General features: G+C 47.4%; 16 protein-coding genes across 17 annotated transcripts in view; 10 read left to right on the forward strand and 6 right to left on the reverse strand.

Moving 5' to 3' along the window:
* Window positions 1-13,226: 13,226 nt before the first annotated feature.
* Window positions 13,227-15,277, reverse strand: LOC131288890 (acyl-coenzyme A thioesterase 9, mitochondrial-like). The gene is made up of 5 exons (XM_058318071.1): window positions 14,993-15,277; window positions 14,847-14,917; window positions 14,392-14,637; window positions 13,980-14,318; window positions 13,227-13,915 (listed from the first exon to the last, which is right to left on the reverse strand). Exons 1-5 carry the CDS (start codon window positions 15,175-15,177, stop codon window positions 13,260-13,262), a joined length of 1,497 nt encoding a protein of 498 aa, XP_058174054.1. The 5' UTR covers window positions 15,178-15,277; the 3' UTR covers window positions 13,227-13,259.
* Window positions 15,278-15,746: 469 nt separating this feature from the next.
* LOC131288889 (RNA exonuclease 1 homolog) lies at window positions 15,747-19,597 on the forward strand. The gene is made up of 8 exons (XM_058318069.1): window positions 15,747-15,939; window positions 16,011-17,191; window positions 17,253-17,475; window positions 17,547-17,976; window positions 18,043-18,120; window positions 18,192-18,785; window positions 18,853-19,112; window positions 19,198-19,597. The coding sequence occupies exons 1-8, from the start codon at window positions 15,840-15,842 to the stop codon at window positions 19,275-19,277; spliced, it is 2,946 nt and encodes a 981-aa protein (XP_058174052.1). The 5' UTR covers window positions 15,747-15,839; the 3' UTR covers window positions 19,278-19,597.
* A 421-nt stretch (window positions 19,598-20,018) lies between these two features.
* Window positions 20,019-24,092, reverse strand: LOC131288402 (uncharacterized). Its single transcript, XM_058317534.1, has 5 exons — window positions 23,966-24,092; window positions 22,873-23,560; window positions 22,452-22,802; window positions 20,254-20,552; window positions 20,019-20,185 (listed from the first exon to the last, which is right to left on the reverse strand). The coding sequence occupies exons 1-5, from the start codon at window positions 24,090-24,092 to the stop codon at window positions 20,019-20,021; spliced, it is 1,632 nt and encodes a 543-aa protein (XP_058173517.1).
* A 2,569-nt stretch (window positions 24,093-26,661) lies between these two features.
* On the reverse strand, window positions 26,662-29,544 carry LOC131286580 (bromodomain-containing protein 8). The gene has a single exon (XM_058315556.1). The coding sequence runs from the start codon at window positions 29,542-29,544 to the stop codon at window positions 26,662-26,664; it is 2,883 nt and encodes a 960-aa protein (XP_058171539.1).
* A 2,682-nt stretch (window positions 29,545-32,226) lies between these two features.
* On the reverse strand, window positions 32,227-54,414 carry LOC131287294 (transcription factor cwo). The gene is made up of 4 exons (XM_058316329.1): window positions 54,347-54,414; window positions 35,105-35,228; window positions 33,660-33,993; window positions 32,227-33,581 (listed from the first exon to the last, which is right to left on the reverse strand). The coding sequence occupies exons 1-4, from the start codon at window positions 54,403-54,405 to the stop codon at window positions 32,227-32,229; spliced, it is 1,872 nt and encodes a 623-aa protein (XP_058172312.1). The 5' UTR covers window positions 54,406-54,414.
* Window positions 54,415-64,814: 10,400 nt separating this feature from the next.
* On the forward strand, window positions 64,815-66,202 carry LOC131286759 (holocytochrome c-type synthase). Its single transcript, XM_058315757.1, has 2 exons — window positions 64,815-64,939; window positions 65,076-66,202. Exon 2 carries the CDS (start codon window positions 65,081-65,083, stop codon window positions 65,918-65,920), a length of 840 nt encoding a protein of 279 aa, XP_058171740.1. The 5' UTR covers window positions 64,815-64,939; window positions 65,076-65,080; the 3' UTR covers window positions 65,921-66,202.
* Window positions 66,203-66,908: 706 nt separating this feature from the next.
* LOC131286381 (proline-, glutamic acid- and leucine-rich protein 1-like) lies at window positions 66,909-69,639 on the forward strand. The gene is made up of 2 exons (XM_058315327.1): window positions 66,909-67,082; window positions 67,156-69,639. The coding sequence occupies exons 1-2, from the start codon at window positions 66,978-66,980 to the stop codon at window positions 69,553-69,555; spliced, it is 2,505 nt and encodes an 834-aa protein (XP_058171310.1). The 5' UTR covers window positions 66,909-66,977; the 3' UTR covers window positions 69,556-69,639.
* Window positions 69,640-70,056: 417 nt separating this feature from the next.
* LOC131288201 (presenilin homolog) lies at window positions 70,057-73,369 on the forward strand. Of its 2 annotated transcripts, none has more exons than XM_058317315.1 (8): window positions 70,057-70,443; window positions 70,565-70,839; window positions 70,908-71,338; window positions 71,412-71,510; window positions 71,585-71,797; window positions 72,027-72,218; window positions 72,290-72,402; window positions 72,475-73,369. In XM_058317315.1, the coding sequence occupies exons 1-8, from the start codon at window positions 70,306-70,308 to the stop codon at window positions 72,628-72,630; spliced, it is 1,617 nt and encodes a 538-aa protein (XP_058173298.1). In that variant the 5' UTR covers window positions 70,057-70,305; the 3' UTR covers window positions 72,631-73,369. The 2 variants fall into 2 exon arrangements, with proteins under 2 accessions (XP_058173298.1, XP_058173299.1); XM_058317316.1 differs by having other exon boundaries at window positions 71,585-71,746.
* LOC131288202 (splicing factor U2af 38 kDa subunit) lies at window positions 73,368-74,576 on the reverse strand. Its single transcript, XM_058317317.1, has 2 exons — window positions 74,440-74,576; window positions 73,368-74,296 (listed from the first exon to the last, which is right to left on the reverse strand). The coding sequence occupies exons 1-2, from the start codon at window positions 74,481-74,483 to the stop codon at window positions 73,567-73,569; spliced, it is 774 nt and encodes a 257-aa protein (XP_058173300.1). The 5' UTR covers window positions 74,484-74,576; the 3' UTR covers window positions 73,368-73,566.
* Window positions 74,577-75,911: 1,335 nt separating this feature from the next.
* LOC131289581 (leishmanolysin-like peptidase) lies at window positions 75,912-104,777 on the forward strand. The gene is made up of 7 exons (XM_058318869.1): window positions 75,912-76,013; window positions 102,539-102,670; window positions 102,733-102,927; window positions 102,997-103,382; window positions 103,441-103,854; window positions 103,930-104,222; window positions 104,302-104,777. The coding sequence occupies exons 1-7, from the start codon at window positions 75,912-75,914 to the stop codon at window positions 104,775-104,777; spliced, it is 1,998 nt and encodes a 665-aa protein (XP_058174852.1).
* Window positions 104,778-106,018: 1,241 nt separating this feature from the next.
* Window positions 106,019-109,280, forward strand: LOC131288736 (cell division cycle 5-like protein). Its single transcript, XM_058317909.1, has 2 exons — window positions 106,019-106,178; window positions 106,275-109,280. Exons 1-2 carry the CDS (start codon window positions 106,134-106,136, stop codon window positions 109,002-109,004), a joined length of 2,775 nt encoding a protein of 924 aa, XP_058173892.1. The 5' UTR covers window positions 106,019-106,133; the 3' UTR covers window positions 109,005-109,280.
* Window positions 109,281-109,298: 18 nt separating this feature from the next.
* Window positions 109,299-110,987, forward strand: LOC131288738 (TGF-beta-activated kinase 1 and MAP3K7-binding protein 1-like). The gene is made up of 4 exons (XM_058317910.1): window positions 109,299-109,438; window positions 109,507-109,605; window positions 109,675-110,745; window positions 110,810-110,987. Exons 1-4 carry the CDS (start codon window positions 109,344-109,346, stop codon window positions 110,937-110,939), a joined length of 1,395 nt encoding a protein of 464 aa, XP_058173893.1. The 5' UTR covers window positions 109,299-109,343; the 3' UTR covers window positions 110,940-110,987.
* A 2,158-nt stretch (window positions 110,988-113,145) lies between these two features.
* On the forward strand, window positions 113,146-118,708 carry LOC131289546 (BTB/POZ domain-containing protein 7). Its single transcript, XM_058318828.1, has 3 exons — window positions 113,146-113,282; window positions 114,032-117,281; window positions 117,502-118,708. Exons 2-3 carry the CDS (start codon window positions 114,072-114,074, stop codon window positions 117,943-117,945), a joined length of 3,654 nt encoding a protein of 1,217 aa, XP_058174811.1. The 5' UTR covers window positions 113,146-113,282; window positions 114,032-114,071; the 3' UTR covers window positions 117,946-118,708.
* Window positions 118,709-124,916: 6,208 nt separating this feature from the next.
* On the forward strand, window positions 124,917-134,100 carry LOC131284015 (glycerol-3-phosphate acyltransferase 1, mitochondrial). The gene is made up of 8 exons (XM_058312869.1): window positions 124,917-124,981; window positions 129,265-129,454; window positions 130,018-130,128; window positions 131,386-131,736; window positions 131,801-132,271; window positions 132,339-132,634; window positions 132,786-133,840; window positions 133,921-134,100. Exons 1-8 carry the CDS (start codon window positions 124,917-124,919, stop codon window positions 134,094-134,096), a joined length of 2,715 nt encoding a protein of 904 aa, XP_058168852.1. The 3' UTR covers window positions 134,097-134,100.
* Window positions 134,101-135,169: 1,069 nt separating this feature from the next.
* LOC131289583 (uncharacterized) lies at window positions 135,170-137,283 on the reverse strand. The gene is made up of 2 exons (XM_058318871.1): window positions 137,000-137,283; window positions 135,170-136,940 (listed from the first exon to the last, which is right to left on the reverse strand). Exons 1-2 carry the CDS (start codon window positions 137,281-137,283, stop codon window positions 135,170-135,172), a joined length of 2,055 nt encoding a protein of 684 aa, XP_058174854.1.
* A 1,520-nt stretch (window positions 137,284-138,803) lies between these two features.
* Window positions 138,804-139,588, forward strand: part of LOC131289590 (CLIP domain-containing serine protease B9-like) — a 2,973-nt gene continuing 2,188 nt past the window's right edge. Inside the window, exons 1-2 of the mRNA XM_058318880.1 lie at window positions 138,804-139,043; window positions 139,117-139,588. The exon at window positions 139,117-139,588 is cut by the window's right edge and continues 174 nt beyond it. Coding sequence (XP_058174863.1) covers window positions 138,804-139,043; window positions 139,117-139,588 — 712 coding nt within the window. The remainder of the gene's footprint in view (window positions 139,044-139,116) is intronic.

The following is a 139,588-nucleotide window of genomic DNA, read 5'->3' on the forward strand; positions in this document are numbered from 1 at the left end:
CCCTTTGGTAATTTTGTAGAAGGAGGGAAGAACCCAAATAATGGTTTATGTGTGCGCGGGGAAAATTTTCCCAGAGTCGAAAAAGTCAACGATAATGAGCCCGCCGATGAAGTCTTTCAGTCCCACTCCAAAGCTCCTGCACTGGGAAGCCGTACCAGATGGGCAAAATCTCACGCATCATAGATTCGGGATGAATAGAAAATTGCCACATTGTTACGGTTGAAATAATTTATCAACATTGCTGCGGTCCTTTGTTTTCGGGCCACATATTCGCTACTGCTGCTTCGTGGTAATGAATGCTACAATCAGCAAATATTTGCCTTTTTGGTCTGCTACAGCATCCATTTTACTACCATTACGCTCCATGCCAAGGGGTTGCGTTTGGGCAGCATGGGAAACTTTTGTGCAGAACCACCAGGCGCCTCCATTTGATCGGCAGCAACTACCCGCAACTCTGAAAGTATTATCGATTGTCGGCATGCTCAACAGCCTGAATCGGCAGTAATGATGTTTGAAAATATTTTTTAAGAATCAATTTAGATTGAAGCGTCATTAGTAAATCAACCGAACAATGGATGGTGCACAATCATGAGGTACCAGGCGTCTCCATTGTACTGAACAAAGGAAATTTTTCTTCCCTTTCCAAGTGTTGGGGTTTGAAAAGTAATAATTACTTGACGAACACAACACGACTTCCGTACCACGTTAACCAAATTCATGATTCGATGATTGCGTGCATGTGAGTTGAACAAAAATTATATTTGAATGAACACATTCTAAACCTAGAAACCAATGGATTTATTTCATACCAACCATGGGGCAACCAAACATGTTCCAATTAAGTGAAATGTGCAAGGATTTGACCACCGGAGGCACACATTAAAAAGCATACTTCACAGTGCTGGTCAGCAGACGGCTTCTGCACTCGGTCGACGCTGTCTTACAAATCCAATTAATTTTGCCCATAAACGCTGGCCGTTCGGGGGGCTGGGAACCCAACTTTTGGTCAACATTCGTATGAAACTCACCTCCGAAATTTGACCAAAGTTAGTCCAATCGGAATGGCAAAACTGGGGGAGTGGAGGAGGAGGCTAACGAAGTGTGGAATCGTACTGGCCGACCACTCGAATTGTAATTGAAATCGAATTAGCTCAACGAACAAACACCACCCGAGTGGCGGCAGTGCCACATAGCATCGTTGCCGAAAACGAGTGGACTCGGGACGGGTAAAGATAAATTTTAGATGAATCTAATTAAAAGATAAAATCTGCCCCAAGTCCTTTCGCTTGCCACAGCTCGATAATGCTTGGTTTTCGAACACCGCCTCGCTAATGTTTGGCAGTGAAAACAGCAGTTCTACGTATCATGGGGTCAAGTCCTGAGGTATGCCAAGGCTCGATTTTACTCCCAAAGCATCCGCTAACCGAGCTTTAAACATTGAAATAGCTCCAAACGAGACAACGGTGATGTCAAAACATGCGATGAGCGACGATAAAATAAAGAAAAAGTCAACCTGCAAAAGAGAAGGAAATTGTTTTCCCAAACCAACCAACTTTTTTTTACAACGAAGCCTTCAGCATCATCAACACCTGGCCTGACGTGGTGGTTTCATCCACCAACGAGAGACAAACGGCGCGAACGGGGTGAATGCCAGTCGCAGACTCGCGAAGAATCATTTTCCCCCCTGAAACGGCTTTCAGCGACCGTCACTTGCGCCGAAGCCGATAACGAGTTGGCACGTTCAAGTTGAGGGATAATTTTCAATTATTTACTCCGACGACGATGAAGTAATTAGGAAGAAATTAGTAGGAAATAACGATAAAACACGCCGGATGGCCCGCGATGGAAGGACAAAACGGTATCGCACTTCTCGTTCCTTCCGTTTGCCATCGCCGAGCGCAGGAAGAAACGGGAAAGAGAAGAACACAGAACCTCCCAGCGCAACAGAACTTCCCTGTCGTTGGTCGTTCCGAGGCAAACCGCGGAATTACGACTTCAATCATTTCGCAGCCTGTCATCAATTTTGAAACCCGGAAGCAGCCCGATATAGCAGCGGTGTGGTTTACCGCCAGCGCTCCCGGGAAGACGCCAAAAACCGAAAATTGTTTGCCAGCCTCGAAACCACGCTGCAACCGGAGGCAGCAAGTAAGGCCACCATAGCAAAGATCCCCAACTGATGCCTCGGCGCAATTGGCAAGTCTTTAGCGTCATGGAAAGCGGCCCACATTCGGTGCGCAACGATCGATGCCCGTGAAGCAAGTGGAAAACCCTGACGAAGCCACCGGCAAGCCAAGAAACCATCGTCAAGCGTCCGCTCCTAATGAGCGGCGAATTTTCTGCGCCAGCAGTTTTCATTTCTTGGCGTTGCAGAATTTTCATCATGATGAATCGTTTCTTTACTTTTGACTTTTTTTTGTTTTTCCTTCTTCCTGCGCGTCTTGGAGCTCGAGGGACGCATTTTATACTTCTTACACTATGGTCATTCAATTCTCTTTTTTACGGCGCTCTGCTTTTAATGCTTCTACTTCAAACGGTTCGCTACCGAAAGTCCTGACGTGCTGCAAGGAAACAACCGATTCGTCTTGGTTGTCGATAATTCTTGGTCGCAAAGGAGGCGAAGGAAAAGCCAAGGCCACGCCCGCGGGCATTACGAGGCCATCGGTGTGGCAATCAATCAGGCGATTGTATTGGGAAACAATATTTCATTTAATTGGAAACCGCCTCGATCGTAGAATGAAACTTCCCAGGGCGAAAAAGTAACGGGACCAGATTGCGGACCGAGTGGGGGAAAAAAACACCCGTGCGAAAGAGAATCGATCTTAATTATGTTTTATTCAACGTTTCGGTCCACCGAGCGGGAGACCATTACAATTCACTTCACGATTAAAAGATTTGAAAGAGCTAAAATCAATTGAAGCCTTTTACGGCAACATTCCCGGATTGTAACAGCTTCCTTCGAGAAATCACGGGCAAAAGATCTCGGAGGGTTAAAAACGGAAATTTCAAGCACCAGGGTGGAATGTTTTGTTTTGGTGGGAAAATGGCAAGAATTGAAACGTTTCCCATTGCTGCCGCAAAGAAACCTTTGAACGAATCGAAACATCGACCCCGCAGACGATGAAAATTCGATTTCACCTTCTATTAACGCGAACGCTGCAATCACAGCTGAGTCGGAAAATTAACCAAACAACAAACCCGATTCCGGGCCAACCATGGCTGTGCGTTTACATCTGTCCCCTGGGTGAAGGGTGACTTCTCGTGCTTCGTCTACAACCTCTCCTCCTTCCCCTGTAGCAAATGTGCAAACAGATGGAATCACGATAGCGATCCGTCAATCCGGCCCCGAGGCGTAGCGATATTTGAAGCGAGAATGTTTCCTTCTATTTCTTGCCGTACACTGCGCAAAGGAGGACAATCGCGTTCACCCGAGAAGATTGTTGTAGACGGTCGATGGCACGGCAGACGGAACGCATTCTAGTCGCTTTCCATGAAGAAAATACACAAACAAACACACCAGCGCTGGGTGAGTTGAAGCAGAAGGAGGCGAAAAATCCTCTTTTCCACCGGAGCGACCGAAGCGAGCGAAAGCGCTTTCCAACGGAGGCTTCGTTCGGAGAACGGAAATTGATTTCGATATTATAGATAGACTAGACAATTCAATTTCATCGCAACACCCAAAGGACATGCATGGCACCCGAGCACCGAGACCAAAGTGGAGGTGAACGAACACCGTTAAATGGTATCATTGCTACAACACGGTTGAAATAGCACCTGGCCAACGAGATGAGTTAGTAGCGATCGCCGCTTCGGGGGAGGGAGAGTTTTTCTCCCGCCAAGAACTCCCTCCCGGGTTCCCGGTGGGAAAAGACATCGGTTTTGGTGCATCGACTGCCTCGGACGCTTCGGATTCTTGCCTCCGGGCTTCTGCCGGCGAAGCAACCGTTTCTTGTCGTATCATGTCGCAGTGGGCGGTCATGGGGCTCCAGACCGGGTGACCGATTCCCTGCCGAGTCAATATTCTCGAACCGATCCGGGTGGACCCGTTGTCCCGTGATGTGCAACCCCGTACCAGATGCCACCGGCGGCGGTCATTGGCATGTTGGGCAAGGTTCTACCGGGAATGGCATGCTGCTGGGCGGCTGGTTATGCCTTTTTATTTTTCTTTTCGATGCAATCCCCCCGAGGAAGCGCTCGTTGAAGCTCGGTACCGGGCGTTCTTGTGTAGTGGGAATTTTGTACCACACAAGCCGAACAAGACGATGAACGAACTCACCTTCCCACACGTTTGACCTGATCACTTTTAAGTCTCCGTCTCTCTCTCTCTCTTACCTTAACCTTTTTCCTTTTTCCACAATTTCATTCACTGCACATCATCTTGTTCTTGTCGAACAAACTCGCTTCCCGCCGGTGGGAATTCATGATCGATTTCGTTCTCGAAACGCGTTCCGTCGGGGATGAACTACGGCATTCCTAGGCATTGGTTCGCGGGGCATCAACCGTACCTGTGCACAACCGTTATCAAGGCGCGGGTTCGTTTCCGGTTCGATAGATGAAGCTTAAACAAACTGGCCCACCTTTGCCGGCGCTCATCATCATTTTCGTCCTTTTCTGGAACACCCCGTGCCACGTGCTGCTTAAAGAGAAAAGCTTCTTATCTTAATCGTGCAGCACGTCCTCCGTGTGTGATGATGGATGTGATGGAAATTCTTGATCAGCCTGGGAATGGAAATTAAATTGAACAGAAAAAGAAGAAAAAAAAAGGTTTTTCTAGATGCATTTACTCGGAACAATCTCCAACCAATCGCTTCCCGTGATCTATTAAATAGATAAAGTTGTAATGCACTCCCTTGATGCTTTAAGTAATTTCCCAAGTGTGCCCTTTAGAACAAAACTGCACAGAGTATTCAACACTTGATATGTGTACAACAAATACAAGTGCATTCTAAGCTCATGTTTAATAAACCTATTTGGCATAATATAGCCACTAAATTAAAACTATCGAGAATCGATCTTCAACCAACCAGAAAATTCCCATTAATAGTCAATTACGGCAAACGCAACAAAGCAAAAAGAAAGCAAAAACCACTTTGCAATTACTCCCTTCGTATCCATTACCGGAGGTTGTACACGGTATGTGATATATTTACCTCTTTTTTTTCATTTGCGCATCCCACTTTGCGCTTCCATTTCATAATCACTCCGATTTGTCATGTAAATCGAACGCATTAGTAATTCAAATGAGCTTTAATGAGTACATTTATGTGCGATCGATCCATCTCGATTTGCATTTTGATTCTTTTGACCGCGCTCTCTCGTTACCTTCCGCTTGGAAAACACTTCCACCGTGGTCCCATCCACATCGTGGAGCTCAATATGCAGTACGACATCAATGCCGGACAAGTGTGGGAACATTGTGTCAAATATTTCCTCTCCATTTGACCACAATAGAGCACACAAACCAAACAAACACGCAAGCCAATTGGGCCACCGGGGAGTGATTTGGCAAAGGAGAAGGTTCCCAGGGCCACCTCAATGTTTCAATCAATCGGCTCCACTTCTTGACTGCTCCATTTCTCCTGCCCTCAAAGCAGCCGGTCCTCTCTAATGTGTTCTTCTAGTCGGAAGCAAGGAAATCAACATGAATCGGTGTTTTTCTGCCGCTCCTACGCAACCCGATAACACATTATATCGTTGCCGCTTCTATTACGCCCCACTTGACTTCAGTTGGGCGTTCTTATGCTTGCCACAATTTCCCAAAAGGCATGTCGAAGGTAGTGGGAAGGTAAAAATAAAGGAAGGATGGGAAAGGAAAAAAGTTTATTCACACTTCACAAAACCATTCAAGCAGTGTGCGGGCCCCTAGCATCCCTTTGAGTTCGAACGTGTCACGATGATTTGCAAAGTTAATGAACCCATTTCAACACCAATAATGCCCCCTCCTCTCCTTGCCCCCACGTGCCTTAGAGCGTCAAGCGTCGCTTTCTTCCAAACCCTGCAAAGGAAGGATAAAGTTTGCGCCCGCGTGCTAACTGGAATCGATAAATTTTAGCCCAACTTTTGCATTTTGCAAACTCACACCCCCGCACACCTCACCATGCTTATCGAAAGGTTCAAGCGGGGAGCAAAAAAAAGCGTCCGAAACGCCACTGAAAATAGATACGCACGTACCACTCCAGCACACGCACGCACCGAGACGTGTTTTCGCACTGGAACGAGGATATAAACGTGGCAACTTTTGTTGAGAGGAAAATAGCTTTTTTTAAAGCGACAAAAAAAACGGTCGAGACTGGGAAACCGGAAACGGATTGAAAGACTTGCTGCTCCAGCTCGGTTCTTCACGAGCGCTCCTTTTTGCCTTTCCCTTTTTCCACATTCCTTCGTACATTCTTTATCCTAGCGGAAAGTCCTCCTCCACCCGACGCTTTGAAGCTAGTTGATATTCACGAAATGGCAAATTTTCACACCTGTCCAAATTTGTGCCCTCATGTGCCTGCCGGGAAAATTCGAGGTTTCCGGTTCGGTACAGTTGATTTTTTTTTCACAACCATCGGTTCGGTCCGTTTACGTTTGTAGCTAAAATTTCCTGCTAGAGAAGAGCCACACAAATAAGGATTTTAAGGATGTTGGCTCATTTTCCAGCAGAGAACCGTTAAACAAACAAAACCAAAGTAAATTGAGATTGTGTTTTCTTTTGAACACACTGCTGGAGGGAGCCGTCTTTACCGATCGAAAGAAAATCCCGAATCCAGGACCGGCGCACCTCAGGTGTGCTGGGACTTTTTCCGGCGTTGGCAGGGTGAATGGTTGGTTTGCGGTAGGACTTTTAACGGGAACCAACAGAAACCGGTGAATGTCAAGAAGATGCCAAAGGCTCTAACTTCACACGTAACGATTTTCTCATGTCAGAAGGAAGCGAAAAAAACAGATAGAAAAACTTGTACCAACTGAACAGCAATCACCATCCAACATCCAAAAGCAGCCATTTGGTGACGACGAAACAAGAAACACTACTAGAGTTTCTGGGGGAAGGGAACCAGTAGAGGGAAAGGATTCCCCGAATAGCTAGGAAGCAACCGAAACGGCACTCGTAAAACTTTTGATTTTATTTACGAACGAGCTTCGAGAAAGCTGTAAAATATGTGCACAAGCGAAGGGGAAAAAATCAACCACCTCCACACTAGGATCCAGTAGAGCCGATAATCATACTGTATCTTTCGATACCCTTCCCCCATTTTCCCCCTGGCTCGGCCAGCTGGAGCCAGGAGAATCTTTCGCTATTCGGGCTGTAAATTGGAAACGCTCACGATCCTCCACGTGCTCGAACGCGTCGAAGCGTCAGTAAAATCGATCCCAGCTCAACAACGTGCTCGCATTAAAGCGCCAACGTGTCGTCAAATATAATGCCGAAATTTTACTGCCGCGGTGGTTTTGAATCATGTTTATGGCTTATGGCTATTGGCTTTAGGAAGAAGGAAGGTGCAAGCCTTGGGCCACGTGCTTCGAACATTCAGCGCTCGTAAAACATTTGAATTATTGAGCAAGTGAAATATTGTTTCCGCGACAAATGTGTTTTGCAGAAATTATTTCTATTTTTGCTAAATTTATGGTAACAAACGAGTATCTTGCACCGGTGACGATATGCACGTACGTGATTTTCGAATGGATTCAGTTCGGGGGGATCGGTTAAGTTTCGGAAGGCATGAGCCTTTTTTTAAGCATGATGTTCCATCCAACGTTCTCCATTCACAATATTGAACAATACCTAATGATATCGGCATAAATAATTGTATCAATTTCCACGAAAACAACCAAATGGAAATTGATACAAACAAATTCCTCTGCCAGGCAAGTGGCAGAGAAAAAGAGTCATCAGTTATTTGACATGAAAAATGCCAATATGCTTGCCACCATTTGTAACTCTTGTTCGCAGAAACATGGAAACGACCCACGACTACGGCATGTCCCAACACATGAAGTCGAGTTGAATGATAGTTTCGCTATATCGAACTTCTGCAGGAAGCCGTTTTCTCTCCTTCTTTGTGATCAAACCGGAGTGCGTTCTCGTTTCTTCCCTTTCGAGTGATCCCGCTTCCAAAGGCGTCCACTTTGCGCCCTTGCCTTTCCTGTCTCGAAAATCGGTCGACAAATAATATCGAATTCAAACGAAGCACTATGTGGAATTTGATCAAATGTTTACGTTTTTCCAAAATGGAATTGCCTCGAAGGTAAGAGCGTTACATTCGGTTCCAATCATACCAAAACCATATGTGCAGGTTGTTCCGGTTGCGTTCGCTTTATTGAACTGTGTACATATTTTTATTGTGCCCCGACGTTATCGATGACGAAGGAGCACAAACTAGGAGCAGGCAACTAGTTTCTCCCTCGTTCAAGCTGAACCCGCAACCCGCATCACAGGGGAACCTATCCTCTTTTCCGGGGAGCTTGGCTTCACACGTTCCACAATTCGTACAGTTTATACACCGATCGCATTACACATGATGCGTGGAGTTTTTCGAGCGAAAGCCAATCCAGTCCGGTCCGGCTCGGTCCGAGCGAACGGTAACGTTAGTATGTTAAGTGTATTTTGAGTCCCTCCCTTCCTCGTCACAGCCCAGTCATCCCTGCCCCCGTACGAGGAAAAGGAAAATAACTCACAAATGCTAAATCCACAATATCGGATTTGCAAAATCCAAGCCCCCCGGAAGGGACCGGTCGTTGGAACGAAAGTCAACAGCAGTAGCGCTAGCAACGGCGAAGCATTCCTTTGCAGAGACAAGAGAGTAAAAAAATGGACGCTAGGCAAATGTTTAAGATGGAAAAACCAACCAACCCAACAGTGTCCCCTGGGGGGCCCGTCCGATTGACCGACCGTCGGGGGCACTCGTGCGTTGAAGAGAAGACTTTTTCGCTTCCTTCCAGGGAAGTGGATTTTCCCTTTTCCCCCGTTTTTTTAGATTGATGGACCCATCGAACGACAAATTGAATATCTCTGGCACTATATAGCCAAGTAAAACTGTTTGATGAGCACAACTCAGCGTGGGGCCTTGAGTGGATGGAATGAAGCCAACAGAGATTGAAAACTGGGACAACCTAGAGAGCAATTTTTTCAACAAATGGGGTGTATTCAAGAGCATCATAACTTTAAATAAGCAACACATCACTTCAAAAGTATACAGGAACAATATCATTTGATTTAAAAAGGGGATAATTTGAAGAGATTGTATATTCAAACCTTTAGTTCACTGTTTCTAAGAAATGACAAACATGGTGTCATAGATCGTGAAAATTAATTAATAGGTATATTTCTAAGAAGGAATCACAAAAGGAAAGTTTCCTTAACTGGATACCAATGAAGAAAACGTTATCATTTTATTAAGAAGGTGCAAAATAGCTTCTCAGTCATGAAGGAGTCCTGGTGTCTTGCATTTTATCTACTGCTTTGTTTATTTGTTCTGTTTTATTTATTTAAAAAGAAAAATATTTGATTTATTTTATCCTTGTTTCCGTTTTTATTTCATTTATCTTTTTCCTATGTTTCGCGTACGTTCGCTTCCCCCAAATACCCTGACCTTCCCGCGAATTGCGTGCAGTCGACAGACGCTTCCGCTGCGGCGATGGCTCAGAGCGAGCAGTTCGGTCACTTCCGAGCGCCGGACGGAATCGAGCCGCAGGATGCTGACCTGGTGCTGAGCACCTTGCGCCACCAGCGTGACCTTTTCAGCGGTCCGCTGGGCATCCCGGACGTGACGACCCGGGTCGGGAGCGTCATACACGCGTTCGAAACGATGGCCCGCCAACGGCAGTCGCTTGGTGGCGTCCGGGACTCGTACCGTTCGGACAAACCGTACGAGTCGACCGGCGCTGGAACGGCCCGGTATCGATCGCACCGCTCGAACGTGAAGCGTGTGGGCGACACGAACCGGCACAAGATTATATTACCCTCGCCGAAGATTTCCCCATCGTCCTCGGTGGAGGTGGGCGCACCGTCCGGCCAGCATTTCTACCATGCTCAGCACCACCCGGACCACTCCCAGTACTATCCCGGCTCGCAGCCACCAACGACGACGACGCCGCAGCAGCCTCAGTACCATCAGCAACACCCTCAGTCTCATCCACACCATCACCTTCATCAGCATCATCCCCATCTTCCACCGACATCCTTTTCCTATACCGATCCACAAGGGACCGGACCCACACGAAGGCATACGAGCGCTGGTGCCGCTGGTGGTGGTGGTAGAGGTGGCCTCGGCGAGAGCCATATACATATTAATAACAATAACTTTGAGGCAAACTTACCCCATTCCACCGACGGTCATAACAATCATAGTCAGACCCTTCCGAGGGCAAACTTTCCCACGGTGGACGTGCTCGGAACCAATACCATTGCCGGCAGCTATCCGCTCACTAACGAGAATGAATCAAGTAATTTCGATTCGCTGAATCTAGACGATGATTACCGTAAAAGCTCTTTTGGCAAACAGTCAAAATTACTCCAGCATCAGCAGCAACAGCAGCAGAGCCAACATTTCCTCCAGCAGCGCAATCCACCGTCGAATATCGATACGTTCCTCTTGGGTCGCAATCACCACCACCAGTCGGGTGACTCCGCACCCTCCGGCGGCCGGGGAACCGCGAAAGGCATCTGGAGTCTCTTCGGCACCGGCAACCATCCTTCCGAACAGGGCGCCGGGTTCAGCACCAGCAGAAACAATCCGAATGTGTTTTTCAACGCATCCTCCATGCCGGTGACGATGACTACGGCAACGACGACGACGACGACGACGACGTCTACCAACACTTCTTCAACTGCACCGCAACAAGCGTCAACATCCGGCGCGTCCAACCCAACGCCATTCGGTGCCGTGGGAGCTGCTACTGCTGGCAGTGGCACAATGCGCTATTACAACCACGATAACGGCGCTAATAGTGGCAATCGCCGCACCGTCGCCTCGTCCTTCGCCGAGGACACGGCGGACGATCGTTATCAGCGTAACGACGGTGACGGTAGCGTCACAAACGAAGGCGATAACGAAGCACTCGATAATCACGTTAGCGGTGACAAATTTCTGCGCGGCACCACCGTCAGCCAGTCCTTCATCAAGAACGTGCGCATCATCGGAAAGCGGTCGTCCTCGTACGATGTGAACGGTGCCAACGGCGGGGTCGGTCGAAAGGAAGGCAAGAAGAGGGACGACACCGGAGCTGCCGGTGGTACCTCCAACTCGTCGAACGGCTTCAAGCAGCGTGGTTCGCTAATGATGGCGGCGGCCGCGAAGCACTTCTCCAAGCGCAACCGAGCACCCCAACCAACCGTGGGGACTAACCTAGCGGACAACGAGCCACTTGCTGGTACGCTGAGGCCAAAGCCACCGGAAAATGCCACTGATATCCGTGAACCGGGCAACGATGAAGTGGTAGCGAAAGTTTCCAATGCGCCATCGACTGCAACACGTGCTTCCGGTGGAACTGCCAAACGCCGGTTATTTCAACCGCGCACGATGGACCGAGCGGAAATCTGAGACAAGTCAAGTGGTCTGAGTCGCTTTCGACCGAGGGGTCCGATACTTGACCTGCCAAGCTATATTTTCCTCTTATCCTTATTTCAGATCGCGAGTAGATAAGGAAACTTTAAAAGAAAAAACGCCCCCAACTTTAAAAACTTGTTGATAGCCGTTAAGAATCCAGAGCTCTATACTGTGTTCCGTTACCTGAATCCACCGTATTGGCCATAAACTTACTACCGAAACGTCGTTCCACGTGAGCTTTTGTGGTCACGTAAATTCAAAGGTGTTATGAACTTGTTTTCCCATTAAACGATAGGGGAGTTAGCAGCATTTAAAAACCGACAGCAAAGACACCCATCCGTGCAAGGAACATACCTTGAAGTTTATCCATCGACCGGTGCATATATTTAACTTCAGCGCCAATATACTTAGCATTTTCTGTGTCATACCAGCGTGGAACGAAATTCGATTGTTTGTTAATTTGTTAAATTTGAACACAAAAGCAGGGATTGATCGTTTCGAATTTCGATCGAACCGGCTTGACTCTACGGTTTGTTATCATTTTGTAACATATGCATTCGATATATAAACATTGTCGTGACTAATATGTAATGGAAACTCAAATGCGAAAGAATGGCTCGGCTGAAATTTACCTTTAAGACTTAAGGAGCAGTTTAATACATGAATTGATAGTTTAATAACGAGATCGAGTTTAGGATAGTTTAGCGGGGTATGTATTCTTCCCGTATAGCCCACTATAATCAAAAATGTTTGTTGCGGATGGGGATTCAATCTGGAAAGCACTAGCGTAACCAAGGAAGGAAGAAGAAAATAAGTTCAAATTATGGTTTTTTGGGCGAGGAGGACATTTTCATTACTATAATCCGAGCGAGCTCCCGAGGCTGTTGTAGGAAAAATATATTTATAAGATAAATCAAAATAGAGACACTAAGAGAGAAAGAGAAAGTAAACGATGTAGACTCGAATAAGATTTTACGCGAGACGTTGAAATATGTGCTATAAATAAGTAAAGTGTAAACCAGTGTGCAGATGGAAGTCAGACTAACAAAAGAAGCGATTAAACATACTACATAAAACATTAATAAAAAAATGCATGCAAACATACGTCGTACACACATACGTTCCACAGAGTACATTACATTCTTCAATGATGCATAAATGGATAAAGATACAACCGATCAACACATTAAACCCGAAAACGCTGCGCGATACTGAGCAAGTAATCAATTCGTTTACGAATATTGCGATTTTTACTAACAAATCCCTAATAAATGTGACGCAGAAAATCAAAAAATAAACACGACGTTAAATTTCTTGAGAAACTTTGCGGGTTGGGTTAACAGACGGATTGAATTTACATGTCCCGGAAATCCTCATCGATCCGAAATTTGATTTCATATCGCAGACATATCACAAACAATGAAAAAGGTGTAAAAAAATGTTATGTTACTTTAAGATATATGAAAATAATTGACAGAACCTTATGCTTTTTAAATATATTCGTGTATTTCACAAACCAAAGTCCTGTATATTCCATTTGTCATAAATAATTACTAAAGTAGTACTAAAGTACTGTTGAATATCAAATGAATAAGAATCGTTAGCTGCACGTCAATCAATAAAATGCTTTTGAAGCGAAGGTACAAAATATAACCAAATGCCAATTTACAAATAAAGTAATTAATCTCCGGAAATAAAAAGTTAGGTTTGGAATTGCAGGTTTTTGAATACAGCTCACAATTTACTTTTTGTCGGATCAACTGCCTCACTTGTAGCTGCAGCCGTCGATCCCGCGACCTTCGGTGTATCGATACCCATGGCGTAACGGAACTTTCGGCGTCCGTCCAAATAGTACATCGCTTCATGATACGTTTTGGGCATAATTTTAGGCAAACGCTCGGCCACCGAGTAAGTGTAGTAGAAACTGTTGGTCGTCGTCTGCTGACCGGTTACGGCATCGTACACATCCGCCAGCACCACTATTTCCATGTAGTGTAGATCTGTAAAGATTACATGCGCTTGCATGTTCAGCATCGACGACACGTCCACCGGATGGTGGAAGCTAATGTCCGAAATGTGCTCTAGTTTAGGTCGACGTTTGGCGAAGTTGTATGCAAGCGCCCAGCTAAGTTCCAGTGCGTTACGCATCAGAAAGCCACCGAAAACCTTGTTGTGCGCATTGCGATCCTCGGGATGCGAGAAAACGATGTTTGCGATCGTTGCTTCCTCCATCCAAACGTAGCCAGGTGGCAAAATACGCTTATTAAATGCTTTGCTCTTCGTGTCGATCGATTTAACGAACAGTTCGTGCACCATTCCTTGTTCGAAATCGTTCGGTTCCGTTTTCAAAAGATCCTCCTTTTGCAACTGAACTCGTCGCTTTTTGCGTGCTAGAATAAAAAGAAAATTTTCTTTAGTGACTTTGATTGTAAATGCACATTGCTTTCTACTCACATTCGCCTCCATCGAATATTGCTTTCTCTTCTTCATTGGCCGGGACGAGCGGGTTAATGAAAGCTGCCTTCGTGTTGGTGGCGTCTCTCGCGGCCATTAGGAACAGGGCACGCGTTAGCTTGCGCCACTTGCCGTGCAACTTTTGCTCCATCCAAACAACCACTTCAACAGAGGTTCGTCCAACCCAACTCACGTGACCGGACAGGCGAATGTCGGCATCGTGAGTTGGCATCAGATCGGTGAAGTCTATCTTGTCGACGAGCACCGTAACGAAAGTGTACGGCAGTGAAACACCCTCCGGTAGATCCGGCACAAGAATGTGCTTATGAACTACCCACACTGTAAAGAAAGTGAAACGTATTAGCTGAAAAAGAAATCAATCGTGGTGACAGTTTGACGACTTCAAACTAACCAGCAAACATATCCATATCCTCCATCAAACGACCGACTCGAACGTTTCCCATGAAGCCAACATACTTGTCCTTCAAGATCTTGTCCGTCGTCAACGGTATTATTGCCGACGTAAAGGAATCCTGCATACTACGAGGCGGAAGATCTTTCACCGATTGTGGAAGATATTTGACCAGATGTTCGCGCGTACTTACAAAAGGTGTATATCCAACTTCAATACCGAGTTTCTTGATGATGGTTTGTTTCACTAGAATAGAAATAATCAATCACGTTAATTATGATTCACAGCGATAAAATATCTGGTGCTACTTGCTTGAGACTCGAAAGAAAAACAATGACTAGTCACTTACAAGGTCAAAGTCCCGTTCCACGGACCATAGAAGCATAGGCGCTCCATTAGACAACCCTCGCTGTAGCATAAATTTATCCCATGATGACATCACCGTCTGTACTTACCATCGTTCATCGTCCCAGCCGTACACTCGAGATTGGGATCCCCTTTTAGGTAGTCTATGTTGGAATACATTCTATCGACGTGAAGGGAAGAAATTGTTATGCACCAGCAAACCACACGCTTCTGCCACTGATCACGTTTAGCTTACCTTTGACCGCACGGCGACGAGGCAAGGGTTGTTTTCGTTGCACTTATCAGCGAACTGCTTGCCGCGGTGACACTTTTGATAAGTCTCCCCTGGTCGATTCCATATCGTTTCGAGTACAAAGTACTGGAAAAGTGGCGATGTACTATACCTTGCAAACCAGCAAGGCGAACTATGGCAGAAATCATTTCGTTTAACACTTAATTGGCTGCTGGCAAACACGCACTAAACTAAACGAAACACGAACTCTTTCGATGAGTAACTGTGGCTCCAAAATAGGAATGAATCTCCCCACCACAAATCTGCGAATGAGAAGACACGAAAACATCACACATTTGTTTACATCTTTTGAACGACCCCGGGGGGAAGTGTAAACAAAGACTAGGTGAGTAGAGGTATGCCGGTTTTGGAACATTTTGAATGAAAAGTATGACTTTTTGTTTCTGTTGGTTATTGAAATATATTTATCTTAAGAGTTGTACTATTGAACGCCCTAAACAATACTTGATACGACCGAAAATAGATTTCAAACACCATATAATTCCACCCCGCGCATTCTCTCTCTCGCGCTCTCTCATTTTGGCCGTCATCTGTGCTGTCAAGCGGCAGTTGTCAAAGGCAAAATTTTGTAAAACATATCTGTCATCGCCACAGCAATCAAACTTCTAGGAAAGATGGGCTACCGCTGAAAAACAACACAAAACTAATATCCTGCTTAAATTTTAAACTCGTCGAGCGCGTTTTCTGTTTATATCTTTATAGTCGCGCACATTAAATGTATTATTTCGCGTTGTAAAGTGCCTCCTAGATTCATGTTTCCCGTCGGGTTCGACCGTGGGTGTCAACAAAAATGCTACCCGCGACGGGATTGTTTAGGACCATCCCCTGCCCATTCTACGAGAAAGATCTGTGCACAAGACCGTTCTGCCACTTCAAGCATGCTAAATCAGGTAGTGTATCGATCCCAAGCGACGCCGGGCAAGTAGTTTTCACACGAAACTGTTTTCCTTTCCGATTGCAGAACCACCTGCCGTGACATACAGTGCTACACCGAAGTCCCTGCTAAATCCCGCAGGAACAAATGAGCACAACGAGGGAAGCGATGTGATAGCGCGCAGGAAACCGAAGCTCGAATACATACCCGTTTCCACCGTAGCCCCCAGATATGTACCGACCAGCGTTGCCAAGCTTCAAGCAACCAAAAGCAATGGAGATAAAACCACGTCCGAGAATCATTCATCGGAATCAAACGACTCGTCGGCAATCGGAAAAGAGTCACAGGAAATTGACGTTACAAAGCAAACGACAGAGGCTGAAGCAACCAAACTGTCTCCTAAAACGCTGGAAGAAAGTAAATCGCCTGACAATAAACCGGAAAACGGGAAAGAACCATCCGAGATAGAAAAAGTACCCAAGGAAACGTCAACAGATCAAAACCCAGTTAAACGCAAACTATCAACTAGTGACTCGGATCGAAAGAAAGATTCAAGCCATTCGAGGCACCACAGTTCGAGTTCCAGAAAGTCTTCATCTTCATCTTCATCACACGATAAAAAGCACAGGTCGTCTGAGTCATCAAGCAAAGATAAATCTAGTAGCAGTAGTAGTAAAAGCAAACATCGAGATAAAGAAAAAGAAAGTTCGAGCAACCACTCATCTAAGCACTCCTCGGACAAGGATCGTCATCGTAGCTCATCCGACAAAGAACGTTCGCATGGCAAAAGTTCTTCATCGAAAAGTGTAAGCCACAGCAGCAGCAGCAGCAGTAGCAGGAGTAAGAGTACTGGAAGCAGCAGTAGTTCTAGCAAAAGCAAAGATCATCATAAATCTTCCTCGTCGTCGAAAAAGTCGACCTCATCGGAGAAACGTGCTGTAGAATCTGAGGATAAGCCAAAGCGACCATTGGAAGAGGAAATTTATCAAGAACTTATAAATAACCCACCGAGCGACATCGACATCGACAGCGACGAGGACGATGTGATGCAGCAGTGCAAGATGATTTTCGAGGAGTATCAACCCGACGCGGAGAAGGAAGATGAAACGCAGGGATCATCGAATGGTCAAATCGATTTAATTGACATGTTTGCGGATAAATACTACGATGACAATCGGAAGAAACGAGTTGCGTATGAGGCTGCAACCACATCCAAACTTGGGCCACCGCCGGAGAAGAAAACTAATCACATCCAGAACGCAATCAAGGTATGAAAAATATGGTATCCTCTTTCTGGAACAGTTTTAAATAATATATGTTCAATTTCAGTCCGTTTATCTGAGGCAAGAGATCGTACGAAAGCAACAGGAAGAACTAGCAGCACGGAAACGAGCGGAGGAGGAAGCGAAACGACATATCGAGGAAGAAACACGAAAAGCAATGAAAAAACCGGCAACACCACCGGCTCCGGCAAACGGTTCACCCGCTTCTCCGATAAGTCCAAACAATTTCTACAACAAATCTCCGGAAACGTCCTTGGGAACTCCGAAGAGTAAGTTCGCAAGACTCACGCATTTTCCTGTGGCAAGTTTGAAATTAACCGAATGGCATTCTTTCTCCTAGGCCGCTTTACCCCCGCCGTCAATGTGTTGGCCTTCCAAAAGGCAAAAGAAAAGATCGAGCAGCTCAAAAAGAACCAAGCAGCATTCACACCAGCCCAAACGGCACCCAAGACAGGGTCCCGCATCGCACATGCCGGGTCTGCGATCGCGGCCAAAGCAGCGGCAACACCAACTGCTCAAGCACCACCCATCCTGGAACCGACGTCGAGCAAAATTTCCTACAATCTCCGCATGCAGTATTACGGGCTGATGCTGAAGCACTGTTCCAGCATCTATCCGACCTGTGAGGACGCTTGGGATCGTGCGCAAACGGAAGAGCTGGCCGTGATGAAGAAGTGCAGTACGGCTATGATCTACAAAAGCAGTGCCTTACTTACGATCAACAAACTTCGTAAGGAAGCGCTAGATGCTGGTAACGTGGCGGTGGACAAGTATGTTCGAATGATGTTTCTTCTGAATAGAACTGTTTGATAACTTTTATTGTGCTCGATTTTTAGAAACAAAACAATATCTCATGATGTTATACTTGCTGGCAAAATGGTTCAAAACATCTCTTGGAGTGTTAACAAAAAAATGTAAGAGCTTCAACTGCATCCATTCTTTCATGTTCTTGGAACATTGATGATCACATTTGTTTATATTTCAGAAAAACGGAAGTGAAAACGTCAGCCTATACGATCGACAATGCACCCACGACTGTGGCGTACAAAATGATCCACGAATGCAAGCTGACCGAGGAACAGCTACGCTCGAATGGATTCCCCCGTTCGACCGATGTGCCCGGAAAGGCGAACATCTTCACGCCAAAGCCCGCCCGTCCTCCCAACGAGAACGAACGCTACTGCTCGCGTTGCGCGAAGGTGTACAATGTGGAGCTGTACGACGAGCCGCAGGTGGATGAGTGCAACTACCACCCAAAGAGTACCTGCTACCGGCGTGGCTTCGTGGACAATCTGCACAACTGCTGTCAGCAGCCATCCGGCACACCCGGTTGCATGTACGCGAACTACCACGTTTCGAGCTACCTCGATTACAACGACTTGACGGGCTTCGTCAAGACGATCGATCCACCCGAGGACTACCAGCCGTCGAAAAAGGACGTGTTTGCGCTCGATTGTGAAATGTGCTACACTACGGGAGGACTGGAGTTGACGCGCGTAACCGTGGTCGACATTAACGAGAAGACTGTCTACGATACGCTGGTGAAACCATTGAACAGAATTGTGGACTACAATACACGGTAAAATGGGTTTTATTTTGGCAGAACTACAAAAACCCTTTCAACCACTTCTTCTGTCCAATTTCAGTTTCTCCGGAATTACGGAAGAAATGCTACAGAAAACCAACACCACGCTGCATAACGTCCAAGCCGTACTGCTTTCTATGTTCAACTCCAAAAGCATACTCATCGGGCACAGCCTTGACAGCGACTTCCGGGCGCTGAAGCTGATACACGACGTCGTGGTCGACACGTCTGTGCTGTACCCGCACAAGATGGGACCACCGAAGAAACGTGCCCTCAAAACACTGTGTATAGAAAATTTGAAGAAAATCATTCAAGAAAATGGTTGGTCAAAAGGCGAAAGTACCAATTCGGTACCTAAAATAATACGGCGCTTTATAATGGGTTCCCTCTTCCGTTTCATTTGCAGATGCTGGTCACGACAGTGCCGAGGACTCGGTGGTCTGCATCCAGTTAATCAAGCACTATCTACGCAATCGCATACTGTGAGTGACTGTATCATGGTCCAAATTAGTGAACGAAAGTAATCTACAGTACTGAGAACTTAAGGAAACGGGCGTTCCTAGCTTCACTGCGTATCAAACCGAAACGCAGCAGTGGGGACCACTCACAAACTCTCCCGCAAACCCCACGAACCACAGATATTTATTATGACACAATTGTTTTTTTTTTATATTTGTTTTGGAATCTACCGTACCGAGGATCAATAGACTATGTGTTTGCATTAATTGTCGTCTAACACATTGCCTTACTTAACTGTGTCTTTCTTCTGTTTGTCTTGAATAATGTCTTTATGCTTGAGGCTAAATAAATTTAGCCCCTTTCGCATACGACGATTGTTAGTCCCTTCGTACAAGGAGTAACCCGATCTACGGACGGCGTACGGCCAAAGTAGCCGGACGCTTATATTAAAAAAAATCGAATAAATTAAATATCTAGTTGTTAATCTATGCAGGTAAGAATTTGCAGCTAAACAAAACCACGTACAATAAAGAGCAATACGATGCATGGTGAATATGAAAGAGCAAAGTGTTGTGGTTTCTTACTTCTAGATGAAAGATCTCGAAAAGAAAGTGTTTACAATCGATACAGGTGTTTATTTAACTTATATGATGCTTGAGAGCTACGTCGGCTTAACATGCTATGCTTATTTGTACTTTGGAAATGCTAGCATTTGGAAATACTAAACCGGGATTTACGGGATGCCCGTCTGGCGGCGATCGAAGGCGGTTAGAACACCATAACGAGATTTTGTAGCAACCGTAGCGGGGACGTGGTGCAGACGTTTCGTTTCCGCGGGCAATAGTACCGCCGGAGGCACTTCGATAAGGACAGGTCGCAATGGCACAAGCGAGACGCACAGGAACCGGGACCACCCCATTCGCCGTGGTCGATTGCTTGAATAATAAAATTTTAAATCTTCTCAATGAAAATGCCTCTAAAAGTCACCCCATCTCCGGCTTACCACATATTGGACGACCGCGGTAGCACTTCCACAGGTACGGCACGAAGTACTCCAGGAACATCGGACAGTTGGCGGTGCTGTAGCAGTAGTCGTGCATCTTGCAGCACCGATCGATACCGTCCAGCGCCTGGCCGGAGCCGAGAAACCCGCAGTAGCACCCGTAACCCTTGTAGATGATGGGATCACATCCGGTGGCACATTTGATCATGGAGTAGAGATTGTACACGCCACGCTTCGATCGGCCTTCACGGGTGGGTTGCACCCCAACGTTTAGCGGATCCTCCTGGTCAGTTTCGTTGCTGAAACAAGAAAGAAAATAATGACATTACACAGTCGGTGGCAACATCTCCGGAACGTTTGAAAACATCGAATAGGAGTTCAATAATGAGGCCTTTCCGTTTTCCCACCCAAGGTTACATACATTTGAGGTGTAATAGATTCAGTTCACAGGTTTCTAATGTTTAATGCATTGGGGAAAACAAATAAAAGAATGCAGAAAAAATCAAACAAAGATAGATACAAATGATACTGATGTCCACAGTGGGCGCAACCTCTGCAGGTCACGATCCGTAACGATAAACTCTCGATTTTCAACGGCTGCAAATGTTACCACATCAAGGTCAGGTTAGCTTAATTTATACAATAACGGTCCAGTTGATGCAATGCGAACCAATGCAAACATATGCGGCAATTTCTGTTAAGTTAAAATTAATGAACTTAGTGATGAGCTATTAACGCAATTCGTACCGGAACGTTTGCAAGTAGAGAATATTGTTTGCCGGTATTTTCCGTTACCTAATCTTTAAATGGACAAATCCTTCAACATACTGTTTCGAGTTTGCTTCTCTGAGTGTTTTGTGCAACTGTTCCATTTACGTCCGGCTTATGTCCGTTAGTTTTACGTTAAAATGTACGATTTATATTTTTCTTCCAAAAGCAATAAATTAATTAAATTAAAATTAAATAAAACAATTTAATTAATTATACTCATGTAGATACAAATGATATTACGTGATCCATTTTATCCGAACCACGACAAAATCCGAAAATATATTATCCCCTTGATTCCCATTCGAAGGTGAATTTCCTTTCTAATCAATTGTTCACTACATCAACGGAAACCTAATTGATTCGTCTAGGAGGACTTGTAATAACCGCAACGGACAACGTGCCAGCATTCCTTGCCCATTCTGCACCTCTACGGATATCCGCGAACCGGTTTGGAACAAAAAGCATCGGCTCGCGATTATAATCTTGTCTCTTTTCCCGCCAAGCAAGTGCACGTTGCGCAATCAACGAACGCACATTAATGATCCCGCGGATGATGCGGGGACGCACATATTCGCCTTGCATAGAATGATGTGCATAACGGTACAAAACGGCAGCAAACGGGCAAGGGGCCCGGCGAGACACGTGGAACGTATGTTACGCACCTCCTCTTCTCAGCGCTCGCAAATGCGTTAAAGAAATTAAAGAAAAGCGAACGAGCGATAAAGAAAATAAAAACAAACGGTCGCCAAACCGCCTATGCGCTTGAGCATGTGCGCCAATACGCCATGCTGGGATGACTAGCGCTCAACGCACTCAACTGGTACTGGTAATGAAGGTGATGATCGTGATGCGAAGGGTGACGATCGTGGCCATATTAATTTGATCCAAACCGAAAGTGAAACAGTAGGAATCGAAGAGTTTTACGATGAAGGTGAGATGGAGAGGAAAACCCAACCCGTACCACCCTTTGACTCGTTCCGGAATTCCACACCAACCGGGGGCTGCGTGTACTAATAGGATTGTAGGTTCCGCATAACAAGAAGATGGCGAGGGAAAACCGGTCCACTACGAGGAAACGACGGACTTCACGAACCGATGCGCTCACCTTCTGCCCTACATCGGGCGACCATATTGGCGCTATCAGACCAAAACGGTCGGAAAACCTGACCGACCGACAGACCGACTTTATCTTCGCCTCTCCCCCGGCCAGCCTATCTCTCACACACTGACTTACTTATGGCGCACTGTTGTTTTTTTTTATCTCGGAGGGAGGCTGTATGGCGCGTATTGCGCAACCCGGGCACAGCGCCAACGTCCATCATCGGTGCAGCGTAGTGAGGGTTAATTGTCCGCCTCAAAACGGCGGTGCCGGCGCAACATCTCTTGCGCGAAACAATGGCACGCGAGCGGACTTACGCAGTACCTACCTCCAGCGCCACTTGGTCGAGTGCCCGAACGGATTGTTCGCCCGCGCAATGAACACATCCTCGTCCCGGTGCGCGTCGCGGCTGTTGGTGATGGGCCACTTGACGCGCGCGTTGCTTCCGTTGGTGCGTCGGTAGATCTCCTGCAGCTTCACGCCAACCTGCTCGCTCAGCAGGACCCCGGTTTGTTTGTAGCGTGCGGCTCCGGTTTCGTTTTGGAGTGCCCTCGTCGGAGTCGTGGTGCCCGGGGACGAGGTGAGGGAAGTCGTCTGTACACGCACCGGCCCTTGGTGGACCGCATTGAAGCTTGCCTGAAGCATCGTCGCCGGTTCCGGTTTGTGTCCCGTTTTGGGTCTGTTGGAGAAGATACCATACATGAAAAAATGAATCCCCAAAAAGAAAACCTCCTTGCCGAAAGACCTACTTCTCCAACACCGGATGCTCGAAGCGATGTCCCTGGATCTCACGCAAACCTCCTGCCCAACCCTCCAACCCGAGATCATCCCAACCGACCGTTTGCGTACTCCTGTAGGTATAAGGCGTAAAGAGGGAACTCGGTAAGCGCACCGACGCCGACTTCCGCATCGTTTCCTTCAACGTTCGCCGGCGTTCTTCCTCCTCCAGGTCCCGGTTGAGATCATCCATGAACTTGATAAAGTTCCGCTCCGTCCGCACGTTCTCTTCCACCACCTTCAGCGTGCCCTCGTCCATCGTATCCTTGTCGATGTACTCGAAGATCTTCTTCTCCAGCTGCAGATCACCACCGGGTTTACTCGTCACCACCATCGCCGCCGACGCCGCGGTCCGGTTCGGCCTTCCGGTGAACTTGTTTATGGTGGTCACGTTCGGGAACTCGGCTTCCTCGAAGTCGCTCCGCTGGTAGATTAACTTGCGCACGTGGTTCTTGCCGTCCATCGGTAGCAGGAAGACGTACGTAGGGTTGAGGTTTTCCGTGTTGAACAGCGACAGTAGGTAATTGTCCAGCGTTCCGTTCTCGTCGTGGATGTTCAGGATGCGTTTGATGTGGGTTTTCATCTTGCCCGTGGCGAAAGTACCCTGGTTGTAGTGATGTGCTAACATCGATTCCGTTGAAGGTGGCAGCGGAAATATGTCTGTAATAATGGGAGATTATTCAAAATTATCTCGAAAATAACAAATTTTCTATGTTATATCACGTCTAGTTATTACATAAAATTATGTTTCGATCTGCAAGCTTTTCAAACTACTTTCCAATAACAATAATAATCTTTTTAAACATATTTTTAAAGCACTTAATAATTGCAAACCATGCACTGCATCTATCATAATCGCCATTACTATAACACCATACAATTGTCATACTTTTTCATTTTTGTCGTGCACTTTTGGTTCAATGTAGTTTCCAGATTCCGGTTTCGGCACGTTGCGCACACGTCCGAGACCAATTTCCCTTTCACTGGCACTCGCGGAAGCAAACCAGCAATAGTCGCAGTGCGCCCGGTTCCACTACAATCCCGGCTTAATTTGTCCACACTTACCCACTGTAACGGCGCTAACGGCACGGTAATGATCATCACCGGCGAGCAAACACCCGCCGAGCACCAGATACACCATCCATGCTCGCAATGAGCCGCAACGAGTTATTAAATGGACCCGATTCAACATAATGTTGCCACTTGAGAGAAATTGCCGGTATGATTTTCTTTCTATTGCACTAAATAAGCCTAAGGGTACACTAATAAACACCTAATTTTAGCTATCTATTCACGCACAGTAAGGAATTTTCTTTGAACTAAGCACTTTCTACAAGAATTTAAAGTATCTTATCTCTCTGGGATGATGTTAAAACGATCTCCCAAAACCAGTCAAACCATTACCGTCGAACGGTGGTCTCCAACTGGCAAGGCTCCGAAACGCCAGCTCCAACCAAGGCCTCCCGAGGCTGCTCTTGAACACACACGCGATACCACGCACGCGGTTCCATTTCCTTAGCCTTGGTTTCGGTCCTAACATCGGTCCCCACCCTGACTGCCGGCTTCTCGCGAGACACTGCTGGGGTTTGTGGCGAAGAGAGGGAAAAACACCTCGGCGCCACCTGCTTACCACGACAAAGGGGGGACGGGGGCTGAGTCCGGGTGCATTTTCCACGCCAAGATCAGCGCACAACTTGTGCCCCGCCCGATCACGTGCGACGAGAATCGTAAATACACCACGTTGCTCGTACCGCGATTCCGGCATCGAGTGGCCACCGTAACTGACACTTCAGGCGCCGTGTTTGGGTTTAAAAATGTTTTATTTCTCTTTCGTCATGATTGCTTGAGAAGGCTCCATCGTTATGAATACTGATATCAAATTTTACATCAGTGAGGTTCGTCGCTTGTTGCCGAAGCGTCTCGAGTCTCCCAGGGGTGGTCGCACTTTTCTTTGTTGTTTTGCTCTGACCTTCACCGGCAGGTTCAGGAAGTTACAGATTTGATGATGTTGACGTGATCTCATAATAGGCGAGTACGCACAACAAACGATATCCTCGAGGTATTCTAACATTGTTTGAGTCAGTGAAAAGATGCCCCAGGAAGTCACGAGCACCGATTAACTGTCATTCCGCGAGATCAACTTGCTCAATTGTATCCTATTTGTTCTGGTTGTACCGTGACATTTCCTGGATCATACATACGACAAGCCGAGCACCGGTACAAAGGTTTTCCACCGGCATGAACCAGATTAACCGTCATCCACTTGTTCGGTTGGGCGCAGACAAAATGGAGTCGTAACTTATCCAATTGCAGTGCCAAAAGAAGAAGGAAAACCGCGAGAAAAGTAAACTCGACATCTCCAAATCAAACATACCGTCGAATGCTTATGACGAAGGGTAAGAAGACTCGGTACTATTTACTTCCCGTGTGTAGTTCCGCTTCACCTGGGACATACGACGGTGGGTAACCATTTTCTTTCCTCGGTTACCCGGAGAGAGATACCGGCGAGCCCCCAGACCTGGTGCCCTCCTGTAGTGCCATCTGTGGTCTTGCATCGGATTGTCGATGCGGAAAAAGAAGTTCCCCCGTCCCCCACCTGTTACGTTGCAACCTTCGGCATTTTCCTGGGTCAAACGAACGCGCAAAACCCCCAGCACGCACCCAGCGGAGGTAGCTGGTTGGCTGGGAAAACTCGTTTTTCTCTGACCCAAGAAGGCGCCCGTCGCGGTTTGTTTTACTTTCTCTCTCTCATTCTTGCTTGCCTGCTTTTCTTCATCACTTTCGATGAAAAGCTCCCCTCATGGTTGGAGAGAGGGGAGAAAAGGAGGCTGCTTTGTTTGACTTGATTTGGCCCACGACGACGTCGTTCGCGAGATTACGCAATACGCTTAATTCGAATTAACCGGCGTGCGCACTCACGTGCGTTTGTGCGCACCCTTGTCTACACTTTGTAGCGGCACACATACCCTTCCAAATGCAAGGGGGTAAGTGTGTCTGGAGAAGTGACGGAGTTGCAAGGAAAGCTGCCCCACTGAACCAGCTTGTGGAGAGGCGAAGCGATGCTGCGCGACAGGTTTTCGCGAGTTTAAATTTACCCAAGCGTTTAATAGTACTAATAAATATGTTTTCTGCAAACGATTGATACTGTTCCTGTTCCTTTCTAACGTTTTGTTGTTGTAGGCTATGGGAAGTCGGCCGAATGAATTGTATGCCATAGCAGGCTGGTGCCATCAGCTAGGATCCTTTCACACTTTTTCTGTTGTTGTAGTATAATTTGGAAACTCGGTTCATTTTGTTTGCAAAAATTTAGCTCATTTGGCACAAGAAAGAAATTCTGAAATAACTTAGAATAACCAGAAACAAATATTTACGAAGGTTTCGTAAAAAGTATATCTTGGAAGTATTTCTGAATAGATTACAATCTTTCAATCTTAAGAGTTAAGATATGCCTTTGGATGAAAGATGCGATAGTTTTAATGTTTTTTTCTGATTGTATTTTTTTATAATTAACATTTTCAAGCTAATAAGATGATTAAAACAAACTGTTAAACAGAAGAAGAAATTTGAATTCTTACCTTGAAAGTTCACGTAAGTCGGGTCACCCGGTAAGTTGGCATCGGTCAGTTGTTTGTCTTTCAAAAAGATCCATATTCTTTCTCTCTTAGGTGCCAACAAACAAACGATGACAATGTTATTGATAGAATATTTTATTGTTATATGAATATAGTTGATACAGCCGTCACTGCCCAAATTCACCCGAATTAGCTTCTACCGCCCGAAGAATGTCTCCCGCCGCTCTTCCTCGAGCTGCGCTTGTGCGCATTTCGGTCGCCTTCGCGCTCCTTCATCGCTTTCGGGTCCATGCCGGTTTCGATGAGGGCAAGACTTTCCCGCATCAGCATACGGGCCGCGTGCGGCGAACACAGTTCGCTCCGGTTCAGCATGATCGCGTTGGTGCACATGAGCATAATGTCGCGCTGAAATTCGGCCGTCGTGCGAATGTTCCCATTCTCGATGTTGCGCTTAATTTGGCTCAAATCCATCGGGCGGTAGATCAGATCAGTCGTGTGCTCCTCCGGAAGGGGCTTCAGGAACGCGGCCGCATTCTTCGACGCGATTCGTGCGTAAACGGCCAGAATGGACTTTTTCCACGCGCGATAGTCGCGATCTTCGCTCGAGACGGGCGATCCCGGGATCGAGTCCATGACCGGCGTGGACGAATAGCTGCGCTTCATCTTTTCGTTCGGTTCGTCGTCCAGCATAACGAACGGGCTTTCCGAGCGGTCCCGGTCGCGCAGCTTGCGCAGCGAGCGTCCTTCCGATTCGTCGCCCTTGGAGTGGCCGGGCAGATCGTCACGCAGTTTCTGCGCTTCGTCCAGTTGCTTGCGGCGGGAGTAGTCCCGCTTTGCCTTACCGATTTTAATCTCGATCAACGAGTCGTCGTCCGTGTCCGTGACGGTGAGGACAGAATCATCCGGTAGGGCGGCTTTCTTTGCCGGCGGCTCCAGATCCTTAACGTCCTCCGGTTCTTCGATCGTTTCCTGGGCGTCTTCGAACACTTCGTCCTCCGATACGTGCTTCTCTTCTTTGGCCTTCTGAATCGACAACGGCACGATCGGTTCTTCGTCGTCCTTGAAGTCGTACTCTGAGGCTAGCTTTTCCATTGCCTCCTTCTTCGCTTTCGCCTCGTCCGCCACAACGGGGACAGCTTCCACTTTAACAGGTTCTAATTTCACTTCCTTCGGTACAACGGTCGGCTCTATGGGTCGCTTTTCTCCTTCTTCCACCTTCACATTTCCCGCCGGTTCGGAAGATTCATTTTCTTCCTTTTCTGCTACAACCACCGGCTTGACGTCCTGATTCACTTGGCCACCTTCCGCCACCACATCCAACGAGGCGAGCGGTTTATCATCCGAATCCTCATCTTCCATGGGCGCCGGCGCGTCCTTCGAGCTTTCGTTACGCTGCCCTCCCTGATCGTCATCCTCTTCCTCCTCCTTGGCCGAATCCGACACTACGATCACACTCTCCGCGTTTTCCTGACCACTGGAGTCTTCCGTCGGATCCTTAGTGTCATCACTGGATGGAATCGTCGCCGGTGAGTTACTGGTACTGTCTTCGATCGGAATAATTTCCACCTTACTTTCGACCACCTTATCTTCCTGTTTCGCAACAGATTCGTTTGTAACCGCCACATCTGGGGCAATTTGTTGTGGAAAACTTGTCGACTGCTCCGCGACAACCTTATCTCGCTGGTCAGTTTCGGTACCCTCTCCGGGTGCCGGTGTAACATCTCCTTCAGCGGTCGGTGGTGGTGAAGTTACTGGTGGAGATTTAATACTTTCCACCAAAGTTTCTACGTTTTTTGAAGCCGTTTCGTTGACTTTCTCCTCTCCAACGCCGACCGGTTCCATCGACACATCACCGCCTTCTTCGATCGACTCCTTGTCCTTCAGGGTAACTTCATCCGACCCCATGATGGATTCGACAACGTCCTTCAGTACCACACCTTCCAGCATCATGCCACCCTCATCCTTCAGAATCTCATCCAAATCGTCCGGTATGAGATCATCCAGTACGCCCATGAGGTCATCCGCTTGGTCTTCGCTGTCTTCGCCAAACAATGTGTCCGGTTTGGGCAACTCGGGTTGCGTACTTTCCTGCGGAGTACCGGAACCATTGGCATCCGTTGAGTCAGCAACCGTAACATCCTCCACCTTTAACACGATTTGTTCTTTATTTTCCGCGATTTTTAAAGAGGTCGTTGCGCTTAATGATTCCTTTTTAATTGCAATTGCATTTGGATCCACTAGTGCTACATCGCCTGCGCTACCTGTCGCGGGAAGAGAACCTTTGGCGGTGCTTCCTGCGTTTCCAGTCAAAAGATTCGTAATAGTCGGAGAAGAAGTGGCCGGACCGAGTGGTAAGGTGGGTGATGGGCTACCACCAGCGGTAGCGTTAGGGTTTTTGAGCAACGAGGTAAGCAAGGGAGACGTCCCCGATTTGCATGACCCTTGGCTATCTTCGTCCATTTCTTCCTTAATCTTCGGTGGAGTCGGTGCTTTGGTTGCGGTCGGCGAACCGGGAAACTGAGGACGCCACTGACGTTCCAGTTCGAGCTTCTTATCCTCACGCTCCTTCAGCCACTCGGCGTGCTGCTGCTCGTCCTTCTCCCTCTGTGCCCGCTCCTGTTCAATCTGTTTCAACATTTCACGCAGTTTTTTCTCATCGGTCACGCCACTCTGGATCAGAATGATGTCCTCCTTCACCTTAATGTACTGCTGACTCTCCTCCTGGATGATTTTCTTCAGCTCGATAATACGTTCCTGCGTTAGCTTGCGTAGAATCGATTCACCCGGAGTTTCCACTGCGGCCACGCCGTCTCGTTCGGACGCGGTACGCTTCTTCCGTTTCGGCGTTTCCACATTCTCAAGCAGCTTCCCATACTGTGCGGCACAGGATTTCTGGGCAAACCAATCGTTCGGCCGGTCCGATCCACACAACATCCTCAGCGACCGGCTCACGGACATCCAGTTTTGATCGCCACTGCATGCTACGGCCGAGGCTAAGCAAAGCTTTTCCTTTGTGGACCACTTATCCAGTGGAACCCGCTTCATCTGCAGACGCTCCTGTATTGAACTCATTTCTGCAATCGGTAACATAAAATGAGTACAATCCACTCGGCAAGATGTGATCCTACAAATTCTCACTCACTTCCAAGAATTTAAAGCAAACTTTGTATTTTCTGTCTTGTCACACGTACTAACTTCCTTTATCCATAATAGAAGCGCCAAACAGAGCTTCTATTGTAACTCTTATCGCAATTGAACACTACAAAATAACGCGAGATGCACAAAATTGTTTGTGAAAATGAAATGTTTTGTTTGGAAACGCCAGGCATAAGCACTAGTGTTGCAAACGGACATGCGGATCGGAATCCCAGATCAAAAGCCAGATCGGAGTATTGCGGAATGAATCACATAATGTATGTTCGAAATCATATAATATAAGCAACTAGCATTGGTCCCCTTCGCTACATAAGTCATGCGTGTATGCGCTGACTAAAATAGTTTATTTCGACAAGTTCCGTTTTGTTTCACTACTCTCCAAAATCAGAAAATATTCAGTATATCAGTCGGAAAACTCTCAGGGAGCGAGTTTTTTCATCACTACATTAAGAACCGAGGTTTATAAGGCACCGAAGGAAAGCGAATACCGAACTGTCAAAATACAGTATACACCTTGATTGTAGTGCCGCTGTACCGTTGTAGAAGAAGTACCGCTGTAAAAGTAGTTTTAAAAAATGAAATTTAACTACGAAAACAATGCCAAAAGCTTAGAATAAATAAATCATAAAATATTGTTGGTTAACATTGACAAAATACAATATGTTGGAATAGTATTGTAGAAGAATAGTTAATCTTAGACTCAAATATTTCCTATGTTGCATATCTTCAGGCAGATCCGATAAAAAATAATGTTTTTAAACAACGCTACGTGGTATTTAACGGACACGTGGTATTTAAAGATCCAAGTGAAAAGCAAATGCATGAGAATTCTTTCCCATTTCTCTTATGTTCCGCCAACCTCCTACCACTAACGTGTGTTCGGATATTCTAGAACTAAATACTTAAAAACAACAAATAATTTCATTTTATATGTAGTTATTACATTTTTTTCACAATTCTTTTTAAGATAGATGTATATGGATATATGCTTTTATCTCTCCTCTGTTTTAAGCGGCTTTGTATTTGCTAACCTATGCAACAGTTTTCTTCCGCGGTTCCTCTTTTATTTCAATATTTGCATTCTGCATGTTGATTTATCAGATACTTGTGTGGTTCAGTATATTTAATGTATAAAAAAGACTAAAAAGTAAAAAAGTCACCTCAGGACTAATTGTCTGTTGTTATACAAAAGAGGGGTTTGCATTTATTACGCACGTCTTCGTCATCACCAACGATTAGTTCACGCAATCGATCAAAAAGGTACAAGTCGCTTCCGAAGCGCTATTATGGCAGAAACGGGCGGAAAAAGTAATCAATGTATCTACTGTTCGGTTCGCTTTTCCTCACATTTTCCGTTCTTCGCAGCCCTCGACACCCACCCTTCGTAGTACCCTGTGTTTTGTAATTTTCTTGTGGTTCCTTGTTCACTTATTCCCCGCGTTCGCGTTCTATCACTTGTTTTCCCGTGGTCTTTTCAGTAAGGTGACGCAACAAATGCATCGCAACCGGCGATATTTTGCTCCTTGCCTGTTTGGTTCATCTCTATTATGTACAGTCCCTTCCATCGGATGCCTGATCGATCGGTTTTCTTGCCGTTTTTCCTGGCACTATCCAGCCTGCCCGCCCGCCCGCCCACCCGCGCGTCATCCTCCTGTGAGTTTTACTTTACGTTTTCCTACTATGTTGCACAGTATCACAGATTATTTGTCCTTGATTAAGAAAGTATGACGAAAACGAAATAGAAATTAAACGTGTGTGTGCTCTTGACGGTACCCAAAATAAAAGAGAAACAAACGAAAAAAAAAATTGCTAAACATTTGTTACCCTCCTTCAACGGAGTCCCAGGCTTAGTAAAGGGGACATGGTAAGACTACTGGAACGCGCCCGAAACCTCCCAACGGTGGCTCGATTTTGTCCCTTGCAATACACAACGATTGGGTTCTTCTAAGGATGGCGTGTTTTCATCTACTCTACCCTACCGATGTAAACACATGTAGAACAGTTCTTGTGGAGTTTAGTGAAGCTTCCTTTTCGTTCGAATCCATCCCTTCTGTTCGCTGGAAAACATGGCCATCCGTTCGCGGTACAGTTGGCTGACATGGGATACACATTTCTTATGCTTTTCCCTACTTCAAACACTAACGGCTTGTAACTTGTACGTACACCACCTACGGGAAGGGGTTTACCTGAGTTCAATTTAAATATACATAATGTGTATGATTACGATATTGTTCTCTTCCGTTTTCAGTCCTCTCCAGGGACACCTGCCGAAATATCCAGCAAGTAAGGTGACGCCACGCTCTCAGCTCTATTGGTGTGGTTACTTGCTGCTACACTAGACCGATCTGATGTTAGTATATTCCAGTATAACAACGACATGATACACCAAGGATACATACACACACACACACGATCGACACCGACTCAGGAGACACACGAACATACCGGCGAACAATTAATTTAAAAAAAATGCACTATACGTGGGCGTTCTGTTTGACTTTGTGTATGGTTTGGAATATGCAGCCCATGCACCTCGCAGACCGAGGGGGTGGCGAGGGGAACGTTTAGGAAATGGTCATCCTGCCCTCTCCCACCCGTCTAGCAGCCACTGATGATTCCTTCGACCAGCTTCGTCTTCGTTTGCGGATGGAGCCCGTTGACGGTGGCTTTCATTAGCAGGCTGGCGCCGCTCGCCGGGTTGCCGACACCGATGGTCGCCGGGCTGTAGTTGACGCTGATGCTGATCGGATGCAGCGGCGGCAGCTGCAGGAAGCCCTTGCTCAGCAGATCGATCCCGTTCAGGTATGGCAGCAGCGTTTCGTAGTCCACGTTCAGCGGCACGTAGAAACCCTGCGTATGGCAGGCGAAGATCGGCACCGGATGGTAGGAACTGTGATGGTGATGGTGCTGCTGCTGTTGTTGCTGCTGCTGCTGGTGCTGTTGCTGGTGAGCGAACGCGGGGGTCGCCGAAGCGCCGAGCGTTAGCACACCGCCAGCTCCACTTCCGGCGGCCATCAGTTCGTGCTTGATCTCGGTCGCCGGAAGTGGGACGGCGGCGGACGAAGCGGCCACCGTGAGCCCGTTCTTGGCGAGCGCTAGTTTCTTCTCCAGCGGGTGAACACTTTCCGCGACTGCCATCAGCTGCTGACTTTGGTGAGCGTCCACCAAGTGGCCACCAGAGTTGGAAGAGATCGAAGCCAGTTCGCTGCTGGTGGGCGGAAGTTTGCGCTTCAACGAGAGCGGCTCGTCGGAGGAGGACGCAACGGTCGACGACTTCATTGTGACCGTGCTGGATGTCTTCGATTCCGGCGCGGAGCAGAGACTTCCGCTGCTGGTACTGCTACCGTTTGTCATCGGGGAAGCGCGCAGCGACGGCTGGCTCTGCTGCAGATGGTGATGGTGGTGGTCGTCCCCGTGCGCCGACCCTGGACTGCGATCGAGATGGTCGATCGAGTGGCCGTTCTCGTGCGTATCCTGCGAGAACCGCTGCTGAATGTAGTTCTTGAACTTGTAGCTGTTGTGACTATGCTCGTGCTCGGGGGACGCGTGCTCCGAGAGATTGCGCGACCGGATCGTACGCAGGACGCTCTCGTGCTGGTGGTTGATGTTGTTGTTCGTGTCCTGCTGCAGACCGCCGACGATGCGCGGTGGCGACGGGGCGTCGTAGTCCTGCGTCGAGTGGTTGCTCGACGTGTCCAGATGCTGCACACTCGGCGCCGTCGACGTGATGACGGCGGCCTGGGGCGGATTGTTGCTGCTGTTGATGCTACTGCTGCTGGTCGCACTGCGGAAGCTCAGATCCTTCACGTCGTGATGGTCGTTGCTGCTGTGCTCCAGGTCCGACGGGCAGGTCAGCATCTCGCGCAAGTGCTGCCCGATCGGTCCGTTCGCCAGATAGATGGGGCTTCCGCCGTTTGCCATCTCCACACCACATCGCGACTTAATCATTTCACCTGCAACAACAACAAAAAACCACACTCGGTCAGGTAAAGAAAAACTCCCCTGCACTCAAAAACGCCCCATCAACTTACCCTTCATAATCTCATTGCAGTGCTCCTTCAGGTGCGCCACCATCCGGTAGCACATCTCTTCGCCACGCTCGCGCAGCATAAACTTGGCCGCCTCGGTCAGGCAGTCGTTGTACCCGAGCCGGTACTGCTCGCCGCACGATGTCTCCCGGCCACACTCCTGGTTCTGCAGGTTCTTCAGGTGCCGGATCGCCATCTCGATGATTTCCGTCTTCTCCACGCGGCCCCGACCTTTGCGCATGTACTGCTGCGGGATGAGCCGCGAAAGGTCCGCCAGGCAGGAGTTCATCCGATCCCGGCGTCGCTTTTCGATGATCCGGTGTGACAGTGGATCTTGCTGTTGGTGAAACGAATTGAAGATAAGTGTAAGCACGCGTCCTTAAATTGGGACTCGTTCGAAGGTCACATATTCAACCTTGATCTTGAAGGAAAGTCTCAGTCGAGAAAGGGGGATTCCTCTGAACCACGGCTATATTGAACGAAAGGAAGGCGATTCTTCGGAATCTCGCGCTCTTCTCATATCATTTCCCTTCCAACAACAATCACCCATTGTGGATGTCTAATGTATTCAATTGATTGCCTCTCAACCCCGTGTCACGTGTGTGAACACCGCTCGTTGTTTCCAACCGTCTTGGGTGGAGCATTTAAGCATTCCGATACAACAATAAAAAAACGGTGCGCAATTAACACCCCAACGAGGTGTGAGAGTTTGGACATCGATTAGAGGTGCTTTGCGTGCTTTCGGCTGATAAGGTGGCCCCCGGATGAAGTACCCACGCCACACACACACACTTGGGGAGATTAAAGATAGGTCACCAGAGAGGGAAAACAAGCCGGTGTCTGATTCGAATCTCGGCCGCGAACAATCCCGCTATCCCCCCGGCATTTCAAGGAGTGACAACTAGCAGGAGTGTCGGTAGAGATAATTGTTACATCGGCGAGCACCAAATGGGCACTGTTGGCAATCGGACGTTCACGTGTCGCTAGCGCAGAGAGGTCGGTCACGTTTCCAGACCCTCTAACAACGCCCGACACTGGAACGAGGATAATGTTCAAGGTTGTGCCGGGCATTGGTTATCTAGGCTTGAATGAAGGTTTGCAACATTGTTGCGGCCAGTTTGTTCGTTATGGAATGAGAGCATACCAGGAAGCTAAAAGTGAAGTTGACAAAATAATTCAATAAGGCACATAGTAATTCTACATCTCGATTCCGTTTGCTTGTGTAGCCCCGCACAAGTGGCATACATCTGAAGCAAGAAAGACAAACAGATGCTTCTTGTGCTTCCGTTTATCTTCCCCTGGGGTGGAAAAAGAAGTGTGTGAACGTACAAAGAAGAACGAACACGCCTAGTACATACATCCGGGACCGGATCGAGAAGCCACTCGGTGGTGACCCGTAACCATTTTGCCCACTTCGCGGTGGACTTTTGCCTGGCTTGCCTGCTTACCCGTGACGTCTTGCCCCGCCGTCCTGGGGGAAAATCGGCATCGTCCTCGCTGTAGGTGTTGTTGTTGGTGGAAAAGTTGAGCCCCGGTTCGCCGCAGTACGTGTAGCCGGGCACGCTTGCCTCACTGCAAAGTAGAAGAGAGAGAGAGATAATGGCATCGTTACTACATGGAGCGAAGAGACATTGGATATCGTCATCATAGCTATGGTTCTGGTTTGGAAAATATTTGCGTACACCGTCCGTATCGACCGGGAAACGCGGAGCCAATCCCGAACGTTAGGCCGGCTGGTTAAACAGCGTGTGAATTGCTTTCTTAACTGTTTCATGCATTGTTGCGCCGTGAGGCGCCGAAAACAGGTAAACCTCAATACTACCATATTCTTACCACACCGTCTCCTCATACCACAACCCATGTCGATGACCCTACCAATTACGTCAATATATTTAACCCATGGAATGCGATTTTTCACTCGCCACTCGACGTGGTAAACGGGCAGTACAACAGACCACCGGTTTAATGTCACTACATTGTTGCACTAACAACTTCATCTCGGGAGCACGGCTTTGGTGGGGAAAAATTATGCAAGACAAGATAAACCATTTTACCTTGCCCCTCTCCACTCGCGATAGGTATGCGTGCATCATATGTTGCACATGCAGGTCTAGCTACAGTGCACCAAGCCATAGCTCATAATCTTTATTAGAACCCCGTTTACCCCCCCCCCCCCCCCACGGCTCCCGCAAGACGCTTTTGAAATGTTCTCCATTGCGCCATTCTTGAGCGGTAGTGCATGTCGGCAAAAGGCGGCGGAACGAGTTGCAGTTGCCAGGCGAGGCCGGAAATCACTCGACGCCTACGATGATGGTGTCGATGAGAGCATGAGATCATCCAGCGAGGGCTCCGGATGATTGGGCACGGGACCGACCCACCATACCGACCACCGCGGTGACTAATACACATCACACCAGGGGGCGATGAGTCTTCCCGCTTCTGCCCTTTTTGCCCACCTTCCGGAAGGCCCCACCTTCCACCATGGGGCGGCGGTTGATGACCTTTTGCGGTCGGTGTGTGGAGGAATTGCATCCCATCGTACATGGTGTACCGATACTGGTGAGCCCTTTTGCTGGAAGCACACACTAATTAGCGCACGTTTCTGAGGAGACTTAAAGGTGGTTTTGCACCAACACAAACCGTTGACGAACGTGTCAAGTTGTTCCCGTACAATGTATCCTGCCTCAGATTGATGATACAAACGAGAGATAATTATCGGATGGAGGAGTGTTAGTTGGCAAGAATTAGAATTAGAACAAACCTAACACAGGAATAACGTACAAGTGTTGATCTTCTAGGAAAAAGTTGTTCAGCATTTACAGTTTGATACGTTATTTTCCTCTCTCCATTTCGTGTGTGAAATGAACCACGTAATAAAGTGATTCGATGCATGACAAACAGTCCCGTTTCCAATTCCAAGTGCCTCAAATAACCTAATGAACCCAGCGGTAAGCCTTTCCCAAAACAACACCCGTGCTGTGGGAATGCAACGTGACACACCAGAACACTTTGTCTGGCACGTTTTTGCCGGTGGGCACCGAATGGGAATCATACAATCGTACCCTTCCGTGTTTCGCGGCCGTCTCACCCCGCACCGGACCGAAAGGTCCGAGTTCACCTAAGCCGCATTAGCATCGACTGTATCATGCATGCAGCCACCAGTGAGTCACACACATAACAGTCACACGTTTGACGGCATGAGCATGGAAATCGATCGGTGGGTCTGGTGTCCGCCACCCGGAGGGCAGACAGCACCACCACCATCCGGGATTGGTCCCAACGGTCTCTGCAATAGGTCACAAGGACAACCGATGTGTTCCCGCGTCTGGCTCCGGTCGGCACGTGAACTCGCGCGTGCTGTCCGACACGGTTACGCTCTCCCCCTCCCCCCCCCCCCTCCCCTCCGTTTCCCCCCAGGAGCCAAAACCGTGGCCAGATCTTTGGATTTATTTATTTCGATTCGTTAACGGACGAAAAAAGCTTGTTTTTGAACCCGCCGGAAAACGTGAGACCATTTCCAATTGTAATCGGGACGGCGCGATGTGAAGGGGGGTGGAGGGAAGGAAGTCGGGCTCTAGTCAACCACGTGCTCCCGGTGTGGTACTCGGGCGAGGCGTTCCAACCGACAAACAAGACGAAGGAGTGTTCCACCCTTGCGCACGTTACAATGGCCATGGTGTGGAAACCCCGTACCCCGTACATTTCGGTCGGGTCTGCCGCCTGGGAAATAAGGTTAGATCTACAAAACAAATTGTCACATGCTCGGGCGACCCCGGGGCATAGCATAGATGGGATGTTTTGACGGAGTGATAAAAAAAAACCCGCACGCAACGTGCCTCGTCGCTTCTAGCTTTGCCGCACGTGGTGTGGCTGATGCGTTCCATGTTTCGAGCCGCCATTATTCACCAATTATCATACGCTCGGGATCGGGATTTAGGCATTCGGGAGATGTTGACGAAATTGGGAAATCTAAGCAGAGGAAAGTATGGACGGGGATTGCGTTACCCAACGTGACGAGAAAACAATTTTAATTGCGAAATCAAAACACTTTTAACAAGCAATCACTTATGCGTCATGTATGTATCAACATTAATTGCGTCTTATTGTAAATCGTTCCGTGTTACTGTACTGGTGTAGAATTAGTTAGTCTTCATTTTGTGATATCGACTTATCAGTCTCTAAGACGGGTGTCAGTGCTCTGACGCGTTAGATTTTGGCGGACGATATTGTATGTGATTTGACGGATGTGAAGTCGGGTCGTCCGATTTTTTCCGTACGATAAAATCAAAATCGTTGGAATGCTGTAACATTCCAACGTCCGCCCGTCTGTGACAATCCTACGAAATCTCGTTTATGTGGCCGGAAACGAGTACGTTTCAAAATAGTCCTTTCGATGGTGGCAACATCAGTATTCCCCATTGTTGCGTAGAAAAGTAAGGGCGAATAAATAGAACCAGGCTCACATGGTGCACGCTTCCCTCTGTACCTCCGATCTGTTCGGTTTCAAAACAGAATCTTCTCACGCGAATCACGACCCACCTTCCTCCCTCATCCCTAACGGATAGGAAGAAAGGGACGAAGAAACATGCGGCGGCCCGATGACGAAGCTTGGCGGCTGTTTGTACGTTTTTTTTCCCACCATCTTTACACCATGCGAAGCTCACCACAAGTATCACTTTTATGATCCCCTACCCCCCATCCATCCACACCCCCCACCGGTCCCATCCGTTCGGGGGTGGTTGGGATCGGTTTTCGTTATCCTGCGCCACCGACGATACTCGGACCGGCCCCGTGTCTCTGGTAGCTATTTTTAAACCTATCCAAAACGACCGGCAGAGATTAGAACCGACCCCCGACCCCGCCGTTCGGCAACCGTCCCTTTTGGGCCACCGGCCGACACCACCGGTGACGAACGAAAACATACCGCGGATCTGGCCGAATGCCAACAAACGTGACCAACGAAACAGCGCCGCCACAAGTCAGCGCCCCCTCCGAGGACACGATTCGCCAAACCGCAGCACCGGCACCGTAAAACCATACCATGGCAGCTTCCTGCCTTCGGTTGGGTGACTTCTTTTGCTAGTTTTTCCTCGTTTTTTCCCCCCGTTTCGCAGATTGCGAATGCGGGCGTTGGCATTCACTAAACGCTGGCGCTTCGTCACTCGTGTCGTGTTGCAATTTTAATCGTGCCGAACAGTGAACTTTGGGAAAGTTTCCGACTGCCGAAAGGGTGATTTTTCGAAATTTTATACATCTTTCTCAAACAACCGTTCTTCTAAACGAAGTGTAAACCGCAACCGTTAAGAGATAAGAGAGCAAGCGGTTGCTGAGAACTTTCGCATGGGAATGTGGTTTTCATAAGTGAATTATTTTATCAACCACAAACAAATGATAAAGAAGCAAACACGCGATCAGTTGGAGAAAACATTTGGCTACCAGATAAAAAGACACATAATTCTTGGAGGTTTGTCTTCGCATGTGTTCCATTTTTCGACCATATTCGGATCATATACCCCGACACTTGAACGTTGACTTTCCAATCGTTTAGATTTCATTGCATCCTACCGGTGTTTACGGCGCTTATTTGCGACGTCTGGCATTCCTTAGTACCTCTGCGAACCGTTCAATGAAATTCGATGCTGATGCGGTGATGATGAGACGACCGTGATCTAAAATTGGACCTTCCACTTGACGCACCACCCAAGCGGAACGTGAGCGAATAGTCAGCTTTTTCCTTGATGTTCACCACCGAAACACTCTCATGTGTCTTGTGTGTAGAGCAACGTGGAAGAGAAAGGGTTGTAGCCTAACTTATTGAAAGGCAAATCTTATCCTGCTCGCAAAACAATGAACTGACTGGTATCAATTTCACCCCAATTTCGAAGGCATATAAAAACGAACCGATGTTAATGATGCACTCACAGCCAACGTTGAAGCCCACGTTGTATAAACAGATTCTAAACTTATCGAAAAACGCCAACACCGATGAGTGGTTTACGGTTAAAAATAGAATATGCGAAACGGTTGAAAAAAAAACCCCCACATCCAATCGGGCACGTTAAAACCGACAGAAAAACGCACCCAACAGCAGTCGACAGCTCGAAGATCGATCGTGAGGGGTTTTTTTTCTTCATATTTTTAAGGGTAGTGAAAATAATCGTTTTAAGCTGTCCAGAAATAAAGGACGTTTAAAAAAAGATAAGAACAGGTCCCCGAGCTTACAACAAACCCTCTTTGACGCACGTGATGTGGCGGAGCGTTTTGTTGAGAGGGAAAACAGCAGAAAGGAAGAGGGTACACCTACCTCGGAAAGGGTTAATCTCTCACGGCTGCGGCTTGACGCATCGGCTCGGTAACGTTAGACATTCGTTACGTCCCGCTGCACACGTGAGCTCCACAACAACCTGTTGTTGCCGGGGCGCAAACACAGAACGCGCCAAACGTCGCCAATCGATTCCGCGGCGAATGTCGACGAGTGTGCTTTCGGAAAAGTTTCCACAATGCACGGCTGGCGGAGAACGTGCTTATGGCGATCCGGAAGTGTAAAACGTAAAACTCCCGCCCGGCCCTTTATCGACGTTCCGACGTTCGTCATCTGCCTCGTTTACTTTCGATGCCATGAAGGGAAAAACGAAACACACAGTCAATGTTCCCAGTGCAAGCCGCGGTACTTAAGTTACGGCGTCGGCTTCTTCACCGACCGTCGACCGCCGTCTGGCCCGTCTTTGTGGACGTGAGAATTTCGCGACGACAGGAAGCAGAACGTTGATGGTGGCGCATCGGGCGCGTCAATAAACCCGTCGAAGGTTGCGAACCGGCTCCTCGCACGCGGAACACGTCAGCCACACTTGGTGTAAGATTCGCAGAAGACGTTGGATGCATCACGCCGAATGCAATTGCTGCACTTTGTTTACATCTGTGAACGCTCATTTCCCTCGTGACAATTGTATTTTCTGCTGAGGTTGGGGGTTTCTTCCGTGCGGGGATGAAATAACAAATCAGCCATTTTTATGGTCGAACACAAACCCCTAAATGAGCATTTTTATAGGCAATAAAGCGAAATTAAACATTATAAAATAGGATTCAATTTCTCTTTTCCACACAAATAACGGTTCAAAACCACGTGGGCCATTCTAAAAGCGTGTCATTTCGAAACAATCCAGCATAAGTCGCCGGATTTTAGGTGTGCGAAATATGGAGCAGTCCTATCGAAATGAAAGAATGTGCCCTCGATTACCGGGGCGGAAACAACGGGGCGGCCATACACCGAGGGGTGTATTTGATGGCGGCCTAGTCGTCTCACGTGTTGCTTTGCTCGGGAAGGGAAACGAAGGAAAACACAACGGCGCGTGGGGAAAGAAGAAAAGTGTAGTCAAATAGTTGAGGGAACTAAAAAAAAACAACCCACCCATCTAAAACATAAAACGACGACGTCGTCGTGGGTGCGCCGGGTGATCGTTCGCGTTTCCGCATTATGGCCCCCGGCCCAAACATCCACCCGGTGTGCGAACTTTTGCCTCGACGATCGGTAAGAAAACCGCCGTCGTCTTGCGCACGTCGACGCGAGGTGCGCTGCGCAAACCACCCCCCTACAGAACCTCCCCACGCACGCCTCCTTTCCACCCACCCGGCACTGGGCTGGTCGGTAGGCAACAAGTGTTCGAGGAGAATTTGTTTGGAGGACCCATTGGGAGGTAGTGGAGGTGGCATTAGGGGTGGCGTGTCTACGCGCCTTCTCCTGCCACGCACCTTCGCGCCGTCGCCATCTTTGCGCGAAACCCCAACCCCAACCCCAACCGGCGTGTAGTCAAACTGGCGAATCGGAGCGAGATAGAGACGGTTGGCGCGGGAGTGAACGGGACGCAAAGGGTGATACAGCAAGCGAGGAGAAAAAAAGCAGATTCGAATAAATAGCTGTCGAGCGCTACACAAACGTTGGTGGCACGCCAACCATTCCTGCACGTGATGCCGGCGTGGTATTTCTTGTTGCTTTTATTTCCCACTGTGTTTTTTTTGTTTTGCTTGTGTGCTACTGCTTTTCGGTGCGCGGTGCTTGTGCTAACCGTGGCGTATTATGGCAGAGCTTGTTGTTTTTGCCGCCCAACCCCCGTCTGTTGCGCTTATAATCGCTACGTCATGCGCCGTTAAATTATGCACACTAAACCCATAAGCCGTGGCGGTCGTGCCTGTTCGCTGCCGGTTGTTGCGATTAACGGAAGTGTCTCGCGGACCCCCGCGCGCGCACGGTTCGCCATTTGGACCCGGTTCGCCTCCGATGAGTAGTTTGGTTTGGGGTACTTCAATATAGCGAAAACTGATCGCGAAACACTACACACTGTGCGTATGACACGTTTTTGTAGTCTGGATTGTTTTTGGCTATTAATTATCAATCAACAATGTATGCGAAAAAGGGTAAAAGAAAGTTGGGAAGCTTCAAAATCATTGCTTTTACTACAAGAACATACTCATGAACCAGGATGGAAATCAATTAGCTCCATTTTAATCCAAGCAATCTTGTTTAAAATATAAAGATCGCCATGATTAAGTTTCCAATGCAATTAAAATAATTATAGATCATTGGATTTTTACTAATATATTACAAAAAGATTTTGTATTATTTGTTTTAAGGAATAAAATCAATTCAAAATGATTCTAAGACCAGTTGTCATACATCCCAGAGGCGCACAAGAACGATAACTTTAAAAGCAAACCGTACGTGCGTGTAATGAAAATGGCCGATTTACAACACACACACACACACACGAACGAGGCTAGGCAAGAAACTAACAGGAAGATTTTGCAACCCAAGCACTGCTCACATTTCCGTCAATAGATCTCTGCAGCCGGTTGCATTTGCTGCACTTGCACTTGTGCATCGCATACGCTGCAAGACCATGTGAATTTATTTCTTCTTTACTTGCGTTCCCTTTCCACCCGCTTGGTTTTTTTTTTTAGTTTCTCTAGAACCAGCGAACGATCAACTGCTTTCCTGTTATTCCATCGAAGCACAACTGGGCGACAAAGTCGATCCGTGCGGTGGATTAAGAATTAATTCCTCCGCAAAAGCGTACCAATCAATGTCCACTCTCCCGAGTCGACATAAATTAAAGCTGCAAGTTAGCAACAGGACCGAAGGGGGTGCGGGGGATCCGGCTCCGGTTGGGCACGATTGCATTCCATCACGAGCGCATTTCCGTGTGTGAGCCATGCACCCGCATACAGCGCGCTGTGTGCAGCTTTCCCGAGAACTTGGACGTACGACTAAGAATACTTATACGAAAACAAAAATCACTGAACCTGAACCGAAGTGTCCGCTACCCAAACAGGACACGACGGCGAGCGATTTCGTTGTGTGTGTGTGTGGGTGAACCGGTTTTTGTAGCTTGTTTTACCATTTTCCCACTCGGATGGTGTCTCAGGACTTTTGACTCGCCTTCGAACAAAATGTTCGCCCAAAGAGAACAACAACGAGGACTGTTGCAAGTGCAAGCTACAAATCATTTCTAGTGGGAGTGAGACCCGGTCATACGAAGGGGATTGGCCGACTAATTAGCACACACGCACACACCTCGCCGTTGGATAAGTCTAGATCTGTGTCCCTTGACAACAGTCCCCCAGGGGTGATGTTCATTGCGTTTCAGCTCGTTAGACAGCTCGTGTTTATTGTCCGTCCGGAGTTTCAGCTGCACCGCAAGGACACAAGATGTGCATGCGCTCATATTGGTCGAAACCTGAGGCCGAAAAATGGTCGATCAAAATCGTACGATCATGACATCTCCATCTCCGATTGCGCGAGAGAGAGACCCTACGGACGCAGATGGGGACCGGCTAGACCCGTTTGGGTGCTTCTCCGGAACATTGTCGTGTGCGCTGTTGACTTCATCGCCGACGACGACATCGTCAAACGGGTTTTATTTATAGCCCTCATCGACACAACGGGCCACGCAACCAACATGGTACGCTACGTTGATATCGATAGCGATAGAAACACATTTCTCGATCGAAGTCAAATGGACGACACTGGCACGGAACTGTACTGACGAACGTCGGGGGAAGCAGTTAACCTTCGATGCAATGGTATGCTGCTGCCGCTGCTGCTGCTGGCCGATACTTGCCCTAGACCCGGCCATTGCGTTGTCCACGGCCGAGCATATTTTGTCGCTGAACGAGCGGCGATAAAGTTGAGCAATGGCCGATCATGCTTCGTACAGTTTTATTGATCACGGTAGCGGGACTAGAAGGTTTCCTATCGAAATTCTCCCACCCAGTGAAATTGATCCGGCAATACCGGTTTGCCATTTGTGAGAATCATTTCCAAGTTTTCCATAAATATCTCGCGCGTGGAAGAGGAATGCTCCGAGTGCTTGATATATAAAGTAATTTGCACGACGATTGGAGCCGTTCCACCTGACCGATGCACGTGCCCATGTGATCGTGACCGGCCCCGAAGTGGACCAGTCTTGTGAACGCTAGCAATTAGCGGGCGAACGAATCGTTTCAAAACACATTCTTCGCTGGCCGGGGGGGGGATCAAGTAAAGTTTGTGCGTTTATTATTGATCCGCAATTTGTAGCAGGGTGCGAAGGCAAAGGCGCTACACCGGCTGTCCAGGTTTTCCCCGGGTCGGGGTAAGGGATCCAGGTGCTAAGCGATCCGACAAGCCGGGAGATGCTTTTCACACACGCTTGCGTGGCCCCGCCATTTTAGTACCATCCGTTGATGCGCGTGTCGTCGGCCTCGTCCAGTCTCACGTGAGCGAGATTCAGGTCACTTCATGCAAAATGGACTCCCAGGGCGGATGGCAATGGGCAAAACGCCACCCCGTTTTTTTCTTTTTTGCACCCGGAGGGTTTCGAGGTGTTTCAAACATTGGAGCTCCATCAGCCTTCCGCCTCAGTCCACTTGTAGGCAGCACATTCTGGGTCTGACCGAAGGACGACATGCCGAGGTGATGCGGCGGGATGTTTACACAACGCCTAGCTGACAACGGCGGCCGACACCGGGGTGGGAAGGTTTTCGCGAAATTTTTATTCCATTTCGTGCGGGTCATGAGTTGTTGTGGGAAAATGGACGAGGAGCCCTTGGGTTTCAAGGCGTTCTTGGGTGCGTCCAATGGGTTCCGTTATGTTAGCAACCAAGTAAAATTAAAAAGTTACAAAACTATTTAATACAACACACTTTACACGCGACTCACACTTAGCACACGTGACACTATTACAAAAATTAAAAGCTTAACCAAATAACCATCCAAAACATGGGTATACCTAACAGAATACATTACAGTAATTGATCCCTAGACACCACAACGTGAAGCTAGGGCTTCATCTGGGGTGCGCTAATGAGATAAATTCTACTCTCATGAGTTTGAAATTAACTGACACCGGCTACCCTTTCGTGGAGGGTTGTTAACTTTTCGTCTTCGCTCGGCAACGATCGCCGCTAATCACGCTTGGATGCGGCGATGATGCATCTGAACAACAGTTCAGTGTGAACACTTTTTTCCCACCGGACGGAAAATGTGTTTGGCAGATGAATGAAAACCCACACTCGTGCTCGTTAGCGATCGCGTGCCAGAGCCGACGTAGGGTGCTGCTATTTAAATTTTCTACGTGTGAAAATGTACAGTTCCATTAACTCGATGAGTGATTAACAGAAATATATAACATAAATTATAAATATTACAAATCTTAATAACTCACTCGAAATAGAATTAATCAATACTAAATACTTTTATGTATAATAATTTAAGTTTCCAAGTATTAAACATCCTCTCCTGCCCTGGAATGTGCTACTGGTATGTATCTTCTTGCAGCTCTCAAAGCCACTTCCCTGTCCGAAAGTAACCGTGCGCGATGTGAAGTTCAAGAGCCAGCGCTCCGGCACATTGCGCCACCCAACCTCGATAAATTCAACGAACCGTGCAAACAAGGCGCGATCGGTACGCCACTCACACACCACAACCGCGAAACCCGGTCCACCCGGGCTCGGCGACGATCGCGTGATGACGTCGATGCTGGATTGCTTTTAAATGGCAAAAACGTGCGTCCAGCGCGGATGCCAACCGTGGTGCGCAGTACACACTCCTCCGGCGGGGGGTGTGGGGAAGTGGAAGTGGTCATCGCCTCAAAGGAAGGTAGATTTCGAACAAAAAGAGATTGTAGGACCGAATCAAACCGTATAACTTACGGTTGAAGTTTATTTGCAAGTACAACAATGTAAATTTATTTACATTTTAAAACCAAGATAATTGGTATAAAAGAGCACGAGAGAGCTTTTTCAAATAATTACTGTTGATAATTACAATAGTTTGTCTTTTTGAACAGCTCTTTCATTCTATAAACTTCTCAACCTACACCCCGAGCAAACACACAAACGCGGAAATCGATCAGAAATCGTCGTACCGTTGTCTTGTTGTTGTTGTCGTCGTCGTCGCCACCACCATCGTCTTGAATAAGCAATGAGGATAAAAAATAAACGCATAACCACTCACTTGATCACGGCCCCCGCACTCTACCACGCCACCGCCTTTGGCCGTGCCATTCGCTAGGTATTCGTCGTGGTTAGTCAGCGGTTGGAAGGGGTTCATTCTTTGTTCTCTCGCGGTTCTGCGACCAAAGCGCCACGGATAAAACAGAACATTAAGCTGCTGCTGCTATCTTACTTGTGGACACCCATATCGCGAACTGACCGCTGGCGGACTGGAGGCTGGGCCCTGGGTTGAGTGGGGGTAGGAATTTTCGCGAATAACTGGACCAACATTCACCCATACCAGCGAAGGTCAGCCATTGGAAGATCGCTGGTGCGCGAAGCGAAAACAAAAAGCATCAAGCAACCAAAACAAATATCACTTGAAACCCAGCGGAAGAGGCATGGAGCATGGACCGACGGTGGTGCGGGGGGGAAGGCCCCAAACCGAAATAGCCGGTATATCTGAAATCAACGTTCGGGAGGAAAAGGAAAAATGAAGCATAAAAAAAATCCCACCACCACACACACAGCCGACCAGGCATCCGCGCCGTAATGGCCACCGATCACGATCACGGAGACACTTGTGGCTCGATCGCAACAGTGTTATTCGCCCGTTCGTGATTGTGTGGTATTTCTCGGGTTTGGGTTGGTTCTTTTTTCCGCGCATTTGTCTTCTCTTCGGTCACTGCCGTTTCTTCATCTTGTCTTGCCTTTCTAAAAATAGCCACGACACGCATGACCGAAACAAACCGGCCCTCTCCGATCGCCGTTTTTCGTATGCGCGATTTTCGGTGCGGCATGTGTGTCCACGATTTGGCCGTGTTTTTGTTTCGCATGGATCTGCAGTTCAGTAGACACCACCGTAACCAAATTTTTGAGATAAGTTTGGCTGCGGACAATTTCCTACGGAATTGTTGTGTGGTTTTTCATCCCTTTTTTAAGCTTGTTAGATTGTTTGCTTTGTACTCGCAGCATGTGCTAATTTTTTTTCTATGTGGCCACATATGTTATGTTCCTTTAAGTGCTATTTCTGAGCAAAGAATTTGTTGTTGATTCATTTCCTCTGCGCCGATAGTGAGTTTAATCTTTGCACATATTTTTCACACATTGTAACAAATTAGTGTGTAAGTTTCTATTGGAACACCCTGCGCATTAAACGCCTCAGAAACGTGTTGCGTCGTATCGACTCGCACAAAACTTCATTTCAAACGTATTTTTCAACACGATATCATTTGAAAATTCTAACGTGTACCATGCAAGCCATCGATCACGCACATCTCACCCGCTTGCACGGAGAATCGGTATGCAAATCGAGCTATAACTAGACTTTCCCGACAACAACAATCGTGCTTTGCTAGCGATTTCGATCTCATATAATTTGCGTGCCAAAAGACTACTAGTAGTGGCACGAACGAGAAGGATCATCGTGATTGTGATGGGAGAGAGAAACCAAAAACCGGCGAGAACAGCATGCAGTAGTGTATGCTTTGAATGAGGAAATCAAACCCACACCCGCCCAACACATGCCGGTGCACGTGACGGAAAATTTTCAACCTCCTGCCCTCCAGGCGCCGTGCCAGCAACGCCCGATTTTATCCACTTGGCAACATGAGAGAACAAACCAATCCGGTCCATCGTAGCTCCTACGTCAAACGGTGATACATCCATGAGGGATGTGATGGTTAATTGTAAAGATCGTCGATTAAATTACGGTGTATTCTACTTGCGTGTACCTTAGCAACCTTTTTTGTTTTGGATAAATTCTCACAAAGACAAAATGTCGAACAACTCTTTAGCCAAACACCAGGAACCCAATCAGCAATGTAAATTAATTATTACTGAAAATGTCAAATTCAGCATGAAATGTTAAGCAAAGATAAAAACCCAAACTAGTCACACTCTTTTTTATACCATTTAGGGACTGTTGTATTTCATCTATTCGAATCCCACTATAAGCTCGAGTGTGACATTTCAAGCGTGATCGAACAATTCGATCGGGGACGGAAAGCGGTCGGATCCGGAACCGGTTGGTGTTTTTGTTTCGACTTGTTTTGATTTTGTCCGCACCAGTTATGCACCAGTTGGCAGCAAAAGACCGGAAGATTAGAGAATGGGGCTCGTGATAATCGGTACGGAGAGGAGAGCACGATTCGGTGGCGTGAAGTTTTGTCGGCATTAAGCCACGATGCACAGTAAACATAAAATCAACATAAACAAATCAAACGACAACCTGTTGGGTTGGGTACTCGAAACAGAACTTGAGAATGGGACAACCTTGGCACACGCATTCCCAGCTCTCAACAACCAAGCCCTGGTCCAATGGATCTGTTTGAGGAACTCACAGATTTTCTTCTTCAACCCAACCGCGTCGGAACGCTGTGTGAAGTGCGGCAACACACAGCATTCCCGCTCAAGGACTCCATGACCACGTCTGGGGCGTCTTGTCTTGCTCTCGCTTGCTCGCTCGCTGCACCGTTACTTCCACCTTTAACGGGTCGGGTGTATTTTTATAACTGTAGCAAACAAGACCGCCCCGGCATCGCGTGACGAAAACGTGACGCAAAACGGAGGTGCACGCGAGCTGCATTTACCGCTACACACGGCAGAGACACCCGGTGCCGGAAGTTTGCTCTTCGAAGTTTCCGCAAATGGGTAACGTTTACCGCAAGACTCGAGGCAACGATATTTTTAGACGCTGAACGTGGCAGCAGATGTATGTAGAAAGTATCCAGAATCGACCATGAACCACCGTTTCACGCTTCGGGGCGGTATTCTGATATTTTCAATTTAAAAATAAAGCGATAGTTAGGACCCGGTGCCGTAAATAGATTATGATCCCATCGGAAGGTAAACATTTGCTTCACTTTTAAATACCACGAACATTATTATCAGCTGATAACTCTCTTATACCTAAAAGATTCAATTAAAAATCCACAGTTTTAAACATTAAAGTAAGAAATAAAAATCCTTTCCCGTATAACCAAAAATAAAGAAATATGTCCACCCGATAATCTTCGGCCTATCAGGTGACCTTTGATCAAAAGATGGCCGTTTACGCGATGGACACCAGCAGCGATCGTGCCACCGTGTGTAGCCTCACGGAGTCCATCGTCTGGACCGTGCTCGTCTGGAAAGAAAATAACAACAAACATGCAAAAAAAGGGACCCGCAGCAGATAGTGGACCCTCACGTGAACTTAGACCCCCCCCAAAAAAAGCGAATCCGTCTTCTAACCAGTCGAGACTAGCCCAAAAAAAACCCGATAAGGGTCTGAATTCCAAACCGAAGAAGCCGTTCCGTACCGATCGGATTGCGGCCAGCTTTAATCGAGGACTCCAGCAAAGATTCCGAATGCTCTAATGAAATGCCAGCGGCTCTCGGAAGGTTTGGCTTGTGGTTGGGATATTTGTTTTGTTTTGGCTGTGTGCGCTCTCGAGCGAGATTGTGGTTCGCCAATCACGCGCCTTCCGCCGTTGTTACCAGGGGCGAGCTTTTGCGTCGGAATTTTCTAGCGAAATCCATGTCCACCATCTTGACCGGACTTGTCGCTACCTGATAATGGGGAGATATTTCTCTCGTGCTATTTGTCGTCGCACTCGGCGGAGGGAATTGTCTTTGACGTACGCTCGGTCGCTCGCTCGCTCGCACGCTCCCTTCAAGCAAAGGCTTGGCCTTCCCCGGTTCGAGTGGATGCGTTAGTAGCAACCCGCACCCCGTGGGTGCGAAAAACACACCAACGAATCGATTTTCCCTTCCGCACACCGAATTGCGACACCCATCCGGCAACCGGGCGCCCCCATGTTGCGCCACGTTTGTCTGCGCTGTGTCCTCCTCGAGCGCGCTTTGGCCCGAAAACACGAGTTCGAGAGCGTTCGGAAGCGAGGAAAACAGATGAATAAATCTCGTGGCTGTCCACCTCGGCTTGGGGGGACCGTACGGTTTTATCGCTCCTCGAAGATACGCACCACAGCACCAGCCACCCTCCGCCCAGCCGCCCGCTCGGCGTGGATGCGTGCAAAAATAGGATGCACGTTAAAAATAAAACACCGCCCCCCAAACCCAGCCCAAAACCGTAATCACGACCACGAACGTGGCACTGTCAGCTGTGTAATTGGCTGATCGGCTGTGTGCTTGCTGTGTCTTGGCTTAGGAAGATGAACGTTGCGCACAACATCGCAAAGAGCGTCAATTTGTTTGCAAAGAATTTGGTTCAATGGTAAGTCTGCCATAAAGTTTGTTTTTAGACTCATTTAATCTCTGCAGATAGCAAAAGTATTACGCAGGATCAGAGGTGAACACTCCCAGTTGTAATATGCTAGCCACATTAATTCGCGTGTTGAAGTTATGAAATAAGGAACACCACTGTCCTACTGGCGGTCATAATCATCAATTGCTATGATCAGGATTTCAGACATATACTTCCAAGATACCTTATCATCAAGACATCAGGTGTTATCAAACTGGCACACGAGCATTGGGACAGACATTGTACAACGCATACACCGTATCGAAGATAACCGGAAACGCAACGATCCAACGAAACGATAACATTACATGCCACGCTACCTAAAGTCTATGCCGTTCTGGCCGGAGCCATTGGCCAATATTTGAACTTCCCGATTAAACCAACGGGCCTCACCACCAATGCACGACCCTTGCGAACAAGCCGGAGAACGTGATGACACCGGCTACCCATTTCCGCAACCCCCCTTTGCACCCCGCGACCCGACGATATCTCAATCTAATCTCGCTCGCGCACTGCGCCGCCATTTGTTGCGCGCCGATCGGTGGTTGTTGACGACACATGAAGCAGCACCGATTTCATCCGGTCCGTCCTCTATCGGCTGACTCATGGCGGATCACGTGATCAGCAGAACAGAGCGCGGCCGGCGGCTGCAACGGCACCACACCAGTTTGCACCGGGAACAAGGGCGACCGCTCGACTCGGCGCGCGATTACGGCGGATTTTGTGCCGGAACGTTCGTACGGCGATCGTCTCCGTTTTTTTTTTTTGCCAACCCCCTCCCCCGGGTGTTGGTCGTGGTCAAACGTGCCGTAATCAGTGCTGGAGTCCGGGCCCCAGGGTGACGAGTATGCGTGCGTGAGAAAGCAAGAGCGAGGTGAGGCCAAAAGGCGAAGAAAATATGCAGTTACTACACGCGCCTAAGCGGTCGGGCTGAACTTTGGAAACGTTTTCTGCGTCCCTGCCGATTACGGAGTGTGTTGTGGATCCATCGGTTCTGGAATAAGTTCACCCAAACACATCCACTGTTTGTTTGCTTCGGGCCAAAGAAAACAAAACACACCCTTCGTTGGTGGCAGAAGTGAGTCCGTTGCAACTCACGAATGGTACGTTTGTGAGCTCATGTACCAATCGCAGATTGGAGTAAGGCAGCAAGGAACCACAGGGGAGTTCAAAGTATCATAGAGTAGCTGATATGGATGGTGTATGTAGCGGAGGATGATACCAACATGGAACGTGGTTCGTATAGAGAAGATGTTGCCACGCATCTATCTGGAGTGCATCTGCACCGATCCGTAAAATATGTAAATCACAAGTCATTCAACTATAGCATCATAGGGAAAACAAATCACTTGCTGATATCTCGTTGTAAATAATCAGAAATGTCAATTTCAAAAGAGTTCTAGAATCCAATATTGTAGTATGTCTGACGACTTCCATTACCAGAGGTTATGTCACCTGCAATGGCCTTAGAAAGAAGCCTAAAATGCAGGTGGATATATGCATCTCGTCGCGATATTGGACCAAAAATACTTGATTACCCGGTCTAGGGTGACAAACTCCCATTGAAGAGAACAGAACAAGCTCCTGACGAGCCCAAATTCCTTGGCAACAATCAGAAACCATTGCTCTTGAACACTGATCGCACGCAAAGCGCTGCTGAGCAGCAGGAAAGAAACCTCACGGGTCGGATCACCTGACGCCGTACGTCTTGATAGGACGAATGGCCAACGGCGAAGAACTTGGCGTATCATCGCCGAGCACAAATACGTCCCTCCCGTACACCGTAGATCGTTCCACACGTGATAATGCTTCGGGGAGTGTTATTGTTGCCTGGAAGTCGGCTTTTCTGTGGCACCATCCGTCGCGCTCTATCTCCTCATCCGTGCTATTCACCCCCAGGGTGTGTTCGCGCCCGAGCAGATAGCGAGCAAATGGGGAGGGGGATGAATAGATGGTGCAGTCCACTTATCAGCGCCAGAAATAGCATCACCAAGACGGGCGACCGGTGGCGACTTCGGAACACAAGGCGGACTTTCGGTCCTCATCGGTCGACGGAGAAGAGGCAAGTTCGAGAGTGACCCGCGGGTGACATCGTTTCGGTGAAGCAGTTAAGCCTACGTGACCGAGTGATTCCATTGTCTATTCCACTTCGGAGCCGCTGGAACCGGGGATCATCATCCGCGACGGGGACGAATCTGTCGGAAGCGGGATGTAGGATGTGTTCATCGAGCTTGCCTGGTGGATTCTTTCGGTTCCAGCCCGTAGAGAGATAAGCGCGTACACCAGCGGGCACCACTTGGCCACGTTTTTGCGCTCGGCTGTCGGTTGTCGGTGTGTGCGGGTTCGCGACGCTTATCGGTCGCGCGCGGTCACACGCTTTCAGTCGTCCGTGGGTACAGTGTGTTGTTGATAAGCTACACTCCACGTCGGTACAGAAATATACTGGTCTACGTGTGCTCTCGCCGACCGTTATCAGCCGTATTTGTTTGCACTTTCCGTATCAGTAGACAACCATTTTCCTACACCCGCCCGTCCCCTAGCGAGGGGAAAGGGTGTTGACTGAAATCCGCCGCGATTTCAAGAGAACGAAAGAAAAACGAAAATCCTTCCCTCGACGGGTTGACGTCAGACGATTCGAGTGCTTTCCTTCTCCTCCCTTCATGAGGCTGGTGTAGAGGGGGGAGGTAGTATCCGTCGATTCAAAAACAGGGAAGCGGTACCCCACGAGAACGTTGTTGGGGCCGAGTTTGCGAAGGTTGTTTAATCCTTTCCCGGCCCGACACGTGACCATCGAGGGCTTACTTTGGGCATTAGAGCTAGGCCGTTAATGCCACCGGTCTGTGGGTTCCCTTCGGGTCCAGGTACCCGCACTGCCTCCACCAACCTACCCGAAAGCCATTCGCATGACGGTGGGAATGGGAAGCGTATCAGCAAGTTGTCCATCAAATTAACACCTGCAATTGTGATGATCATTCGCCTGCTTGCGCAACTCGTGCTGCCTTCGCTGAACACGATCCAATAAAACAACCATTAGGGTCCGCTAAATCTTTGTACACACGTGTGTCAGATTTCTAGAAGGAATTGGTGAGGGCTGGAAAGAGAACCGAGGATCACAACATGTTGTTGTGTGTTTCGTTTAAAAATATCGTTGTACGTTGATCTACCGTTTCGATTCCAACTCCTGTTTGTGATAACTTATGCAATCTTTACGATCCTGTGCGTTAATCAAACATTTTCCCTTTCTTTAGATAAACTCTGGCGTCGGTACCAACACAGCGGCTAGTCAGAATATACCGTTTGCGAGAGGCATTGAGATAACAGTATCGGTACGACTAAAAATTGGCAAACAATAATCCATTTTTACACATTTTTCTCCGCTTAATCGGTGCGCCGAGAAGGAAAACACTTGACCTGATACCGCAAAACCGACAGCGCGACGCAAACACGCGGATAATTTCCGACCATCCGACGTCCTACCCGGTTCCGTGCCGATCGTCTCGAAGACCCGATTGTTCGGAGGGGCCAGTTTTCCGCCGCGGTGCCGTTGCTCTCGATCGCACACGCAAAAACCGGTCCACCGCCGGGCCGGCAACCTTGACAGAGGTCAAGAATTTATCCGTTCCGACGACGTGCTCGACGAGCCGATATGTTTCCCCATGTTTTATTCGATTTACTTTTTTGTTTCGCCCCCTCGCCTGCTTTTTGTTTGCGAACATTTTTAACATTGCAGCCAGGCGCCAGCTCGGTAGCTCGGGGTGGCGATGTGAGGACAGCTACAACAAAAAAGAAGGGGGAAAAGCACACAGTTTTGAAGGCGCCTTCGTCCGTTGAGTGGGACGATTGGGTCGATTCGACTTAAGGAAACTTGACGATTGCTTTTTTTTCTTGAATAAGGATGTACAATTATTTGATTTAGTTTAGTGACAAGAATCTTCTTTGCCACCATAAATTTGGTCCAACATAACGTCCTACGTACCTTTCATATTTCAAAGAATGCGGTCCATGACCGTTAGCTGCTTCCCAGTATCCCTCCATGTTCCGGTGGGTTCGGACACCTCGATGCACCTACGATGAGCTCCAACAATTTCCTCGGTGACGTCGGTATGAAGCACTCAGGTCGGGAAATTCCACCACCACGGGAACACGTCGATGACTCAAGGCGAAACACTTGCACTGAACTTCCTTGGAAGGAAACGCTTAGCTTGGCGGAAATGGAAGTCCCCGCTGGAACTGGCAAGCGTGTGACGCACACCTAGTGCCACGGTTTTCGATCTTTCCAACACCGATTTCAAGGAATGGACCACCGCGAGAACTTTCACACTCCCGCACTTAACACTCCTTACACCCCTCACCACACGCTTCCGGAAGAACTGCGAATCCTTTCGGATCTCGAGAGAACGAGAGAGAGAGTCTAACGGTGACGTTTGGCTGCTGAGTCAAGTGTTTCTGGTTCTTGGTAGGTACTGCTTTTTTCTCTCTCTAGATTTTCTTCACGTTCGACGGGATTTTCCACAACGTACGGGCACGAGCAGCTGTTGAGCACGCCGGGTTCCGAGACGCTGGGTGTCAGCCCGCGGGGCCTCTCTACACACTACCACCCCCTTGGATGCGGACCGCCGGCCGATGTCGATGTTGCATGCGCGCCCGTTGCTGGAGCGGTGCTGCTGCTTCCGGTCGCTTCCGGGCGTCGTGCGGTGTCCTCCTCGTGCCGGACCGTCCGTCTATGATGTACCACACGGAGCAGAAGTGGGTGTAGCGTGGCTTGCGGAAAAACGAACGGACACGCTTGTTGTTGTCGAGCAGGAGCGAATTCTTCCCGGTCGCTGCCACCTTACACATGAAATCCGTTGTGGGGGAAATTGTCGCGGCGAAAAACGAACCAAAAAACAAAAACCCAAGCGAGCAGGGCTTGCGCTCTGTTCTTATCGGTGCGCACTTGTCACGGTGCAGCACTTGGGCACTGTCAAAAAATTAACTCAAGCAACACGCAGCACAACCACTCGCGCCAACTGTCAAAGCACAACCGCCTACTGTGTGCTGGGGTTTCGCACTTTTCTCGCCCACACGCACGGGGGTACCGATGCTTCCGGTACCGCTTTTCACCGGCACACTGGTGAAAACAATTATTTTATTATGTACTTGACACTGGAATTCACAAAAAACTTATACATGAAGGCGGTTTTCTCTGGACCTGGCCGGCGCGGCGAGTTGAGGCACACACGGGCGAACACGGTCACGGCAAGTTGGCGCTAAATGCACAGCCCTGCACACTACCCCGATTGCACGCAGAACTAACACTTTGGGGTGGGTTTTCCCTTCGTTTTTTTTTCTCTTTTGCGTTACCGAACTTCCGGCACCGTGGGTTGGCGATGGGGGGAAAGTGTTTGCGCTGATTAGTGACGAAGTGACTGAAAACTGTGCTGGTCTGACCGATACCTTCTTTATTTTTTCTCACTTCGCCAACCACTGTTTCACTCTCCTGCCTGCTCTCTTGCTCTTCGCACTCGCAGTTAGCAATTTGCGACCAAAATAGACCGGCCCACCGGGAGGATTTTAATCAATAATCGCACACACTGCTCCTGGACGACCGTGTATTTGGTGCAGGACAATTTTTCCTAGCGGCGCCGAACGGGCTGTCGGTGAATGCACTTGAATGCCGGGTAGCAGGAAAAAACTTATAATCGACTCCGATCAAATTTTCTTTCCGGACACTTTTATACTCTTCCTGCTTGCTTGGGACTCGCCCGCGAACTTCACTGAACAACGGTGATGACGTTGGAAGCGTCTCGACCCGAGAGGGTGGCCTAGGGAGGGATGATTTTTCCACACTCAATCACAGCGACGACACGACGCAGCAGTTAGTAGCTCGAAGGCCTTCGAGGCTGGGCGGTTGACGGGGGGGGAAAGGCACACCAACGGAGGCTTAGCGGAAGTAGCGGACGGCTAGGGCTCGGTCGGAACTTTCCCTTTGGGCAACCACGTGCGCAGCGATGGAACGGCGTAGAATGACTGACCGAAAGAAGCGAGCGCCCGCGATTGTCACTGCTAAAATACCCTCCCCACGGCGCACCAACACACGCGCGTGCCGTGCGCTCTCATCCTACCGCGGGCCGACGTGTTAGTGTACGTGTGCGAGAGCGTGTTGGAGCAGTTCGTCGGTGGAGCAGCGTGAGAAAAGCGGTCTGCATTTTCCTTTATTTTTGTAGTACCATCCATTATCGGAGAACATCAGCTGCTGCTACGTGGAGCAGAGATTGGCCCCAACGCAAAAAGGGCTAAGTTTTAGTTTCTTCTGGAAGCTCCCCGCTCAACTATGTACTAAACGGACAAAGGTCTGGTTATGGGAGCGATCGGAATGCTTCATCTCTCTCGGCTCGACGTTTAAACGCTGCTACAGACCCTCAATATGGGAAAAAGCCCCGACTGCGCTTGCCTGTGTTGGTGTCCGCCATCACGCAATCATGTGCGGGCCATAGTGGGAGGGGCCGAGCTAAGGGAGGGGGCGCACCGTGTGGAAAATAACGTGACTTTACGCTTCCGCCGTCGTCTGCCGGCTCCAACACCGGCGTGCACGTTTCCGTCACACGTTCGGACTGTTGTGTTTGGCCCAGCAGCCTCACACACACACACAAAGAAACCGCGAATCATCCACTTCTCGCGTGCAACCGCGTGTCACGCCACGCCTGGAGATCCTATCAGGCCCGGCAGTGCGGTGGAGAAAGAGGGGACCCGCACGAAAATGGCTCCAAACTCACCACGTTTCGTCCTTGCCAACCCCCCCATTGTCCGGCACAGGACTGCGGTGTGTTTTGGTTTTCCTTTTTCCACCTCTCACTCTTTCCATTTCACTACGATCACGTGGATTCACTGTCAGCTGCACCTGAAACGAACGTTGAGAACGTTTGTGCAATCATCCGGTAGCTTGAAAGGTCAACGCTACCTCATGGAGATTTTCCTTTTTCCGCTGTTTGCAAAACTTCGCCCACCGTAGTTCCTGTTTTATAACACGATTGCAACAATGGCTACTCCTCTAGGACTTCATTGTGCCTGCCTGCTCGTTGTTCAAACATTCCAACGCCAACCGGTCTGCGGGTAATTTCCTTCGAAAACATTAAACCTCCTTTTCAGCTGTTTACAAATACCCTTCACACACGTTTTGATCGTGCACCGTGATACTGGGTGTGATAAGAAAGTGAAAAATATAAATTCCACCACCAACCGACCGTCGGGACAAATCACGCCGCTTCAATCATCCCCTTGTGTTATCAGATGCCCCGCACGGAACTCGACCCGGTTCCGCGCCGGGTTTGTTTCTATTGACAAAAAAAAACACAGCCTCCCCTCCCCGAGCCACAATGGCGGTTCGTGTGCGGCCGAGGGAACGGGGGCGGGGGTGGGAAGAGAAAGCTGTTGATTTGCGCACGTGCCCAAGCGATGAGCTGTGATCTGCCAAACGCCACCACCACCCGTCACCAGTTTTTCGTGGGAAAAGGAAAGGAAAAACACACCGCCACGGAGGGATTGTTCGCGAGCGACGAGACAATCGCAGTCGTTGGGTGTTTTTTTTTTTCTTACGGAGTGAGTAAGCGCATTTAATTACGCAGTCGTTAGAATGGTTGCATTCCTGCGCTTGCAAAGCGTCACGCAAGTGAAAAGTGGTTGGGATTGATTGATCGGTCTTTGTTTTAGGATTTCACTCCCTACGACAGGTTGCTGATCAGTTTTGAACGTTGTTTGTTTTTCTATCGGACTTTGGGTCTGGGTTCGTGACTTTTTTTTCCGCTTTCCGAGTTAGTTAAATCTCGGGAATAAATTTATTCCACAACTCGATAAAACGGTCAACGATCGTATAGAGCTCGCTTGAAAGCTTATGAGTCAGTCGAAGGCTACCTTACATCGAACGGGGAAGTCCCTAAAACGATTGTTTTGTTCGATTCCAGTCAGTTTGGTGAGTAGCTGAATTGTTGTGAAATTAATTCATTTTAACCCAACGCTTGGAAAATCCATATTTGTTTGCTAGAAAACTCCCACCAACGGTCTTCGGGTAACCGGGAACTTCAGTTAGAGAAGTTAGCGACAACCTTCCCCTGTTGGTCTTCGCACGAGTGCTTGTACTTGTCCTGCACCACCACGTATCACGTGCCCACCGTCGATGGCGTAGCAGGTGCTGGATTACGGAGCACACCCAGATAAGGGTTGCGAAGGTTCGTTGCGCGAAGGCATCGAATTTGTTGAAATCCGATCGATTGACGTTCGCCGTTGGGATGTGATGTGCTGCTTCGAAAGCCACCCGGTAAGCCGGTACCGGGTCGGGCTGGAATTTGCACGTTTGACATTTGCGAAACTGCGCACGGTGGCAGCGTGACCGGAAAACGTGCTCATCATCGTGCGCGCGCCCCGGCCTCGGAAGGTGGTGGCACCGTGGCAGGCCGGCGAGAGATGAAACGGGATCGATTTACCCCGAACCGTGGAAGCGATTCCCTAGAAATGCGACCAGCAACAGCAACGAGCACCATTCATTGGTGTTCGCTAATTGGCACATGTGAAAATATTGGAAAAATGCTGGAAAAATATATTTTCATATTTTTTCGTGATGTTATAAAACAAACTATCTCAATTATCATTTTAAATTTGTTGAAATATGACATATTTCACTATATTGAAAGAAAAATTTCCTTGAAAAAAGGTGTAGCGAATCAACACAAAAGCTTCATTTCAAAAGAGGCTTCATGATTCAAAACAGTTTACGAAGGATTAAGCGACTGGTTTCATTTCCCATCTATTAATAGCTACAAAGCACTCCCTGCAAGATGAAATCCTCATAACAGGATCGCTTCTCGGATTGGTTCCCCGGAGCCCGGCCCGGTACCAGTTGCTTGCCCGTTTTATCTCGCCAGACCCATTCCGGACCATTCCGGGGGTCTCATAACCCCTGCCGCCCGGCTCGGGATCACCTACCCCTTTTCGCATGGCAACGCAAGGCACCCCCGGCCAATCGCGGACACCGATTGGCACGAACGTGACCGGGCCGAACAAGGAAATGGTTCGGCCCGCAGCAAAAGAAACTAAACAAACCGACAAAAAAGAAAAAAAGAAATACCCGGCTGGCTCACGCCATTAAAACGGGTCGTCGCACGTGTTCGCCCGGTCTCATACGGACGATCGCGCACTGTCTCTCCCATTGTGGTGTTTGTCTGCTGCGGGGTGGTGCCGCCAGGTGGGGTGAAATAAGGAAGATTAAAAAAGGTGGCGGAAAACGGCAACGCTCGCCAAACACGTTCTTTCAATGTCACGGAATGTCATTTACCTCCGCGATACCGCGATGTCGAAAGCGGTTTCTACCGTTTTGGGGGATCGAAAGGAGTAAAGTTTTCTTTGTTTTTTTACCCTGTTGTGAAGAGAGTCAACCCATTCCATTTCAAGCGGATCAAGCCGATCGATCCTCTTTATCTACTAACCACCAATTAATAACTTCAAACTTGTGTATTTTGTAAAGAAGTATGAAACGAAATTTGTAATATATTTGCATCACTCTTTTGCAACCAGTCCCAGTTAAAACTGCTCCGCAACTCAGGAAACCCAACTTCCTTCCACCTGAACAGAGATGAAAGGTTTCTCAGCTAAACCAACGTTTCTCTAGTAGATTCCAAACGTAAATTCCCTACAGCTTCTTGCACGATCGTTCTACAGATTATACTGGAACTGGCGTCTTATGAAGCTTGGACTGGATTCTAGAGTATTCCAGCCAGGGTGTGTAAGGCATTGTACACACTGTATAGCTTAGATTCTTACCGTGTGAGTGAACGCATATGGGAGAAAAAGCGTATCTCTGGTAATTAGAATAATGCGTAATCAGCCTGCATACACGTTACTGTTACGTTGCCGCTAATTCTATCCTCCGGCTAGCGAGCCGCATGCCAGCCCACGTTCCATAAGCTAAGTATAAGTAAAAGTTATAGATAGAGAGAGCGAGAAGAAGGTCAGTCCTAAACATCTGTATATTATTCCCCCCCAAAACCAAAACTATACCAAGCGACGCCGAGTCACGCCGGCATAAATGTGTCCCTTTGCAGTTCGAGCACGCCAAATGCCAAACAAATAGTTGTGCTTCCACGGAGTAGCGTAACCCAACAAGTTCCTTGTGCGCTGCCACGTGCCGCTGACTTTAAGTTACCCTACCTATTCTAATCTTCCGTCCTGTAGCCCCGCCAAACCCGTCGTTGGTTCGTCGACGGCCAACAACTTCTGGTTGCCTTGGCTTCATTGCAGTTTTTTCCTTCTTCTATTTCTTTTCGTGTCTCATTTTACCGTAACCGCTTCCTATCGAAATGCCAGCGCCGGAGAAGTGGTGAGTTTTCAGCTCGCAGCGTGGTTTGCCATGTGCGTGGCACTTGTTGGCGACCGACGTGAGGCTTCGGGAAGCTCGGTTGCGTACTCTGCGGCTGTTTGGCGTGAGGCGTGGAACAGAAGCCACCAGATCGACCGACGGTGAACCTGAAACAGGATATGTAGAAAAAACTTTGCTGCACTCAACGTGGTACCACCATCTTTACGTAAGTCGACAACGGCGCTTATCCGTCAGTCAAACGATGATGGCGACCGTCATTCTGGATTTGCACTGCTGGGTTGTACTGCTGTCGCGCAAATGTTAAATTCACTGTTTCATTTTTAAATTAAGTAAGGAAAGAAGTTTTCTCAATATTCCGCACATGCATTAGGTAACTAAAAGGGGTTGTTTCTCTGTGTTGTGAATGACGCACGTCGATTGCTGTGATTCACAAGATTTCATTTTACTGTCACCGGTCTACCGGAGCCCAGTTGGCCAAGCCTCTCTAGGCTGGAAAATTGATAACATTTAAACCCACAGGGATTAGGGCGATAAAACACACGCGTGCATATACGGCACCTCTACCAAAGCAACATAATTGTTTGTCTTTCGTCAACTATAACCACAAGACTGTGTGTGTGTGTGTCGTTATCGCTTGTTTTACCATCGCATTAGCGTTGTTAAGCAATTTTGGAATGTTTATCACTGTTACAGAAAGAAAAAAGAAACCAGTGCCACTCAATCAAACATGTTTGACGAAGCGAAGGGAAGCGAGCAAAGATATCGGCTACCAGGCGAATGCTGGACTCCGCCGTTGGACGACCTTCGTGAAGGTCTTCGATGATGTGTGGGTGTTGGGCGATGGGCAGGTGCGCTCGGCAAAAACGGTGGCACTTACCGCCCCGAGGTGATAACACCCTGTACACGAGGCACCGGCCTGAGCAGACCCGGTCGGTCACGAGATGTGCTTCCCCCGTTGGTGGGCAAAGTCTTTGAGCTGCTGCTGAAAGACGTTCTACAGCAAGTGGTGGTTATCAATCGGGTTCATTGAATCTTTACGCTATATCTGCTAGTACCATGCGCCTCCATCGCGTGCGGCCAAGGGCCACATTGAGGTACTTTTAATGAATACCAGTTCGTAAACCGTTTATCAGTGAATACCTGAAGCCAATTTGCTACTTGATTCAAATATTTAAAGTATTATAAAATGAATTTGTCTCTCCTGTAATCTAAGCTAAGAGTATTGCCAAACTAAAATAAAGTATCAAGAAAATATAACCATTCTTATGGACGGTTAAAAAATGCACCGTCATTTTACAACCTACATGAACCAATTCAACACTGACCCACTCTTCCAAAATTCAAGCAAGAAAAAAGTAAAGAAACCAACAGAAATCACACGGACGGTGGTGGAGTGCTGAATTCAGGCAACATACTCCCGGTCATATCAGTGGCCCGTGTGTGCACACGTTACCATTGCTTATCAGCCACGTACTCACCGATGGTTGAACGAAATCTCCACTTGCGATTGCCCAGACGAATCGATGGCCCAGACTGGTTACGCAACGGTTTCGAAGCCAGTACAATTTGTATAATAATAATAATATTGCTTCATTAACGCGTGTACATAGAAAGAAGAATACAGCCCTTCCTAAACATTATAAACTATGCGAAACTTTTCAAAAAGAACATTCATGGCACAATAGAATATCGCTATCAAAAAAGAGGGAAAAAAATGTTGTTTTTTTACCCGTAGTTATATTTATTCTCATCAAATTGTCTTTTCTATTCAAGAAAACTTCCCACAAAGTACCTCGACCGGTGGATTACAATAATACACCCGCCGTGATCACGTGTCCGCCCGCGTTAAAATAACCATAATGTCAATGCAGCTTGCAGATTGTTTTGCTTCTCTCTTTACTCGTGCTAACGATGGATTTAACATCCCTACAGCCAACCCAACACGGTGGACTAGTTTCCGAAAACGATCCGGTTTCCATGTGCAAGAAAACGTGATGTTGCGGAAAATGTCGTCAACGACTCGCTTCGGCAGGCATGCGTTTTGCCACATGCTATACTTTCTTTGCCCGTTACTGGATAAGCCCACAGCGGATGTAGGAGATGGTGTAGAAGCACACGACCGGCTTCTATTTGATGGATGATGGTTTTATTAGGGTTTTTAGGGGTAAGGAAAATACAACTTAAGGAATATTGCACAATTCAAGAACTTATTATATTTAAGCTAAATATATTCTAGATACTATATAAAATCGGGGGAAAAGAAAATGGAGACATATAAACAATATGTTACATGACCTATGACGATCCAGGTGGGAATTTCCCGTTGTCTAGCACTAGAGACGGCGGCTAATTCGCGCTGAGTTGTGATCCATCCTATCACACCCATCAGGCAATCATTTACTTGACCGATACGCCATCAAATGCGCACCCCAAGTGAAACGTCCGGGAACTGAATCAACCACGGACAAAGCAATAATAATAGCCCGTGATTGATTGCAATCGTTATCAGCGAATCCGGCCGGGTTTGTCGGGATTCAACTGAGCGCGATCTCAAATGTCCGATCTAGTTCTTAATATAGTTCCACAATCTTTTCCAAATGTTCCCCTGCGTATCGGGTTTGCCAAGGCGGGTTTGAAGATTAAACAAAAGTTTCCAAGCGACTTGGTTTATGGAAGTAACATCAGGCGGAGAGATAGCTACAATCGCTTCTTCGTGGTCGGTGCGTTTGCGTTATGGGTGATAAGCGGCTGCGAACCGAGAGTTGTGAATGAAAGCGAGTGACCCTAGTGCATCATTGATTTGTGTAAATTATATTAAACAATACCGCTCATCGATATTGATTCAAATTCAAAGCAAGCATAAAATTTTACAGCAATTGTCCTGATGAGTCCGGATAATTTTAACTCTCTACAAAACACAAAAAATCTCAACGAACTCCAAGAAACGATTTAACTCGTTCATCAACAACCATGCCATACCGGTTGCATATCTTCAGGCGCTTTACCTTTTCTTCATACAACCTATTTTCTCAAAAACTAAACGGTATGGAGTCGTTATTGTACCCCATTTGTTCTTATAAGATGTCTAGGTAAAAGAGTAAATGAGGCCCCGGCCGCCATGTTTTCGATCGTGGCTACACCTCTTGCGGACGTTTAAACTGAATGTATGCAATTGGTAATACATTAATTCGTTAAATTCAACCTACGAGTATTTGCACCGTAGTTTGTACCGTTAATGTCGGCTACGCAATCAACCTACAGGTGCGGTATGAGGGGGGCCCACGGGCCCCCCTTATTTCTCAAAACTATAACAAACTCTCTTTTTCGGTAGACCTAGCGCAGTCCGCTCGCTGCGCTCGCTGCGGGCGCGCCGCCGTTTCCAACTCATTTCTTCGACTAAACTCATTGTTTCATGCTGTCCATCATGTGTGGTATAGTTTACTTACTAGTAACTTAACATGTAAAAGTATATTAACCCGCATTCAACCTCCACTGCGTGATTAGTTTAAACCGTTATGGTCTTTAAAGCGAACCGTTAGCGTTCAAAAATTCGAAACGAATGCATGTGTCGCGCTTTGCATAGCTTCAGGCGCTAAATGTGAACCAGCAGGAAGAGGAGAATCTAGCCCGGGGCCTCATTTACTCTTTTACCGATGTCTATTATTCTCACCGGCAAAGGCCCTCTTTTATTTATAAATAAATTGGCTATTTGGCGTCGTTTGCTATTATTTTAAATAGTGCCCAAGATGTTTAAAGCCACGTGCTATGTAACCTTGTTCAAAAGGTAAATGTTTTGATCTTGTCAGTTTCATTCTAGCTAATGATGGGGCAAACGTATCCTTATTGGGATCCGAGTCCGTCGGAATTCAAATCCGTCGGCCAATCCATCAAGTATTCTAATCATTATGATGTGGCATACTCGAATACTCTGGTACTCGACAATCAACTTTATTGCTTTATTTTTCCCGTCATATCTAAAAACAATCTAAAAACCATTTTAACAAATCGACTCAAATGGGATTCGAAACCCGAATGGGACTGGAACCAATCCGCTAAAGGATTGAGTCAACGAATCTTCCGAAACCTGATTCTACCAACACTAGTCAAAACATGCCTGGTGCATAGATGACTGAAGTTACGAAAAGTTGAGAAATTTTACAATTTCTGCAACTTGTAAGTAAAAGTTTTCTGATAAAACCAGCACGCTAGTGAACCAAACAGGTATGGTATCGATCGGTGCCTGGCATTGATGGTTTAGGACAGTTTCTGCCGCATTATGTAACCCACGTGAAGAATTAAGCCCCATGGTCAAATAAGCCCCATTTGGTAAAATATGTTTTTCTTTCTTTTCCTAAAGCCAGCATGGGAAACACGGTATCTGCTGCGGAAAAGGTTGCATCAAATATAGTCCCGAGCACACTTTTAAAAGATGAGCAAGCAACACTCCCGAAAGGACATCCACACATCGGTGACGCCTCGGCAATGGCCGGAAATCCACCACCGGAATGTCCAATGCACCAAAAACAGCAGCAACCCAAAGAACAGCCAGTTCTAGTGTCGGAGTGCCCCGTTAAGCACGATGGGGCGGAAGTGAACCCGCTGAACATGATGCCACCTGCCAACCAAAACCCATCTCCCGGACAGCCTTTCCCTCTTCCAACGGATCGCCAAGTGTCTTCGATTCCAAAAGCAACGGCCGATGGCAAGCGTGAATTTTGGGTCTATCCGAGTCAGCAGATGTTCTGGAATGCGATGCTTCGCAAGGGATGGCGCTGGGAAAAGGACGATATTGCACCGAAGGATATGGACGATATTATAAAGATTCACAATGCCAACAACGAACAGGCTTGGCAGGAGGTACTTAAATGGGAAGCCCTGCACGCGCGCGAATGTGGAAATCCCAGACTGAAGAGTTTTGGAGGAAAGGCAACGGATTACAGCCCCCGGGCCAAGATCCGCAACATGATGGGGTACGAACTTCCATTCGATAGACACGATTGGATCATCGATCGCTGTGGAAAGGACGTACGATACATCATCGACTATTACGATGGTGGAATGGTGGATGAGAAATACAAATTTGCGCTGCTCGACGTCAGGCCAGCCATGGATTCGTTTGAGAGTGTTTGGGACCGCATGACGGTAGCATACATGCGATGGAAGTTCGAGCTAGAGGACAAACTAAAGGAGTTGACGAGTTAAATAATGCCATATCGTAATACAGTTGCCGGATTGTTGAACTATGAACTCGCTTGAAATCTTTTTAACGCACGATTCAATTCATACAAATTAAATTAAACCGAAATTGGTGGACGATTATGAGAATTGTTCTTTGTAGAAAGTAGCATTGGCGTTAAGGTAAACAGCAGAGATAGTCATCCACCCACCTAACGCCGCATTATCAATTGAAAAGATAATCGAATACGAGAGATTTAGAGGACTATCACAGTAAAATTATTCATAAATAAATCCAAAACGCTTAATGTAAAACATATGTTAATGAGTTTCTAATCTTTATCGTTTATGTTCGTCAATGCATACCTTCCTAACGACACTTACCTCATGAAAAACTCAAATTCAATACATAGTGAAAACCAAATTTACAGTAAATTAACTACATGGCTCATGAAAAGACACTCCTAAAAGCAAGTTGACTTTGTGGTTTTGAGTTTGGGAAGTGGTTTACGATGATGGTGCAATGGATGTTAAATAAATTCGTTCATCTACGAGTATTTGAACCGGTGTGTCGACTGTTGATATTCGGCCTCCCAATAAAACTAGGTGTGCGGTATGAGGAGGCCCATTAAATTATCGCTTAAAACGCTTCGGCTGAACTGATTGGTCCGTGGCCAAAATTTAATAAAATTTAAAGGGCGGGCTTATGTCCCATTACCATATTTCCCCATATTCTCCTACCTATATGTTTTTTTTTTTTGTAGAAACAATCACGAGACTGTTGGAGACAATTTACTCAAATCTCGTTTAAGGCTTATAGAATTGCATGGCTAAAATGAGGATTAGACGAAATATTCCGAATCACTTTGGAAGATTACGTTGTACCATCACTTTTGGAAGTAGCTGTACATAACGGATGAGGAAATAAAAAAATCTTTAAACTGTCATGGTTCCTGCAACTGTCATTTGAAGCAGATCGATACTTGTTTATATTTCAGACCGGTGCACGTGTTAAGTAAGACGGTTCTTGTGGTAGGCGGTATATGTTTTGTGTCGAGTGGAGTTAATTTTTCTTGTAACAAACATGGAAGGTATCGGACAAGTATTCAGCAATATCGTTGACAACGGCGACAATCTACTGAACCTGTTTCTCAGCAGCCTAGATGAGCATCAAACGTTTTGGTCTGATGTAAGTAAGCACTAATCAACGCGGCTTTAAAGAAACGACCAAACAATGCGTTCCTACCTTTGTTTCTCCGTAGCCCAAAAATGACTTGGACACCATTTTTTCCAAAATCTCCAACCTGCTGGCCAGTATCGATACGCGGGACCGAGGTCTGCGAATTCTGTGCCACCTGCTGCCCCAGTGTCCACTGGATGTTGTCGAGGAAAAAGCGCAGCACTACATAAATGTTTGCGCAAAAATTTGCAGTAACCGAGGGCACATGCAGTCGATGCCGTTGGCTTATGGTGTCCTTGAGCAGCTGCTCCTCCGTTCTCTCAACTCAAATGAGCTCCACAAACTTTTGGTCAGTAACTTATCGAAACTCCTGGAACCGATCGCTCCTAACCTAGACGCATCGGTACTTCCGGCGGCGTTGAGCTTCTTGGAACTATCCATGCAACACTATGCCGGTACCTGTGGATCGAGCAAGAGTCGTATCGAACCATTCCTCTACTCGCTTGTGGACGCCACCGACCAACGGGTCATCAATCGGACAGCCAGGTGTATGCTTTTGCTGCAACAAATCCGAGGCGGTGGACAGCACGGAAACTTGCACAAGAAAACCTGGGAGGAGTACTTTCTCGCGCTCGTGGACACGATACAAGACGTGCTGAACAAAATATTCGCGCACACTCCGGAAACGTTCGACGTAGAAGAAAACCTGGAGTGTTTGAAGCTTCCCCCGATGCCATCGACGAAAAATCCGATCCTGACAGCGCAATTGTTGGCCGTCCGGGCGGTCAATTTGATCTCTTTCTTAGACCATGCCATCGTCGGGGCTTATCCTGTGGCGAAACCGATCGTCCCGTTTAAGGCGTTGAATGTCATTCTTCGTGGTCTGTCCGTATCGTGCAGCGCTATGGGGCGAAATACGATCATTGAAAATGTAGCCTTTGGGACGTTTTTACCGGCAATTCATTATGCCCTACTGGAAGCGCTAGATGGGCTGGTGTTGGCCCTGGGCAGTAACCTGCTAATGTTCGGCGATCTGGTATACGAGATATTCCCAAAGTGTCTGAAAGCGGCACAAGCTGATCGCAGCGGAGACGAAGGTGCGAAGAAGTCCTTCACTCGCCTGCGCACCAAAATCTACGAAAGCATCCAACTGTGGTGCGCAAAGATGGGCCACGGTAGCTGTGTTGAGTCGGTGAATGAACCTATCCTGGAGCACATAGTACGTGATATTACACCGTACGTAGGAGAGGTCACACTTAAGATGGATGCCGGTGGCAACCATCGGCTTTCGGCGAGGGCAAAGAAAAAGCTACAGAAGGAGCAAAATGCAGCCACATCGTTGAATCAGGCACACTCCCGAGGAACAGCGGCTGCGGATAACAACGAACTGCTTATGGATCTGGGCAACGAGGCTCTCTGCAAGGCGGCCCTTGATTGTTTGGCCAGTATCCTTCAATCGGTCGGGTGCTTCATCAAGCCCGTCACCCACAAGCTGTTGCAGGAGAAGATCGTGCCGTTGTGTTTCTCTCTCGTGACACACCATCAGCTTACGGGACTCTATCGGAATGAAAAGGCACGTGTAGCACTTTTGCGAGCGTTTGCGGCGCTTATCGTCAATCCGCATCACCATTGTCCACCTCCGTTGCAATACGCGGGGTACATTTTCAACACACTCCAAACAACCGATGTTAGTGCGGAGGTGCGTTCTACTGCCGCTGAACTGGCACGTACCATGGAACTTGTGCTGCATCCATGGAAGGAAACCTTGTACTTCCCGGCGGATCAGGCAGCCATTAAGGATGCTCTTGCGAACAAGGCAGGGCATCCACTAGCGTCCCTGATTTCGCAGACACCATCTTCAAAGTACAGGCAAACGAATGGTATCCAGCGGAAGGAAGTGAAGGAACCTTCACCGATAAAACCGTCGCCTAAAACATCTTCCCCTACCAAGCAAGATGAAAGTGATGGCGAAATCAACGAATCACTTGCCGTCACAGAAGGCAGCGATGACGATGAACCGGTTGGTTGGGTGGAAGAAGTTAGCACTTCCTCGGTCGTAGACCACACTGAGCAGCCTTTGGTCGTGGATGTGCCATCGGTTCCGGACAACTCGCACAACGTTGACGATGGTGTAATTCATCGTGCGGAGGAGGATGAAAGTCACGTTGAACCGCCCGTCGTGTCCGTACTCGATAGTGATGAGGAGGTTGTTTCCCGGGAACAAAAGGAGAATCCTGCGGACAAAGCCGAAGATGACGATGTTGTCGAAGTGCCGATGGATGTTGGCACAGAGGTAAAGAACGCAGGCATCGTGAATGAAAATGGCAAACACGCGGCACCGACGGAAGCGGAAACTCCCGACTCGGGATCTCCGAAACGAGTTAAGCTAGCAGAAGCGGATGGAAATATCGCTAGCGATAAGGAGAAGAATATTGACGCTCTTGTTGACGAGATGGTCGCGGAATTCGTTGACGAACCATAAATTCGACAATAACACATTTTTCTTTTTTGTATTACATAAGAACAGCTATGCTATTGAATTAACAAAAATAAATATCGTACGCCAAACAAACTGATGTTTTACTAATTTAATTGACGAATACAAATTCAAGGGTTTCTAAATAACAGAAAAACGTACTATTCAAAAATATAAATTGACGAATCGTGGGCCGAAGCTGCAAACACACTTTTTCCATATAACAGTTGTATAACAATCTTGATTCAATTCGGTGTAGATATCGTGCCGCGGCGAATATCAAGTAAATTTAGCCATTTTTACACAAAGTTTGCGACTAAGACGTAAGGATGAGGAAAAGTTTCGAGACAATCTTATGAAACAGCAAAGAAAATTTACTATGCTGACAGCAGTATAAAATATGTATAACGGTAAGTTTGCATCTGGAATGCCCATCGTGTAGATGTAGCTTCATGTAGCTTTGCCTGGAATGTTTTGACAAATGTCATTGGTGCCAATGTAGAAAACTACGAGAGCTTGAAGTGTTCGGTTTGTTTCGCTTTTTTTGTCCACTGGAATTTATACAGTGAAATCTGATAAATCCCTGCCAATGGTTTCACCAGTGCTACGCTAAATGAATCATCCAGCCAGCAACTCTCGTACCGAAGTGCACAGCAAACCACGGTTTTAGTGGCCCTCCCCAGCAAACGGGAGCAAGCTGGGAGAATCCGAAACAGTACACATCTTGGAGCATTTTCTTGCAGTGCCACCACAATAATGGACGGTCATATCAACATCGATCATAATCATCAGCCTGTGGCCGGGGCGAACGATGCGGCAGATGGGCGAGGTACGCGGAAGCGTTGGCAAAAGATGCAACCGGACGCCAACAGTTCCCCACATCCATCTTATGGGGTAAGTGTTTGTATGCGCTATGCATGTAAATGAGTCATCCTGGACGGTGTGGGATGCAAAAGTATGTTGCTGGATGCCTACCGTCAATGTGATAATGGTTGATTTCCACTTACAATCCTAGACAACCGACTCCATCCCGCAAGTGACAATACGCGATAGCAGCAGCCGAGGGAGGGCTGGTCCATCCAGGGGTGGCCCGCCGGGCAGTTCAAGGCAACAGCAGCAGGGGCAGCAACAGCAGCAACAGCAGGAAGCGGAACAGTTTAACGATGAGGAAGGACTGAAATACGGAGCGCAACATGTGATAAAACTGTTCGTTCCAGTAACCTTGTGCATGATGGTCGTAGTAGCCACAATTAGCTCGATCAACTTTTATACCATCAAAGATGTGTATTTGTAAGTGCTTGAACCTACCTTTTCTGGTGGCATTTATCAGTAACCTTGCATATGTCTGCCCTTCTCAGAGTTTACACACCCTTTCACGAACTCACGGATGATACAGGGACGAAAATTTGGAATGCCCTTGCAAACTCCCTCATCCTGATGACGGTGATCGTAATCATGACGATACTGCTGATCGTCCTGTACAAGCACCGCTGCTACAAGGTGATCCACGGCTGGTTGATCGTGTCGTCGTTGCTGTTGCTGTTTTTATTCAGCGGCCTGTACCTGTTTGAAATCCTGCGCGCGTACAACATACCGATGGACTGGTTTACGGCCGGGCTGCTGGTGTGGAACTTTGGCGTCGTTGGCATGATCTCGATCCACTGGCAGGGCCCGTTACGGTTGCAGCAGGGCTATCTCATTTTTGTAGCCGCGCTGATGGCGCTAGTTTTTATCAAGTATCTTCCAGAATGGACTACATGGGCAGTCCTAGCTGTGATATCGATTTGGGGTTAGTTGTAGCTTTTTTTTTTAAAAAAAAAGGAAAGACTTCACAATCTTCTTTCATCTTTTATCTTTTGCAGATTTAATTGCAGTACTTACTCCTAAAGGACCGCTAAGGATATTGGTTGAAACGGCACAAGAGAGAAACGAACAGATTTTTCCAGCCCTCATCTATTCATGTAAACCATTTTCCGCCGTCGATGTTTCGTCCTCTAATGAGACCTACCAATTAAGATTGTCCTTTGTTTTGCAGCCACAATTATGTACTCATATCTTGGTACCCATACGGACCCCGAACGATCCGCTCCATTGTCGGGTGAGCGGACCATTGGCACGGGAAGTGGCAGTAGAATGGCCGGAGGGTACGGAGCGGTCAACAATCTCGGGCCGGCGCAACCAGGCGCAGCCGTAGAAGGTACGCCACTGGTTACCTTTCGCAATGATAGAACGCATGATTTACAAATGGGTACATGATTTGTTAATTTCTTGCTTCTTTCCCGACTTTCACCGGTCCATCGTGCCGATATTTTTCTTTGCTTTAACATTCTTTCCGGCTTACTAACCGATATCATGGGGTGGAGGATTGAAAATAGATTGCTTACTTACATGTTACCTTCTGAAACTAGTTTAAGTTTCTTCATATGGAAGATATCAGTCACGGTATGTGTCACCTTTCACCTGATGAATAATTGCAGATCAATCGGCTGGTTTCACGCAAGACTGGGCTGCCACGGCCAACCAAAGAGTCACTCGGCGACAAATCGAGGTGCAGGCAAACATTGCGAGTAATCCGTCCAGACCCGAGTACCGCACGGTGACAGCGGAAACGAATCGTCCCGGGGGTGACCAGCAGCAGGGTGCTGCATTGTACGAACAGGCAGAAGAAAGTAAGTACGATGGAAAAGTGATACGATGTTTTACCATCACTAATCGATGCTTTCGTTCAATTTCATTTTAGGAGGAATCAAATTGGGGCTCGGTGATTTTATCTTCTACTCCGTGCTGGTCGGTAAAGCTTCAAGCTATGGAGATTGGAACACGACCATTGCGTGTTTCGTTGCAATTCTTGTGGTATGTTTCGATGCGCTTTCAATTCCCGATGATACAAATTAGTATAAATATATGTTATGTCGTTTCTTTCAGGGACTCTGTCTGACATTGCTGCTGCTGGCCATTTTCCGCAAAGCGCTGCCAGCCCTGCCGATCTCGATCTTTTTCGGCCTAATCTTTTGCTTCGTCACCAGCGTGATCGTGAAACCGTTTACGGAAGCGCTTGCGTTGGAGCAGGTGTTCATTTAGTTAATGTAACCAGGGAATGCCGGACAGGAGCACATTGGGTTACGCTGTTAGCCCGTTTTGGACACACCGTGTCATGCAGCATATCTAGAATGTTTATTTAATATCATCATATTTTAATGTACGGCGGAAGACGCTAACTCACAAAGTAATCTACCGATATGGTGCAATGCCACACCAGCGTGCGGCATCGCCATATTAGGCATTGGTCTGCATTTGATTGGAAAGGAATCGAATCGGTTCCGTTTGTGTCGCTTAAATTTTGAACGATTAGTGCAATTTAAAACTAAACTAAACAGTCGCCGATAGATTGTGGGGGGAAATGATATGCATGTTCAAATATTCAGCAAAGCTTCATTTCTGTTTTTCTCTGCGAAGGAAGTGCCGCGCTCTCTCATTGTTGGATGTAAAACCGTTTCGCACCTTATGAAACTCCCGTTTTTTAAATACTAACATCAGTATCGGTGGCCTGTTGATGTTTCTTTCTAGGAAAAAGAATTAAGCAAAGGAGGGACTAGAGTGAAAGTAGGCTTTGAGGTAAACGTCCGCACGTCCCAAGAGATTTCCTTCCATGAGGCGCACAAAGCGAAGAAAAAAAAGAGACAAACAAAATTGGGTAAACTAAAATTTGCTAGATCGAGGAACCTAACTTTTATCGTAATTCTTTTCTTTACATGGTAATATACAACTGTAAACCAATTATTACTGACTGGGGAATAAAATGGCATATAAGCGATGCATTTGGTCGCACATATATGTATTTTTCGTGTCTGTTGTACAATTAATAATAGCTGAAAGTAATTCGAGGGGGCAGCGAACGTACGTCGTGTGCTCGAAAAAATTAAATGATGATGAAACTGTTGTCAAGATCGTAGCAATTCGTCCATTTCATACATCTTGCTTGATGGCTTAAATCCTTCCATCGTTACTATTCTCTTTTCAGTATCGTCCCTTTCGGCCATTATCGTTGCGATCGTTCTTTCTTTCCCGACTGCGCGAGCGGCGCCGATCGCGTGAACGGTCACGTCCACCTCCGATTCCACCGCCTCCTCCGCCGCCACCGCCGCCACCACCACCGCCTCCTCCACCACCACCACCACCCCGGCGGGGTGATCTCGATCGCGAACGGGAACGTCCTCGACGGCGCGAGTACAGGTAGCGGCGCAGCTCGCGCGAGATCGGCTTAAGGTGCATGAAGTTACAGAATCCTGACCTGGTACACTCGCCCATCTCGTACTGCCGGCAGCAGGCCTCACGGAAGTCCGTGACCGGTGACAGCTCCGAGTACACCGGCCGTCCGCCGAACCACCGATTGTTCAGATCCTTGGCGGCACGTTCGGCATCCTCTTCGCGGCGGAATTTGATGTACACGTTGCCGACCAGGTGATCGCCCAGGTTGTCGCACACGTTCATCTCCTCGATTTCGCCGTACTTGTCCTCGCACTCGACGAACACGTCCTCGAAAAAGTTATCGTAGTGTTCCTGCATCTCCTCGTCCGACACGTTCGCTACCAGATGGCTACCGTCTGCGGATTTGGCAGAGTTTTGTGGATTGACGTACAGATTCTGCAGCAGGCATGTTTGCGAGAACGTTGGCTTATTGTGAATGCGGGAGCAGCGGTCCCCATGACGGCAGGCACCAATTTTGAAGTAGAACGAACAATTGACCCTGCGTTGGAAAAGAGCACCATCAGTCAAGCATCATAACAACACGCACGGGTACAGGATGGCGTCGAACAACAAAACATCCCAACAGAAAAGCCGACACTACAATCGCGTTGGCTAAAAAAAAACACCATTGTCAATACTTACTTATCCTTTTCGGTACCGAAAATCGAGGCCAAGTATTCCGCCATCGTTTTTCGTCACCTACGGCAGTGGGAGATCTGTATATCCTTAGGAAATTGTGCGGAAGCGTCGAACGAAATGCTAAATGCTGGGGTAGCAAGTTTTTTCTAGAAAACTGAAAGATGGCGATTTGACAACTGGATGATGCGACTGCTGTCAACATCCCTTTAGGAACGGTATGCATCATGCGGGAGTTATAGATTATGAAAAACTCCATATTTCATACAATTTCATAGCGCGTATGAAAATTTTATAGAAAATTGATCGTTTGAATTTGCTTCAACGATAAAAAGATGAAAATTAATAATTAAATTTGATCGTTATTTTCCCATTCACGAATAAAACGTAGCGTTCGACGACACGCTTGTAAACGTACCGCCCTTACTGACTGTCATGTTTCGGTTAATGTTTTTCTTCGTTTTTTGTCGTTTCCACCCTTCGCATCATAGTTCTTTGAACTATTTTCAAAAACGACTTTCGCATTAGTGCAAAGATTTACCTTGCCATTTCGCCAAAACTTTAAGTGATAGAGACATAACTGTTTAGTTAAAATGACATGTCTCAATGAGATCTGTCATTTGAAATGGTGCTGATAAAAATCAATCTGAGGAAAAAATCGTTGCACCAGATCGAAGATGTGTTCACGCGTTAGCAGTGGCGGGGTGGCCACTACTTCGGCCTTTGGAAGAGGTGGAATAAAAGTTGTCCATTCGCTGGAAACCGCTTTCAGTTCGGTTTATGCAATCGAGGCGCTCGGTGGTGTAGAGCTGGTTCGCTTATTGAACGCGGCTTCTGACAGAGTCGAACACGATCCGGTGGTGTCCAAGGTGCTCCTTCGCGTGCAATCCGTGTAACCTTTTGGAGGGGCGGTGTATCCCAAAAGGTCTCCCAACCCTACATCCGTTCTGTATGTGGACTGTGTGGAGTGTCCAGGGCTTGTGTTTGTGCGGGATCCAGTGTGTCCTTGTTCGCGTCGCCGGAAAGTGAGAGTTTCCCTGCAATTGGGTCACAGTGCTCGGCGCGATTGGAAAGGTGGAAGGGCGGTCGAATTTTCCTTTCATTATGTTCTAAGCGAATCGACCACAAAATCTTCGCCGTGCGCGGAAAGGAAGTCGCATGAAATAAAACACCCTCCGCTGGTGGTCGATTCGCAAACGGCAAGATTGTTGGAAAGTGGCTACTCAAACCCTATCCCCCTTTATGGTTGCGGCCTAGATGGTATTCCTGTTACGGTGAAATTATTCAAGCATCAAATGTCAGTCCAGCCGTCCAACTGGGCGCCGGTGGTAACACCTTCGAAAGGGGCTGCGAATATGCGGCAACGGAGTAGTAAAATCAATAAACGTGAAAATAGGAGACGGAAAGGCGACCAGCGGAGGTGCGGGCAGCTGTGTCCTGTAGCCGTACCAGCAGGATACGAACGCTGGCAATGGTGCATGGCTGCGTTGTGCCTCTTGTCGCTTGTCGGCAGCACGCTAGCCCTGGCCACTTCCGGGCACGAAGGGCACTGCAAACATCAGCATCCGAAGGCGCACGAGGTGAGTGGGGATTTTATGTTCGTAATCAAACCATCCCGAGGCGATAGGGGTGCTCGGTTGGTTTTAAATCCAATTATAAATACTGTCCCCATCGCTATCCCGATAGTGTTATCAGTTACAAGCATTGCAACTTACCTTGCGCACGTGTAGTCGCCATTTCAAGCGGAGTGTTTTGCACGTTCGAAAGCTTTTTTAGGAATAGGACATACTCATGGAACCCCCTGCCATATGTTTGTCAAGCGAGGAAGTTTTATATCACCACCGCTCGTCATGAATGACCGTTAGGTGCATGATTGCCTGCAGTGATGTCGTCATAAATCTGTGTTATCACTCGTGGGGGTAATAGAGATAATGATGATTTCCAGTTTCCCCTATGCAAAGTTTCCCATTTCACTGAGTGTGTACCCATTTCGCATACGGTACCTGAACATGCAAAATTGAGACACATGGTAGGGATACCATTCATTCTGTAAGATTACGTTTGATTTTTCGATAAAAGAAGCGTATAAGTGACCAAGCGGGATATCGTTAACTGGAAATTTTTGTTGCAGAAAATTTGTTAAAACTATTTCATTCAATTATTTTTTAGGCAATTAGGCAAAATATAAAAATTAAACTAAAAAAAGGTTCTCCCTTTGATCCTTTGAATCACCTTCGGTTTAAATCGGTGTAATTTATTGGTTACACCTCACCAAAATGGACCGGCAATTTGATCAGTTGCAACACTCGATTGGGATATTTTGCCACACAAAATTACCAACTCGGCGACACTTAGGTATGGCGTTTTTTTTAGGAAAGTTCACCCGATGTTGAATCACCCTTGGACCATCATCATCATTATGCAGACAGGGTTGTAGCAATGCATTCACTTCGCCGAACGGGACCTGAAAATTGAAGCGAAGGACACGCCCGCTCATACAAACTATGGCCAAAGCTGCTACTGGGAGAGTGTTGACAGTGTCGTCGGCCATTGGCAAAGTTCGATTAAAAATGCGGTTTATGCACCGTATTTTTGAACGGCATGTTTTCATCATCGGACTGTTTCTTTGGAATCCTGTCTAGTTAACCCCCATCGATCTGTCCATCAAAACCTAATGGGTATGTGTGGAGAATGTGCTTTTATTAAAATGCATGCGTGCCCCGACTAGGCAAATGCAACCGATCGATCCAAACATACAACTATTTTCAGCAGCCTTATGGGCATGGTGGGGTATAGGTTCGATGTGCTTCGCTTACAACATACCTAAATGTCGCATCAAAATTCATGCTGTCTGACCATGCCCGACAAATGTGGTGGAGGGAATGAAAACATAAAACACGAACCCACCCGCAGTGTTTCGAGGTTTCTCACCTTTCGGATTGGACCATCAGTTGGGATTTTTCACGATCAGCGGTCGATTTTCACTGGCAGACACGGGCGGACCGTGGAGCAGTTTCACGCCCTGGAATTGATTTCGAAAACTTAAACAGAAGGTAGAAGAAATTGATCAACGCAGCAGTGGTGGAGAGAGAGAGGTAGGTTTCGCATTTTCCACTGTTGGTACACATTTTCCGCTTTGGTGGAACAAATGGGGAAACAAACTAACTAGAGATCCGTTGCGTACGGCGTGAATTGGGTGTTGGTCAATGGCAATTGGAAGCTAATTGAGCTTTTGGAATAATCAATCAAATTAAATGTTTTACCACATGATCGGGTACATATTTTACCCATCGTTGCAGTTCGTTTTCCATATTTTACTCATCGTTCAAGCGTTTTTGATCACAATTTCGTGCAGTAAAATTATGAAAATTCGATAAATGTCTCCCAAACAGTGTTGCTAAATGTTAAATTAGGAAATTTCCTTTTTGTATTTTTGTTTCGAATAATTTCCAGTTCTAACGAATTATTTTTCAAACCGTAACTCCAACCGTAAAAGCCGCAATGATTGATTGTTTCTCTGCGATGCTAAATGCTTACCCGATCATTGAACTCGCAGTCTGGACTCGTTCTCATGATCGCCGCGTAAATGATCCCCGTACTCGATGAGTTGTCATTTAACACCCACCCACCCCTTTTCAACCGACCGGCAGTGGGTGGTATAAATTGTTGCTAATTCTCGCCCCTTCAACCTGTCGACGATCGAACCACAGACGTCGGGATGATGAATGAATGGATGGGCCATTGAGGCCCTTTCTCGGGGGAAGTATTTGTCCTTCGTTTGAGTTTAGTACATTAGAATGTTAGATGTGCTACTTCGAACCCTTTTACGAATATTAAAGAATAAATTCCGAACGCTCCCATAATGGAATGTTCATCGGTCGAACTGGGTGTTTTCGTTTTAGGGCCACTTTGTGGTTTATGCGTTCCTAAAACGTCGGCTTGTCGAAAAAAGAGTACAATTACTCGATTTCGCCATTGCACACGCATAGACTCATAAATAAATATTTACCACCGGATAGCATGGCAAACCCTCGCCGGCTGTAGCGACACGAAACTTCCATTTGGAATACGAGAACTTGTCACGAGCCGCTTGAAAGGTGCGACCAGCTAACCCGATTGTTTCCCCCCAGGTTTTTCGGGCGGACTTCCCACACTCCCCCGGCGTTGTAGTGTTGTAATTATTCTCACGGTAGAAGGTTCATGTCCATTCGAATGGGCTGAGGGCTAGTGAAAGAATATTTTTCACGGAAGGTACATAGCGTCCCAGACCGCGTTTGTGTGCGCTTTGGGACGACGGAACTTGCATGCCCACGGTCACGTTTCTTTTAAAAATAATGCACCTACTGTCCAATGACGCCAGGGAGTTGGAAGTACGAGACCTCACCGATGGCGAGCACACGTCGAAACAAACAACCATTCTTCTATTGACATCACCGGCGGGGAGCCCTTAAAATGTCGCAAGCCGTTCTAAACCGCAATCTACTCCAAAAGCAAACAACCTCGACGGAGGTTTTGCTATGATGAAGCATGACTCGTTGCTAACACTTTAGATTAAATTGCATAAACAACGAAGGTGCATTGTTTAAGGATGATTTCCTTTCAGATTGTTTCTTCCTCCAGCTTTGAGACAATGGAAAACAATCGGTTCTCGGCGGGAAGTAATAACGGTTTGACGCCAATCATCGTGACATCGTGAAACGCAGCGATTGATCGTTTGATCTAGTTGTTGATTACTTCCTCAGAATGATCTAATATCGGAAGAATCCGCTTCAAGGCAAGTCTTAAACATTATTTACTTCAAGTCTTGTGAGCTATAGATCTCCTGTTCAGCATCGTTTTGTTAAAGCTTCCTTTTTACAAACCATTTCGGTTACAAAGAACCTTCCGACGTGTTTAAGTTCTCTCACTCGCTCAACTCGTGAACATTAGGCCAAACATAATTCTAGTCGGGCGTGACTTTCGATCACGATCACGATGAAACGAAACCGCTAGGCAGGGCAACGCAGAAGCCAACCAACTGTTGAGTTTCATGTAGGACCAGCTTAGATGAACGTTTACGTTGACGGTAGGCATAGGAATCGCCACCCACTCCCGTACGGTTTTCGAGTTGAGTGATTTTCGGTTTCGGTCCGAACTTTGAATTGTCCCAGAACCGGTTGTTACGATTCTATCGGGTGGTTGGGAGTACAATTGAAGTCGCTTGGAGGCCCTAGGGCAGTTGTAGTAGGACCGAAGCCGATCTCCTTTTATTCGTTGCATCGTGGCGATCGTTTCGTGAAATGTCGTAGCCATGCTGGCGACGGTGGTGTTGAGTTCTCTAGCAAAATTATGTTGCAATAAATTTGCCAAATTTCGACGTGAAGAAAGGTATTTTTTACTGTACCGTTGGATGCAAATACCATCATTTTACTTTTCGGTCTGTGGCGCTCTAATCTGTCCTTCATATAGACGCAAGTAAATCAATCAAATTATTTTTGAACCGTTAAGTATGACTCTGAGCATTAGACGACTGCTTTTCCGAACGGTTTTCTGAGTTAACTGTATATGTTTTATTTTTTGCTCATTGCCTTTCCGGAAGGATTTAACTGATTTTATCGTTAAGTGTTTATGTTCTGCAAAACCATTTATTTTGCCTCATGATAAATGATCGTTCTCTCAACTTGTTTCTACGAAATAATATTTTCGTCTCCTACTTGTGGTCATGCCATTTTCTTGAGGTTTCAACAGTCCCAAAAGTGTGTCCAATCACCAAAAGTCAACCTAGTTGTCAACCCCATGACGTCAAATGATCTCTTTTATTGTCTCTTATAAAAGATGAAAAACTTTGCCTTAATCAACCCGAGAAACTGGAGGCCAACGATCCCATCGAACCGCGTGAAATAAAACGGTCCGTTCCAAAGTTAAGGGCGATCGATATGATTTGGCATGTGCACCCGCGATGGTACGCCCCGCCAAGTAGCATATAAAACCGCAAACCACCACTCCCTTCCTGCCCCCATGGGCGACCGGTAGGCGCGGTCGCGGTTTTACCGAAAGGTTAACGAACGCCAACTGCAACATTTCGCGGTGCGCCCAGGGTGTGCCCAACCTCAAAGACCTCGACTGCAGCGCTGGGCTGGGCCGGGTCGCTCCAAAGCCCGGCGACATCGGCCCGGTGCAATATTATTATTAATCGACCCGGTTGCCAATGACTATTTCTCTCTATGCTGGGGGATGTGCGAAAAGTTGGTCCGTCGTCGACCGTGCGGGAGCCCATGTGGTGATGTGACCGAAGTCATCAGCCTTTCGGCGAAGGTATGGTGTCTTCCCCCTTAGCTACCCGACCGTGGATGACTGTCAAGGTTCAACGTTGCACCCAGCGCCACTGAGCCGAGAACTCGAGATATCTGGAAGGAGAGAAATTGTTCAAATGTCCCAAGCGGAAGGAGACAAGGGTGCTTTCGCAGCTCTCTGCAGGCGACGGACCGCAAACGAATGGCGAATGCTCATAAATCGCGAACCAATCGCTAAAGACCACCACCGGCAGCATCATACCCTTGCAGACAAAAGTGAAAGACCTCAACCGCACCTTCTAGCGATGCAGTTACCGGTTGCAGCGCGCTCCGAGGGTTGGTTTGGGATTCGCTGCACATCGCTGCACGGCTGGCTTGCGGGGAAAAGTGGGTGATCTATCTCTGCCCCATCGAGCTCCTTCGCTTTCTCGGTACGCTGCGGTATACCCAACCATCCATCGTCGCCACATTGAACACACTTCGGCGGGGGGGCAACTTAAATCTTCCGTTCCGGCCCCGTGACGCCGGTGATGCTTAGTTACTCGCTGGCCGCTCGCTCGCAGTTTTCGCATCCATTGCTAGATAGAAGGGTTGTGATTAACCTTTAGCGAGTTTGTTTTTTCTTTTTTATTCATACCCACCACGCGAGCGTGATCGTACGCGCGTCGTGAACGCATCGGAAGTAATCCAACCTCTTGCTGTGTGATTACTGTCAATCGATGGTAAAATCGGCAAACGGTCCACGGTTGGTTGCCATGACTTTTTCGGAAGCTTTGAAAGTGTACGGTAACAACTACCACCCCGTACCGTGCACTGGAAGGTCCGCTCACCCTCCCGGTGAAGGTTGAGGCCGTTTGAATGATTTGTTTGCATCGTCTTTCAAGCCATTTTCGATTGGATTTGCAAATGTGGTATTTACAGTGAAAGGTATGTTCTGTGACGAGAAGCTTATGGAAGGAGACTCGTGTTTCTTCAATATTTATCTCGATGTATGGCAATCATTGAAATGTGAGCCATAACAACCCCAAAAAATAAGTTGATCTTTAGTAAAACTATAAGAAGATGATTATTAGATATTTTCGATAATCATTCGAAGGAGATAATATTACCCCCATTAACATTGCGTCAAACATGCATTAAAAAAGACATCTTATCTTCATTGTTAAAAACCACTCCACAACGTGGAAAATAAGAACCTAGAACAACTTTACTTCCTTGTAGTTTGCTAATGAACACGTATTTAATTTCTGTCACGTCGGCAACATTGTTCCTTCTGAACCGAAACTCTTATGACACAACATCCAAGCCGCGTACTCCCAGCGTCCTCGTACCTCCATTTCCATTCGCATGCAAGCGAAAACCCGTCCCGACGCTCGGAACGCGTGCCTTTTACTTCATAAAATTCAAATACACACACCTGACGCGCGTAAGTTCTCAAGTGTAGAGTTCTGTGGAGAAGCCTACCATTCAACCGTACACTTCTGGGGCACTTCAGGCACCCCGAAGCCCACGGGCAGGATCTCTGGTGAAGCAAATCAATATTATAATTTGCATATCTACATAGTGAAGCAGGGAGCACGGTATGGTGGTGGGGTGTACGATCCGGTATGTATTAGCTACGAAACGATGCTAAAACCCCGTTAAATACATACCCTGGCCGTACATTGGACGGTTTTACCTTGAAGTGCGCGAGGGTTGCACTTGACATTAGCGAACCTGCAGTTCTGTTGCGAGCAAAACCTTCGATAGTGTGCCACGAGTAACGATGGGGGGTGCGTGGAGGGAACGGAAGGAATCGAGGTTCCTTCGGTGAGTTACACTGAGGAGCTTTTACGAACTAAAACCAAACGAAGCAAATCCCTTTCGGCAACGGTCCAACTCATCATTAGTAGCGTAGCGTGTTCTCGTGTGGACCTGAAGGAAGTCTTGGTAACTGGAAGTCTTAAGCCTCCAATAAGTCGGAAGCAATGAAACCTCATTCTGCTTGGGCAAAATTCTAAATTAGAGAAGGGGAAGTTAGAGCATCGTAGGCTGTAAAGGGAAGTTCTCAAGTCCAACAGACTTACGTCTTACGAGACGGGACCGGTTAGTGCCAATTGCAAAGTTACCAAGTTGCTAATTCAAAGTAAACCGCACCGTGCGGAGTGAGCGGTGTGGGGAATTAAGGAGATTTCTAACGGCCAGCGAAGGTCACCGTCTAGTCGATTAGAATCGGAGCACACGAGGGAGGAGAACCTGATCCGTCTGCGCCACTGCCGCGCTTTCAGATTTAGCTCGCTCGAGTCAACAAGTTCCGTTCGAATCGAAGTTTCTTCAGGCTGAGCCTTCAGTGACAGGTGTGGCCGTTGAAACACATAAATTACCAACGACCAGGCTTTCGTAGATGGAGCTCGCGAGAACTCTTTGAAGGAGTTTATTAAACAATTCTTTCGTGACCTGACGTGGAGCTGGTATTACGGAATAGCGACTCAATTAATCGGTGCTAATCGAGTGTGAAAAAAAGGAGCTGTGTGAGCGATCAGTGTTTTACTCCAGGAAACAGGATCCGAGGGAGTTGAACGATGTAGAATCGATGGCTTTAATGGGCGCACCTTCTTTCCCATAACCTCAGCGAGGTAGCGAAGAGAATGAATACATCATAAACGAATAAACCCCTTCCTTGTCGATGCTGTCTGACTAACATTCGATCGTCTTTTTCTTCTCTCTTTCTCTCACGACAGGTAAGTAGCACAAGCAACTATTTGAGGAAGTATCCGACGACTTACTCGGGAGGACAAGATGGTATGGGATATGGTGTATTCTGTCGTGGGAGTGCCACGAACGGCTTCGATCCTTCACTCGTTCGCCGTTTAGAACTAAGACCGACGCAAGGCAACATGGACTTGGAGTCGGCCGAGATCTGAGGATACAGTGGAATATTCTTGGAGCACTGTATTCTGTCGAAGGAAATGCTGACAATGGGCACGACGACGACGACGACGTCGACGATGATGATGGTAGTAATGTTCCAATCAGTCTCGTGCATCTCGATGGTACCGGCAGAAACCTACGTGGGAAACCATACGTGGTCACGTACTGAGCAACTCTCTCGTCTCTAGAGCGTACCACCCGGGAGTCGTGACGTGATTCCTCGAAATCCTCGCCAAAACCGGCCTGCGTCACCGTGCCGTGCACGAGCATAATCAATCCTTTATGCCATATCCGTTTGTGACCGGCGCGTATCTCTGTGACGGCAGAATGATTAATTATATCATTTATTTTGCGCGCTTGATTGGCATTGCTGGAGGCGGCCTAGAACGGGGCGAGAACGGGTTTGGGCGACTGGGAAGGGAAGTGACAAGGTAGTAACAATCGGATAGATGTGCACGGTCCCCGCTCGGCTTCACCCCCCCGGGAGTTACCGGGTGGATAAAGTAATAAATACCGTATGCATAATCTTATTATTCAAGCACATGCAATTCAGGTCAACGATTTACGAATGACTCAGTCCGCCACCATTGCAAATGGAAGTTGTGACGCGGTCCCCGTTTTCACTTTCAACCGCGGCCGGGGGATGAGTGTTTGGTTGATTGTTGTCTTAGGTCTCGTCTTTTTCAATCTATAAAAGAGAAAGTTCGGTATCTGAAACGATGATTCGCGCACGCTTCTCGAGCACGGCCCAACGGAACGTTTAACTTTTTGTGAATTCAATGCACAAAAGTGCTATGGATTGTTACCGCTTTACCGATTTGTGTTTGGCCTTTTTTTCTGGTTCAAGTGGTTTTTCCTTTTCTTCGGAAACAATGGGATCAGAAGACCCGCGTGTGTGTGTTTGAAACTCAATTTACTTTTCATTCCGACGCAAGCGGATGTTTCGGAAGGAATTAATCTTGTTTAGATAGCTTATTAATTTTTTTTAACTGCCCGTAAACATTAACTAGCATTTGGAAGCATTCGGATGGTAAACGCCCACACGTATCCTGTGTAAAATTGTGTGCATGCATAGTGACTGCACCCGGAGGTGCTCGCAATAAAAGTGCACACAAACGTGCACAATTACGCCGTAAATCATTTTGTGGAACAGAGAACCGTTCCGGTGGACGCTAAATCCTTTCTCCAATCAATTCCTTCACCCGCCCGACACCCCGGCGGCAGAGCATTCACTTAACCCAAATCACCCAGGCCAATTCTGGCGTTGATGGTCTCTCGGTGGGAGCCTATCGAGCCTCGAACCAAAAACTAGGCGACACCGTCCACTGGTTAATTAACGGCCCGTGAAAGCACGTGATTGCAAAGGCTTCCCGATGGTGTGTTGTTGTGTCGGCGCGTCGCAAATATAGTCTTTTTTTGCGCGCCAACCTCCACGCGACGGTCCACGTGCTTCATGCGCTCGTGGTCGCGTTCCGATTGTGGGGTGCAATAAATTTGAGTGTCCACATACATATTGACAGCGGATACGGTTCGGACGAGCGCGCTGGTGACTCAGGAGGCTCCGATCGCGTATTCCACCCGGCACGCCCATCAGCATGGCGTTTGATTTTCGGTTACGCAAAGCGCAAGCTTCGATCAATGTACGCAAACAACAGTCGTGATGGGGTTGCCAAACAATTGACGGGCTGATATGTTGTACAACAATGTATGTAAATATTGAAATGGAGAGGGAATTCGTCCGATGAATTCAATTAACAACATGGGGACACTAGAAGGGAGGTAAAAATATACAAAATGCTAGTTTAATGCCGCTGTTCGACAAAGACAAAAACGCTTCCCTTAGTGTGGCCTACTTTGATAAGGTTTTGTTATTTGTTGAACAAACAATGCTCATCACAATTCGGTGCCACATTCATGTAAACATTTAGCCAATTGATGCGACAATGATGCGTTCGCATCACAATCACAGATGTATGCTAATAGGTTTCGGTAATCCGCTTCGCAAGTGTTGCATCGAATGTTGGAGACCAAATAAAAACAAAAAAAAACTGTCCACCCGTCGTCATTAGCAGCCCCAAACATGCGTATTACGCGAACCTCAGCGCGAGAAATGTGTTTCAATGTCAAATGGAACCCCCTTCATCCCCACAAAGCCGCTTTCATTTTCATGCACACTTTCGTATGACGAACTTAAGGGGACCACCAAACCACCAACGTCGGAACACCGTCCTCTCCCGGTCGGGGACGGATGTTTTGTAAATGGTAACCGTTGTTTTCGGCCCATTCCAGTGCAGGACCATGGACGCAACGGAACGGAAGGTTAATTATGCGTTGAACTGTCGTGGTTTTTTGTCTCCACCATCCATCCCCATGTGTGAGCATTCCGAACACCAGCAGGGTAAAACAAAAAAAAGGAAGAGAAGATTTAACGAGACTGGGCCAAAACTTCATCTCGAGTGAAGCCCAAACGAACCGTGGTTTAAGAGAAATTTCAGGGTTATTTTTGGGCCGTTCTTTACTGTTTCAGAAATGGGTTTTTTGGCACGATGGGGTGGTTTTTTTTCAGTCTCCTACGAAGACCTTTTTGGTTAGGCAACCATGAATGGGTGAAGCATGTAGGGTAACGAACACCAAACAAGGCTAACAATCCGTTTTATGGTGGGTATCCATGTTCGCGGTTTTTGTGAGCTGATTTATGGTTGGTTCTTTCTACCAGATGTATCGTAACCAAGAAATTATCGATTTTCGTTCAATGGTGCTGTAGAAATGTAAAAAAAATATACAAACAGAAAAATGTATCCCAATGTTTTTCAATTTAAGTGAACAAAGTGAAATCAATATGCGCTTATGATAATCGCTCGTTGAATATTCTGTAAGGTTGTAGAAGGACCTGTAGAATCGGTAAAAGAACGACTTCATCGAGAAAACTATCCACGCGTTTCAATTGTTTCCCGAAGATGGGAGACGCTCTTCTGATTCTGTGCACAGGTTTTCAATAGCAAAGCGTAGACTAATCAATCCCAGGGTGGTTTGATTACCGTTTCTAATCCCAAAACTATCGTATGCTTCCATTTGGCTCGGTAGACTCTACTTGTCGGTTGCTCAAGTAGGCATATCCAATTCGGTTGAGGAGACCACAGTAGGCTAGTTTCCTAACGTTTCATCCCCCGAGATAACCATCTCGTGGGCAATCCAAACGCTTCGCCAAGGCTCATCGGTTGCCGCAAGACACTCACTGTGTTAGAGTGACGTCCATTCTTTTCGTAGCCACACAGTAAATGCTGCGGCAGTAACCGCTCACATACTCTTGACGAAGCCTGTATCACCGGACTACCAGCATGTTTGAGCTGCCGCCACATGATACCGTTCTCAGGCGGTTTCGTTCGCTTGCGGGGTGATCAAAGTAGTTTCGCAAGGGCGCATACTTTGTTGTGTTGTAAACCGGCGTTGCTTGCCGGTAACCAGATGAAGCCGGGAAGGTGCTACCGAACTCACCATGGATCATCCAGCCCCGCCTCAGCCACCCACCCAGGTGTTGTGCGTTGTGCAGGCGTGAGAAACGGCTGACGAGGCTGAGAAATGACTGCGTCTTCACATGTGGCTAGTTCACATGCAATTCTGAGCCCATCACGATTGGTAATCGAGATTGCGCAAAGACGAATAGCTCGACGAGCCATTTCGGGAGTGATTGCTCGGTTTCGAAATCTCAGTAGCCCGTTGCGTGGTAGCCATAAAACGCTTAGTTGGACAGTCAACAATTTAGATAACATTTTAGTCTCTTTGTCGTAGAATACCTGGCGTTGGGAGAACGTTCACTAAACTCTAAACCCAACGGCCTATTCCTATGCATGGCGTGTTTACCAAAATGCGACTGGGCGGGAAGTCGCCATACAACGTCGTCCCATTCGCTTCGGTCAATACTATAATTATCCGTAACAGGCCATCGATTATCGGAGCAACCGTTTAAGTATGGATGGCCGGTGGTTAAGCACTGAAGTGGATGGCTTTCCATCCTACCAGGGAGAGTGAGAGTCCTCGCTCGATGAAACAATCGACAAACGACGTCGACGAGGTGTACAAACTACGCCGGCAGTTGATTCATCTGTTCCGTCGCCCATCCGGGTGCGTCCGGGTGAAAGTAAATTACGGCCACATGGTGTCGATGGAACCACCTGACGCAATTTGGAACCGATTAACCTCCAGCTGCAAGGTCAGAAAGGCACACGTTGGGTGCCAGTTTCTTGCTCTTCTTACGCAGACGCCCAGGTATAGAGATGCAGCTCTACTCGCAACAGCTCCTCCTAATGGCGGTGACATTTTACAGTCGGCTTGTTTTTTCTTTTTTTTTTTGCCGTACGAGTACGTTTGGCCAGACTTCCTGCTTCAGGCTGGAGCGAAAATGTTAGCCGGTAAACTTTAGCGTAACCAGGTTGCACCGATTATTATAAATCAGGAACCGAGAGTCCCACTTATCGTTTGAAATGTCACAACGAATACTTTGGAACCGGCTTAAATGTCGGGTGGACTGGGTTCGGTTGTGTCGGATTATGTCGGAGAAAAATAACCCAGAAGCAGCTTCTAGTAATTGAAATAAATTACTGGAAAACAATTGCGTGTCGGTTTATAGTCAGGGACTCTCCGATACGATTGATTTAGATGTTGGGCACAAAACTTCGTCGTACCGACGTGCGTCTAGAAAGCGGCCGCCATAGCATTGGGAACATCACATTGGCATGCATGTATTCCCGCCGGGTGTGGCATTTGATAGATCGATTAGCATACTAACCTAGCGAGTCGGACCCGACGCTGATGGCCGATGATGATGGGCAGGTGTCGATGTCATAGTTGGTAACATCGCCACATCGCCAGCGTCATCGACAACCTCGTCATGCAAAGCGTCTCGTCTGCATGCCGACCAGACCGCCGTCATCCGACGACTGTGCGTGTGTGATGTCCCCGGACGATTAGCTCACCCTTTGCAAGTACAAATAAACTCTCGTCCGACAATGTGAGGTCCGTCCGTCTCATCTTTGAATGAAAGTGAAATGTGAGGTTACTTAATCGCTTCTCACTTCTCGTGTTTTCTGGGACATTTTAGGACCGGCCGGTTTCGACCGCCAAGGTGTGGCCGTCTAACCTTGATGTAATGTTGATGTAATATCGATTGGATAGGAAAGTTGGGTCTCTTTGTTGCAGACGACAACACTCTAGGTGGTAAGGTGTCTTATCGCCTTTCCGCCGCGGACCTTTCTTCTACCACCCCAAACCGGCGTTGGGGTTAACTGCTTACCAACGACATCGGTAATGATTTGATGGCGAACTTTTCCCCTCCCACCGGTGAGAAATTGGACAACCCGACACCGTGCGGTGGAATCCGGTTTTTCGGCTATTGATAGAGACTTTTCGGTTGGAAGTTTCTGTTACGTCACGCGGGCCGATTAACATCGACCAGCGCTGGTGGTGAGCCTCTACGGAAGGGAATTTGGTGCGGTCGGAGCTGTGTCGGGATTGTTGTTTAGAAATTCGGTGGATCATTTAATTAAAACCCAATGAATGGTTCTTTTCTATGTCACATGTTGCGTTAAACAATATCCACCCTCCATTTGATTCTCTTTAAGTAACGGGTTTTTTAATTTATGCTTCATTTTAAGCACGAATCAGTTAGTTTTTTCTACTTTCTTTATTTATTTTCTTTTTTCCCATATTGTTGTTATTTTGTTAAAAGCTTTAACATATTATGTGAAAATAATATGTGATCCTGCCCGACTTTATCTGCATCTCATTAGCATCTGAATGCAAAACTGTACTTTTATGGGTTAGCAGCAAAAAACGCTTCTGTAAGATAAGACTTTTCTCTCCCCAAAAGACTGTGGGATGAACTCTTTACGGCATTCGATGGGTGGTAGAAAAAATAAATAGATTACCTTGTAGACCAGTTTTTATTAGCTTCTTTTATGTGCATTTCGATGCATTTAAAAATTCACATTAGCACAGGCAAATGTGGTTAGCAACTTTCTATTCACCGTATCCAATATTGAGCGGTATAAATATTTCCCATTTAGTATCGATTGCTGGTTTAGTAATAATCTTCCCAACGAGTTCTTCGAATGGATTCATTTTTCCGTACCACGCAAGAAGAGTAAAAAAGTCTGTGAAAGCAAACCGACCCAATATGCTCGGTGCACGACTGGGGCCTTCCTTCCGAGACGAAGTTTCAATCGACCAAATGCGGCCTCTCGTATGCAAAACCGCGAAAACGCCGGCGTAACAGCACTTCGGCGGACGTGGGCCAATGTCTTCATTAGGCCTGCAATATTGTGCGGCTCATTACTGATCGGCGTTGGGTTGGGTTTGGTTGCATCGCGAGCCTTCGGTTGGAATGGACTTTGCGGGTAAGCATTGTTACACCCCGCCAAGGAAAAGGGGGGACTGTCTTGAGGTGGCGAAAAGGCGCAACCATCGGTGTAAAATGGCATGCAAATGGGACCGTTTTTGTGCATTCAACGACGAGCCGTATGGAAAGTGTGCGTTTTCTCTTGACGGATGATGCGCCCAATCGAGCCGCCATCTTTCACTCTCTAGGTGTCGTTTGGAGGATGCCGATGCGCTCATTGGCATCGATGCACGTCTGCCGATCGTCGGATCGGCGCAGATGGCCCTGCTGACGAACTCTCGGTGATTAAGTGGCCCCTCTCTGCTGTGAGAAGCTCTTGCAGAAGATGCATTTATCATGCATCGCTCACAGCAGACGAGTCACTCGGTTGGATTCGACCGCGAGGGATCGAGGGAGGGTTCGATCGGCAGTTTCGCCACTCGCAACAAATACTACAAGTCGACGTGAGCTTGTAATGTTGTCATCATTATCATAAAACATCACGCCGGCCATTTGTAGGCTCGTTTTCTGCGGGACGTGCGTCCGCGAGCGTGATGGAGTGACACGACATATCACCTTCTGCTTAGCAATCGCCGTACTAAACAGTCGTACCTATGGTTAGAAGTCGAGAAAGGCACCTGCAACTGGCGCTATGTCCCAGGGTAAAAGTGTGTCAAACGTGCACGGCTGGGCGAAAACATCAATAATACATTCCACTAACAATGCTCGTCTTGAAGATTGCTGCAACCTTGTCGCGGAGCTTCATCTTTCCGCCATTATTTTGGATGATTTCTACTAAACATTCTTGTGCTTGTAATCAATGACGAGGACATTGGAATTGCGAATGTGATTGGACAGGATTGTATTGTTGTATATAAGAATCATCAATGGCAGGCATTAGAACAATCCTTCCTAGTCATTCTACACTCTTAAATACGTCCTTGTGTTGGTGAACATTTTGGCCATATTACATTGTTTAGGAATTATTCTCATTAATCCTTCTCGATCTCACTTTCCTCAAATATACGCTTTGAATCGACGCCAAAACACTATTATTCAACACTGTAACGTTGATGATCGACTGATCGATCGATGATCGCTCGGCCATCGGATGCGTTCGGATCCCTCAGAAGATGTCAATCAGTCATACCCCTGACCGGATGCATGCCCACCCACCCCCTGCACCCGTCGCAGTATCCCGCACCGAAGCAAGGTTCGATTGTTTGATTTGATTGGAAACGTTCCGACCGTTTCGACACCTTCGTACGCCGCAACCATTATTACATAACCTCCAAACGCGTGGCCCACGGCTAGAGGCCGCTTTGGCTGTGGCGTTTCGTGAACGGAATGGTCCGCCGGCACGATCCGCCGGATGATTGCCGGCGTCGTGCATCGGATTTATCGAGCCTTAGAATCGAAACCCTGTCCCATCTTTGGGGGCGCCGATGCCCATCTGGTTATGAGAGGTGGTGCGCCCTAATGAGGTGGCACTTGGGGTTGCGATCTCGCGTCAATCCAATCGCCGCCGTCGCCGCCACACCGAAAGTACGGGGGGTCTTTCGGAGTCAATTTTGGCGCAAAATTGCAGTACAAGGCAGGCGCATGGCGTGACTGTGGGAATTGTGGGGTGAAAAATGGTGGTTTCCTTCGCGAGATGGTACTTGCGGCGTTGCGCAACGTGCGGTATTTTTGGAAACGATTCACAATTGTATAACCCAAATGTACGGAAATGATGATTTTTGGAAGAAAAATTATTCAGTTTTTAATTCTTTTTTTTCTGAATCTCTCTGACCGGTCAACATAAATACACGTCTTCAACCAGACAGCAACACACCAAAGTCAAGCAAACAAACCACTTGAACCACGTTGAACCTGGCAAACGAAAATAACTTCTTTGAGTGGGATGATGAGTCGAATATGTGTCCGTCATCATCATCATCATCATCATCATCATCGTCATCTTCATCATAAGCTTCCTCAGCAAGCGAGAGGGAACCGCGCGCGTATGTTGATCAATTAATGTGCGAAATTAGCATCACAAGGCAACAACAAATGCACGAACGCGTGGAAGTGGGTGGGTTCGGGGGTTTGTTTAAAGCGCCGTCGTGAAACTGTCAAAAACTAACAGAAGCGCAAGAAAATGAGCTCAACTCCACTTTCTTTCTCCAACGGTGCCAGCCGCTTGTTTGTGTGGAGGAACTGAAGCTGCACACGAATGTCGGAACTGTTGGGTTGGTAAATATTGTTTACGAGCAAACACGCTGCCTACAATGGGACCGAGCGGATTCAGATGTCTCCGGGAGTGCTGGCCAGGTCCCGACTAGGCCACCTGACTTCACCATAGACGTCGTTTCCGTCCACTTGTTTTGTGTGATTTGACATCGTGAGTAACCTAACAAAAGGAATTTATAACGGTGGAGATCGGCGACGTTTCGTTTTCGCAACTCGTTTTTTTTTTTTGACATAAATAGAAGCAAATTGTTGGTTAAACGATGCAAAAATCTTTTCAGTTTCCTCTCCTGACATGCTTAAATAACTCGAGCACGGAGCCAGACCGTTTCCGTTAGGTAGTGGTGGTATGGGTTCCGACTTCATCGGATATTGTCGGTGCGGTAGCATGTGCCCGGAGTTAATTGTAGGGCTTTAATTTATCGTGCAAGCTGACGCAGCTCGATTGCCACTGCTGTCTGTTCCTTTGAGATGTGAGTAAACTCGCAGACGTCCTCTCGAACGTCCGCGTCATGCGGGCGAAAATGTGTTCGCCGAAGGAAAGAAAAACAGTACGGAAAGACGAAAGGTACCAGCGCAACCGGAAACACACGAACGTTGTACGCGGAACGGGCTCGATAAAGATGCAATTACCAAGGTAAACGAAAGATGTAAATCACACGAGCCACGGTTGGTAACGCGCCCGCTTTAAACGAGAGCCTTCGCGCGAGTGAAATATGCCTACGGTTTTGTTGTTAGATTTTTACAACGATGTGAAAATGACGCTGCTGCTGATGGTGTGATGATCGTGATGATGATGCCGCGGGGTCTAAAGATTCATCAATGAAAAAGACGTACTCTTTTCAGCCCGTGTTCCATCGCGACTGACATCTTTCGGCGCCGGTTTGCGCAACACTTCGCGCCACGTGTGGTGTCTCCCCGTAATAGCCACAAAATCGTTGGCTAAACTTCAATTTCAAAAATTGAAACGAAGAAAAAAATCAATCCAACTCGCCTGGAGCTTTCTCTTTGTTTCAGAAAGCGGAAAACTATCGACGTCATATGCACTAAACAAAAAAAAAATGGGTGGCTAATAGTTTTCCTAAACCCGTGGCTCGAGGCTCCCCTCACGTCCCTTCCGTGTGCTCTAATTTGGAGCCGTTTGTGTTCGTACTAGTGTTGTGCTTAATGAATCTTTTGGCGAGATTCATTCATATGAATCTTTTACCTAAGATTCATTCAGATGGATTCATGAATCTTTGCGGATTCGAATATTCAAAGCTTAATGAATTTTTCGAAACCTTAATGAATCTTCATGAATCTTTCATGGTTCTGTCATGAATCTCCCCGATTCTGTCATAGGCGTGGACAATGAGACCAAAAAAAAAAAAAAAAAAGGTGGTCCCTCCACCGACTTTTGGTTGGTGACTTTACATCATTTGGTGTGTCTTTGGGATTCATGAATCTCGCGGCGAAAGATTCATGAATCCCTTATAAGGCAGAGATTCATTCAGATTCATGAATCTGAATCCGATTTACACAACTCTAGTTCGTACGCTTTGCGACAACAGTTGACGATGAAATGGTGCACTATGCATATAGGGTTTGCGTTGCACAATCCTTCAGTGGGGGTAAGGGGGGGGGGGGGGGGGGGGGGGGTCGGTAACGGGAGGGAAATAGATCATGTCTCACAATGGCACGTGGTTCAAAGTTCACCGCTTGGCACGGGATTTTGTCGTTTGTTAGGAGCCCGAGTCAAATGCAATGGAAATGTCACAAGGGGTTTGACTTGCAACAATACCTATTAACAGCCCCAAGACATTCATATGGTTAGGCAATGGGTCACATCGTTTCATATGTGAGAAATGGGAAAAAGTTTTACATAAAATTAATGTCAAAAATAGAACTACAAATATATGAACTTTCAAGGGATCTGGTTAAAAGCACTTATTCTTCTTTGCATGCAAGCTAGATATTTACTTATTTGGAAGACGAATGTAAATTTGTGTGTCGTCGTTGTTCATGTACGCTTGAAAGCGTACAACCAGAGACGAGAAGCCGAATAACCTTTACCATGTTGTGTATGCAGTAAATAATACATTATGCATTCGAGCGATGTTCTGGTTTGGATCTTTCAACCTAAGATTCATTTCAATTTCTATGTCGCCGGATAACAAGAATCGGCCCTATCGATTTCATATTTAAATAGTTTTTGTATAGCGCCATATGCCAAACCAAATAAATATGGCATATTTCAAAGCGGCTTGCAAAATCTCTCCACTTTCTATGTCTCTCACCACCAGCGACCACAATCCCAACTGGGACTCGCTGGCGATGAAAGAAAATGGTATGAAGAAAACAAAACGATGGAAGAAAAATGCAGCGGAACCGCCACCCAACCACGGAGGACCCAACCGGCCACCGAAGGGGCTACTTTCGAGCCTCACGAGCACCTACACCTCCCCCCGCTCCAAAACGAAAAAGCGAAGAAAAAAACCGCAAGCACTAATCTCATTCAAGTTGAATTAATAATTCAAAAATTAAGACCAAAAACCAACAGAGAAACGATTCCAACTTTCCACCGGATTGCTCTCAGCTGTTGTGGTGTGTTGTGGTCGTGTTGGTGGCGTTCGACTGGCCATCGACGGGCCCAGCGAGCTATTTCGTTCGGCCGTTTCGTTTCCTGATCCACGGGGTTACCTCCATCGGGTGCAACGCCGACTTCTCGCTTGTCCGAGAAAGTGCACGCCACCGCACGGTAGGGGAGGGAACTGATTGCGCGCCCAGCCATTGTGAGATTGCAGCGAATAAATTTTCCCTCTCGCTTGCTTCGCCGTTAGACACAACCGAGACCGCGTACGTCGTGGTCTCCCGGGACACTTATCCCTTTGTTGAGGTCATCCTACGCGAGGATTACAAGCGCAAACTGTTGAAAGAAGTGGATCGGAGAGCCTTCCAAAAGCCTACACAAACAAAACATCGCGCCAGAGATTGGATCAAGTCTCGACGATCTCCCCTCGAGCGTTCGAGGATCGTGAAAAGTGATCCTTGTGTTCGCGGAAAAACCAGTTCTAGTGGTGGCGCAGAGGGTGTTTGCTTTCAAACGTATCACCGTCTTTTCCTTCTGGTGTGTTGTGTATTCATCTAGCCACGACAGCCACGAACTGGTTTATGTCGCCCACAGCGTCATTGCAAATGCGTTTTGACTTCCATTTTTCCTAGCTCACATGTGACCATGCGAAAGTAAGGGATCGATGGCCAATGTCAAACGAAGTAGTGATGCCTACCGCCCATGTTTTGCGATCGACAATCCAGTTGATCGTTTTTGAAATCATGGTCACATGACGAGACGTTTCGCAGAATTAGAGACAGTGGGTTTCTTTTTTTCCTATGGAGAGTATTCAATTTAATTCAAGCAAAGAAATCGAACTAATCCTTATTTTTTCAATTTGATTTACCTTGAAGTAATTTATTTGCTTATTGTGAACAAAATAATAGGAAAACTACTAACGCGTTCTATCCCATCGTCCGATTATGCATACCGCCTATCGGAAGGTTGTTGGGCCGGGCATCGGCTTTTCCCGTTCGTCTCATGCCGGCGCAACATGATATTTCACTTTCGCTGATCCCACCTACAAAAAAAAAAAAAAAAAAACACCTCCCGTTTGCCCTGCTCGCTGCTGTGGCCATCACCTACATAAGTTTTCGTTTTCACTTTTATCAGCTTTCTCAAACTAGGCGAAATTATTACGACAGGCGAGGGCCGCGGATAAAACAGCAAACCAGCTGGCGGGCGGGCGGTCGGTGGGAAGCCACAAGCACCGTTTTTAATGAGCCGGCTCCAACATAAACGGGTTCTATTTGCTTCCCGAGCTTCGCCGGCTCACCGGACAGGGAAAGGCAGCCTTTCGGTGCGTGTGCTATCCCAGCGAGAAAAACATCGTTTATGCTTATCAGCGAGCGGCGGAAAAACAGGAAGAATGTTTTAACCGCACCGCAATCCGGACTGCATAATGGATGGTGCACGATAAAGAATCCTACGGGAAGCGTACATTGGCTTCGGTGTTTCGATAAAAAGAAAAACGTGTTTTCGTGCATCGGTTGTGCCGAATCGAACGATCGCGGATGGCATCGGTGAACATTCATCAGCGAGAGATAAGTGCGTGGAACTTATGTTGCCGATTTATCAAACTATCATGCGATGCGTTTGATTCATAATGTTGGTGATAGCTAAACTTATTGCAATAAATTATCAATCAGTATTTTTGGTTGCATTAAGATTTCACATTGATAAACGTTCGACAAGATTTGATTGGGGTAACAAATCATATTTTTCCAGTAAATCATTTCCCCCCGATAGTTGTCTTGGTTTCGATGTTTTCAAACGTCGACTAACAAATCATTGCTCAAGTTGAAGCGCAACGCTTCCTTACTTCATGATTTTGTTTAAAATCTTCTTTCCCTTAATTTCATTGATGTGCACTACCGGAAGCTTTGCATTGATAGATAATAATTTTTGCCGCTTTATTCTGCTATTTTCACAACAATCTTCTATCTTGAGCAATTACTTTACGGTGTGATACTTTGCCACGTGTTGTGTTTCCGCTTCACTTGTCGGCTTGGGGCCGTTAATTTCACGTGCACACACACTGGCCCCCCCGGCTGTCCACCACCAACAGTCAATATACGGTCGAGGCATTCTTTCTTGTTCAAACACGCGCCCCATTCGGATGCCGTTTTTCGCGCCGTTTCACTTTCACGTGGCAGGGGCAGGCAAAATATTGACTTATCTGGTCCCGTTAATCATTTCATGTCGCACAGGCAAACCCCCAAGTCTCGCCAGCATCATCATCAACAAACCACCAGCGGCAGCCGGCGGCTAATTTCCAGCCGAAAATAAAAATGAAAACCTACCTCCGCTGAACGGCACACGGAGGAGGAAAGCCTGTGTGAAAAGCCTACGCCGTCGTGACATAATCGAATGTCGGTCACAATGGTGGCTGGCCGCCAAGTCGGGGGCACAGGAAACCTTCCCGCGCTTGCAACGACACGCCGTGACAGTTTACAAGACCCGAAGGAAAGCCCAAAGTGTCAGGCATCGCGGTGGTTGGCCCGCTTTTTGTTTTTGCCCCGGTCTTCTCCGGGGCCGACGAAAGGAAGGTTAATTTCGATACGGTAACAAACCCACGGTAAGACAACGGAACCGCCGCGTGGTAAAGCCTACCAAGGCGAGCGTGATGTTTGCACACACTATTTACTTACTTCTTTACCTATTCCGTAAGGGCTGACCCGTTTTACCAACGGCACCGTTTTTTTCTTTCTTCTCATTTCGGTGGGCCATTTGCATTGCGGCCATTTTCGCAGTCTCGTTCACATTTCCCATGACGTCTCCGGACGGACCTCTGCCCTCCGGTGACGAGGGTTTTCCTCCGCGGGTACCACTATCACTGGGGTTTTGCGGTTGTGGAATTCCGCGGAACCACGATCAACGTGAACCCCTTCGGGGTTGTCTTGCAGCGCGCGTTCAATCTGTCGCCTCCGAGTGTTGTGTTGTGCGCTTACATCATTAACCATCTTCTGTGTCTGCTGGATGGGACAACCTTTTACACCGCTTGCCGCTTTGCCACGGGCCTGTCAAATGCTGCTTTTCGCCTGCAAAATGCTTCCTCATCACGGTTCCTCATTGTTCTGATTCCGATGGGTCCGCGATGTTTAAACATGGTTCGCTGTCAAACAAAAATCTCCAGTGAGAGATGAACGATGGTACCGCAGAAGATGTCCCACGGATGTGAGCAAGGTGTGTATGTTTTATTGGTGGCGAAAGGAAAACTGCATCCAGCAGCTACGACATCGACTGGTAGGCACCTTCTGTCGTCGGTTACCTCGGTACCGAACGGGTTAATTGTGTCGCAGTTGGAATCATTAGCAACAGGAAATGGTAGGCCCGATTGCGCCGAGTTCGATTCAATAACAACCCGATCACTGTCGAAGCGGATAGTTTGGGCACTTTCTCGTGCCGTTTAAGGAACGTTTTTCTGCAACTGCTCCTGAGCCGAGGAAAAATGACACACTCCTCAGGTATCCAATAACGGGCGACGTCTTGAGGAAACTGTAACCAGAGAGAAAGAGTAAGATACCGGTAGGGAACCATGGTCGCGTACGAACGAGCACAAAAATGATGATGACTGATCTGTCCACACTGGAAACGGCTCCGGTGACGGTCGTACGGCTTTAAGCTGGAGCGCGCTTTATGGTTTAATTAAACGGGTCTTGTTTACCCGTCCGGTATCCCGCGTCGGTTCCATTATAAAACCGTTAATTATGTTCCTGGCTATCGACACCCTTGGCATCGCAGAAAGGGTTCGGTACAGTGTATCGAAATGAGTCATAAGAAATAGAAAAGAAACGCTTGTTTATGATGCTGACTTCATTGAGTCTGTTTTATTTTTTCCGAAGGAGCAATTTGTGTGTATGGAGCACCCCTGTTACGTAGGCCAAGGAACTAATCGCTGATGACTATCGTGAACATATCGTCTAGCTTTGTTGGACTGCCAATGAAAGGGAGGCTATTGAGCGAAATACACTGAATGCATCATTTGAGTGCTAGATAAACAGTGCGATCGTTTGTGATCCTCGTATCGGAGGAAAATGTCACGGTGTACAGAAATCTAAACATCCACCTAATACTTCAGAAAACACTGGACTACCATTGTTAATGACTCGCCTGGACGTCAAATGGGTTGAATTTTGCTCCTTGCCTACCACTAAGAGCTAAGTGGAAGCAGTATCGGATTTTGAACTCCGATCTCGAGTTGCTAAAACCGGTGACTAGTAGTTTTGCAAAACATTAACAAATACAGCTCAACTATGGCCCTACGGCCGTGACCGGTATCCAGTCGAAATTTGAAGAGGGAACAGGACCGCCGGCGGTTAAACGATGACGCAAAACATCTACTGATCGGCAAAGTAAACCCACAACGCCTGACGGGGATGAGAATAGGGACAACCTGAGCTCGTTTTGCTGTGCAACCATCCGACCTTGCGTCCCCTTCGGCTATGGGTCGCAACTGTGGAGCAACAGCTTCGAGGCTTAGTCACGGAAAACCGAGCCCCATGGTGGATAACATGGTAGACAGGCTTTGGTTCTGACTGCATGTACTCTGATTTCTCTCCGCATTGGAAGTGTTTGGCAGGGAAGGAAAATAGGAAACCGTGGATTTAAAAGTAATCTGACGGAAAGATTAGCTGGATGAAGTATGAACGGGGACTTACTTGAGTTTTTTGTTCAGCGGCGTTAATCGGATTATTAATTTATTTAGGATCCATTTTAACTTTGTATGGAAATACGTAAAAGTATACCTGTACACTCTTTGTGCGAATATAAATCATTTTACAACACAAGTTAATGAACAATCAAAATGAAACAAACTTTTCACACAACTACTAATGGTGTCGCGACACTCCCCGCTAATGAAGGGCCCCTAATCATACAACCGAGCGAACCGTAACTAAACCGTGACCCAACAGTTTCGATGTTGGATACCCTCAAATCAAATCTTGATCGCAAACCGTGGCCATGAAATGAATTTGTCGGGTTCAGCCCACCAAAGCCAGTCTGGCCAACCGTGACGATCATTTCGTTGCGCGGCCGACATACCGCCGGATGTCTCCGTGATGGTCAAGTTCGAGGAGTTATGTGGTAGAGAACCACATTCAGATTTCGTTAGACAAAAGGTTTCTTGTCAGGCGAGAAAAAAAGATACTTATCTTAAACACCATCACTGTATCATCGTTCCGCGCGGTTTGGTCGGCTGAAACGGAACACGGATGCGATCGATCCCCGAAAACGGGCTCTTTGATACGGTAGACATGTTACATAAAAATTTCTCTATACTGGTGTATCTTCAGTCGGATGAGTTTCTTATCACTTCCTGGTGCGAATGTTGTGCGGAAGCTTCCCTGGTTTCGATGGTTCAATAGAAGTGTTTTTACTTTTTTCTTTTCTTTCTCCATGCGGCTCACCATTGCTCTATCACCGTAGAGTATTGAATAAGATTATAAAAGAAACCGTATCGAATTTGATGCGAAGTGTAATAACTTCTTCTCGCCTTTGGCCGCTGCTTCCTCCGGATGCTTTATGCCTTCCATCCAAAACATCCATTAAAACGCTCGATCGTCTCCAGAAGATGCCATCTCGAAGCCACCATCCAATGGTGGGCACTTTCGCTATCAGTCATTTCGTAATGGTTAGGTGAAATGCTTTTCTTCTCTTCTCTTTTGGCGAATTGAAAAACTGTTCAACAACTTAACTGTTCGCTGTTCTGCTCATCTGCTCGCTTTTGGTAGCATTTAATAGGCGTTAATTGATGGGAAAAATTCATCCGGTGATGCAGTCCATTCAAAAGAGTGGCGGTTGGTTCCTGTTTCCTAATGCTTTTAGAAATTGAAAAAGGGTATTATTATGCATCAAGCTTTTACTGCTGATTCTAGCATTACATGTTGTATGAATGATGTATGAAATGATTTTCCAAGATAGACCCTAGGCAGATTGAAATTTACAAAGACAAAATCAATCAAATGTGTATTGTAAATGCGACTACCTGGTATTGTTTCTTCTATGGCTTCATCCGAAAACTCTTTGCAGTAGCTTTCTCCTGTTGAAATAAATAGGACAAAATCCAAAAAAAAAAGGTTCTCCAGTAGCGACATACTATTAACCCTAAAGTAACCGAAAACCGATACCGGTTTGCTTAATTGTCCTTCAGCTCCGAATGACGTAATGTGCGTGTGCTTTTTTACTTCAAACTACGAACTTCGGAACAGCTGTGGGCCATCGTAGGGAGTGGTTTCGCTAACCGTTTGCCGGTCCTTTCGCTTTTGGGAAAGCCTGGAAACCGGTAGAGCGTGCAAGGGAACAAATGAGAATATAAGTCAGCGATTGTATTGAGGATTGTACACGATTTTTTGTTTCAAATGTAAAATTATACACCAGTGATATGTAATTATATCATCGAATATTGCATGCATGAAGTTTTTTTGGGGCGATAAAATAATAACTGATCAAATTTATGTAATTTATGGAACGTCAAGTGTGATCTAGTTTTGTTTGGGGTGTTTTTAGGTTGCCAAAAAATTTGTTATACAGTTCTTTAGTTATCTTCTTAAAACATAGCCAAAAATTGTTTCTTCATGCACCTTATAAAACTCTTTGAATTATTTTCTCTACAGTACCTTTCTTTCACGTAACCAAAAACAAGTACCCATTTCGTATCTAAACGTTTTGCCGGAACATCTGGCTGGCGAAACTAACCGGTTCGGGACAAATTACCGACCCCAAAAGATCTGTCGAAAGATTCTTTCGGCCCAAGTCGAGCGTAATTTACTGCAAATTAATTTTTTCCACACCAGTATCACAGCTGCATGCAAGACATTCGCGAAACGAACGAACGTGACCCAGAGGCTAAAGTTCCGTTCGATTACCTTGGCCAGCAGTCAGCTGGCTCCCGTAGTCGTGGACTACCCAGAACTAGATGAGTCGAAGGGCTCCATTACGGTAACGGAAGTCTCGAGGTACTGACAATTGGTTCTACTTAGGCCTTCCGGCGTGAGAATGTGTGTCATCATTGTTTTGTGCAATTGTTTCTGAATTGTAGATCAAATGGTGGGAAAGAGGAACGTGTTTGTTTGCGCCAAACGAAAGATGAAGGAACTTACTTGTGCTTGTTTTGTCTCGTGATCACATATCGCAAACACACAAGTAAAATATTAATCTTTCCCTTTTTTTACTGCCATGAAATTGTTATTAGGTGAAACATAAATTAACCCTATGATTTGAACAGCGAGTTTTTGTTTTTATCTGATCGTTTTCCTTATAAGTCCAGATGGTAATTTATCACCAGCGAACTGAATCTGAAACAGTACTCAATGGTGGCGCAGATCGGACCGGTTTAGTTTTTGGTCTTATGTGCTATGCTTTCATTGTAGCATAACCGAACGTGATCGCGCCCAGAAGCGCAATAAAAAACCATCCGGCTCAAGGTGGTTCACATTGGCAGCTCTAAGCGGTACAACCACATACAGCTTGAAGTTGGAACAACGGGAATTATCTAAACAGCGAAAAAAAAAAATAATACTCCAATGAAACATAATCATTTTCTAGTGATCATTTATTTATGGCACGATCATCAAACCGGAGAAAAAAGTTCCGTAAAACTTACTTGTTAACTATTAGAAGGGAAGAAATCAATGTGGCGTAGTTTTTATCCTTTTTTAAACCCAAGAAACATTGTGTATTTACATATTTTCCTTTTTCTTACGTTTAATCTTCTTTATTCGTTCTCAGGTAATTCACGGCGTGCAGCTGGAACCGCATCATGTGATCCGAAAACGCAGCATCGATCAACCACTTCGCATCCTGATCGTCTACGATGAGTCTGTCTATCGATTGGATACTGATAAGTTTTCCCTTATTAATGTAAGTTTCACTAGCGTACTCCTCTTTAGGATGTATATTAATAGTGAACCACTTTCCAATAGAACACCATACTTCCGGAAGCGGTCCGGTTTTGGGAGCAAGCCCTCATGGTGCGCCAGACGAAGGAAATCATAAGACTAAATCGAAAGTGTGAAAGCAGCCAGGTGTTCGTGAAGAACTCGATGACCTACTGCATCGATTCGTGCAAACCGATCACACTATGCGGCGAGGTCCAAGTACCACCAGATCATCTCGATGTAAGTGAATTTTTGAACCCCTAACTCAAGCGGCCATTTGATCTTACGTCCGCGTTTTTTTTTTGTCAGGTTTGTCGGGTTTGTAATTCTACCGGGCAGGATTGTCACGAGGATCCCAACACGACGGCCGGATCGGGCATATCGAATGCAGACTTTGTGTTCTACGTATCCGCGCTGCAGTCAGAACGGTGCCACAAGGGACTGACCGTCGCGTACGCCGCTCATTGTCAACAGGAAGCCGGTCTCGATCGACCCATCGCCGGTCATGCGAATCTCTGTCCGGACAGTATCAGCACGAAACCGCAGGAACTGCAGACACTGCTCTCGACGGTGAAGCACGAAATTTTGCACGCACTCGGATTTTCGGTCAGTCTGTATGCCTTCTTCCGGAATGACGATGGTTCGCCAAGGACTCCCCGGAAGCCAGACACTGGGAAACCGTATTTAAATGAAAAGTAAGTTTAGCTGGTCTTACCAATGTTACAAAAACTTAAGTGGTAAGCTTTCTTTTAGGTTCCAAATCCACCAATGGAGCGATGAAACGATCCGGAAGGTCGTCCGTACCGATTGGGCCGTCCGGGATGGTACGATCAACCGGACGATCGATATGTTCGTGACGCCGCGTGTTGTCAAGGAAGTGCGCGATCACTTTAGCTGCCAGAAGCTCGAAGGTGCTGAACTGGAGGATCAGGGTGGCGAGGGAACGGCGTTAACGCATTGGGAAAAGCGTGTACTGGAAAACGAAGCAATGACGGGAACGCATACGCAAAGTTCTGCCTTCTCACGCATCACACTAGCCCTGATGGAGGATTCCGGATGGTATCGGGCCAACTACAGCATGGCGTCGCCCCTAACGTGGGGCCGCAATTTGGGATGTAATTTTGCCATGCGCAGCTGTAAGGAGTGGATTACGTCTAATACGCTGAAGTAAGGAACCGTGCGATACCGTTTGAATGTGGAAGCATTCGACGGAAGTTTAACGTTATACTTTGTTTCTTTTAGGGGTCGCTCCATACATCCCTTCTGCGCTAAAGTGAAGCGGGATCCACTTCAAACGGAATGCACCGACGATCGCAGCTCGGTTGCACTGTGCAACCTGGTGCGCCACGTAACACCACTGCCAACGCAATACCAAAACTTCGATTCCCTCGCACACGTACCAGTCGGAGAGGAAGGTTTCTACGGTGGATCAGTGTCTTTGGCTGATCACTGTCCTTACATCCAGGAGTTCACATGGCGCAGCAAAAACGTGGTCGTGCGTGGATCGCAGTGTCAGTTCGAGGACAACAATCCTAGTACGTACAAGGACCAGGCAGCTAGAGAAAAGTGTGTACTTTACTGACTTTTCTTATCCTTCACTTTTTTTGCATGTAGAACCGGAGAAAAATTTTGCCCTGGAATCGTACGGCCCCAATTCGAAGTGTTTCGACCACAGCGAGAACATGTGGGAGGAACGATCCTGCCGACAGACCCGCGAATGGCAACATTGGGGCTCCGGTTGCTATCAGTATCGCTGTGATCACGGACGCCTGCATATTATGATTGCAAACAAATCGTACGAGTGCTTCTTCGCCGGTCAGAAGCTAAACGTTCAGCTTATGGCCGAAGGGTGGCTACATCGAGGTGCCGTTATCTGTCCCTCCTGTAAGGACGTCTGCAACAGTGTGTTCGAGCGACGTGGCGAACGGTGTAAGGTGAGCGAGGACGCCCCACCGGATAGCTTCTATCCTAGGGACGAGCTGAGATGTAGCGGAGCATCAAAGCTTCATCACCGCAGTTTCCTATCCCGTTTTGTGCTGCTGACGATGACCTTCACAGCCAGTGCGTACGTTTCGCGGCTGTACAGCTAATCAATGTTTCCTATGCACCGATCGCCGATGCTGTGCATCGTGCGCAATAGGATGGATAGAAAACAACCATTTCATGTATGTGATAATATCAGTGAGGTGTTCGATTTGACTACGACCCTAAGAGAATGTTTCCGTTGTACATAGTAAGTCAGGACATCATAGTTAACCTAGGCTAGGGTACCTTTCCAGGAGGTATTTGAAACGATTTCCGGCACAAGTACGTTTGAGAAGTAGTTAAAGAACTAAATCAATCATCCCATCTCTCAGAAGAAGATTCTGCAGTACCAATAACCGGGTTTTTTTTCTGTAAATAAGTAATTATTTGGAAAGATGCAACGATTTACGGTGTATTTCTCATCTCGTTTATTAAGGTGCAATTTCAAATTTAATTCTCGGTCACAACATTCCAAAACACGATGTGGGTAATTTATTTAGTATGGTTTTATTGGCCTTTATTATCAGTCAATTTTACCACTATCGAATAGATCAAATAGATTTATTGAAAGATGGAGGGCTAAGCTAATGTAGGTATAATAAGAAGAGCAAAAAAACACACAGACCTTAGGCCATATGCAATACAGTGATCCCAGGCTTCACTGCATGCTTACAATTGTCTCTACGAAACGTGATGATAGGCACAGTAGGACTGAAGGAAATTAAAAAATCACAAAACTGCCAAAGTCATTCGTTTGAGTTAATGAATTAAATTCGTTTTTGTTTTTAAATAAAATCACAACTGTCCGTCTTTGTTTTCTGGTGCTCTTGATTTTTCAACTCTTGCATGATACACAAACGGCGAAGTGTATTGAGGGCAAAACAAAAAGCAGCAAAATTAGATTTTCAGTCAAGATTTATGGAAATCAAAATGGAATATTTTTATGTTGTTGATTATTTTAGTAACGAGAGTATCGCTATTTGTTGAATTGAAAATCTCCTTGAAATGTCGTCTAGGTTTAAGCATATTATTAAATAGGCAATAAAAAAACACAGAGCAATTTAAGTATGAAATGATGCAAATCCTTTCATGAGTGCCGAAAAGAAATGAGAATGTGTTAATTTAACAAATTTTCCCTTTGCACCTAAAACCACGTGCGAGAAATATGACCAACTGCAATATGATTCACATTCTCGGCTGAACCTCTCGATCGTATGCTATAAACACGCCAGTTTACCCTATCGGTTTTTTGTCGGTTTGACGTTGCCGTCAAGTGTCAATCGATGCTTGCTCCGCATCAGAAAAGAAACAACTAAAATTGTAATCAACAGTGTTCCGATTATCCCGAAAAGTGCGAAGTGTGATTGAATAAAATAATAGAACCATCTTGCTGATAGTGCGATCAACAACGCCTCGTCAAAATGCCACGAATTATGATAAAGGGCGGTGTTTGGCGGAACACAGAGGTAAGATGGTCCCTGCTACCGGATGGGTATCCTTAGGGGTACCGGTTAGTGGTTATTGCAAGTTTAATCTGTAACGATGAACTTTTCCGCCCGCAGGATGAAATCCTCAAAGCCGCCGTCATGAAATATGGCAAAAACCAGTGGTCCCGTATTGCGTCGCTTCTGCACCGGAAGTCAGCAAAACAGTGCAAAGCTCGCTGGTACGAGTGGCTTGATCCGAGCATCAAAAAGACAGAATGGTCTCGGGAGGAAGATGAAAAGCTGCTCCATCTGGCCAAGCTAATGCCAACCCAATGGCGCACGATTGCACCGATCATAGGCCGTACGGCGGCGCAATGTTTGGAGCGGTACGAGTATCTTCTCGATCAGGCCCAGCGGAAGGAGGAGGGCGAAGATGGGATGGATGATCCACGCAAGTTGAAGCCCGGCGAGATCGATCCCAACCCGGAAACGAAACCGGCCCGTCCAGATCCGAAGGACATGGACGAAGACGAGCTGGAGATGCTTTCTGAGGCTCGTGCCCGTCTGGCCAATACGCAGGGTAAGAAGGCAAAGCGAAAGGCCCGTGAAAAGCAGCTGGAAGAGGCTCGCCGTCTAGCGGCTTTACAGAAGCGGCGGGAACTTCGTGCGGCCGGAATCGGTGGAGGCAATCGAAAGCGTAAGCTGAAGGGAATAGATTACAACTCGGAGATTCCGTTCGAGAAAACACCGGCTCCTGGTTTTTACGATACGGTCGATGAGTTTGTAGTGCCGATTGCGGCCGACTTCTCCAGCTTGCGTCAACAGAGCCTCGATGGGGAGCTGCGCACGGAAAAGGAAGCACGCGAGCGCAAGAAGGATAAGGAAAAGCTTAAACAAAGGAAGGAAAACGATGTGCCAACGGCTTTGTTGCAAAACCAGGAGCCGGCTAAAAAACGTTCGAAACTGGTTCTCCCGGAACCACAGATTTCCGATCAGGAGCTCCAGCAAGTCGTTAAGCTTGGTCGTGCTAGTGAGATTGCCAAGGAGGTGGCATCGGAAAGTGGCGTTGAAACAACCGATGCGTTGCTTGCAGACTACAGCATTACGCCACAGGTTGCGGCTACTCCGCGCACTCCTGCACCGGTGACGGATCGCATTTTGCAAGAAGCTCAAAACATGATGGCCCTGACGCACGTGGAAACACCGTTGAAAGGTGGCGTGAATACACCACTCCATCAGTCGGACTTTTCCGGGGTTCTCCCGCAAAGTCAGGTAGTCGCTACACCGAATACGGTGCTAGCTACTCCGTTCCGCTCGGTGCGTGGGCCGGATGGCGCTGCTACTCCTGGAGGTTTTTTGACTCCCGCTTCAGGAGCGATGGTTCCGGTTGGAGGCTCGGCCACGCAACCGCATGCACCCGGAGCAACCCCGAATTTCCTTCGCGACAAGCTCAACATTAACACCGAAGACGGTTTGAGTGTGGCGGAAACACCGGCCGCTTACAAATCCTATCAGAAACAGCTAAAATCGTCCCTGAAGGAAGGTTTGGCATCACTTCCCACGCCAAGGAATGACTACGAGATCGTTGTACCTGATAACGAAACGGACGAAGCGGCCGATGATGGTACGATGGACATGGAACAGATGGTGCCCGATCAGGCGGACGTAGATGAAAAGCGGAAGCGTAACAAACTCGCACAGGAAGCGAAGGAACTCTCGCTGCGCTCACAAGTCATCCAGCGCGATTTGCCTCGTCCACTGGACATTAACACGACGGTGTTGAGGCCATCAAATGAAATGCATGGGTTAACGGATCTGCAAAAGGCGGAAGAGTTGGTCAAGCAGGAGATGGTAAAAATGCTCAATTATGATGCTTATCGCAATCCAATTCAGCACACGCAGGTTCTTCCCTCAAAGCGCCCTCCGTTGAGTCAGTACCAGGCGTACCTGGAGCAACATCCGTACGAGAATATTGACGAGACCGAGCTGAACGAAGCACGCAAGATGTTGGCCGCGGAAATGGGTGTAGTGAAGCAGGGTATGGCCCACGGCGACCTTTCGCTGGAAAGTTACACGCAGGTGTGGCAAGAATGTTTGTCCCAGGTACTCTATCTTCCCAGCCAAAACCGGTACACGCGTGCCAATCTGGCCAGCAAGAAAGATCGCATCGAGTCGGCAGAAAAACGACTCGAAATCAATCGCAAGCACATGGCCAAGGAAGCGAAGCGGTGCGGCAAGATTGAGAAAAAGCTGAAGATCCTCACGGCCGGGTATCAGGCAAGAGCGCAAGCCCTGATCAAGCAGTTCCAGGACACAAACGAACAAATCGAGCAGAACTGTTTGGCACTTTCGACGTTCAAGTTTTTGGCCGCCCAGGAAGATCTGGCCATTCCGAAACGCTTGGAGTCGCTGACGGAGGACGTGATGCGACAAACAGAGCGCGAAAAAACCTTACAGGGTCGGTACGCTCAATTGAACGAGGAGCTGGAGGATCTAAACCGTCGGTTGGAAGAGACATCGGTCAACGGCGTAATGAACGGCAATGACGAAAACGGGGCACCCATGGTGAATGGTCGGATCGAACATACCTCGGAGGACGACGAAGGGGGGGAAGATACTGCCTCGGAGGCGCCACCGGTGGAAAACGTGGCGGCGATTGACGAACAAGAAGACGAAGAGCAGGAGGAACAAGAACGAAGTGATGAGGGAGATTCAGAAGAGAAAAATCGAGACAGTGACGATGCGGATGAGAACAGCTCTGATACCCAAGAGCATCAGCCACAAGAAGAAGTTGAAAGGATGGACGAGGGCGGTGGAGAAGAAGAAGAAAGTGACGAAGAAAGTGGTAGCGATGATCAGGAATAAGTAATTCAAATAAGCTTTTAGAACTCTAATAAAATCAATCAACGTTTTCTCCATCTATTTGATATGCTACCGGCTATTTCAACCGGGTTGAGAAAAAGAAAATTGTTGCGCATCGCCTTGACATTAATGACAGTTCTCAGGTGAAAGGGAAAAATAAACAACTAAACTCAATGACTCAATGTAATCTAGATTGCGAGGCTTTAAACACGTAAATAATAAACAAACCAGCCATCTGACCAGCCCAAAGTGTGTTGAGAAACAATACTTATAACTAGTCTAGTGCACATTAGCATTATTGTAATCGTTTAACACCTAGCCGTGTCTCGACCGTACCCAGTAATGATGGAGACAAGTATCAAGACCAAACATTGGACCGATGACCTAAAGGTTTGCAATCAAACCGGTGTGGGGGAAGCAACGAATCAAATATATAAGTAAGCATACGCTAAACAGATAGGTTATCGTGTATACTAACATCTGTGCTTTGGTTTTTGCTTCACAGGGAAGATGGTACCCGATGCGTCGGATATGAATCGCGTGATAAAAAGTGCCTTTGCTTAGCGAACAATTCGACGACAAACAAGGACGCCAAAGAAACGACGTATGGTTTTATTCGCTTCGAATGATTACGCGGTGCCGTGTAATACGTTGTGTGTTTTTTGTATTGCAGTTCGATGTATGCTATACTTTCGGGGCATAACGGTGCGATAGTGGCTGAAAAGGCACTGCAAGAGATGGCGGCCGATCTGCTGCTGGATCAGCTGAAAAAATGCAACACGGACGAAGCTGTGAAGGAGCTTATGCGGCAATCGTTCATGTCGGTGGAGAAAGGATACTTTGAGTCGATAAACCAACACGTCGCCACCAAGACGGCAATACAGCTTCATTTATCGGCCGATGGAATGAATCAGTACGAAATTTCGCAGCAGTTCGAAAATGTACTGCAGAAGCTCGATTCACTCAACAATGCACTGTCCATTGGGAGCAGTGCGGTGTTGGGGCTGGTGCACAGATCGCATCTGTACTTGGGCAACATTGGCAACTGTCGAGCGTTGCTGTGTAAAACGGATGAGCACGACACGCTGACCGTGACGCAGCTGAGTGTCGATCATAATTTGCTCAATCCCGAGGAAGCTGCGCGCCTGTTTCGTCTCGGTTTGTTGGCGCAAAACTTTGAAGGAGTTCCTCTATACAGTACACGCTGCATTGGAAACTATCTCGGAAAGGCAGGTTATAAGGATTGCAACTTTCTCTCGGGCGCTTGCGCCGAACCGGTAATCTTTGAGCCGGAAATCGTCGGTGGCATTGACATTACTCCTGCCTGTCGGTTCCTAGTGCTGATGTCCAGTGGACTCTGTCGAGCTTTACACGATATTTTCCCCGGCGACATATCCACCGGCAATCGGGAACTGGTGCGGATGATTTCAGAAGAATTTCAGAACCAGTCCACGCTGGGCGGAGTAGCACAGTCGGTGGTGCATCGCATTGTGCAGGAGCACCATGACACCTACATGCAATTGGTGGAAGAAAATAAACCCACCGCTTTCAACAGCCGCGACGATGTGACTTTGTTGATTCGCAACTTTAACTATGTGCTCCCGAAAGCCTTCGTGAATCGTAAGAATGGAAATCGTAGCTTGAACTCAACCATCTCCTACAGTTCGACCAGCTCCGATGCTACCCCTACAGAGGGGAACCATTCTACTATCAGCTCTAACATATCGGTGACAAGTTCAAATATGTATGTAGAACAGCGGAGGCAAGAAATTGATGGTACAGTTGTTCATCTTATTTACTAATTTCAGGACCCAACCTGGTAATCCGTACGATTCTAATCGAAGAATTCGTTCGCATGTGGACTTTTCCGATTTTTACAAACGTGTCGAAGCAGCTCGAAAGCGTGGGACGCTACCTACCCATATTGAGTTCGATTAGTTTACCCTTTGCTCAAAGAACTTTATAATAAAGCCAAATATTAAATAATCCTCGTATCTGTGGTTGTTATGAAACTATTTTTTATTGGAAAAATAGACAAAATTTAAATAATGAATTTAAATGCTTTTTTCTGCATTGGGAGGATCGCAAATTGATGCGAGTGTGGAAACAACATAAAAAGAAAGAGAAAGAGAGAGATAGAAAGCGATGCTCACAGCAGGTACTTGTGGTAGTGTGCGTGCAATACTCGAAGGTAACAGTTTTATGTTGTGTCTAGTGTTGGGTATAATTAGTTCCTCGGACTGGAGCAATGATGTTACTGGTTCCGTGGAACTAAGTGCAATATTTATGCAAGGCGTAGCAGGTTGCAACAAATTGTATCGGGTATCTTCCTACAATAAGTTTCATATTTCAAATACAAGATACGTTTCGACGGTAGGTAAGTGGTAAAAAGCAGAACAAGGAATCTGAAAAATCCGCAACGCCTAATTTCTTGGAACTGGGTTCACCGTTCCTATACCTGGAATGGTACCAACTTGCTAGATTCATGCCGGAGCTGCCAACACTAGCCGTGTCAAAAAACTTGAAAATTACAGAACATCGTCGTCGTCGCCGTCGTCGTCGACTGGAGTTTTCCTGTTTTCCTGAGAGTGCTAAATCAGTTGGCAGCGAAGTGGAAAAGGTTGGAAAATACGGCCGACGGTTGTGTGAACGCTAGCCCGCAAAGGTTACATCGGGATCGGGTCGTCCGGAGGCTCATTTCGAGGCGACTGCAGGTCGCATTGATCGACGGTCAGCAAAAAGAGAGATTCGCAATCCCCAAACGCAGCCCTTGTCGAATGTTGGGTTGCCGTAGGGGAGAGTGCGCGGTGTGGTGGTGCTGTGCAGTGGAAAGGTGAAAAGTGTTTCCCTTTTTGTGCACCACTCCGTCTGCTCCGCTCTTGTCTCAGCAGGAGGAAAGGATAGCAAAAGGGGCGTTGGCGGTGGTGGCTCGCGGGGTGGAGGAGCGAGGTGGCGATGCACATACGACAATAAACCCGTCCAGCCGTTCGGGAATGGCAATGGCAGGCGGAAGCGAAGCATTTGATTAGGGTTCCACCGTTTGCTTCTGGGCTTTCTGGGGATGCCAGTGCTTATGACCCAACATACACTGCACGGTTCAATACATCCGAGTGGTGTGGCGTGCGTAGGAGCATAAATAAGTGCTGTGCGTGCGAGCGTGCGTGTTTGTTTTCCTGCCACCGATTGTGCGTGTGGGTTTGTGTGTGTGTGACTTTGTGTGTTCGTGCGTGCGCGCGCGTGTTGTGTTTTGGAAAAAGTCGAAAAAAAAAAAGGATGAAATATCTATGTGTCCCTTGGATGCACTGACACAGGGTCGCGGAGGCAAGAGCTTGAGGAGAACGAAGGATCCTAAAACCAGAAGCACCAATTGGTGTTGATGGTGAAGGCGCGGAAGGAGGTACAAGAAAACGAAGAGGAGGTGTGAATGTGACGGAAAACAGAAACTTTCCCCCCGAAGCAGAAGAAGAAGAAGAAGACCCTTTTCGGTAGAAGCGAGGCGCCTTTCGAGAGGAGATCGAACATCATCAATCGACACGCGACAATGGTTGCTACTCAAACAGTGGAAATGTAAACATGGCCGATTGATACTAAACACAAATCACCGCCGTGTCGAAAGCAGCAGAGGCAACCAGCCTTTCCAAGGGGAAAAAGAGCTACATTCCTTTACATACGCCAGCCAGCCAGCACGAGAGGTTCTATCGTCCGTAACCAATAACGATAATCATCGAAGAAGCGGTACCTCGGGACGCTGCGGCAATTCTTTTTGGCTGGAAAAAGAGTGCTAGCATTTGATTGCACCGTTCGAGAAGAGTTTTGATCGTCGTGGGCGAGCATATTTCGCAACCCTTTATCATTTGGGCTGTGTGTGCTGGTGTGTGAGTGTGTTTCCATATCGTGACAAAAAGGACATCAAATCCGACGTTTGCCAACGATTTCAATCGAGGCACATTCGGACGATCGTGGTGCTTGTGGATAGTTCCATGGTTCATCGTTTGGTACAATCCAAGCACGGGCGAACCGAGTAAACTGCCGGTTTTGTGTTGGCCGTGTAGCAGCAATCCGTCCGCAATATGGCCTGCTGAGAGTAAATTAAACTACAGATCCAGAGGGCAAAACAGCTCGAAACGGTAGCCGCACATGCAAACGCGAATCGATAAGGGATATCATCATATTATAATAATAGCAATCGTGCCACCAACAACGCCAACCGACAAATAAACGGAGCGAGCGCGAGAGAAAACGAAAATATTTAAGTAAAAATGTTCGCACAATTGCATTCAGGTGAGTTTACATCTTGGTTGCTTTGCAAAGGGCAGACATACAAGGCACATCTCAAATAATTGCCGACAACGACGTTTATTTTTCTTTCAAATGCGATTATGTCCTCGCGCGAACACAAATGTAATCCTTGGGTATTTGTGCTAAAGCTTTGTCGTTTTCTTATGTTGCTATTAAATAGATTAACCTTTGACAAAACTCAAATTTTGTGTTTTACTGATGAATATCGTTTGAAATATCCTTTTGAATTTGTCCTGGTTTTTACTTATTGTATAGATAAAAAGATATAGATCTATCTTGTGTACAGTTTTAATGTTGTTGAGAGTTGATAATCGAATAGAAACCTTGTAGAGCAAAAGCGAAACGAATTTTATAAATAGTACATCCATCCATGGATACTTAGATGAGCTGTATTTTATGTTTTTCGCGTCATCGATCAAATGGGCGCGAGTGTTTCTGATGAATATATCGATTTGCCGCACGAGGCGTGCTTTCTGTTATTGGTGTGCGTTTTCGATTACCCTGGAAAAAGGATCACCAACAACGGCGCATCCGCCGATACAGGCCCACAGTGTACCATTGTTTTGGTGGCCAGAGTGACATAATATGCGTGCGGCTTAATTAGATTAGATAGGCGGTTTCGTTTCGGTGAAAACGAATTTATAGCGAGCCTTGTGTTTGCCGTGCCTTTGCTTCGTGCGGCCTAAATACTGACAACGATTAACCACCCCCTCCGCTTTCTCTCGTTTCAGTACTGCCACCTCGCGCTGTCACCGACGCCGTTGCTGGACAATGAATCCCGGCCTATGGGGATGCCTGATACCCTGTGGACTGTCATATTGGTGCGAGAGTAAGAGTGGCAGTGATCCATGCGTTACGACGGAGATGGGTGCAACAGCGTCAACGGACTGTCCCGGCTCTAGTGGTAGTGGAGGAGGCAGCGGAGGAAGCGGTGGTGCCGGGGGCGTCGGAGCAAGCGGTGGGATGTCGGGGATCACATCGACGGGTATCACCACGACACCGCTAACTTCGGCCGGTGGCCTCGGCTATGGTCCGATGTGTGGTCCGGGCAGTGGGGCAGGAGGAGGAGGAAGCGGTTCTGGTGGCGGTCCGGGGGCGGTGGTGCGTGAGCGACGCAAGAAGGTGACCGGATTCGCGACGCTCAAGAAGAAACTGATCCGACGACGGCGATCGTCGAAAGCCTGTGATCATGGGCGCGTGTTGCGCGAGTTCGTGTCCAGCTGGAGCCCGATGGAGCTGTCGGCGCTGTTGGAAGAGTATGAGTCGTTGGCCGCACTGAAGGACCTCTCGGTGCAGGCGGAACTGGCCCGGCCGCCAGCCACCACCTTCAAGCAGGACCTTGCCAGCCTGTACGATTTCCGGCACTGCACCGACTGCGATCTGGTGTTCCGTGGGACCGTCTTCCCGGTGCACCGCGCAATCCTGTCCGCGCGCTGCTCGTACTTCCGCGATCTTCTTGCGGGCTGCCCGGGGTATGGGGCGCGCATCTGTCTGGAGCTGCGCTCTTCGCCGGTGGACGTTGCGATGTTTTCTTCGCTCCTACGTTACCTCTACACGGGCGACCTGTGCACGCACGACCCAACCATCGACGTTAGTTTGCTGCGCAGGCTGGGGGAGGACTTCGGGACACCAAACCCGCTAGAGAACGATCTGCGCTATCTGCTGGAAACGGGTGACTACGCGGACGCGGCCATCGTTTTCACCTCCGAGGGTGGCGATTACCATCGGCCCGACTCGGGCAGCTCAGAGTACGGCTTTCGACCGAAGCTGGAGCTCCCGTGCCACAAAGCGATTTTGAGCGCACGATCGCCGTTCTTCAAGAACATGATCCAACGGCGGACGCGCAACATCTCCGAGGAGCATCAGCTGCACGGCACCGACCGGTCTCTGCACGCTACCACACGTATCGTGTTGGACGAGGGCGTCATTCCGAAGCGCTACGCCCGGGTGCTGCTGCACGCCATCTACCTGGACACGGTGGACCTTTCGTTGATTCTCCGTGGCAACGGTTGTGGCAGTGGCGCAGGCAGCTTGGGTGAGGTGCAGGCCCTGACGCATACCGGCAGGGCACGTCCATCACCGCTTGAGGAAGCGATGGAGCTGTATCAGATTGGACGCTTCCTGGAGCTGGACATACTGGCGCAGGGCTGTGAGGACCTGATTCTGGAGTGGCTGTCGCTCGACACACTCGCGACGGTGCTACGCTGGGGCAGCCAGCCGCACGGATCGGCCTGGGTGTACCGGCAGGCGTGTCACTATCTGCGCGAGGAGTTCTCGGCCATCGTTGGCTCGCCGGTGCTGTTTCAGCTCGACAAATCGCAACTCATCGAGGCCCTGCAGAACAATTTCTTACAAGCGTCCGAGCTGGAGGTGCTGCAGGCGGTGCTCAAGTGGGGCGAGCAAGAACTTATCCGCCGGATGGAGGACCGGGAACCGAACTTGCTTAGCCACACGGCCCACTCGGTCACGAGGAAGGGTATCAAGAAGCGCGATCTGAGTGACGTGGAGCTGCGCGAGATTTTGTCCGAGTTGTTGCCGCACGTGCGCATGGACCACGTGCTGCCGCCGAACAACGAAATCCTCAATCAGGCCATCCGGCGCGGGCTAGTCAGCACGCCACCGTCGCACATGATCGGGGACGAGCGGGAAAGCTTGCGGATTAACGCATGGATTCGCGGGGGCAAAAACCACGGGCTGTTCGTACGGCCCCGACTTTTCATGCCGTACTACGAGGAGGTGAAGGCGCTGTTGGAAGATCACATTGCGTCGCAGCAGATCGAGCTGCTGCGAATGCGCCGTTCGCGCCATCACATGCCCGACATTCCCGATACGCTGTACATGGTTTCGCGGTTGAACAGCAACGCTGGCACGACACTGGGCGGTGGGTCGGCCACCGGGGTCGATGTGGTCGCGGCGGCGACGGCCGCACCCATCCCTGCTCCGGATGCACAAACGATGGAATCGATGCAGAAGCGCGAGCAAAAGCTGCGTCAAGCACCCGGCTGCCAGCGTGCCCTCGGACTGCCCCTTTCAAGCCGTAGCGAAATCAACCGACAGATTCGTCTGCGAGTGGTCAGGGAGTTCAACTTTCCGGACGAGGTAGCCGAGCTGCTGGAGAACGCCAATTGTTACTGTCTAGATGGTGGAGGTGATTCGGTCGGCGGGGCAAACAAAGCACCGCAGGACTACGATCACGATCATCACCATCACGATCGACATCACCATCATCATGGCAGTCATGGGCATCATGGGCATCACGGTAACCATCGACATGCCAGCCAGCAGTCGCTAGACGACGACTCTACGCCACCTCCCTCACCGGCCATGCCCGGCAGTGGCGATCTCGGAGCAACGGCTCAACAACAGCAACAGCAGCAGGCCCATTGCTTTGGCCGCAACATGACATTCCCACGACAACAGGCGCAACAGCAGCAACAACAGCAACCGCAGCAGCAGCAATATCCTTCCCAACAGCAACAATCGGGACACCATTCCCAGCGTCCTCCGCTGCAGCATCCACTTCTAGCGCATGGCGGTAGTAGCGGAAGCACTGCCGGTGGTCTACATGCTTCACTGAACAACCCCCTCGGGTTGCTTGGTGCGCACCGACGGCAAGAGCTGCCCTCCGTTATCCCCGGAGGAGACATCGTCGCCTACAGATTGTCGGCACCGGTCGGTGGAGGTGCGGTTGGCCCCCCCGGTGGCATCGGTGGTGGTGGACTGGATCTGGGCGAAATCGGAGCCTGCTCGGATGGGCACCTTTCGGATGTGATGCCTGACGTCGCGATGGCAACGGCTTCGCTCGGTCAACTGCACTTGGGAGGCGGTGGTGGTGGTGGCGGCGGTGGAGGAAATGCTTCCGCCGGGAATGTCGGCAACGGGTCGGATATGCCGGAAAGTCTCCATCTCGATTTGGGCGATGGTCCAAGCCATATGATCGGCGCAGCGGCAGCTATCGGTGGATTGCATCACAATATTCCGGTATGTTTCAGCCCAAAACAACTCAACTGTCTGGTGTGTTAGGTTAGATATCATGCAAATAGAAATGAGAACTGATAGGGTGATCATTTTTTCAATCTTGTGTGAATCTTTTGTATGGGATTATTTTTCTATCAAAAACACTAAACCACAAAATTGGAGCAAGTATTGCTTCGTTCCAGTAAACTCTCGCTAACACTTATGTTTCCTATTCCCTCCACAGCACCACCGGATGGGTCCTTCGACATCGTCCACGAGCACGTTCCATCACTACATGACGCGAAACCTTCTGAACCCGCTGCACGGTTCCACTGCTCAACCATCGACGTCTCAATCGCAGCAGCAGCAGCAAGCGCACCAGTCCGCCATGCAACCGTCGGCCTCCTCATCGTCCTCGTCCTCGTCGATGCTGCTCGGTGCTCACTCAGCTTCATCGCAGCTGCACGGTTCTCAGGCGTCGCTTTCGCACGGTAGCCAGCAGCATCTCGCCGGATCCCAGCAGCTACTGAATGTGGCACCGGCATCCTCCCAACAGCAGCCGCCATCGCAACCATCGCAGCAGCAGCAATCGCTTGCCCAGCGATCGTCCTCGCCGTATACGCTGCACCGTGCTAGCCCCGGCCTGCCGCATAGTTCATATCACTCTGGACCACCGCGCTTCTTATAGAGAAGGTTGCAAGTATTTCCCGATCGGAGTTGCCTCTTCGTAATGCCTTTCTGAAATAGACAAAAACACAAAGAAGAAAAAGAAAAAAACGGTCACAAACAAACACACGCTCTTACAAATTGCAAGGCTGCGTGAAGTGAAGAAAGGTTGTCGATGCGTGATTTGAGCTGTTGCATACACTGTGCGCGTGCATACGAAGCAAACACTTCAAAGCTGCTGATGTTGTACATGATGTTGTTTTCCCTCGGCAAGCGCGGGAACGAAGGAACAAATAATAATGATAATACTAATAACATTAATAACACTATTAATAATTTGCGGCACAGTACGATATTATATGGAAACAATTTGAATTAGTTAAAGCGAAACACTATGATAATATGGATACTGTAATGATAATAATCAAGTACCCTCCACCCCGGGGAAAACCGGCAGAACAACACCTACAAATACCTACACACACATAAATTCTCGATGGTTATCCTCTCAAATCGATGGGCACAGGCCATATGAGGGTGCAGAAATGGTCGATAGTCGTTGCGGAAACCATTTGGCGTGTTTTTTGGTTGAAGTAGCAACAAGCGACTTTATAGTAATGGTGAAATTAAATGACACTTACAATTATCTACTAATATTAACAATATCTCTAATGGCAGCAACGTTTGAAGCAACTCACGCTCTCGCGCTGATTGTGTAAACTGTCGGGAAGGCATCAAACAACGGAACGTCCCGTTGTGGGCATGGATTCCGCTAGAGCTTCCAGGGTGTTGTGCGAAACGGTAACAAATATTATCCATTTCCAGTGGATCGCATCAAACACTGGTTCATGTGTGTTCGCTCCGGCGATGGGCGAATCTAGCTGCGACACTACTACTGGTGCCATCCCGAAAGGCAACGATTTGAGCAGTGCATTGTGTCGCCGCCACAGGTATTTCAAGCCACAGACACGAAAACCATTACTCTAATTATGCTATCCACGAACGTATTAAAAGTGGCCTCTCTCGGCCAATATGATACGAGACACGTGCGATGATGTGATCGACGTAGATTACTTATTGGTTAATGAAAGTGCAGCTCTTATGGACTATACTTTTCGTTTTATTCGATACTCTACCACGCTAAAGCTACTACAGGCAGTGCCTCTTTTTTATCCTATTATATTTGATTATCGGGAGCGTTTTTTTTACTACTGAGCGATCAGCCAGAAAGTGGTGTAGAAATTAAGCCATTATTTATTTATCTTTTTATTAAAGATATTGCAACAGTTAAGTTTAGGGTTATTAATTTGTCTCATTATGCTAAAGATGCACGAACAAGTTTGTTATATCGGAAGAGTTTTTTTTTAAATGGACTATGACATTAATGTATTTCTGTTTTTGAAATTTGTTTGGTTCTATATTCATGATATTAATTTATTGATTCGTCAACTGCTGGGGGGCTAGTTTGACCGCATGATCGAGTAGAAAATAATTTCCAGAAGCAATCATTTATGTTCCTTACGCATAAAAGGGATAGAATCTGTAAAAAAGAATTTAAAATGGGGAACGCAAAAAAAAACTATTGAATTACAAACGAAATATACTTTAGATGTACCCCTAGATAAACAAGATGCGAGCGGTTCGGTTTCCATTTTCCTATACTGGAAGGAAAATAAACTTGTACAATGCAGTTCAAGTGTGTCAAGACAAACAAACATTAACTGTAAATATAAAATAAAACAATTTCAAATTTTTGATTGTAAGATCCGCGCTAAGGTAAACCGTTTATAAAATATATCCCATTCAAAAGCAAAAACAATAGTCACAACGATAACAGAGTCAAAATCACAAAAAAAAACCTAGACAAGGAAGAATCGTTTCGTAAACTCCATCAATAACTGACGAATGAAGTAACCCGCTAACGGAGTGAAATATGTTTGTTCCCGTAGAAGCACACCTTACTCACGTTACTACTACAGAATGCAATCCATTAATAAAATGAAAAATACAGATAAAATACATTGTTCAATGAATGCTGCCAATTCACTTGACACCTTATTATGGAGAAGATATTACTGAAACGAATCACAAGATAAGAATACAATAAACATGGACGAGATATGGTACCAACAATAATAGGATCTACGAAGGATATGGGGAAAAACGATGACTTGACGCCCATCCTCAAGTTAATTCGAGAGAGTTAGGGTTTTAAATTCTTCAAAGAAAGTAAGATTCCAACGACAACAGTTGTGCCGCTGCATGGGGAAAAAGCGCTGCATTTTAATTTACTCGAAACTAAAGTGGAAGTATGAATATTTTCTTACAGCTGTATGGAGAGCATGAAACGACAAGCGTTAGAAGGTTGTTTGAGTTGGTACAAAATAAGAAATAAAAAGAAATCAAGCAAAAACGGTAGGAAATGAACGGACCAATTGTAACTCGGTACAAACGGTCGATTGCGAAATGGAAAGCCGACGGCAAGCAGTACCCATTTAGATAAATCGAATCAAGTAGATGATATCTGCAGTATTTCCCAGTTCCCCCGTCGCCCTTATCCCTCTCTACAGTACCGGAAATGGAGTTGATACTTCGCCATCGCCATGAGTCGGATAATGTGTATCTTGTATGGAAAAGAACAAACAAACAAATTAAAATAACTTTAAACTATTCAAAAGAATTGCTAACATGAGCGAGGTAGCTATGGGAGTCGACGAGGAGAAACACGATACGAGATGCAAGAAGTATCCGCATTCTTTCTCTGTGCGGAAGATATTGTGAAATTATCAAACAACAGAGAAACAAATAATGGAAATGGATCATTGCGCGAATGCAAACCGTGGAAAGCACGATTATGAAACCCAACAAAGTAAGAGTAATGAAGAAACGTCAAATAAAATACTATTTTAAAAATTACTCCTTCGTTTCATTTATAGCTGCGTGAGAAATAACGAACTCAGGGTGGGATTTTGAATGTCGCATCTGTCAGCAATGACATGAGATGTCATACGATAGCTTTGAAACTGACGTCTATTGATCGGCGTCAAAGCAGTTCTCCGTCCTCTTCACTCCCGCGTGCCAGATAGACGCCTCCGTAACGGAACAGCGATACATGTGTCGAATAAACTCGTGGTCGCGTGGCAGTACAGTTGGCGTGTGCTCCAAATTTCTCCAGTATTTTATGAAACAGCTGCGTACCAGAGACCAATTGTTGTCGCAGGAACTGGTGAACTAAGTGAACATTATTTTTCCCGAAAGGTCTATGTAGAAATTGGTGAACAAAAATTGGAAACATCGCTTTGGAAAGTGTATCAAATGTCCACTTCGCTTAGCATATTTTCCACGACTTGCTAAGGCGAAGCGGAACCAAACGGAAGCTCACGAGAGCGGTTTGTTGCAAAAGCGGAGTTCAGATTTCACTTTGTCCTGTCATCAATTGAAGGTAAGCAATAAAAAGTAAGATATTTCTCTTATTTTCGATGCTAAAATCGTCTGTAATGCACGCTAGCTGTAGCTCCATCATATCAGCGTCGTTGCACCGGTGTTTTCATGCCGTCTCTTTCCATGCAAAACAGAACGACAAATGTAAACAACCGGGGGCAGCGTTTTGCATGAAGCGACTCCCACGGCCATTCGGCGGCTGATGTAATATTTTACATGTTTTAAGTGAACTATTTTCAATACCTAGTGTACGACTGAAAGGTTTCCGAGTATGACCAGAATTTCGTTGGTTCAAGCTAAGCTTGCTAGGTTCTATTTACTTTTTTCGAGCCTATGTTTTTCATTGTAGGATGTTATACCTTCGGTGATGCTGGGATGATGAGCAGATAAGCGACTGTGTGATGAAGTAAAAGACCGGGAGACAAAACGTCACCATCGGGAAAGCAGTCCGAATAAAATATGTTTACATTGTACGGAGGAAAAGAGGATGAACAAGAGAAACATTCGGTAAACCGCGATCGACGATCTTCGGCTAGCGGTGAGGGATGTGTTTGCGCATCACGCCACCATGAAAGTCATTCCGATGGCGTATCAGGGACGCCGTCCTGCCAGCGTCCCCGTGACCGTTCACAGTGTGTTCGTGTGTACGTACGGGTGACCGCGTTTAGACGAACGAGCCTTCAGGAACGGTGGAAACGGCATCTTATTTGCGTCACAGCAGTAACGCTATCTGTACGCTCCGGAGGTCAATGTGTGATTTCGTTGTTAGCTTCGCAATCCATTTTTCTTCCATTTCAGTGGATTGTGTCGATTCTATCAGTGGTGCGATTCTTGACGCCCACACGACCAAGATTAATTAAATCCTTGTTTATCTACTGTTATCTAATCGATCGGTAATTGGCAAAGGTTTTGCGCGCCGTGTTTCGCGGATTCCATTCTCGGGGGAAACGGCAAATTGAACTTACCCCATGGAGAGAGACCATCGGTACAAACATGTGAACTTTGAGCATTTTTGGGTCGATGATAAGAGCTCCTGCCATCCTCTAGCGGACGAGATTTAGGGATTTGTTTTGAATCTCCTGATTTCGGAGGTCCCCGTCGTTTTGCAGACGATGAGGGTTTGTTGCCTAGCGCGATGGTTAAATCGATTTGCCGGCGACCGTTGCCCCGTCCGCAGCGAGTTCTTTGAACAATGCGTTGTTTCGTATCTCTGCCAAATGGGTTCTCTTATCACAATCCACCAAAATACTTGGAAAACAAAAGGAGGAAGCGTTTTATTTACTTTAGGTTAGCAACGATATGTTCCGAATCTTATGGAAAAGCAGTATTTTTTGTTTCAATCTTTTTGAATTCTTTTACAAAAAAAAAAAAAAAAAAACTGTCCACAAACCTATTGAGAAGTTTAACATACACTTTCTATTATTTGGTAGGATCATTTGATAACTCCAACCATAAGGTATAATTTATTCTGTTCGATGATTGTATTGAATGTTTTTGAAAGTTAAAAAAGACAAGGAAAGTAAAGGGACGATTTTTCTTCGCGATAAGCGCAATACGATCTCATTTCTTCACTTGACTAACGTGTGACAAAGCTTGCATGCTTGACTATTTGTGTTTTTGTTTCTACTTTATGCGCCTTTCTGGTATCTTGTTATTTGTTTACTTTTACTATTCACTTACCCCAGCACTAACCTACGGCAGGCGTGGTTGAGGGAGGTCAGCGTCATGGTCATGATATTTTGCTTTCTCATAGCATCGTCATAGGCAAAACCACGTGCTGCACAAGAATGCTAATGATAAAAAGAAAAGCATTGCTGTTGAAAAGGGGTTTCCGCCTTGCTCACGCCATCATAGACGCTTACCAGTGCGTAGTCCCACCAGACAATTGCTACCACAAACAGTCTACCCGTAATAGTTTCTTAGGTGCAAATGATTGCATTTCTTATTGCGAGAGATTTATCGTTGACCTGAGAAAAGGGATCCCATTGTGAACGGGATTGAAGCTCTCTTTCTTTTGCGGTGTAATGTCTTATGAGGGTGCTTTGGCCCTACAGTTTCCCCTTGTTGAAGCTCGGTTATCGGATTCTGCGACAACGAAGATGCGACGACGGTCAGTAGTGTATGAATGAAGACAACGAACCAAGCGTTTTGGTCGTTCATCGATGCTGGGTGGTATCGGTACTTTGGAGCGTTTGTGTGCGCCTCCTCTCCAACCCCTCTTCAGAGGAAGATCCTCCGCAGGGTTATCAGGCAGCTTTACGGCTCTAGAACACACTGATACTGGCACCGATGTTGTGGCCACCCCGCCGCCACCACCGCCACCGCTCGTGTGCGCGAGTAGTGGTGTCGGCGGGCAGCGCGACGCGAGAATCAATTGCGCCGCGCTCGCGAAAACTTTGCCATCTGTGCCCACCATCCGGTCCCCTCTTACCCGGAACCCATCCCGCACCTCAATGGGAGTGTGCGTGGGGGCTGTAATTCCATCTCCGCCGGCCGACCGCGGGGTGGAAACCACGGAACGCGGCGTTACAGGAAAAACAAAGAGAGAAAGAGCGATGTATGGCGAGCGGCAACGGTGGTAGCAGATTGTGGCGGCGAACAAAATCATCGTGTAGAGCGCTCGGTGCCGGCAGTCTGTCGATAGCTTTTCTATCACTGCGTCGGATATGGTTTGGACGGTGCCGGGTTGACGTGTGTAGATCGAGAAAAGTCGCGATAGAGCGGACGAGCGGAGGAAAGCAGTGGAGAAAGACGATCGAGAATTGTGTGGAGTTCCCAGCCAAGTGTGCCCCCGTTGATTAGTGATCACGCGCAACCGTGTGAAGTGTTCCCGCGGGGACTAGCGAGCCCTTGAGGGTGGAAGGTCGTTCGGTTAAGTTGATCAATCGATTCACGAGCTGATCGTTCACCGGGACACATCTTCCTCGTTACGGGATTAAACCCTTCGGAGGCTCGGTACAAGTAGCGTTTTCGTGACACGGCCGCACGGGTTTTGTCCATCGGAGTGTGTGGGGTTGCATTCACCCCTCTTCCGGCGGGTTGTGCATCGATCGAGTGTTTGTTGCGGTCTGATCACGCGGTGCGGAGTGGTCAGCCCGGTTAGTCCTCCGCCTCGGAGTGACGTGAGATCTCTTATTTCCGTCCCATTGGACCCGTGCCAAGGCGACGGGGTGGTTCATTGTCGTGTTCGGTGGTGATCGGCGTTGCACCGCCATGTCGTAGTGCAGCAGTTGAAAAGCGAAAGGAATCCCTGTCGGATGTTTGTGTTTTTCTTTTCTGGGCAAATGAAATCGAATTAAGGATCAAATTGTCCTGCCGCCAAACTATATGGCTTTCGCCAGTTGCAAGTTCGCTAGTCTCTGAGTGTGTGTGTGTATGAAAATCTCTCCACCCGAAGGGAGTGAACCCCACAGTTGAAGCATAAGCTGTTCTTCACAACACTGTTTCTAAACAACGAATGTAAACAGTGCGCGGTGAAGGGGGTTATAAGCTGTGTAGGCAAGATTTGGAAGTGGTACGACTGAGAGGCCAACGTCACAAGCTCTCATCAAAATGCTGGGAATAATAGAGGTCCTGTTATTTCTCTGCATAGTAGCTTACTTCTTCAATAAGGAACGGTAAGGATTAGCTAAATTTTTAGTGTTTACACTGTGAAAGTCTCTGTTGCACTTTTGTTGAAAGCAACCGACTCAAAGAAACTTCAATCGCTACGTTTGGCTCAGTGATCCTCGACGAGCGCCATCGCTAACGTTCGTCGTTATCATCGATGTCTAGACTTCAAGACTTGACCTTTCAGTGGGGCTCCACTTCCGAAGTCCCTTGTCCCTCTTCTTGTACTTGTGTGTATGTGTGTTTGTGGCGGGGACTCTTTCCGATGTTGGTATCAGCAGACAGAGGCGACCTGACGATCGTGCAGATCAATCGCACGAAACGATCATCGGCAATCGGTGCACGGTCTGCCAATCTTGGCAATTGATCGATCACGGCCTTGCGGACTCACTGATTGGGAACGGACTCGGAACTACAACCGAACGCCGATGGTCAAATACTGGAGAAGGACCGCGGAAGTACGCCAGGGCTAAAGAGCTCCAAACGTCGGGCGCAACTGCTCCCGAAGGTGACACCTGTCCCCCCAACATTCCCGCGGATTCTTTGACATTGTTATTGCTTTGCTTTGCTGCTTCCTACGTGCCGCAAGCTCATCCGGCTTCTGGCGTGGATCAATGGTGGTTCCTATTAGAAGGCCCCAGACCTGCGTTTGGTCGGCAGGAGCTCGACCTTAAATAGGCCTGATGTTTGTTGCGTGTCACGAACGCGTCGTAATTGATCGCCACGCGGAGGGGCGAAAAGAGAGATCGGACGAGCAGGCATGGCAGAGTATTCATGTATGATAAAGGGACCTAAAGCGAACTTAAGTGAATTTGAATAACTTACTTAAGGCCCCGCGTACGAGCTGGTAACGAATGTGATTGCGTGCTCTCGGACGCATTGCAAAAATATGAAGTACGCGGGGAAACCCAAATTCCAACGGGGTTACACACAAGACAACTTCGTCTCAATGACCGTGTGATGAAATTTATTCTTTTTCGCCCTTCTTGAGGATATTTTGATCTAACAATAGTTCTAGTTTGCGTGTTAAAATGATGAGATTCTTGGAGTTCCTGTGGAGTGTTGGGACTTTAGACTTCAGGAGTGCGGATGACGATGAGAGGATTACTGTCAAGAGTACTCACTGGTGGACAACCCTATGGCCGTAGTGGCGGCAGTAACTAATCTTCACTTCGGCTTCCTATCTCTAAATTAGCCTTCTTTGAAGTAAATTTCCCGCAAAGTATCAATCAATTGCCCCACATATGTTTTTTTTCTCCACTTTCATTGCACTTGGGATTGTTTGCACAAAAACTGCAGCTGAGTTGAGTTGAATGTCGCAACCTGGCGACTGTCTTTGTTTTCTGCCATCGATACCTGTTCCGTCTTAAGTACACGGAGTTTTTGTTACAGACAAGTAAAGAATTGTAAATACTGCAAGACAAGATTCTACGCCGTTGCTGCATGATGGTTCTCATAGCTAGATGTAATAATATTTTTTAATTACTTACCATAGAATTATACTCAGCTCTCTTGAAGGATTCGTTTCAAGAGTTTTATTTGAATGAAACGTGTCCATAGCTCTTCACTTGTCTTGGAAAAATAATTCTGGCTTTTGGTTACTCTCACAAGAATCTTCTTGCATTTAAACTCTTACTATATTTTCATTTAAATCTTTTGCGTTTGATCTACTTCTATTGCAATGCAGAAATAGGTTAACCGTATTATCGTTTGCCTAACAAAAGTGCGTCGGGGATGGCGGGCACGATGCAGATCGCTTCCTTGCCCAATTCCGTCATCGAATCGCAACCATTTCCCTCCATTACATCACAGTTCATTTGCATTGTCGGTGCGCGAGACATTCGTCGCGCAATGCCGCTCGTCCTACAATTCCGGTCAATTTGATCGTTTAGAAAGTGCCTTCGGTTTGTTGGGCCAGAAAGGGAATAAATTATCTGGCAGAATGTAAGAACACCGGGTGATGTACCAGCAACCTAGCAGCACCAGAAAGAAGATCGGGTGCAAAAGAAGGGACGCGGGCCCGCGCACGCAACGCGTTTTCAACGGCAACACGTGTTTCCCATTCGAACATCAGTCATCGGCACGGCACTGCGCGGTTTCGAGTTGGTGTGCGAGAGGTCGTGTGAGGGTTGTGTGCCGGATAGGGAGGAAGAAACACGGAACAACACCCCCCATTCCGACCTCGATCGTTCGATGATCGCGCTGTGTCTTCTTGGTCGCGCGCGCGTACACTGCGCTGTGAGAAAAGCCGCGTTGCGTATTTGACGTAAACCCGCACGCATGGCTTAAGCGTATTTTGGTTGCATGCGCAATTGCACTGCCTCACCATTGGAAGTGTCAAGGCCGTGCCGGCGGGTACTACAAGAAATTGACGGTGACTTCTTGTTTCCCTGAAGAGTTCCGTGGGATCTATCGAACGATGTAATGATTAATTGCCATCTGCTCTCTACGGTCGATTGGAGCCAGATTAGCACGTGTCATGTTGAAGCAGTAGTTTAGGTTCCATTTATTAATTGCATAGAATGATTTAGTCTTTTCTTTCCTCGTGATATACTGCTTTGAACGGTCTCATAAAAATAGCTTGTAAATGTATCTTTTTCAGATTAGGTGTCTTAGAAAATGCTCCAAAATGCTTGTTTCATATTTATATATTTGTTTAAATTTTCTGCTTAGTTTGAATTGACTCAATATTTAATTAGTAAAATTATTAAATGCTTCAAAACGGCACTGAAATTTCGTTAACCGCAACCGAAACAAGTTCGTTCCTATAAAGTAAATTTCATTCCTTCATAGGTACAAAATTGTGTTTTTACATGGCAATTTGTAAAAGCAACGAAAATAAGTAAAAAGTATTGTTTTTCATGATCATGTGTTGGTTATTATATATTTTTTCTTAGTAGTTTAAATGTTGTACCTTTAATTCAGTTCAATTGATAATTTATTTCAGTGTATCTTTTATTTCGTACAATCAATTCCTGTTTGATACTTTTATGGTTCTCATAAACAAAACTTTCCGGTGTACTTTATCTACCGGTCAATATTCTCTCTCCCATTACCGACCTGCTCCATCCAGCAGGTCTGTAGATTGTGTTATCGGTTTGTTTTTATTAATGGTTTCTTTTTTGTGTGTGATTAATCGGATTGATTGGTACAACCCCTAGGGCTCTGTTCAGCTGGGTGCAGGTACAATCTGCCTTTACCTGCCTGTCGCACCCTTTACAGCAGTCTAAAGGTGAAGATTACCGGGCCCGATAACCTAATGGGAAACCAATAGATGCGCGTTTGATAACATGGCCCTTTCCTGTTGTCCCTCCCTACGGTTTGGACGTTGTGCTATACCGATCGATCTTCGCAAATGCAGTAATTCGCTGCAATTCGATGGCTCAGTTCACCTGCATTGCTGTTTATGCAGTCCTTTTTGTGAACGGAAATCGTAAACAGATTCGTTTGTTTGCTTTACTTGTTGCTACCACCCCGTTTGGAGGAGAAGGAGGAGAAGTTATCGTTTAAGTATTGATCCGCTGATTAGGGCCTGGGTATCCTGACGGTGTTTTTTTGGTATTCACTCCCCAAACGAACACAAAAAGGCGATCATTTTCCCTTATCGCAAAAGCTGTCAACTTCACTATCTAGCTTCCCTTTCCTCTCGCAGTCGTCCTAGGCTTTCGACCTTGACACTTGTCGGGACCGTTATCTTCCTGGCGGGACCGGTAATCGAACAGGTTCAACATGGCTTTACCCCGATAATTAGTGTTGTGTGCGCGCGTGGCCTCCTTTCCCGTGCCATCCCTTCACGTCACAGCTACCGTATGTGCTAAAAGGCTCACCGGGACAATGTCCGGCTCGATCCGGGGGTGAGTAAATACTGCGGGTCATTAGCCTCGGGGTAGAGTGCGAGAGCAGGAAAATATTTACACACCCGTTGTGCAGGTTCAGCGCGGGTGGACTTTGAAGCCCGATGACGATGTCTTATGCGGTTGCTTTATCTGTCAGTTCCTAGATATCGCCTCGAAAGCGCCAGTTTCGATGAATGGATTGGTAAGGGATTGGCGTACGTTTTATTTAAATCCTTTTTCGGGGTAAAGTTCATGATGGAACGAAGTTAGGAGATAAGCTTGTATTTTTGTTTTGGATTATTACTCTACTTACGCCGTAACATTATGAAACTTCCTGTAAGAGTTGGCTACAAATTGGATTTATTTCAGATTGTGTCAAGGATTGTAATATTTACCAGTAATTTTTCGCAACGATTTTTATTGATTGTAATGTAATTTTTCTTTTTAATACGCAGGGCTATCGATATGGTGGATATCATATCGAATCGTGTGCAGGAGGCGTACGGGTCCTTCCGGTTGCCGAACGTGTTCGGTCCGGGCACGGACACCGACCAGAATGGTGGCTTTTCCACCTACTCGATACTGCGTCGCTTCGGTGAGGCGGGCAGACAGCAGCGTCAGCTGAACAAGCAAAATGAACGTCAGGTATGTAACTTTATTTTTAATGTTTAAAATAAAGCATATTTTAACAAAGTCACTGTACAGCCAGGGCTAGCACGCTTCTACTCACCCTCCCCCCTAGCGAGTGACTAACGTGTGGCGAGGAAGCTTATTCCTCGCAGGTGAAGTGCGTTAATCTTCCCGCCGGGATGTGAATAACTATTCGCTCATTTCACATTAATCACCCCTTTTCATCCGACAACGGAATTACCGATGTTGGAAGCATTACTTTCTTTTCCTTCATCCTTTTTTCTTTTCTAATCTGTTGCTTTATTATTTCTTTTCTACGGATATTATGATTTCAAAATTGCCGCTACCTTCCGACCGCGCACTACTGTATCTATCGACGAATGCCCTTTGGATGTCCCATAAACCATAATGGCAATATATATATATGTAAAAATATGTTTTCTCTACGCACACGATACATACATACATACATGCACACACAAACACAATATTGACGCGCGCACGTGGATCTGCCATGCGACGACCGTATCCTCAACAACACACGTGTCCCGGTCCTGGATGCCAAAAAAACCCGACAGATGCGACAGCAGAGCCTCTTTCACATAAAGGAACAACCGATACAACAGATGCAACCGGACCTCAAACCGATCCCTGGCATGGCATGTCCTCACTGCTCGCCGACCGAATGCGTAAGTTTCGAAGCTTCACCTTTAGCTCCGGGGGTTCATTGAAGACATCACACAAAACCTTATTTCCGTCCAACAGTTCGACCATGCACTAGAACACTTTTTAGTTTGGAGTTTGGTTTAATTCGCTTACTGCACCGAATGGCCAGTTTGTATATCTGTTTACTAACTTTATCATGTGTTTATCGATCTAATTTTTTACACATATGTTTAATTATATTTTGCATGCCTAACCTATATTGTGATCTGCGTATATATTTTCACTTTCTATTTTATGATTTTGTACTTTATCGACAACTTTTTCATTTGGTTAGTCGTCATTTGCCTGTTAATGATGTTATACTTTTACCTCCTGCAAAATCAATTTAACAACTACTGCGACCTGAATGAACGGTCGCATGTATACTCTTTAAACCTCACATTTACTACTGACACACTCGCCTGCACTTGTCGTTATCTTCTTCCCACGTGTGACAGATTGGCGATTGCGTACCTCTAGGGCCGCTTTTTATTTGCATGTTTATCTACCCTAGACGACGGTGAGCATCGTCTTCGGTGTGCAAGTTGATTTTTCAAATTAATATTGCACTCATCTTCGTCGTAACGCTCATCGTACGGCGTACGGAAGGCGCGTACCAGACTCTCTCACTCTCAGCCCGGGTTGGAATGGGCGGTTTACACCTTTCGTCAAACGAACCGTCTTGCCCGAGGTTCTCGAGCGTCTTGTTTGGTGTCAGTTCTCGCGTAGCTCACGGTAGCCACGGGTGGAAGTTCTATTTTTACCGGCACTACTCAAAACAGGGGACAGATTTCAGTGTCAAACCGTTTGGAAGTTGCATTATTTTGTATGAGTTTTTTTTTTGTTGACAAATATTTCGTAATATAAAATGTTGGATAGTTATATCAATAGTTGGATAGTGGAGTGAAGAAATCAATCTCCGGTCGTTCAAGATCCCTTTCGAAAATAAACAGAGAGCAAGCATGAATCATGTGGGCAATAGGAGATGGTACGGTGCTCCTACGTCGGCGTCCTCATCGTCGACGTCTTCGTTATCTAACTTCGCTGGATCTGCTGCGACTACGCTGGCAAACGGATATCATCGCATCTACGATCTAAATCTCGTTTGGGTGGGCAAAGAGATAGTTCCGTTCTCGTAACGGGCATATGTCGTGCGTCTATTTGCGTTCGCACCATATCTAATCTTTGTGATTTCGTTCCAAATTCTCGGTACTTCTACTCCCCCTTTTACGTCACAAAAGCGTCCCCAGCTCGAGGTACAGGATCGGCGACGCCATGCGATCGACATTCTGCGCGTTACAACCCACGTCGGGCCGCAGTACACCCGCGTCGGACCGGGCGGTGGTGCGTTCGATTGGAGCGTTTGGTGTCCGCATCTGGCGCAGGCATGCCGTGTGCGACGCTTCTCGTACCCTCAGGTGGCCGGAGCCGTTATGCCGGACGAGCGCGTCCAGGAGGCGCTCGATGTGGCCGTCAAGGAATCGATCAACGAAAAGCGGGCGGAGCTCGGTGTGGCGGAAAATGACGAAAGCTTCGACGAGGACAGCTACTACACGGACATGCTACGCAAGCATGAAAAAAGGGCCGGCAAGGTGAGCGAAATCACAAAGCGTTAACCCAAGCGGCACGATTCACGTTTCCTTCCCATCGGTACAGATTCTGATCGGTATGCGATCGAAGATCTCGAACCTGGTGCTGCGCATTACCTCGTGGGTACTGTACAAGTTGCTGCCCTGCTTTATGTCCGGCGTGGCGGCCCACCCGGCACAGGTGGAAATGATCAAGCGGGCCATCGAGAAACACCCGGACGTGCCGCTCATCTTTCTACCGCTGCATCGAAGCCATCTCGATTACATTATGGTCAGCTTCATCCTGCTGAACAACGACATCAAATGTCCGCTGGTGGCGGGCGGTGACAATTTGCGTATCCCCGTGTTCGGTCACATCCTGCGCTACGACGGTGCGTTCTTCATCAAGCGCAAGATCGATCCGTTAACGGGTAAGAAGGATCACGTTTACCGTGCGATCTTGCACACGTACCTACAGAAGTGTCTGACGGCTGGCCACAACGTGGAGTTTTTCATCGAGGGTGGCCGCACACGAACGGGAAAACCGTGTATGCCAAAGGTATCTTCACCCCGTTCTCGATCTCGTCGAACCATCTCTTTCAACACTCTACTCTTGTCTTTTGCAGAGCGGAATCCTCTCAGTGATTGTCGACGCATTCAATGACAAAAGCATCTCCGACGCACTGCTCGTTCCGGTATCGATCAACTACGAAAAGCTGGTCGATGGAAACTTTGTACGCGAGCAACTGGGACAGAAGAAAATTCCGGAAAGCTTTGCCTCGGCCGCGTCAGCTATCATGAAGGTGTTGAAGGCTCGGTATGGTCTGATGAGGATCGACTTTAACGAACCGTTTTCGCTAAGCGAACTGGTTAAATCGCTACGCAAGTCGGATATGGCACACAACTACACACCGGAAATGCGGTAGGTAGCAAATGTTTAATGAGAGAGAGGCATGAGAAACGATTCTTTTCTTAAAGAATCATTTTTATATTCATTCATGTATCATATGTTCTCTATCATTTATTCTTTGGGAATTTTATTTTTGAGTTTCGTTTTATGTCTTTCTTTTTAGACGACTGCAACATAAACCTTCGTCATCCTCCCTCTTCGGTACGGACGTGGTACAGGAAGAGCAGGACCAGCGGAACCTTATCGATGACATTGCACGCCACGTGGTGTACGATAGCGCCCGTGCCACTTCCGTCATGACGACAAACGCGCTCGCATTCCTTCTGCTAAATCGCTTCCGCGACGGAGCTCCACTGTCCATTCTGGTCGAGGCACTGGACGAACTGCGTAATGTGTTGAATGGAGTTCGTGATCTTGGCTTCACCGGATCCTCGGAGGACGTTATACGGTACGCGACGGATCTTCTCGGTCCCGGGCTCGTAGCGAAGGAGGTACGCAATGGACAAACCTTCATCAAACCAGTCCTGCTTATCCCGAACGTAATCGAGCTGTCCTACTATTCGAACTGCCTCATCCCACACTTTGCGATCGAGTCGATCGTCGTTACGGCCGCTTGTCTGCTGAAGCGCGAAATGGAACGTAAAGCCAGCACCGATCGGCACGACTACGCAGACGAGGTGACCGTCAGCCGGCGGTCGTTGCTGCAGATGTGCATGGAGTTTGCGGATCTGCTGGTGTACGAGTTTATCCTCTGCAAACCGTGCCAGAAGCTCGAGACCGTGCTCGAAAGCGCACTGCATGATCTGTGTCTGCGCGAGATACTATCCCAGCCGGTGGTGGAACTGACGGAAGATCAATCGATGGGCCAACGGCTCGCCAAAAGCCTACAGCGCGACGGGCTAGACCCGGACGACGACATGGAGGACGATTTCTTTGACGAAGGCGTAGGAGGATTTAGAGGCGGAGTGAATGGCGGAGGTCTGTTTGAGAATGGTATCGACAGTGGCGATAATAGCACACGGATACACTTCCCGGCGGAGAAGCACTGCGATCGGCTCATGCTACAATCGGTACTGGCCCCTTTCACCCACACGTACACCGCAGTCGCTTCCTCGCTCCATCAACTGCTCGACGGTAACTCCATGGTGGAGTCGGAGTTCATTCGGCTGTGTATCAAAGAAATTACTACGCGCGTTGAGATGGGAGACTGCAAATATGGTGTGTAGCAATTTTTGTGTTTTATTAAATATGCTTTTTCTAACAAACACTCTTTCCTTTCCACCGAACTACTTCCGCAGGCGAAAGCATATCGACTGACACGGTACGTAACTGCCTGAAGGTGTTCCAGAAACGATCGTACATCGAGATTACCAACAATAATGGCGTCAGATTGGTGTCCCTAATGCCCGCGGTTGACAACGTGTCGGAGGTGAACAGCATACTGGAACAGGTGCAGCTTTTCGTCCCGGTCTAGGGCCGGCGAGAACTCGGGGGAAAGTGTGTACCCTTTCCCGCCCTGGTTATTCACAGCTACGAAGCCAAAATTCAAAGTAACCGGTACGGGGTAAGCGAACCTAATGGGAGGCGGGGTAGACACAAGACTAATAATTCAAGCGCAGGAAAAAGAAAATTTGCACAATAGCAAAGAAAAAGGGATGGTTTGTGATTTGTTTTGTTTTTTTGTTGTTAAAATTAAACTTCAGAAGACTGCAGGGGCGCTCCTCCGAAGAGCAAAAGTATGCTGAAAGCATTCGGCTAGATGTAGGAGCGTGCTCTTGAAGACAGACTAAGAAACGGAAAGACAAATAGAAAAAGATAAAACTGCCAATCTCGGAAGCGGCCAGGCAACGGAGCAGCTTTCGGTATGGCGGACCAAGCCGTTCATGGCATCATTTTCCGAGGCTCAGTGAGTCACCGGGATGTTTAGCCTGCAAAGTTAATAATCCCTTTTTTCCCAGTGAAAAACAAAGCTAGGTTACCGTCGGCAGGACTTTGTATTATTTAGAACGGTGGAATGGAGAGATAAGAGTTGATGATAAACAGACTAGAATTGAAGATGTTCCAAAACCGTGGATGAGCAATCCACTTCTCCCGGTACCGTTGATTTTTACAGTTATGAAAAGCGTAAAACGTTGCACACGTAATGTCGAACATGCTCATGTACTTTTGTATAGATCGACCACAAAAAAGAGAAACTAGGAACGATGCGTAATGAATTTAATGAATTAAATAAACTTAACAGCTACAAGCATATCGTAACGGAGTTGATATAGTTTTGTGTGGCCAAAGACCAAACATTCCGTTGTGGTGCACCGATTATGAACCTATAGTGTGTCCATTAGCGCTTGGCTAGAGGTAGAATATTTGATGTGTTTATGTGAGAATTCTTTATTGTACGATTGATTAATATACATCAACATTTTTGCTACAAAACATTCTCCGTACCAATAATGGGTTACCATTTGGATAGAGAATTGAGAAAAACAACCTCCCTTATATGTGTGCCAATGGTGCAAGTAACTTTAATTTTAAAGATTTGATAGTTTCTCATAGGACAAATTCAAATGGTACGTAATCATCGTCGACAGCTGGGGGAATTACTCGACGCCCCCTTGCCTCCGTTATACGCCAAACGACGATCTCCAGCAGGAAAATAACACACGCCAGCGCCATCATTGCGAAGTAGAAGACAAACAGCGGCATTAAATGCTCCATATTGAACACAATGTAATTCGGCTTGGCCGGATGCTCCTTGATGCGACGGATTTTCATCAGCTGTACCACCGTCTCGAGTTGATGCATGAAACGATCGTTGAGACCTGCCTCCACACTAGCCAACACGATCGAGTTGAGCGGTTGCACGAATGGGGATGTTTTTGGGACGGCCATCGATTTGTAAAACTCATAGATCGGCTTCCCGATCGACCAGATGGCGTCCGGTTTTCCCGGAATCCACTTGTAGTTCCCGGCCAACACTAGTGGGACGTACACGTCCGAGATGAGCAGTGCGGTATCACGATCGACGATGATCTTCTCGATCGAGCGACGCAGTGAGGAAGTGTTCTTGGTGTTCAGACGGCCCGTTAGCTCCCGGTACACCGGGTTCTGCTGGTGCGGCCCTTCGTGGCGTACGATGTGCTCGTGGTACTGCGAAACTTTTAGCGTCAGATCGGTATCGATCAGCTGCTCGAGACTGTTGATGTTGTTTACCTGCTCGTTACTCGGCTGCAGGTAGCGGATCGTGACGCCCTGCCAGATCGGGTAGGACACGATGTTGTACACCAGCAAGCCGACGATGATCCACCGCTTGCGGGCCGAACGGGGAAGTTGGACCGATACGTTGTAGATGATTCCGACCGTGTTGAGCACCTTCGTCCCAAACGATTGCTGCCGGGTGGTCACCGGGACGGGCAACCGGTGTGCCACACGCTCGAGTAGATAGATCGTTAGCGGGGCACCGAACGACAGCAGCACATTCGTCAACATGTACGCCACGCTAAAAGGATTGATGAAGACGAGCGTTATGTCGCGGTTGCGGTAAAAGTTTCGGGGCGTTATAAACACCAGCTTCTCCGTCGTGATGTAGTGCAAGTACAGCAGATTGCGCGTGTCGTAGTTGTGTATGATGCGGGAGTTTGCTGCCAGATCGATCAGATTGTTTTCGATCAATCCCAGCGTCCCGACGGGCGTTCCATTCGCGTGAATGTATCCGATCGAAAGCTCCAGCTCGGCATTGTGCAGGATCATGCTGAAGTTCAGCATACTCTGCATGATCGCCAGGATCTCCTGATCGATGTCGGTGAAGGTGACCGTGCCGAGAATGCAATCGTATGCCGAAGTCGAACCGTTACTCGAATGCATCGCTATTTTCAATGGATATCCGTGCAGGTTGCGTACCCTTTCGTGAGTGAACAGGGTCAACTCCGCACTGTACGACATCAACTCGTTGACACCCGTGAGCAAACGGCACTCAAGATCGGATGGTATAGTTTCCGGTGGCCACACACTCAGAGAGGTTTGCTTGTGGAACGGATTGAAGACGCAACTTTCCATCGTATCGTTCTCGTGGTGGTTGAGGACGACGAGCTGAAGAAGTCGATATCGATACCAGGCGATGTGGAACAGTTCGGCCAGCTGCTCCCCGGACGTGTGCTGCATTATCAACATCACCTTGGCGCGGGGGTTATACCGTGCCAGAAATGGGATCAACTCTTCCACCAGCTGCTCGACATGGCCAGCTCCTACGAAACATTCGTTCGTTCGGTAATCGAGTTGTTGCGTGTTCTGCTCATACGTCTCCTCAACAAATCGTTGGAAGCTGGCGATAAGAAACACACTTAGATTCACACTACAGGTCTATGAACATATTGTACTCACCGATTCAGCGTGAAGGCTTGTAGTTTGATGGGAGTACGAAGACAATTCGGTGACACGATGGGAATTTCGGAGTACGAGTCTATCACCGCCACGGTGTGTTGGTCGGTCAAATAGTTCTCAAGGATCGCGGTTTCCATTAATATGGAGTTGGACTGACAGTCGATCGACCGGGGCGCATTAAGTGAGCCATTGGTCGAAGACAAGGTGAACATCAACACCGACAAGGTTACAATGTACTGTGGTGTCATGCTGGCTGACACGAAATCGTAGTCTTTCTTGGCCATAAGGGTGTTATAAAGGTACAACCGTGCAAATAGACTACCGGAATGATAATTTATCATCCAGTTCTGTTGGCTGACAGATGCTTATCATTGGAATCAATACTTGAACAGAAATCGTTATCTGGTTAATGTGTTTTTGGTTCGAAATAATTAATTTCCCTGTTCTTTTGCTCACATTTTTACGCTCTTCCGAAAAAATGTGTAGAAACAAGGTGTTTTTATTATCTTAACAATCCCAGTTTTATATTTTTGCAGTAAACAATTAGCTTTACTCGGTGAATTATTGTTTATTCAAAACTTGCGGGAATATGTTCATTGGAGGTCCTGAAGGACCTTTTGGGAAATTCCATCCCACGAAAGTCTGTGTACCTTTTGTCCGTGTACAAGTTGACAGTCCATTAGCTGCATTCACCCCTTCGTTCGTGCGGTCATAAAACGAAAACCCATTAGCTGAGCCGGTCGGTAGAACGCATGCGGTGGATTGTTTAACTGCAGCTTTTGCCTGTTTAAGGTATCACCATTTTCCGGTTTTCTTCCGAACCGGCTGCGGCTTAAATCCAGTTCCAGAACCCGTTCCCGACGTCGCATCGCAAAAAAAAAATCGGAAGATGCTAAACTGCGGAACCGGTATGATGGACAGAAGAATACTTTGGATTGTCATCTGATGGCAGCTGTTCGTCGGTCGGTTGGAAAATCCGAAAACACAGCATCCCCCTGCCGGTGACGTCACGAATGGCCGTAGCTGGTCTATTCAGGTAGCAAGTGCAGATCCAGGGGTTGGCAAATCCTCTTGAAACCGTACGTGTTTAATTTTATTTCTTGGCAATACTTTCTACGAACGTCTCCATGGTAACTAAAATAACGTGCAGTTGACGTCCGTACTCGATTTGAAACTCGTTTAGTTTGCGTTGAAGGCTTAGTATTAGAAAGAAAATACTTTCTGTGTTCTTGGTTAAAAATGTTGTTGACGTAGAACATGCTTATAACTTATGCAAAATTGAGATGACCGTAAACTTCCTTCGGGATTAAGCGACCAATTCTTTTGTATCATAAATATTCTTTTAAATTCTCATTGAAATTGACGAAGTGAAAAACAAACAAAGTACCCGCCTAGTTTAAAGTCCTGGGTCGGCATTTGTAGTGTTAAATTCAAATTTTATTTAAGCAACCTGTCGAGCTTGCCGACCCCTGCCGAAAGGTTAAAAGTGATCGTTCGAACCAGGAGAAGGTTTCGTTCATCTTGAAATTCGATTCTTTTCCCCACTCGAACGAACGTCCCCCGCTCGCCCACACTCGGCCGGTACGAGATTGTAAATTGACTTCTGCGTCCACGATCCTGCACGAGCCGAGCGCGATGATAATCCGCGTCGCGTCGCTCTTGAAGGTTATGGACACCGGGGTGTACTAAAGGCGGTTGCCCATGGCTTCGTGTTTTGCGTCGCGATCAGTAATCGCTCTGCCTTTGAGCCGCTCACCAGCAGTGGTAATAATTTGGAAGTATTTAAATCATTAAAGGAGGTTGGATGGTGAGGATCGTGAGGTTGTTGGTAGCGTTGGCGGGGTTGGGATGTACGATCGGATGCGGCGTGCACGCGGAAGTGACGACCTGCCAGACGCGTGCCGCCAATCCGCAGCAAGGCCGGTGCGTGCCGGTGTCCAAGTGTCCCGCGATCAAGCAGCATCTGCTGCGGCTTCAGTTCCGCTCGGCGGATCAGTTTGAGGCGTTCCTGATCGAGCGATCGTGCAGCTACGGTCGGGATGGGGTAAGGCTCGTAAATAAGATGGTTTGATAAGGTGGCTTGCTGATGATGATGGTGATGCCGTGTGTCTTGCCAGACGCTGCATGTGTGCTGCACGGGGAAGCTGGTGGAGCGTCAGAAGGCGTTGAAGGCGAACGACAAGCACGACTGCGAGGAACCGTGCGTCCCGATCGAGGACTGTCCGGCGGTGTACGGGCGCAGTATGGTGCTGCAGAAGCGGTACGATCGATCGCTGCACCGGCAGCTGCGAGACGGATTCTGCCACGAGCAGCCCAACGGTCAGCTGTTTGTGTGCTGCGATCCGGAGCGGTACGCCAACAGTTCCGCCAGCGCTGGCACGCGCCAACTGGCGAAGAAAGTCAGCTGGCAGTCCTGTACGACGCCGTTCGGGGATGAGGGAAAGTGCGTACCGCCGGCCCGCTGCGCCATGGTGGACGATCCGGACACGATCGGCTCGGAGCTGGAGGCGTTCACGATCGGATGCGATCCGGTGGCGAATCAGTCGCAGCTGTGCTGCACCGAGTCGCTTCTTCTGTTCGACCAGGACG

The sequence above is a fragment of the Anopheles ziemanni genome, chromosome 3, assembly GCF_943734765.1.
Source record: "Anopheles ziemanni chromosome 3, idAnoZiCoDA_A2_x.2, whole genome shotgun sequence".
Taxonomy (NCBI): domain Eukaryota; kingdom Metazoa; phylum Arthropoda; class Insecta; order Diptera; family Culicidae; genus Anopheles; species Anopheles ziemanni.

Bases quoted from the DNA above. Each gene is read 5' to 3' on its own strand.
- LOC131288889 (XM_058318069.1), top strand. From the start codon at position 15,840: ATGCTACCCGCGACGGGATTGTTTAGGACCATCCCCTGCCCATTCTAC. The intron at 15,940-16,010 runs GTAGTGTATCGA...TTCCGATTGCAG, and splicing joins CTTCAAGCATGCTAAATCAG to AACCACCTGCCGTGACATAC. The intron at 18,121-18,191 runs GTAAGAGCTTCA...TTTATATTTCAG, and splicing joins TGGAGTGTTAACAAAAAAAT to AAAAACGGAAGTGAAAACGT.
- LOC131286759 (XM_058315757.1), top strand. From the start codon at position 65,081: ATGGGAAACACGGTATCTGCTGCGGAAAAGGTTGCATCAAATATAGTC.
- LOC131288202 (XM_058317317.1), bottom strand. From the start codon at position 74,483: ATGGCGGAATACTTGGCCTCGATTTTCGGTACCGAAAAGGATAA. The intron at 74,297-74,439 runs GTAAGTATTGAC...TTTCCAACGCAG, and splicing joins TTCGGTACCGAAAAGGATAA to GGTCAATTGTTCGTTCTACT.
- LOC131288736 (XM_058317909.1), top strand. From the start codon at position 106,134: ATGCCACGAATTATGATAAAGGGCGGTGTTTGGCGGAACACAGAG. The intron at 106,179-106,274 runs GTAAGATGGTCC...TTCCGCCCGCAG, and splicing joins GTGTTTGGCGGAACACAGAG to GATGAAATCCTCAAAGCCGC.
- LOC131286580 (XM_058315556.1), bottom strand. From the start codon at position 29,544: ATGAGTTCAATACAGGAGCGTCTGCAGATGAAGCGGGTTCCACTGGAT.
- LOC131284015 (XM_058312869.1), top strand. From the start codon at position 124,917: ATGCTGGGAATAATAGAGGTCCTGTTATTTCTCTGCATAGTAGCTTAC. The intron at 124,982-129,264 runs GTAAGGATTAGC...TTTAATACGCAG, and splicing joins TACTTCTTCAATAAGGAACG to GGCTATCGATATGGTGGATA. The intron at 132,272-132,338 runs GTATCTTCACCC...TGTCTTTTGCAG, and splicing joins GAAAACCGTGTATGCCAAAG to AGCGGAATCCTCTCAGTGAT.
- LOC131288738 (XM_058317910.1), top strand. From the start codon at position 109,344: ATGATGGAGACAAGTATCAAGACCAAACATTGGACCGATGACCTAAAG. The intron at 109,439-109,506 runs GTAAGCATACGC...TTTGCTTCACAG, and splicing joins GCAACGAATCAAATATATAA to GGAAGATGGTACCCGATGCG. The intron at 110,746-110,809 runs GTATGTAGAACA...TACTAATTTCAG, and splicing joins TCGGTGACAAGTTCAAATAT to GACCCAACCTGGTAATCCGT.
- LOC131286381 (XM_058315327.1), top strand. From the start codon at position 66,978: ATGGAAGGTATCGGACAAGTATTCAGCAATATCGTTGACAACGGCGAC. The intron at 67,083-67,155 runs GTAAGTAAGCAC...GTTTCTCCGTAG, and splicing joins ATCAAACGTTTTGGTCTGAT to CCCAAAAATGACTTGGACAC.
- LOC131288402 (XM_058317534.1), bottom strand. From the start codon at position 24,092: ATGTTGAATCGGGTCCATTTAATAACTCGTTGCGGCTCATTGCGAGCA. The intron at 23,561-23,965 runs GTAAGTGTGGAC...CCATTATTACAG, and splicing joins CGTTAGCGCCGTTACAGTGG to ACATATTTCCGCTGCCACCT. The intron at 20,553-22,451 runs GTAGGTACTGCG...TTCTTGTTTCAG, and splicing joins TCGACCAAGTGGCGCTGGAG to CAACGAAACTGACCAGGAGG.
- LOC131289583 (XM_058318871.1), bottom strand. From the start codon at position 137,283: ATGGCCAAGAAAGACTACGATTTCGTGTCAGCCAGCATGACACCACAG. The intron at 136,941-136,999 runs GTGAGTACAATA...TCTTATCGCCAG, and splicing joins CAAGCCTTCACGCTGAATCG to CTTCCAACGATTTGTTGAGG.
- LOC131289581 (XM_058318869.1), top strand. From the start codon at position 75,912: ATGGCTGCGTTGTGCCTCTTGTCGCTTGTCGGCAGCACGCTAGCCCTG. The intron at 103,383-103,440 runs GTAAGTTTAGCT...GCTTTCTTTTAG, and splicing joins AAACCGTATTTAAATGAAAA to GTTCCAAATCCACCAATGGA. The intron at 103,855-103,929 runs GTAAGGAACCGT...TGTTTCTTTTAG, and splicing joins ATTACGTCTAATACGCTGAA to GGGTCGCTCCATACATCCCT.
- LOC131288890 (XM_058318071.1), bottom strand. From the start codon at position 15,177: ATGATTTCTGCCATAGTTCGCCTTGCTGGTTTGCAAGGTATAGTACAT. The intron at 14,638-14,846 runs GTAAGTACAGAC...TTTCTATTCTAG, and splicing joins GGCTGGGACGATGAACGATG to TGAAACAAACCATCATCAAG. The intron at 14,319-14,391 runs GTTAGTTTGAAG...CTTTCTTTACAG, and splicing joins GGATATGGATATGTTTGCTG to TGTGGGTAGTTCATAAGCAC.
- LOC131289546 (XM_058318828.1), top strand. From the start codon at position 114,072: ATGAATCCCGGCCTATGGGGATGCCTGATACCCTGTGGACTGTCATAT. The intron at 117,282-117,501 runs GTATGTTTCAGC...TTCCCTCCACAG, and splicing joins GATTGCATCACAATATTCCG to CACCACCGGATGGGTCCTTC.
- LOC131287294 (XM_058316329.1), bottom strand. From the start codon at position 54,405: ATGGAGGGATACTGGGAAGCAGCTAACGGTCATGGACCGCATTCTTTG. The intron at 35,229-54,346 runs GTACGTAGGACG...TCTACTTTGCAG, and splicing joins CATTCTTTGAAATATGAAAG to TGAGGCAAGCGTGCCCGGCT. The intron at 33,994-35,104 runs GTAAGCAGGCAA...TTTCACCAACAG, and splicing joins GGCGGGGCAAGACGTCACGG to CAAGATCCACTGTCACACCG.
- LOC131288201 (XM_058317315.1), top strand. From the start codon at position 70,306: ATGGACGGTCATATCAACATCGATCATAATCATCAGCCTGTGGCCGGG. The intron at 71,511-71,584 runs GTAAACCATTTT...TTTGTTTTGCAG, and splicing joins TCCAGCCCTCATCTATTCAT to CCACAATTATGTACTCATAT. The intron at 71,798-72,026 runs GTACATGATTTG...GAATAATTGCAG, and splicing joins AACGCATGATTTACAAATGG to ATCAATCGGCTGGTTTCACG.